The 133,628-nt window shown below is 40.4% G+C and overlaps 4 protein-coding genes across 7 annotated transcripts; 2 read left to right on the top strand and 2 right to left on the bottom strand.

Annotated features, from left to right (window-relative positions):
• Positions 1 to 13,876: 13,876 nt before the first annotated feature.
• Positions 13,877 to 90,984, top strand: GALNT7 (polypeptide N-acetylgalactosaminyltransferase 7). Of its 4 annotated transcripts, XR_004356835.1 has the most exons (13): positions 13,877 to 14,003; positions 45,485 to 45,939; positions 62,557 to 62,723; positions 68,514 to 68,644; positions 68,889 to 68,968; positions 71,129 to 71,311; positions 74,962 to 75,079; positions 76,853 to 76,975; positions 78,995 to 79,213; positions 81,363 to 81,461; positions 82,776 to 82,904; positions 89,598 to 89,674; positions 90,706 to 90,984. XR_004356835.1 is itself a non-coding variant. In XM_032686481.1 (12 exons), exons 1-12 carry the CDS (start codon positions 13,878 to 13,880, stop codon positions 89,610 to 89,612), a joined length of 1,845 nt encoding a protein of 614 aa, XP_032542372.1. In that variant the 5' UTR covers position 13,877; the 3' UTR covers positions 89,613 to 89,775. The 4 variants fall into 4 exon arrangements, 3 of the variants coding, with proteins under 3 accessions (XP_032542372.1, XP_032542370.1, XP_032542371.1); XM_032686481.1 differs by lacking the exon at positions 90,706 to 90,984 and having other exon boundaries at positions 89,598 to 89,775; XM_032686479.1 differs by lacking the exons at positions 89,598 to 89,674; positions 90,706 to 90,984 and adding an exon at positions 85,252 to 87,481.
• A 6,254-nt stretch (positions 90,985 to 97,238) lies between these two features.
• On the bottom strand, positions 97,239 to 99,599 carry HMGB2 (high mobility group box 2). The gene is made up of 5 exons (XM_032686741.1): positions 99,456 to 99,599; positions 98,843 to 99,013; positions 98,527 to 98,672; positions 98,258 to 98,432; positions 97,239 to 97,775 (listed from the first exon to the last, which is right to left on the bottom strand). Exons 2-5 carry the CDS (start codon positions 98,990 to 98,992, stop codon positions 97,620 to 97,622), a joined length of 627 nt encoding a protein of 208 aa, XP_032542632.1. The 5' UTR covers positions 98,993 to 99,013; positions 99,456 to 99,599; the 3' UTR covers positions 97,239 to 97,619.
• Positions 99,600 to 110,020: 10,421 nt separating this feature from the next.
• SAP30 (Sin3A associated protein 30) lies at positions 110,021 to 118,401 on the top strand. Its single transcript, XM_032686259.1, has 4 exons — positions 110,021 to 110,622; positions 111,941 to 112,063; positions 114,699 to 114,797; positions 116,856 to 118,401. The coding sequence occupies exons 1-4, from the start codon at positions 110,317 to 110,319 to the stop codon at positions 116,976 to 116,978; spliced, it is 651 nt and encodes a 216-aa protein (XP_032542150.1). The 5' UTR covers positions 110,021 to 110,316; the 3' UTR covers positions 116,979 to 118,401.
• A 901-nt stretch (positions 118,402 to 119,302) lies between these two features.
• Positions 119,303 to 128,623, bottom strand: SCRG1 (stimulator of chondrogenesis 1). Its single transcript, XM_032686261.1, has 3 exons — positions 128,494 to 128,623; positions 122,132 to 122,392; positions 119,303 to 120,611 (listed from the first exon to the last, which is right to left on the bottom strand). Exons 2-3 carry the CDS (start codon positions 122,365 to 122,367, stop codon positions 120,557 to 120,559), a joined length of 291 nt encoding a protein of 96 aa, XP_032542152.1. The 5' UTR covers positions 122,368 to 122,392; positions 128,494 to 128,623; the 3' UTR covers positions 119,303 to 120,556.
• Positions 128,624 to 133,628: the final 5,005 nt, after the last annotated feature.

Raw genomic sequence — 133,628 nt, 5'->3', positions numbered from 1 at the left:
AGAAATAAAAAAGCAATAATACATGGCTGCATCCTGGATTGTATCAGGAGCATCAGGAAGTTGGATTTCAGATTGACGACTGTCCTGCAGCACCCAGAGCACACACAGTGGCAGGTGTGGATGGAGGAGTGCTGGGCTGAGCTCAGACAATGCAAATACTCCAGCACCAACTGGCGTAATCAGTGAAGCCAACCCACCTTGTTTGGCACGCTGGCATCCCTGTGCCACAGCATCAGTGCAAGAGCAAACAAAGGCACGCAAGGTTAGACTCAGCAAACCCAGCCCAAATCACAATGTGAAACATACTGCAGGCAACAGTTGCGTGTGAGGTAGGCTTACTCGTCATGAAACTTCATGCAAAATAATAATATGAAGTGTCAGAACAATTGTAGCAACCGAGCCAGTCTGCAAAACCCAGGAATTTTAGATCAACATTTTAAGCGTTGCTAACTTGAAAATGTGGCACATGAATCTACCATTTTCAGTTGGACTGAAACTTTACATAACATATCTACAAGTTGCTGCCACTTACACTTTACCTAAGATATCTACAAGTTATTCCACTTATCAGTGGAAATGTGGTCAGGCAAAGAAAGAGAATGAGTTGCCCATTAACGAAATGTGTAGTGCAAATATTTCATGCACATAAATGCTATGTGCAAAGTGGAGGCAAATTGGGCAAAAGCTGCAGTGTGTATCAGCTGCTACTAAAGATGATGCACCCTTGGGTTATAAAATTGCATGTTAAGGGTAGATGTTCACAAGCTCCTCAGGCACGATAAGTAACTTGAAAGAGAAAAGGGTAACTGTGCTGTAAAGGATGCATGCTCCAAGCACAGTGTTTACAAGCCAGCAGCACAAAGAAACCGATTTTTTGAAAATCTTTTAGCTCTAAAGAGTAAACCTTTATAGCAGTGCAAGGGAGTCATGCCCACAAATCTCATTATTCTGAAAGCTGCTTAGAAACTTCAGCCCTTAGAGTCAACATACCACAATGCATTCGGAAGTACAATTTCAAAGAGTTACAAATGCTCCTAACAATCAGCCAATTTATTAAAAAAAAAAAAAGAGGAAGAAGAAAAATCAAGATTTAAAAGAATTTACAAGGAAATATTATGGAGGGGTTGTTATATGTTAAGAAGGAGGTAATTGAAAGGGATTGAGAGGAGTACAGTAGGAATTGGATGTGGTTAAGGCATTTGCAAGATTAGTTAAAGAAAAGCCTGGTAAAACTGGAAGTAAGAAGCCAAATCCTGGGACAAATGAACATATTTTCTTTGATGTATTTGGAGCTGCATGATTTATACATACTCATCATCTAGCCTGTGGACCTTAAGAATGATTGGTTAAAAGTAGTGATGAAAGCTTATTAAAATACCACCCAGAAAAGCAGTATACAGTATTTGATGCACAAAAGGTACTTGTATTTTCAGAGATTAAATACTGAGTCATTGGTACTGAACAGCTGCAGGTATTTCAGCATCAGGGGTCTTAGAGAATTAAGCAACTTAACAGTAATAAAAGCTGTGAATTGTCACAGAATTCATTACTGCTTTAGATATGGATTTTGAATTTGAATTTTCAAATATGTTCTCAAAGAAGCAAGATGATATGAATGTTAAAATGGGAGTAGGTAAGGGATGTTTGAGGTGATGAGTAAAGCTCTGGTATGCAAATGATACAGATTCTAATTAGTGCAGATACACCTTTTGAAATTCCTGAGGAGTTTTTGTATCTATTGTAACATATTGAAACTCCTGAATAAGTTGTGTGCGTGTGCTTGAGGTCTCAGCTTCATCCAGGATTGAGAGACTGCAAATACACTCACTGTGCTTTAGGTGCTCTAACAGCCTGGAGGCACTTAGCAAACACAGGACAAGGATACGCAATAGACAGTGTACTAAGAAAAAAGACAACAGAGAAAGATAAAGAAAGAGCTGAACCAGGTCAGCATGACAGTACCCAAACTTTGTACTCCTTGCCAAGCCTGCAGAGCTCCTAGGATCTTTTTGCATTTTGCATACTGAAATTTAGAAACCAGAAGGCAGGAGAATCTCTCTCTTGATGTTAAGCAGAACGATTCCTAAGATGGCCCCTATTTAATTTTTCTAGCTTCAGAGAGCCAGTGCCATGATGGAGAGCACTGTCAGCATTCAGGAACAATAGACGAGCACTGAGAGTTTCATGCTCTTAAAAATAAACACTGTCAGCAAGATGCATAAAGATGATCAGAGAGGATCATTCATCTTATCAGATGAAGCAACTTCTAGCATTCAAGGCATACTATGAACTGTTTTAATTTTTCAACAACAGTGCAGGTTGTGCAGGCACTCATAAAAACTTAAAAGCTCTTTTTAAGATAATTGCATGTGTTTTCCATGTATTACATGCTCTTGCTCTTTCAGACAGTGCAAGTTATTTCTGCCTCTTGCCTAAGTTAATAGTGTATCTTTGTCTGCAAAGCAATAACCACCAGTTTAATTAACTTTTTTGTTATAAGAAATTTTATATAAGGTGTTATAAGGAAAATTATGGCTTACAGAATCTAAAATCCATAATCTTGAATGTAGGGAATTTTTAAATTAACATGACTGATACACTTCTTAATAATAATTTTGTGTTTTTCTGTTGATACAGGGCAGTAACACTCCAAGTTCAGAGCCTGTAGAATCCACACAAATTGCCCACCTTTTTCTCTCCTCTCTCTCTCTTTCTCTCTCTTTCATCAAGATGCTCCCACAAAGATTATAGGTAACTGCAACAACTGTAACTTTTGCTCAGCTACTTGAAACTGATGAGTTTGAGAGGCTGATCATAAAAAGAGGTGGTGAAAATTTAGTAGCCTAGTCAGCATTGAACATGATGGGAAATGGCAAGATTAGAGATCACTTTGGTGTATTCATCTTGCTACCACCACCAAACCACAGTTTGCACAGTGTTTGAGTGATGAAGCGTAAGAAGGGGTAAGATCTCTAAAGCAAAAGGACAAGTATGACATAATCTCTCAGTAATGGTACTTGGCCCTGCATCATTATGCTTATTTTGCTATTTTACTTAATGCATAGCATCAGGAAGCCCATCACTGTTAAAAACACTTGTATAAATCTACTTCATCCTTCAGCTCAGAATTGAGCTCCGTGACCAAAATTTAGGCAGAGCCTACCTGCCACATATGCTTATAGGACTGTCAGATACAGTCAGAAATGTAGGCCACAACAAAAAGGTGAGAGTTCCTCTCCTATGGTGAAGTCCACTATAGTGGTAGGGGACCTTGGTGGAATAGCAATGTGAGTTGTGAGGGCTTACACGAACTTAGAATGTTTTTAGTATCACATCACCAGCCTGTGTGCATTTTTCACCTGTCAAAACATTATTTTTTTACCTGTCTGTGAGTTCATCCTAAGACATTAAGTGCAAGACAGTGGGATTTGTCACTTTCACAGCATTGGCTATGGAATCCAATACACCTATATGTACTTTTGTGCAGGTGGACTCATCCTGCATCTCATAAAATCTGCTTTTCTTCTGATATGAGCAAAAACATAAGATGACTTCTCAAACAAGATGTGAAACATGTTAATGCAGGTATCAGCTGCACATTTGAAGGACAGGTAAATCTCAAAACAGGCAAAATTCATGACTGATGCTGATTTGACTGTTTCTCAAGTGATGTTAAAAAAAAAAAGAAGTCTTTCAATATGGATTTTTTTTTAGTGTGTTGGTACTGAGCATTTATGAATAGCATTTCCTGCTTTAGTCATCAACTCGCATAAGAAACAAGTATGTGAAAAATCTGCATCTTATTTACATTTGTAATATTACATAATTCTGAAGTAGAAGCATTTAAGTGAAGGTTTTGACAACGGTGCTGTATGAAATGCAGGGAAAATCCTTTTGATGTTTAACTAAAGGAGATTGTAAGGATATAATTTGAAAAGTGGAGGGCGGAGTTAAAAAACACACCTCACCCACTGCAAAAATGTCTAGGCTGTTCTTGGCCTATGTTTTGAAGTGCATATTAATAGATCTCCAATAACAGGTATTTCTGGTTCTGCAAGTAGCAAGTTGTTTTATCATCAGGTATAAGAAAAAATCAACTGGCTTTTTGCATACTAGATGATTACATATTTATAGAGCATTAATTTCAAAAGTCATGATACTTTGCCCTCAAGATACAAATATGGTCCTGTTCAAGACACTCAGCACTTTGCATAATTGCATATAAATTTAGCATTGCTAATTAATGCTCTATTTTTAGTACTATGATTCTGTGCTTCACTATTGTGATACACAGAAGATGGATGCAGCATATCCTTAGTTCATTCAGTGAGTGCACCGGGTTATTTTTTAGTGGTCACCAATTGCATATCTGCTGCTCCACAGTGCTAGTTGAATCTTGATTTAACTATCACCTGGAGCTGCTGAGTGTCTTTGCAAATTGTTTGTGTAATTCTAGTAATGACTGTGGCAGACTGTAGACTGCAGCCTAAAGTGGACAAATACAATTTAGTTCCTTAACTTTTTCTGATCTCCAATAGGCTTTTAGATGGAATTCTTATTTTATTTTTCAGATTTTCTGTATTTTCCGATCTTACTTTGATCAAACACTTTGTATTCACATTTGGCTTAGAAAAAGAAAAAATATGTAATTCTTTTGAACAGCAGCATCAAACTTAGAGCTGAGAAAGCTGGTAAATTTTATCCTAAACACAATCGTGGGTGAAATCTTGGCTCTGTTTAAATCTGTGGCAACATTCCAGTAATTTCAAGTGAAGGTATTCACCTCTACTAAATACTTTACATCCTAAGGGCTCTGTAAATTGTTGCATAAACATTATGTAGTTAGATGATGAAACAAACCACTCCCATTTGCCTTTAAAAAAGGGAAATTCCTCACCTAAGGTAAAAAATCTTTGCTGCCAGGTTTCTGACGGAGAAGCTGACAGAGGTAATCTAGCAGTGATGGAAGATTCTGGGATTAATTAGATGTGGCCTAGATACATGCCAGAGAGTATCAGAGCTGACCTAAATGTTTTGAGGAACAGTGCCTCTATCTCCTGCTTTCTGCTAATCAGCCCTGACACCAAAGACTTAGAAGGGCAATTTTGGAAGGACTGTTTGGATATAAACCTGAAAGCGAGGCAAATTATTACGTTAATTTTCATTCATATTGTAAGCCTGCTTATTTAAATCTAAAATGTTTTGAAGACGTTTGCTTCCTGTATCTTGTGGGTTAGTAAGAAGTTAACCAGGTTTTTCAGGCAGTTAGCCAAGAGTCTACAAAAGTTCGGCTGTGAATTCCCGTGCTTTAACAGACTGTGGTTTTCTATCACTTCTACTTTGTCCCATAGCACCATTTGAGCATGAAAAGAAAAAGAAAAATCTATTAATTACACAAATGCTCTGTTTATTTTTATATATATACAAATATGCCAGAGTTGTTGATAGTAAATCAGGAATGGAATAAACTTTATTTTGGCCTAAGATTTACAGGACCAGCTGTCATTATTCAAAGGGTCAATGAATGGGAATTAGAATAAATTGGTGATTTTTCAGTTTAAGTTGAAATAATGTTAATTGAAATAGTCTTCTCCTCCTTAAGTATGCTTTTCAAGTTGAAACCGGTAATTTTTTAAATTTTTTTTTAAGGATAAAACTTTAAATCAATCTTTCCCCACTTACTCCGTAAACTCCAACTAATATCTAAATCTAAAGGGTGTCCCTAAATTGAGCAAACTGCTCAGAAGAAAGAGTTAGTTAAGCCAGACTTAAAGCACAATCTAGAGATTTGCTTCCTGGTAATTGCACATAGCTGGGAATTTAGAGAAGTTTTAGTTTAAGTGGAATATTCAGCCAACTAGTTTTTAAATCACTGCAGTTTGCCATGGTTTAGCCCCAGCCAGCATCCAAACTCCACTCAGCCACTTGTTCACTACCCCAAAAGCAGGATCAGGGACAGAATCATAAGGGTTAACACTAGAAAAGTCGTGGTTTGAGATAAATACACTTTAATAGAGAAAGCAAAAGCCACACACACAAACAACGCAAACCAAGGAATTAATTCACTGGTTCTCATGTTCAGCCATCTCCAGGAGAGCAGAGCTCCATCACGTGTAATGGTTACTTGGAAGACAAACACCATCACTCAAAATGTCCCCCCCTTCCTTCTTCTCCCCCCCCCACTTTATATACTGAACATGATATCATACGGTATGGAATATCCCTTTGGTCAGTTTGGGTCACTTGTCCCGAGTGTGTCTCCTTCCAATTTCCCATACACCCCCAGTCTCCTCGCCAGTGTGGCAGTACGTGGCTCTGTGTAAGTATTGCTCAACAATAAAAAAAGTCTCTATATTACCAACCCTGTGTTCAGCACAATTCCAAAACACAGCCCCATACCAGCCACTGCAAAGAAAATTAACTCTACCCCAGCCAAAACCAGCACAGCATTATACATTAGAAAAAGGAAGTTGAATGGCAGTGAGCTGAGAGATCTGGAAACCTGCAAGGATTTGAAGATGGATGAGATTCTGCCATTGTCACTCTTACTTGTCACAGACGACTAAAAAGCAGTGGAGTTCAGCTTGCCAAGATGATGACTTTATTACAGTTCTTCACCTTTATTTCAAAGTCTTCTTGACAGGTCTAATAATTTTTTCCCTTAAGTTGCTTAGATTTGAGTTTTTTGGGGGGTTGTTTTTTTTTGGGGGGGGGGGGTTGGTTTTTTTAGTTTTTGGTTGGTTGGTTGGTTGGTTTAGCTTTCAGTTTTGGCAAAAAATGGAAAACATAATAAAAAAATGAAAGAAATATCTATATTGATACCTGAGCTAAAACTGTACAAGTTGAAAATCATTTAGTTCATATCAAGTAGGGATATCTGTGTGTAACTTTGGACCTGAGAAAAGTGAGAAGCTTCCACAAAATGATGCATCTATGTGGTGTACTAAAGCCCTTATGAAATCTTTTTTATTATGATTGCATTTAATAGTGCAGTGTTATGATACAACAGCTGCTATTGCCTGCAATTCCCAGAAAACATGCATTTTATAATAGAATCATTTCATTGAATTACTAATCAATACAACTTTGTGTCAGACACTACATAATAGAAATAATCTACTGTTTAAGAATTTCTCTCCAAATGGCAGCTCACTAAGAAAAGAGGCTGCACAACATTGTGGTGTTTGTTTCCAGCCGCCAATAACATCAAACTCACAGCTTATGAAATCTGCAAAGAATTAAGAAAGCTCAGAGCTGCCTAACAGTTCTTTTATGATTTATTGCTGCTAAGACTCTTAACTACCAGTTGTCAGTTTGTGATACATACCACAAACTTTATATGACTAGTGGCAGTAGTCTTGCTGTCATTCTCTGTTGCAGACACCATTCCCATTCCCCAGGCATCTAAGGACCCCAGTTTGAAAATCTGGGTGCAGCAGATTTCTGTGATGTTATTCAGTTTCTATTATTTCAATGTTATTTTATAAATCTATTTACTGGACCATTTTTCCCAATAATTATTAATTGACCTTTTCTGTACTAATGAGGCAGGCCAAACTTTCTGAAACGGTATTTTGCTCACTTAGCCTGTGATTAAGCTAGGGACCAAAAAAACTCTACGGTTTTAGCATCTATTAACCGTTGTACATCCACACCTACACTTATTTGTTACATTGTATAACAAATTTTGACTACTTTTTTTAATTTGTCTTTGAAACTTCATAGGTCTTCTTCTTGTGCAGATTTGACATGTTGGCTTTATTTAACTTATGTAGTGCTTTACAAATGTTTTTTATCTTCAGTAGTAAGGTTTTGTTTCATTTTGAACAACATAGCAGAATATATACTGAAGAGAAATCTGTTAAATGTATTGAAGATTTGTTGCTGATAAATGTTACTGAATTGATAATACCCAAGTTGACAGTTATTTGCTAAACTGTCAACAGTTCATCACTAAATAGCAAAATTCCAAAGAAATAAGAAAATCTAATTAATTTCCAGTTGTAAATTTTTTCATTTTTCCCCTCAAAGGTACTGTGGATCTTGTTCAGACTGACAATTTCACCAAACTGACTCCACTTATTTACTATATTTGAAAAGTCTATTAGAAAAGTACATCAGCATCTGAAATGTGGGTGTTTACACCGTTCATTTTTTCAGCATAACAGAAATTGCAGCAACCTATTTCAATTTTCTCTGCCCTAGATTCAGGAAATGATGCAAGTTAATTTCTGTTTGAAGTGCTCAGAAATGTGGTGCCTTGGAAAGGGAAATTTTCTGGACCTGAGGTATATTACTACTCACACTTACGTCTGGCTCAAAATACAGGTGAGAGTTTATTTGAAAAGTAATTTAAATACATATTTTATTTTTTAAATGGCATAACTATGCTTAGAATCATTCCAATTCTTTTCAAACTTAAATGAAACACCCACATAACTATCCCATCCACTATTTTAATGAGATCTAAATCTGTCAAGGATTGTCAACACTCATCTGAGTGTGGATATTTTGAGGACTTGTAAGTGCAAAAGAAGTTAAATTTCTTTAGACAAAAGCAGTATTAACAATACAACGTAGTTCATAAACATTGATTGGTACTCATTAACAGAAAGGGCAGCTGGAATTAAAAGTATTCTTACATTCCATTCTTCAGAACATTGGTAGCATCCAGATCAGTACAAAATAATGAGCTTGCTTACTGTTGCTGTGTGGGAAAAGAGAAGAAGAGCTAGAGGTGATACTGTAGGAGAAAAACAGACTAAGTAGGCATGACAGGAGTATGGGGGCTAAATGTAATGACAGGAACTTCATAACATGTTCTTCATGAAAGTGACAGGAAAAGCAAAGGAGGCAAACAGCACTCTGCCAGAAGCATCCATTCAAATCCTGAAATACTGAAGAAGAATTTTTTGGTAGGATATGCATGGCTAAACCTCTAGCTTAAAAAAAGAAGGATAGTTGAGAATTACAGGAAAAATGGTACTGAAGACTGGAAATCATGAACACTAAACAATGAAGATTAAGCACATCCTAGTCTAAGTTGCAAAAGCATGTATTAGATACTACTGAGAGGCACTTACTTGAATTAAAGTACTTTTAAAATAATCTCAAAAATTAGGAAGAATTTAAAATGCTGTACTTCAGTTCCTTTTTATCGACTCTGGGATTAAATATACACACATTGTAAATATTTAGGGCATAGATTTATCTTCATTGTAACGTATGCCAAACTCTGCCCTTCTGGATTATTCTAAGCAGCGACCACCTCATTAATCTAGAATCTTACTGCAAACCCCTCAATGCTGGGAATGGTGTCAGAAGGGAGTATGAGCCTGTTTAATACTAATTAAGGTAGATCTGGCAAGGCTTCTCCAGCCACACACTGAGTGTGCAATCCCTTAGATGCAAACTAGGGAAGGTATGTCTTGGATTCCACATGGACATCCCAAGACTTCAATATGCAGCACTAATAGATCTGCTGTAGGGGTAATACACTACACAGGTTTTCCATATGTGTCAATGGCCAGCTCACCTTAGGTCCAAAGTAGCAATATGGAAAACAGCATAAGCTTTGTTCATAGATGACTGTCTACATGCAAATGATCTTAAAACTGAAGAAAGTGAAGCAGGGGAGGTTGGAAAGGATGGGAAAAGGAATTACATGGAGCTGAAAGGTTTCACTAGAGCAGAGGTGTTGCTTGTGTTGAGAGTATTCAGTTTAGAAAAGCAAGTTACTGTCTGCCAGCTGGCATTTTTCAATGCTTTCTTTAATCAAAGCATGACCAAGTTTGCTGTTATATGAAGGCTAGAGTATATCACGTAGTGAAATACTGCACTAAATAAAGTGTCAGTAGTTATATCTGGAAACATCTAAGGAAAGTGAAATTTCTTGAAGTCTACAATCCATTTGTCATGGTTTAACCCCAGCTGTCAACTAAGCACCACATCACCTCTCACTCACTCAATCCCAGCAGGATGGGAGAAAGAACTGGAAGGGTGAAAGTGAGAAAACCTTTGGGTCGAGATAAAGACAGTTAAATAAGTAAAGTCATGCACACAAGCAAAGCAAAGCAACATTTACCTCTTCCCTTGGGCAGGCAGGTGTTCAGCCATCCCCAGAAGAAAAGGGCTCTATCACGTGTAACAGTGACTTGGGAAGACAAATATCATCACTCCAAATGTCCCCTCTTCCTCCTTCTTCCCCCAGCTTCATATGCTGAGCATGACACCATATGGTATGGAATATCCCTTTGGTCAGTTGGGATCAGCTGTCCCAACTGTGTCCCCTGTCAACTCCTTGTGCACATACAGGCTGCTTGCTTATAGGGTGGGTGAGGAGCTGCAGAGGCCTTGACTCTGCAAGCACTGTTCCGGAACAACCAAAACATCCCGGTGTTATCAACATTGTTTCCAGCACAAATCCAAAATGTATCCCCATACAGCTACTATGAAGATAAACTCTATCCTAGCCCAAACCAGTACACCAATGCTAATTTCAAAGAACCTGTTTACTTGAGAAAAAACCCACTTGTGTTTTGTGCTCGCTGCACTGAGCAGAAAGAAAAGGTGGTCTCTGACTTGTAGATTTTACAAAGACCACCTATGTTTTGACAGAAAAATCCCCCTCAGATGAGTAAAATGGGGGGGTTATGTACAGTCAAGCCTTTACAGCAGCTTGTTGTGTTGTGAACTTTGTAATACATTACTTTCATCTTGATAGGTACAAAAGTCTGTAGGAATTTCCTTTCAGACATTGTGTTGAAGCAGTTTGTTTTATTGCAGCCAAATATTCAGGACAAGAGTTAAGAGGCACATCCAAATCCAGACGCTTCTCTCATGTGAGCAACTGCATGAGATTTTGACATTTGTTAGTGACCCTGCTCCAGACACCATCCCCCAAATCCCCAGCAATAAGGCAACTGCATGGCTTAGGGGATTGGTAATCGGATACCTCACCTCCAGGTCTCTGGTTCAAGAGCAGCAAGACTTTGTAATGACTTATATGCCATTGGATATTTATTTGGAGGCATAGCTGGAGAAGTGAACATACGATTTCTGTCCAACAAGCAGTAGATGTCCACCTATAAACACAAACATTACGACAGTTGCCAGTATTTTTGAAACATTTGAATGACTGAATATCAGTCTAAAAGAAGTTGATTAACTCTCTAATAACAGTCAGAATTGTGTCTTGTTTTAGTGCTGCCTGGATAGTACAAGTGTCATGATTTATATTTATACATATATATTTATATATATACTCGTATTTTGTAACTGAGAGAGGCAAAAATTTGTGCTTAACTTTCTCTCTTTTCCCCTCCAGGCCGTAAAAGACTTTGAAAAGTGGTTTTGAATGTTACTGCAGGCAATTCAAAGCCAACTTTAATTTGCATTTTCTGTCTTAGGTGGTATGAATTCAACAAGAGTGAAAATATGTTCTGCAGGTCTTCTTAGGCACTTTACTACACAGGAGAAACTGTAAGCTCAGAATCTGAAACTTCAGCATATCCTTAATGAGGATACGACTGAAACAAAACTACTTCCAAGGTCAGTATTAATCTAATACTTCTGGAGTCAGACTGCCTGGCCAGTGCATGAGCAGGTGGTTCTCCCTGTTGTGAAGGCACCAGGGCAGGCAGGTGTAATAGTCAAGCAGAAACATGATGCCTTCTCCAGTCTCCTGTCATTGGCGGTTCTGGAAGAGAGAGGGGCAGGCTGGCATGAACACCCTCTCCATTGCCCCGTACTGCCTCCCAGTGGTCTTCAACTTCTTCTCTTTCAGGGTAAAATGCAGAGTTTTTAAAATGCCGTGTACAGAAGCCACTGTCCTTAGACAACTAATGGGGGAATACACTGACAGCAAGACTTTGGGTATCTAAAACAAAAGCAACAAAACTCTTGGTCATCTTCTAGTGTGCAGCTCTCTGTGATAATGATGGATATGTGGTTTGCCTGTGGGTTTCAACAGAACATACACCTTCACATAAAAAAACCCTCAAACCCAGTTTTGGCAGGCAGCCTTACAAATGTGAGTTTTCATCGTATCGACTTGGCATGCAGAGAGCTCTGTCCCTGTCACTCTCAGCTCTGAGAAGCAGCAGCAGTGGTATCACATCCCATGGCTGTAGCGAGTTTTACCGTACCCTCCATGCAGTGCTAAGTGTAACTTCTTTTTTTGTTTTACTCTTCTTGAATGTGCTGAGAGCAACAGCACAGGAGACTAAAAAGGGATCCCAAACATGGAGAATGAAACAACATGAGGAAAGAGCACCGTTTGCTGCCATAAGGTCTCCAGAAAGGAATGAAACAAGAGATGGGGAAAACACTTCTATACTTCTTTGACAGCCTACAGAGCTCCACAGTTTAAAGCCCCAGCTTGCCTTTTCCTTCCAGGATCAGGAAGCCAAGGGATCTGTTCAGAGCTGGGGACCTCAACTCACGTCTTTCCCAGCAAAAAACCCCAATCCCTCCCAGCCCTGTGCAGATGCTGTTACCTACCTGAAAACAGCCACCTAAACCTTTGTGTTGGGATGTTTGTCTAATTACTGCAACTGCAAACAGGGAGGGGGTTTGGGGAAAACAGTTCTGAGGACCTGTGAAAGTCACAAGGCTGTGCAAACACCTGTAAGGATTAGGGCTGTTGCCCATGCCTTAAACATCGCATTTGTCTACGTCTCATACCTTGATCTTACAGAATGGGGAAGAAAAAAAAGCACACAGGGCTATAGCACAAGTTATACGAATAAACAAAGACTTCCGTGTTTAGGTGTGTCCAGCTACAAAGGTCACTTAGGTGTGGGGATTTTTTCTCCTCCAAAGTGATCCTGTTCGGGGTGTAATATCCTGTTTCATTTCTATACTCCTTATCATTGAAAGTTAATATTCAGAATCCTTGGATCCGATATCGTTCCAGTGCGCGCAAGAATTAGAACTAAAAATCATCAAAGCAAGCGGATAATACTGAATACACAGAAAAGGCAAAAGTATTAAATTCTATTATTCTTGCATCACTCTGCTTTGTGCAGAGCTTACATTATCATGTTTGTGTGTGTGCGTGCACGTGTCAGATTTCTCCAGAGGAGGAAATAGGATGCCTAACTTTTAGTGCAGAAAATTAGTAGCAAAACACACACAAGCTATGGGGCTGATAGCATCTCTGTAATCTTGTACTTAATCTGCTATCCGCAAGAAAAATCTGTTGCCTTTCCAGTGCTACTCTGCCCAGGCTGCACGCAATTAATGGGCCTGTGTTACCCTACGCCTATGACAACCCTTCAAGTTAAGCGTTTGCACCTTAATTTTTAATAGTCGGTGCCCGAGCAGCGCTGCCCACCCAGCTGGGAAAGCCCAAGCCCCACTCGAGCTGTCCCACTCCTCCCCCTTGCCGGCGGGGTGCAGCCGCGGTGCGGGCGGCAGCAGGTGCGCGGGAGCGCACTCCCGGAGGGGCGGCCGGGGCGGGGGCAGGAGCGAGCGGCGGCCCGGGGCGAGGCGCCCCCGCCCCGGTGCGGGGCGGCCACGTGGAACCGCGGCTGCCGCGGCGGCCACTTCCTGCTCCGCATCACCCCGGTCGCTGCGCCCGGCGGGGAGGCAGGCGCGCAGCCCGCAGCGGGGAGCCTGCCGGGGCGGAGCGGGGGAGGGAGGAAAAAAAAGGGAGAAACAGAAAAAAAAAAAAAAAAAAGAAAAAAAGAAAGTTTGTACGTGCGGCGGCGGGAGGACAGCCTCCGCAGGCGGGCGGCTGCCGGAGAGCAGCGGCGGCCGGGGGAGGCGGGGGAGCGGCGGCGGGGCCGTGCCGTGCCGCGGGGGGCGGAAGGCGGCCGGTGCGCGGGGCCGGGCGCTGCGTGCGCGGCGGCGGGAGGCAGAGGGCGGGCGAGAGGATGCGGCTGAAGCTGGGCTTCCTGCTGCGCGCCGTGCTGCTGGCGGGCAGCTTCTTGGGGCTGCTGCTGCTCTGGTCCTCGCTGTCGCCCCGCGCCGAGGAGCCGGATCTCCCGGGACGGACGCGGGTGAGTGCGCGGCCGCGCCGGGGCGGGCGCGACGGAGCGGGTGGCGGGTACCCCGCCCGGGCTGTGGCCGGCGGCGGCTGCGGGCGGGCGGGGGGCGGCTGCCCGGGCTGCGGCCTGCGGAGCCTTGCAGGCCTGAGAGGGGAGCGCGAAGCGGCGGGGCCGGCCTCATCCGGCCCCCGGAGCCCGGGCGGCGCCGCGCCGTGGAGCTGCCCGCGGCGGGGATCGGGGAAGCCGTGTTCCGGCGGCCCAGCCCGGGCGATGTCCGATCCCCGGTGTCCGATCCGCGCCGCCCCACCCGGCGCGGGGCCGCCACTGCCCCCCGCCCACCCGGTGCTCGCCGCCGGCGCGGTGTTGCGGGCAGTGTCCCGCCGGGGCCCTTCCCTCACTCCCCGGGACTTCCCCGCCGGCGGTGCCCTGGGCACCCGAAACCTGTGGGTTCGTCTCCCCTTTGGGGTTTTTCCATCCCTAAATACCTGCGCCGATTTCCGCTGCGTGTAAGTGTCCTGCAAAGGTCTCCCTAGAGGTTCAACAAAGGGTGCAGGTGTTCCCTCGCCAACTCACCTACCCGCCGCGGATCGGCTTCCTGGCGCTTTACTAACCAAAGGGCAGGCTTTGCCAAGGAGAAGCAGCAGATCAGGTGATTTAAAAACAGCGCACGGAAAGCCAAAAGGCTTTATCCAGCTGGCGGTGCAGATCTTCCAACCCGAAATGGTGAGGTGTTAGGTGGGCAGTGCATCCAGAAAAGCTTCAGGATGTCAGAAGAAATCTGCAGAGCAAGTCTTGCCGTGGCCTTGTATTAGTCAGGTGAGAATAATCTGACCCTTTGACACCAGGGTCTCAGAAGAAGTCAAAGTGCTTCTTCCGTTTTCACCAGATGTTTTAGAGCTCAGGAATGTAACTGGACTTAAGGAGATCTACTTGAAGTAAGATTAGCCAAGATTAAAATAATCTTGGAAAAGTCATAAAATTTTCCAGTGATTATCTTAAAAAGGCATCTTTTAAGATGTGTTTGCTAATGATCTTGGCCCTCTCTAGTGTGCTGCTTTCAATAATTGTGGAAGGCAAGTGAACTGACAGAACTCTTGCTTTCAAAAACTGGAAATTACTTCGAACTCCTTCAGCAAATGTTCTGTCTTCTGAAGCTGTTACCGTTTGCTGTATCTTGGCAGTTACTGCTGAGGTAGTAGGCCACAGTGGTTGTTTTGGAGATAAGCAGTTTACTAAATGGTGAAGTTTCTGTAATCTGGTCTTCTAGACACAACATGAGCTTTTCTGTGTGAAGAAAAATCTTCAGGAATTTATTTGCATACCTCCCAAGAAAATGTCAGGGAGAAGATATTTTGCATCAAAAGCAGTCAAGTTACTTTTCATGCTCAGGAAAGGGCTGTAAACAGACCTGCAAAGTGACAATCTGGGGAAAAAAAGTAGTTGTGATTGCATTGCTGTGTAGGGCAGTGACCATCTTCAGATGCTTATTCTGGGGTGCCAACTGAAGTATTGCTGCCCTATGGTGCATATGCTTCATCAGCTTACTCAGGTGCTGTAATGAATCATGCTGTCCTTTCTTATGAGCCTAAATGCTTTTACTTGGAGACTTTTGGGCTGAACCCTTGTTATCTACTTCCATTCCCATGTGAGGTCTAATTCAGAAATCTTTTCTGTCTGGTGTGTATGCCAGTAAAGGGATTGGAAGAGTTTTTACAGTCCAGCCCCTGATAAAGCAACATTCCGTCTTGATTACCCTCTCTTAACTGGAGGAGGAAATACCCATGACAGCCGTCTCAGGAAATAATTCAGTCTTTGTTGAGAACAAATATAATCATATTGAGTAAACACTGACAATCATGAAATCTAAACAGAATATGTGGTTCATTAGCTAGATCAGCTATTTACTTGCTGTTGTGATATGTATGGGAGTGGGCAACACATGCTGCTTCATCATTTTCTGGGAAACAGTATCGTTATTACTAAATTTGTGTTTTGGTTTGGAGTGCCTTCCACCTCAGAAGCTGCTCAGGTAAGGAATAGTAGTTAAGCAGTAATGATTGCATTCCCTGCTAGCAGTGCTTCACGGCATATTTCTGGAGAGCTGTCAGAGCCCAATATGTCCAGAGATTAGGACTTGCATGCCCTGCACTATGCTAGGAGAGGCAGAGCTGATCCCAAGAGGTGGGCTTGTATCTTGTGGTGTGCTCCCTGCAACACCTGGAAACAGACTGGTGTGTTGGTACAGCTTCAGGATGTGGGAAGTAGGAGTTTAATCTTAACTGTTTCTTTAAAATGTAATGCTGTGCATGTTGTTCAGTTATACAAATGTGTGTGTTTGCTCTGTTGTTAGTTGCCCGAAAGTTTGTTAAGCCAAAGATGACAGATTAATTCTTCTTCCTGTACAACACCCTCCTCCCTTTGCTTGTGTTGAAAGCTCTAGCTAACAAGTATAAAATTCCTCCTCAGACAGTGCCAGTTTAAAATAGAATTTAGCTTTTTTTAGCTAACCTCGGCAGTACCCTTTCCCTCTCTGCACTGTAACACTTGTCACTTTTTAATAACACCGAAACATTAAAGATCAAAGGATCTGCCGTGTTATTCTTTTTTAGTTGTAACCTTGAATCTTTTCCTGCTTACAGCAGCAGACAATAGGTAATATTGAAGACCTTGTAGTGTTATGACTATGTACCTTTAAAAAATTATTCCTTCAAATACTGTTATGTTTTTTTTTTTACTGATAAAAGATTTCAGAGTTCTTTTGGAGAATTAAAAAGATTAATGTACAGAGAGTTTTCAAAATAAAGTGGAGAAGTGGCTGTTTAGGAAGGAAATGAGAGAACAAAGAAGTAATAACAGTAATACAGACAGTTGGAGATAAGACCTTTCTTTCTCATGGAAGATTCCCATAGATGCTATGTTCATTGAAAGCATATGTAGAAGTTGGGAGGACAAAAGTCTTCTCCAGGTAACCCGGCTGTGGAACTTTCTCCAAGAATCCATTTGAGGAAAAAGTGCTGTGGGATTTGGAGGGAGAGGTAAAGTATTTATTTGCATTATCAGAAATATCCAAAGACAATAAAATCACTCTTATCTATACGAGCTTTCAGTTTTCAATCTAAACCAAATAGAAGCAATAAAAATATATTAATGTCTGTCCTCAGAGTCTTTAAATCAACATCAGCTTTTTTGTAAGTAAGGTTGCATGCTATCTGATAGTAAGGACTGCAAAGTTACTGAATATTTAGGCAAGGACTCTATTGTTTATGGCTGTGATAAAAGATTAGGTAGAATCATTGATTTAATTAGCATGTTGTGGTGTCTCTTGGATGTCTTCTGATACCTTCTGCTCTTCTGGTCAAGGGGTCACAGTTTTGGAGGCAGCAGGAATTGACTGAGAATCATAGATTCAGCGAATATGCTGAGTTGGAAGGGACCCATCAGGATTGTCAAGTCCAGCTCCTGACCCTGCACTATGAGCCAATCACACCTTTGAGGCCATTCATCAGAAGATCACTGCTGTAGGGATCTCAGCTATGGTACTTGTTGGTCTCCAGCAAGGTGTGTCACTAACGATCTGCCTCAGAGGCACAGCCTTAAAAGCTGGTGTTGTCAAGGAGTAGGTAGTACAGTAGGCAGAACCATAGGACCAAAACAGTAAAGAAAGATTCATTACTGAAAAATTGAAAGCATATTTGGAGTAAATGTACTATAAGTCAACTTTAACTCTCTGAATCTGACGAAGTACAAATTACTCTATTCATTTGTCCATATGAAGGACATAGTAAGGAAGAGTGTCCAGTGTGTTCCTATGCTCCAGAAGGGTATTAGTAAGGTAGTAAAAGATTTGCTGGAAGTATGTGGCTGACCTTGCACAAGTCAGAAATGTGGTGGTGAGATTGATAAACCCACAAAATAAATTCCATGTTCTGTCCTGTTCATGTGTACAATGAGGAGAACTTCCTGAAAATTTGGCATGGGCTACTTGGCCTCATATCTGGGAACATGGTGCTTCAGATTTGAAGCATTACAGTATTTTCAGTATTTCCCATAGCCACTGCACCTAAGCCACTGATGGGCTTCTTGTATATTGAAGGTATTTAATTTTTTGTGTCTGTAAGCGGCATGTTTTTAGTGGGCTTTTGTTCCCATCATATTTGTTTGTCAACAGTTCTCAGACCTTCTGTACTGTGTTCCCAGGGCTTTTTTTGGGTGGCTTAAAAGGTTGGACAACTGTCTCCTTCCTCCTACCACCCCTTGACAGCATGCATATCTCCTATACTAGACATGCTTTCAGTGCTCTATAATTTAATAGGAGCTTTTGAGGTCAGTTTCCCACCCTTAGACATTTATACTCTCATCTCCCGGCCAGGACAGTTAGCTGTTAGCTGTCCTTGCTGCCAGATGTCACAGCAGCCATGCCAGAGTGAGGGATGAGTGGTTGCCCTTGGAGCAGGAGAGGAGGCTTTGCTGAGTGCCCTACTGCAGGTGGCGATTCTAGCACGTCCTTCTGCTTCAGGAAACCAGATGATGGGCTTGCAGCTGGGGCTATGGGCCTTCACTGACTGCCAAGTTTAAACATTATAATTCCCACAGGGACAATAGAAGGTGGAGAATTTATGATGTGGAGGCAGAAGCATTAGAAAAAAAAGAGAAAAAAGCTGAATGGACATTTTTGAGCTTTCTGGTGACACCTCTTCTGCCCCACTTTAAGAACTGCTAATATCCTGTATAGCTTGGCTGGACTGTCACTGAGATCTTAATGACAAGTTGCAGACTGAACTTGAAGTGTTATTGTGGTTTAAATTAGATTCTTTGTGGTGTATATCCCAGAGGAAATTCTTCACTTTCCCTTCAGGAATAATGGCAAGTGTGTTTAGAAGAGAAACTGAGACATAGGAATTTGAAGTTGATAAAATTACTGGTGGAAAGGCAGGAGTAAAAATAGGATGGTAAATCTGATGTAACAGGGAGAGTGGTGTTCAGTAGTGAAGGTATTCAAGTTGTCTGAACTTGCTAAAAACATGGTGGTACACGGGTGATTAAATAACAAAATAATCTCTCTCCAATTGCTTTGTATCTATATGTTGGTCACTTTTTGAGTTGTTTGCCTTTCCATAATTGCATGAGACCTAACGCAAAGGGCACTGCATCGGTTCTGCTGCTCTGGTATTATCTGGAAGCTCAACACCATCATTCATCACCTGGGTATGAAAAGCTCCATACAGGTGCAGGGCTAGATGTAGCCACGCTGCCTTCTCGAATCAAAGCTATAATAAGTCACTACTTGTCATAGAACATTCAGCAGAAATTAACACCTTGGCAAATTTTTTGTGCTCAACAAGTTCTGTTTGAAATCTGTGCACAGTGAGCTAGTGAGCTTGCTATAGCCAAACTACTGCCGTTGTGGAAAGTAAGCATCACTTATTAGAGTAATCTTCAGTGTTGCTAGCAACAGTAATAGGCAAAATGTTTTGAGATATTAAATGCTAATTTTTTTAATGTGTGCTTTCATCTAAACTGGCTTGGAAAAAACCTGTAAAAATCTATCACCCTTGGGAGAGTGTAAAAACCCCAATCCCTGTCATATTAAAAGGGAAATAATTTGACAAATGCTTCGAGTTATGTTGCAGAATCAATGACCACAAAGCAAATAATGTGAAGAAATGGAAAAAAAGAGAACCTCCATAATACCTACAATTTATGTATACATATATAGATTGCATTGAAAGTTTCTTGAACTCTCTTGTCATTAAGATCGCTTGTATTAAGTTAGGTAAAGAACTCATTATTATCTCAAGTTTATTCGTTATGTAAATGTCTACTCCTCTATAAAGAGCAGGTTTGCACTATTTTTTTATGAATGTGACAAGATTCCTTTTGTCCTGTTTTTGCCCCAAGTGTTACCATTTGTGAGTAATGTAAAACAACTGAACAGATGAAAAATCAAAGATCTTAAGCTAGACCTGGCATTTGCTTTTCAGGAATCCCACTGCAGAAGAAGAGGGACCTAGAGTATCCAGGGAACCTTTGTCAGGATCCTTAGCCTAGGATGAAAGGTGACGCTGCACACTTAGGTAACATAATGTAACAAAACCCAGTAATTGTGTCTGTTTTGGGAATCATACAGGCAAAACTATTCATCTGTTGCAGTATCTAATGAAGAAAACATTAGTAAGACCACAGAAATTGGAATTAATGCCATGGACTGGGTAGGCTGTAATTTGTTTTTGGAGGGAAAAAAACCAAAACAAAACATAAGTGGTAATTTGTGCTGCTTAGTGGCCAAATGGTGGGGTATTAAAAATAGCATGTAATAAATTCCTCTTTAAAATCAAAATCTAGGAAATAATTAACTCTCAGTTTTAAATGTGGTGAAATAAGATATGGGTAGCTAAACTGAAGTAGTAGGAACTCTGGTGCTAGTAAATTTAGTCATTGGAAAAGACTCAGTGGGTCATCAGGACGACAGCCTTGAGAGAAAGACATATCCAGAAGTAGATATGTGGATTTTTTGCTACACGGCCAAGCAGCATTCACCTTCCCTAACCCAAGCTCAGCAGAGTCAAAATTGCTTGTATTAAGCTGACTTTCTCTAATGAAAAATGACAGCGTCTTTGTCCTATTTTTGTCAGATATTAAATCAGCATTACGGGAGACTGCCAAGTGGAAATAGGGCAGGCTAAGCTGTTACATTAATAGGTTTGACTTCTACCTTGGGGGGGGGTGGTGGGAGTGGGATGCTTTTTGCAGTAACTAGGCCATATAATCTGAGAGAAGGACTCCAAGTCTGGTAACAGTTATATTTAATTGGTAGATTTCCTCCTTAAGTATGGAAAACAAATGTCTGCTGCAGATTAGTGTAAAAATAGAAACATAGAATCACAGAATATTCTGAGCTGGAAGGGACCCAGAAGGATCATCAAAGTCCAGCTCCTGACCCTGCACAGGAGAGGCCCAAAAGTCACATCATGTGCCTGAGAGCATTGTCCAAATGCTTGAACCCTATCAGGCTTGGTGCTGTAACCTCTTCCCTGGGGAGCCTGTTTCAGTGTCCAGCCACCCTCTGGGTGAAGAACCTTATTCTAATATCCAACCTAAACCTCCCCTGACACAGCTTCAGGCACCCTTGGGTTCTGTCACTGGTCACCACAGAGAAGAGATCAGTGTCTGCCCCTCCTCTTCCCCTCACGAGGAAGTTTCATACTGTGATGACGTCTCCCCTCAGTCTCCTCCAGGCTAAACAGACCAAGTGACCTCAGCTGCTCCTCATATGGCTTTCCCTCAAGGCCCTTCACCATCTTTGTTACCCTCCTTTGGACACTCTCTAATAGCTGAATATCTTTCTTATATTGCAGTGCCCAAAACAATATTCAAGGTGAGGCTGCACCAGTGCAGAGCAGAGCGGAACGATCCCCTCCCTCGACCGGCTGTTGATGCTTTGCCTCATGTACCCCCGGAGACAGTGTTAATGAATATGCAGCTGCAGTTCAAACTACAGATTGAGCTTTGTGTGGCAGGTACCCCAGGCAAGAGGCCATGAACTGAACTGCAGACCCTTTGCATAGCAAAGGGCATGGGGACACTCGGAGACACAAGCACAGAAGACAGCAGCCCAGACTTTCCCAAGTTTAGACTCTGAGGGTATAAAAGCCCAGAGTTTCCTTTGTTCAGGGTCCCTCCCTCAGAGGCATCCAAGTTGAGCTGTTATTTTATTATTTACTTAATTGCACCAAGATTAAACTATTTGAAGGATCCAAATGTCTGAAAGTGTTGTGGGAAACCTAGGACTGAGCCAGTAAGGAAACCTGGTCTGAATGTGTGAGTGTGGGGTGTGCAGGGAGTCAAGCGCGGCACCTGCCAACTCACTGGAGCTGCCCACTGCAAAGGGGCCACAGTCTGCAGGTAGCACAGGTGTGACTGCCAGAGTGTCTACTGGGTGGTTGGACAGTGAAATTTTCTTACCAATAGTTGATCCTCCTGGCTGCCAGGGCACTGCTGATTCATATTCAGCTTGCCATCAACCGGGACCCCCAGATCCCTTTCCGTGGCACTGCCTTCCAACATCTCATACCCCAGTCTGTATGTACATCTGAGGTTGCCCCATCCCAGGTGCAGAATCCAGCACTTTCCCTTATTGAACTTCATATGGTTGGTGATTGCCCAGCCCTCTAATTTGTCGAGGTCTCTCTGCAGGGCCTCTCTGCCTTCAAGGGAGTCAACAGCGCCTCCCAATTTTGTATCATCTGCAAACTTACTTAGTATCCCTTCCAGTCCTGCATCCAAGTCATTTACAAAGATGTTGAAGAGCACAGGGCCCAAGATGGAGCCTGGTGGAACCCCACTAGTGACAGATCACCAGTCTGATGTCACCCCATTCACTATTACCCTCTGTGCTTGACTCGTGAGCCAATTGCTCACCCACCACATCATGTGTTTATCCAGCTGTGTGCTGGACATTTTGTCCGGAAGGATCCTGTGAGAAACAGCACTGATAACTTTACCGAAATCCTGAAAGATTACACTGACTGACTTCCCTTGATCAATTCCTTGGGTTACCTTGTCATAAAAGGAAATCAAATTTGACAAGCGGGATTTTCCCCTCATGAACCTGTGCTGACTGTAACTAATGACTGCGTTATCTTTTAGATGTTTTTCAACACCTCCAAGAATAATCTTCTTCATAACTTGACCAGGCACTGAAGTGAGATTGACAGGCCTGTAGTTTCCAGGGTCATCCTTCTTGCCCTTCTGAAAATTGGAACAATATTAGCCAGCTTCCAGTCAACTGGGACCTCTCCAGCTTTCCAAGACCGTTCAAAATCACCAAGAGAGGCCTTGTGATGACCTTAGCTGGCTCTTTAAGTGTTCTCAGATGAATTCCATCGGGCCCCATAGATTTTTAGGGATCCAGCTGGAGAAGCAGATCCCATACAGCTTCAGGGTCAACCAGGAGCTGATCATTGGAATCCCCTTAGTCCATCATCGGTGTTGAAGACAGAGGCAAAGAAAGCATTAAACATCTCTGCCTAGTCAAGGTCCCTGTTTCTGAGGTAACCATCATCATCCTGTAACAGCCCAGTGTTGTTTCTGCAATGCCTTTTGCTGTTAATGTATTTTTAAAAAAAATCTTTCAGTTGTCCCTCACAGTTCTGGCCAGCTTCAACTCCAGCTGAGCTTTGGCCACAAAACCATGCTGCTCAAAAGGCCACCTCGTCCATCAGTTCTCTTTAGTATTTTTGTGAATTAGAGGGAATTTATCTTGCTTGAATCTGCCTTTATCTGTCCATCTCTGTCCCACAGTACGCTAGGTTTAGACACTGTTTTGGTGAGTGAGGTTTTTCCCCCTATGACTAATCACAGCACCAAGGTAACATTCAGGAAGTAAGATGTTGCCAGCATGGCTCAACAAAGAGGAACAGTTAGGAGCCACCAAAATGCATGTGCTCACAACCTGTGATACTGTTTAGGCTTGGATTTGGGGGTGTTTTGGCCTTTCACCTAACATAGGTTGTAAGGGAAAAAATTAAACTTAGTGGGTTTCTGTAAACTTAAACAAAAGGTTAAGGTTGTGCTTTATAGGAGATTAGGATTTATCTGTTTAATTATAGCATCTTCCTCTTTGAAAGAGCTTGCAGGGAAAGTATGTGCTTTGGTGGAAATAACTGTAAAAAGATCTAGAGGAGAATGCTAATACTTGTATTCTACCTTTGTTTTTCAAATAAACATCCTTATTGTGTTCCCCCTGCTTGGGAATGAACAATTTTGAACTGTCTGCTTACTCACCGGAATATCTTTGCATTGATAGGTCTGAAATTTGAAAAAAACCCAAATTCATTGCTTAGTGTGAGCTGATTTTGAAGCAGGTTGGTGCTTTCCAACAGGTGCATTTTATAGCACAAAACTCCTATTTTCTGAAAACCCATGGACTTCCCGTATGGGAATAAAAATATTTTTCTTACCAGGCTACATATATACATTATTGCTGAAACAAAAATGGCTAGTTTTTGTAATGAAGAGATGATGTTTTAAAAAGAATTGTATTAATCAGGAATTAAGCATCTTTCTGCATAAGCATGCTTTCTTGCATAAGAACAAATTGCTTTTTTATTTTTTCTCTCTATTATAATGAACTATATAATAAACTGTTATAAACTTATAATAAACAGTTTGCTGCTCTAGAGTGGTCTGTATTTCTTTTAAGTTTCTCTCTGACCATATCTTTTTGAATCCCTTGTAATCCTTGACTCCAGTAAGATTTTTTTGTATTGCTCTTGCTTTCCTAAGCTGCAACGTATTTTCCTTTTATTTCCTTGTGGAACGTTCAGTTGCAAATAGCAGCAGTCAACAGTGATGTGTGGTAAACCTCTGAGCAGCAGAAGAGAAGTGGAGGAAGGTATAAGGTAAAAGCAATAATACTGGTTTACATGCTGTTTACATTTGGAAAACTTGCTTTACAGTTGACAATCTCAAAATATAAGTGTTAATGAAATTAAAGTATAAGCAGATGGTGCTCAGCCCACAAAGTTTCTTACTTATTTTGCTGCATTTTAAAAAATTGGCAATGAAAACAGCTCAGCAAGAACTGTTCTGATTTGAGTAAATACAATTCATTTTTTTTAATAATGCAGAAAATTATTATTTAAATACTGTGCTTTGGAAAAAAATAACCATATTTTTGAAACAAAATAAAATTTTTTTCATATTCACACATTTTTATAACAAGCTTAGGATTAAAATTTGTTTGTTTTTAATCTGTAGTAAAAGATTTTCCTTTTAAGCATGACTAAGTGAAAAAAGGGCCAAAGCATAGCAGCAGCCCATTTTATTTCTCAGTTCCTGCCTTTATGGATTTGAGATATTTAAGCAATGTCTTTGTTTTGAGCTATTTAATAAGAATTCTAGATATGTCAAAGAAAGAAGTATTTAATGTTTTAGGTTGGGTGCAGAAAATGCCTCATCTGTATTCATGTTTTGAAACAAAACCAAAAAAAATAACCAAGATACCTCATAAAAGAAGTTTCTGTTTTTCCGATTGAGGAAGGAAGATCAAGAAAGACAATATTAAGATAATGTGTTCTTCAGAGAAAATTAATTGTTCTCTGTATGGTTCTCTCTGAAACAAGATTTGCTACACTCACTTAAATGAGGCCTTGAAGTCAGATCTTCAAGGCTCATAATATATGGCTTTTATAAGACCGCTTCACCTGCTCTGGCTCTGCTAATCCATCTCCCACAGTGTTATTCTAACATTTCAAAGTCTCTGAGAAGCTTTAAACCACAGCTATGAAATATATTGGGGTTTTTTCTCATTTCTTCCATTTGCCTCCCATCTATGAAATATGTTCCTCCTGCACCAAGAACCAAGACCTTCACTAGTGATAGTGTAAAAACAGTATCTTGGTAAACTGCAGAGATGGAAAAGCATGGTAGGTGGGTTTTCTGTTGTTTATTTCTTTTGATGGAATATGAAATTTTAGTGATTGTAAATTAATCGATTACCTCTGATTTCAGAGCTCTTAGCCAAGGGCCCTCAAGTCCAGAAGGATGCTGCATGGGTTTCCTGTGTCTCAGCTCCTGTTGTTGAGGGAGAAGAATCTCCTGCTGCCTTTTGTCTAGCTTTTTGGAGATCATCAACTCCAAATTCTGATATTTCAATCAGTGTAAAATACTCCTACAGCATGAGATTTACCAAATGAGTAAAGTGGTCTTGAGTACTCTCTGTAGACATATTTCAGCCCTGGGTGTCTAAAATAAAACTGCTAATTAGTTCCTTGGATACATTTGTATGATCTTGGTGAGTTTCTGTCCTTCTGTGTTTTCCAATACCAGTCTAAAATACTAATCTTGAACTTTTGCTTAGTTTTCATTTACATGAATAGTACAGGAAAGTTTGGGCTAAGGAACGCCAAGAAATGTTGACTTGAGAGTGAGGTCATGAAGCATTTTGTGCAGGTCCAGGCGTAATGCCCTCTTTCAGAGTCATCTACAGAAAAAAAAAGTCCTCAAGGAGAACAGTTATCCATAATTCTGGAATCAAGACTGGGAGAAGACTTTGGTGTCAAACTTAGGGCAAACAGTTACTCTGGCCCAACTTTAACAGTGGATGATGGGACCCTCGAGTGCTCATTGACAGAGCAGTGAGTAGGTGTCCAAAATGTCAAAGCCATCGCCATTATTTCACATAGACAAACAGGGGGTCAAATTTTTGAAAGATACAGAGTGGCTGTAGTGGAGAGCAGGCTTACCCTTTCCATGAATAGTCACGTCAGTCACCTCTTGGGAAGTTAACAAGTTTTACTCCCATTATTATCTTCTACCAAGGCTGGTGATGACAGGGGAGTTGTCAAGCTGTTGTGATAAAAGGGAGCAGACTGCCAGGATAGTTCATGTAGCTTTTAATCTTTGTGTATGCCTGAGGGGCCTTGGGAAAAGAGGATGGCAGGGAGCAGGCTGGATTAATTTTCCTGGATGAAATGGATATATCCTGGGGGTTGGCCTACTTTAAAAATAATTAGAATTTTTTGAAATCTACTGTCCTTGAGCACACTTCAGCTGCCCTGTGTCCCCTTTCTCTGATTCCCATATGCCTAGATCTTGTGTTTGAGAGATATCTTGTGCCTCTTTGGGAGGTATTTGTTTTGGTAATATTTCCCAGGGGTGCATAATTTCGAAATCAAAGCTTGTATGTGTGTGGTGAAATGCACACAGGAACTGCAGGTAATCAGAGGTACCTAGTTATGGTTTTGCTCTTAAGCTGAGAACAGAGAGGCTGCTGCACTTACAGTAAGGCATGAAAGACACTGATTCTCAGTTTTTAACATAAGTTTTATATTTACTGGAAACAATGATGTGTTTTTTCCATTTAAAATGAATTTTAAAAATAATCCTTTATGTTTGCATTGTGTGACAAAAGTATGACTGGATCCTTACAAGGGGGCTTGATGGTGATCATTGATTGCAGCCAGCATAAGCCCATGTTAGTGTAATGAGATGCATTGATCTTGGTTATTCCAGGTTCTTATTCAAATCTCATCCTCAGCTGAAGGATGAATACCTCACTTAATCTGTTTTTTCTTCCTGGCCATTTTTTTTTCTGTTGTTCATTCTTTGTGGGAATCTGGGGAGTTAATTAGGCACATTCTCACGACCCACTGTTCAACAGCTTCAGAGTTTTCTTGCATTGCAGTAATGTATTAAGTGATATGGATATCTAGAAGTAAATGGTCAGACTACTCTTGATTTTATCCCTTGTAATAGCTTGGACAATCTATCTTCCAACAAGTTTGTCACGGTATATAAAATGCTAAGGCTTTTATGAGGGAAAAAAGAAAGGTTTCATTTTAAATTCTAAAATTCATGTCTATGATCAAAGAAGTCTTCACAGCCTTTAATACTAAGCACCAGTGTTAGACTAAGCACCAAGTGATAGACTTGGCCAGTTAGCGTTGCTACAAAGGAGAAGCAAATTGAACAGGTTTTATCTTGTACGATATTTGAAAGAATTTATTCTGTACTGATAACTGGTCAAAATACTGTTTGCAGTCCCAGCAATCATAATTTTCATAATTTTCAGGAATGGCTTCACGGCTATTAATTTCTAGGAAATGGACAGAATTTTATCTATAATTTGGCTTATCTAACAACCATAATGTACTATTTAATGTTACCAAAGGCATTATGTTGCAGAATTCATTATACTTTTTAAGTCTATGCTTTAAAAATATATTTTGTTAGCTTAAGTGAATAATCTTGACTCTGATGCCTTAAAATGTTCATTGGCGAGAATGCTTTTGCATATCAAAAATCATTGTATTTTATCATCTTCCTTTTTTTATTCTCCAACCTAAGATTTCTTTATTGCAGAGCACTGTATTTTTTACATGTTTACTAAAATACATGGACATTTCTTTTCAAGCCCTGTTTTACTGATGAGGAAATTAAGGTTTCAGATACAGAATCAATGTCTTATAGCTGAACCCACTAAATATCCGTGTATATAGTCATATGTAGTTGATGTTCTGCAAGTCACTTCACCTTTACAAATGGAAACTTTTCAGCGGTGTATATTTAGGAGATCTATTCATAGTCTAACACCAAAACCCAACACTTTCCTGTAGGAAGTCTGTTTTCTGCCCTGTATGCAGTTGTTAATTTTGTCAGACCTTAAATTGTTCCTTATCTGGTTTTATACTGCATTGGCTATTGCACTCAAAGAAACTTTAAACTGCATGAAAAAGACCAGTTATGGTAATTCAAAAGTTTTATAACCAGTGCTGGTTTTATCCCAATGAATGTTAACCTCTGTGATCTTCCTTTACCTTAATATATTTACTTTTAAAATTTTCGTTTCTTAGCTCATTTTATTTTGTCTTTAGGCTGAAGACATGCCAGCACTAGACTGGCACATTCCCTAATACCCTTTTTATTTAGCTGTAGTGGCATAAAAGATTGAATACAAGAGTGAGAAAATACTTATGCGGAAGGGAGTTCTGCCTGATATTTTGGTGTGTTTTCTAAGGAAAGGAGACCTAGAAATAGATGTTCAAATTACAATGCTCTGGAAAGTCACTAGTTCCATATTTTTTTTAATGAGAACTCTATTGAGACTTGGAGCTTTCCTGAAAAGGGAGAATTGCCTTCACCTAGAGAAGGGCAACTGCTGGTTACTCTCATCTTTCCTCTTCTCCATGAATTTAGGAACATGCAGCCATCTCCTTAATTCTGTAGTAAGAGAGAAAATAATATTGGGTTTGTAGCTTTGGTTTGAAAGAAGAAAGAGGCATTCATATTGCTAAGAATATTTAACAGAAACATGCTTTTATTTAGAGCATAACATGTTCCTGCATTACCATTAACACTACAGGAACCCTTGGGAGAGCAGTCATGGGCTCCTGGGGAAGAGGAACAGCTGCCATCACCCAGGCCACCTGATATAATTTATCTGCCTTACTGTTATGGGCTTTTCCTGCTTGGATTATTTCCACTTGGATTATTTCTGACACAGGATCTGGGTGTGGAGACTCGGTAAACTACACAACTGGGCGAGTCTACTTTTTTTTTTTCTGATCCTCTTAATACACCACAAGTGTATGGCCCTAAATGCAGTAGGGACATAAGTGTGCTGCCTTTTGTGTCTCTGCTTTCTCCTCAAAGGGAGAAGAAATGTTTAGAGAGAAGAACTCTGTGTTGGTAGGTTTTTTTGTGGTGTTTGTTTGTTTTGTTTAATTCATAGAATCATGGAATGGTTTGGATTTGAAGTGACTTTAAAAATCATCTTGCTCCAACCCCCCTGCCATGGGCATTTTCCACTAGACCAGGTTGCTCAAGCCCCATCCAACCTGGCCTTGAACACTTCCTGGGATGGGGCATCCACAACTTCTCTGGGCAACCTGTTCTAGTGCCTCACCTCCCTCATGGTAGAGAATTTATTCCCAGTATCTAAACTAAACCTACCCTCTTTCAGTTTAAAGCCATTCACCTCTGTCCTATTACTACATACCCTTGTAAAAAGTCCCTCTCCAGCTCTCTCGTAGGCCCCCTTTAGGTACTGGAAGGCTGCTCCAAGACAACCCTGAAGCCTTCTGTTTTCCAGGCTGAACAACCTCAACTCTCTCAGACTGTCTTCATAGGAGAGGTCTTTCAGCCCTCTGACCCTTCTGTGGACTCAAGTGTTGTGGTGTAGTTGGATTGTGTTGTTTTGTTTTAAAGTACAAAAGAAGCAAACCCTATCAAGTCAAGCAGCTGCTGTGCTGCCATGCTGCAGGTACTTGTTCTCTCTGGAGTCCTGCAGAAGCACTAAGGAGGGCTCTGAGGATGGCTAGGCATTGCTGAGGGGAGCAGGGCTGCACAGCCCTTGTGTCTCTGCTGTATGCCTGTGCACAAGTAATGGTTGTAGACAACCCAGGGACGCAGCTGTGTTCTGTGTGTTTTGCTACTAGGCTCTTTGTGTTTTCCAGCTACCCCTCACTTCCAGCAGCTTCCCCCCCGCCCCGCTCCTGTTTTGAACTACCTCGGCGCTGGTGTTCACCCTACTTAGGGATGCCAAATTCATTTGGCTTGCTAATCCAGCTGGCTGTGGGGAGTCCTTGATCAAGCTCAGTGTGCGGGTGTAAAGGTGCTTGTGTTGGCACACAGACAGGACAAAAAATATGTGGCACAGAAGTAAACTGACTGTAGAAATGTATTCATCCCACTCTATAACATCAGCTTGAAAAATCCAGCACTTATCAGACAGAGGTTTAAGTCCAAATTAGCAAAAACAAAACCTTAAAGGCAGCTCATCTGCAGTGGCTAAAAAATGCAGTTTTCATAAATCTGCAAGAACTAGGTACATTTTGTTATTCATATTTCTGCTGTTCCATAGTTCTCCTTAGTGCAGAGCTGGAAAATATCCCCTTCAGGTTTTACTGTATATCTACAATCTTGGGAGGGCAAACGTCCATGTAATACATCATAGTACTGACATTCAGAAGTCTTCCAAACTTTACTTTTTAAATAAAATGGGGAAGTTCACTTTGAGTCTCTTCACTCAGTAGGAAGAGTGGGCAAGTGATTTTTTTTTTTTTTTTGCTGCATCCTTTATAAATTGACAAGCATGGGAATGTATTGTTTCTTACAGAATAGGCTCTTTTATATGGCGTTTCCTTATAATTTTTAATATAATATTTTTGCAGGTTATTGAATGGTGACAAAACACAGTGGATTTAATTTCTTTTGTATTTTGATTAAAATATCATCCTTGTCGATTTTGATTTCTTTTGCAGATTCTGTTTTGATGTACAGTAAGCAATTCTGTATTGTTTACTGTCTTATCCTGATACATCTACCAGTTCATCCTTCTGTGATATTTGATGGTTTGTGTATGTAGCTTTTCTTTCATGGGAAACTGAAATACTGGCAACTTTCTTCTTTTGCAGCTCTTCCTCTTGGGAGGCGCTATCTTTCCCCAATCAGACTAAACTATGAACTGCCTTACTGACTCTTCTTTCTCCAGCTGCTGGCCAGATTTTTGTGTGTTAGAGACAATAGACTGTCTTTCTCAGGGACTGCAGAGAGCTTTTGAAATGAGTTTTCTGACAGGCTGTAACAAAATTGTCTTTGTTAGAAGTTAAAGTGCAAGGCTAGCACGTAAAGGTCCTGATTCAGCGAACTGAGTTCCGATTTAAACACTCCTTTAATGAACTGGATAGATCATAAGTAGACTTTGCTAATGTCTCTTCTGTGTTAGAAGCAGTAAATGAAGAGCACACTTTTCATAAATGCAGTTATTAGCAGCCCTATTTGAAGCCCACTAGGCGTGGGCTTAGGGCTTGTGGAAATTGCTTCAGCTGGAAACAGCATTACTGGGGTAAGTATAACCTGAGGAGAGGCTCTCTGTCATTTTAAGATCAATATTTAACCAATATTCCATTCTCAGTATTTAGGTGGAGAATCTGAGTTGCCAAGACTTCATAACAAAAATGTTTACAAGGAGTGAACATCCATTGAAAAGGTTACAGTGCTTCAGAGAAATACCCGTTGCTATGCTGTTTAGATGGTGAGGGTATCCTACAGACAGAGACCTGGTGATGAGAACACTGAGTACCATTTGTTCCAAGCAAGAAGGAGCCTCCTGCATCTTTCTTTGTGTGTGTTGTACACCCATTGTTCTAAACAGGAGAACGCTACAGTCCCATTGCTGAGGAATCAGTGCACAGGGGAAGATGATGTTCATTTGTATCTTCTCCAGACAGGTGATCAGAAATGCCAGCCATAGTGTACCTGAGCTGGAAACAAACGTAATGTTAAAACTCTCTTCAGGATCTGACAGATGTAGGAAGGTCCCTCAAAAGATGTTCAGGGCTAGAAGCTGATCCTTAGTGCCTTGTTAAGAGAAGGCAGTAGGATGTCAAAACCCAAAGTTGGCTTTAAGAGTAATGTTTTGATCATTAGTCTCATGCTGCTTCAAGTTTATATTGAGGCGGCACCATGGATCACCTGCACTAACAAAGTAAATGTCAAGGCAGTACATTGCTTGAAGTCAGATGCAGCATGTTTGCCTCTCTGATTGGTCCTGTGGTCTTAAGGTGACCATGGTGGCTTCCATACTCAAAATAAAAGATATTGCGTGGTGAGTGCAGAGCAGAGTGCAAAGCTGGAAGCATGGTGGAGAGCAGACCAGTTTAGTGGAGTCCATTTGAAAAGGTTTGTGGATTAAATTATAGTATTCTTGCTGGCTATCTAAAAGATGCAGATAACCTGACTGTGCTCACACATTATATGACTTCTAAAGCAAAGGTGTAAATTAGGTTTTGATATTAATACAGGTAAGAATTTACCTTACCTCAACAGTTCAATAGACTATAACTCACTTATTGGCAAATACCATACAGATTCTCCTACGTAGGAAAGAGCAGGAATGAAGGGTCAAGGAAAAGTGGGACAGAGAACACAATTTATCACAAGTTATTTCCCCTTTCTTATCTAGTCAAGCAGTATACAAGGTAATTACACAGATACTCTGAATTTCTGAAAGCTTTTGGTAGTTCAGATGTAACTTGCAGAAATGGATTTTAGACTGTATAATTTACATACAATGTAGCTTTTGGCTTCAGGTGTTTCATTGAAAAATCTTTCAAAATGGTAGGGTAGATCAAATTCTAAAATGCAATTTAAAAAAAAAAGGACAGAAATACATTGTTGTAAAGCTTGAGAATGGTGACAATATTTCAAGATAAATGAAAATCTAATCATGCAGTTTGCTTCTTAATAGCAAGGAAAATGAAATGAGATTGATGCATCTGTCTTTAAAAATTGAGGGAGACAAGCTATAGCACAGAAACCTGCATCCCTTCATCAACCATATACATCAGTGATGGATTTATTGTATTGTAAATGTCATTTACTCACTGAGTTATTTAGAAGAAATGCAGGATTTTTAAATATCCATCTGTCTTACATGATTGAGAAACAAGGATGAAGCTCCTCTGCACGCTTGAATCAGTACAATGTTTATAGCTGATGCCTGGAGGCCAGAAAAGCTGTCCTCAGCCACTTATAACATGAGGACTCATGATAGCTTTTGTTTCTTTCTGAGGCTTTTTATGAAAAATAATAGAAGTTGGATATTTTCAATAGCAAAATTATGGACTATAAGTTATAACTCTTTGGTCCCTTACTTTTTTAATTGGAAGTCTGTACTTCTTTTTACCTGCCTATCTCTACAGTTTAAACCACAATTTCTTAAATTTTGATGATTTAAATCCAAAAGAAACAGCTTTATCTTTTTTTTCTTCAGTCTGCAGAGAACATTCCTAAAATGGGATTGGTCTTAGTAAAATGAAAAGCCTTTCCCCACATAGTCCAGTTTGTAACACACTACTACACAGGAAAAGGAGAATAATTCTTCCTTCGTGGAAGGAAATGAGGCTGGACAGAGGATGTCTTAGAAGTTCTTAAGAATCTACTTTCCATATGAATAAACATGAGTTCTATTTTTAAGATCTCATTCAAACATATGCATGAAGTGAAGGGTATTCCTAGACTGAAACAGAATGTGGAAGGAGCAATGACTCAACTAGAAAGGTCACAAGCTTCATTTAATGTTGAAATGTAGTGACAAGAACAGATCTTGTACTGAAGCTCTTGAATGATGCTGTGATTTAAGTCTTTCACCTTGGAGGGCACAGCTTCCCAGGAAAAAAGATGAAAGAGATATCTGGGATGTGAAGGAGATAGCTTGTTATTGCTGAACTATGAAGGGCTGTTGAATAAAGTTCTTAGCACAGAAGACAAGGTGGTGCAGCTGAAGATCACAGAGTGCAGGAGTGAAATGAGAAATTACCAGAGAGAAGGTCTGAGTGATAGAGGTATTGGTGTTCTAGATTATGGCAATATTGCAGTGAAATAATTCATTCTCATGTCTGTTTTCTCTCTTTATCTTCCATTTGATTGCAAACACTATAGGAATTGTTTGCCAAGCACTTCAAAGCATGTGGCAGTAGTGGAATACTACTGTAGGAATAGTTAAACTGCATGGATCAACATATACTAAATTGATAAGTCATCAATGCAACACTATTTTCAGGTATTCAGGTTTATTTTCCTCTTAATTTTTATTAATTGTTAAAGTTGCATAGTCTTTGGGGTTCTACAAAGGGAGGAGGTCATTTAAGCTTCTAAGAAATGGGACCTGCTTTCCTGTGTGAATACCATTTTACTACTTTACTACTTTACTACTCTACTTTAAGAGAGATATCTGCTAAAGTATTAAAAGAATATCTGTTCTTCTGCTAGCCTCTAATGGGCAATGCAGAGAAAGATAGTAAAGGTCAGATGAAAAATCGGTGTATTTTTTAGTGAAGAGGGGAACAAATACTCCAAGAGTCATGAAGACCTGAAATCTGAAGGCCCTTTTGCATCTTGCAGTCAGCTCTGATAGAGGCGGTGTGTTAAGCAATTGTCCATTTTGTCCTTAATACTCATGATTTTTCCAGTTATGCATTTGTAAAATCACTCTAGAGAGAAAAGTTGTGTATAGTTTTCTAATTATGGTATGTTTCTCTTTTTTTTCTTGTATCCTAGGCCAGTAAGGTATTAGTTATTCAAAGCATTATGAAGCAATTTCTTATTGCCCAAGTATGCTTCTGATTAAGCATTGTTTTCAAAATCTGATTGAATTACTCCAAGCCACATAGCCATGTGCAAATGTGGTACTCCTGATCACTTGCAGGAGGGATAAGGATAGAAAAATCCTGCATTTTCTACCATCCATTTCTGCAGTCCATTTTTCCAGAGAGATTTCCTGCTATTCAGCTTTTACCTGGAAGACAGAGTTGGAAAAATTTCTTGCCTCCACCTTCTGCCATTCTAAAATAGGGTAAGCAATGGCATCATCTTCATCAGAACTGCAAACAATACTGCAAATTTGAGAAAAATTAAAAAGAGAATGGAAGATTGCATTTGAACAAAAATTGTAGTAAGTGTTTTCAGAAATGAGAGATGTTGATGTCAATTAGAACCACCACAATTCTGAGCATTTGGAGACATCCCACAGCCATCATCTGCTTAAATGTTGTTCTGGGGTTGACTGTGTCCTTAGAAGCCAGTTTCATGCACTTTTTGTTTAGAAATGCATCCATTCATCTACTGCTTTTCTCCTCCTGTGATATCTACTGCTGCTGGCACATTAGCTTAAGGAACAAGTCACCTTGCTGAACCTCTTAGGAGCACAGGTCCTATGAGGAGAGGCTGAGAGGGCTGGGATTGTTTAGGCTGGAGAGGAGGAGGCTCAAGGGAGACCTCATCACTCTCTACAACTACCTGAAAGGAGGTTGTAGCCAGGTGGGCGTCTGTTTCTTCTCCCAGGCAACCAGCAGTAGGACAAGAGGGCAACGGTCTTAAGCTGCACCAGGGGAGGTTTAGGTTAGACATTAGGAAGAAGTTCTTTATAGAGAGAGTTATTGGACATTGGAATGGGCTGCCCAGGGCAGTGGCGGTGTCACTGTCCCTGGAGGTGTTTAAGAAGAGACTGGATGTGGCACTTAGTGCCATTGTCTAGTAGACGAGGTGATGTTAGGTCAAAGGTTGGACTTGATGATCTCAGTGGTCTTTTCCAACCTAGCTGATTCTCTGATTCTGTATCCTCCAGGTTGGGAAGTTGAAAAAGAATTATTTTCATTATGTTTCTTAAGAGAAAACAAGGTTTAGCTTTCTGGGCAATAAGTGTTGGCCTTTCTGTGAGTAGACACCACTTTATATCTCCTAAGACTTGGGGTGGAGAGTTACGTCAGGAAAAGAAGGAAGATTGAAAGTGATTGGGTTCTTAATGTCTCTCCTCTCAAAACTAGACACGAAACTAAGCTTTATTTTGGTAAGACAGAGTTCAGGGTCTGATGGGCTTTGCTTACCTGGGACAGATTTTCTCCCTGGTGCCACAGTAGAAAAACTGCCCCAGGGCTTGGTGCTCTTTGACCTCTTCATGGGACTTGACTGTTACCATAACAGCATTCTGAACAACTAAATTACAATAAAATATGTTAAATGGCTGAGTTTACCATGGAATGAGTCAACTGGCATACAAATTAGATCTTTTTTTAAATTTATGTGGAGTCTCATCTGTAGTGTAGTAACCCATATGGTGCAATTGAGGGTAAATATAATGAACAGGTGCTTTTTTGTTGGCTTGGAGGTTTGAGTCACTGCAGTCTCTGTTTAAGAATGGCTTAATGTGGACGATACTCTACAGAAGTTTGTGGTTGAAATACAATGCTAAACACACGGTAATTACAATGTAGGCTGCATTATGTAGTAATCTATCTGTTGTGCAGAGAAAGAAGGAACATTTGGACATTTGAAAAGCAGTTGATGGCAGACTGTTCTACAGTCACTGGGTCGGCTGGTGGTTGATTAGGTCAGTCATAAGGGCTTAACCTAAACCGACTTACCTTGTGTGTTGTACAGTATTTGGCTTTTCTCAATTTGTGTCAAGACAACAGGGCCAGGATCAGTGCAGGCAGGGAAAGTGTGTGGTCTCTTGTGGTCTCTGGTTCCCTGGAGAGCAGACAAATTGCACTCTGATGCAACTGAGGAAGCCACTTAATTCAAGGAGCAAAAACACCTGAAAAGATGCAGTGTGTAGGGTATATACTTGCTTTTATGCTCTTTTATTTATGTTCTGTTCCACTTGATCAAAGCCAGGTTGGATAGGGCTTTGAGCAACCTAGTCTAGTGGAAGGTGTCCCTGCCCATGGCAAGGGGGTTGGAACTAGATGATCTTTGAGGTTCCTTCCAACCTCAACCATTCTATGGTTCTATGGTCACTTTGGCTTTCTTCTACTGAAAATGTTGATTGGCCTAGTTGTGATAAACTTTTAATTGATTCTTGCTATTCTGAGTTTAAAAGTCTTTCTGTCATCTTTGTTGTGCTGTCTGTAAGGAGAGGATTTTAGAGGCTTTGGATCATACTTCTGTCTTATCAAGGGTCCTTTAACAACTTTTCTGTTATGCTGCAGCAAGCAGCTGCAGATATGTTTTTTTGTTCTTTTTATTGCATGGGCTACTAGTGCCAACATGTTTTCATTTCTAGAACATGGGAGCGACTAAAATACATCCCCTTAGGTAATGCAGCACCTTAATTTATGATTCAGTTTAAGAATACTTGTGTTACTTGAAAGTGATTGTAATCTTAATGATAACAGACTATTTTGCCTGCTTTGGAACTAGCCTTAAGTTACAAAATCAAGCAGAGATTTCTTTACTATCAGTTTATTCAGGTATTTATCTGAGTCCTTCTGTTTTAGATTTCATTAATTACTACCTCAGATTACATGGTGCTCTCCAGAGCCATAAGGAGAGGTACGCTGAGAGGTACAAAGACAGTAGGGTTAGGTTAGATATTAGGAAAAAAATCTTTATTGTGAAGGTGGTAAGGCACTGGAACAGGTTGCCCAGGGAAATTGAGGATGTCCCAGCCCTGGTAGTGTTCAAGGCCAGGTTGGATGTGGCTCTGAGCAACCTGGTCTAGTTGCAGGTGTCCCTGCCTGTGGCAGGGGGATTGGAACTAGATGAACTTCAAGGTCTCTTCCAACCCAAACCATTCTATGATTCTATGATTGCTTGTAGTTAACTCCACAAAGTTCTTGGGCATCTCTTAAGTGGAGGCTTTGAGTGAAGTGGATCTCTGTCGAGGCTTCTTTGACACACCATGGCTATTGAACTGCAGATGGGACCAGGGGTAGTATGACAGTAGCAGGAATGGAAGGATGTAAAAAGCTGAGTAAGAGCTGAATCTCAGGCAACAAGGAAGGCAGACTGGTAGGTTTAAGAGCTGGTTCAGTATTCCCCAAGCATTGAGTGCTGGTGAAAACAAGGACAGTAAGACTGCTGGTTTTTACACCTATTTGTTCTGAAGCACTCAGTGTCTTTATTTGTACTTGCTTTCAGTCAGGCATAGTCTCATTGTGAAACTACTTGTCGCACAGGAATTCAAGAAATACTGCACTTCTCCTAAAGAGGCACCCTGTAAGATAGGTAAGGTACAGGGTTACCTTAAATCTTAAATCTCCCTGAGGGTGATACAGAGAGAAAAGTTTACAGGTTTTGGGTGGCCAATGGCATGCTCTGTAAGAGACTGAGTCTGGCACAAAGCACTCTGGCCAGATCTCCTGGTAGTCTCTGCTTTTGATGAAGGTAACTGAACTTCTCAAAGGAACTTGGTCAGTCTGGACCAGATGCATATGAGTGTGACCAATGCATTTATAGAAAATCCATACTCCAGGAGAGACATATACAGCAGAAAGTTATGGAGGAGATGTGTCATGGGAAAAGGGAATGAGGAACAAGGACAGGGGGTAAAGCAGTGCACGTCGATAGAGCACTCGGGGCAGGATTGCATTACCGTACAGGAATTTTAAGTGATACATCCAAAGAGGATGACAGAAGTATCATTAGCTTGCAAGTGAAAGATAATATCACAACAGAACAATTTCATCTAAAAGGGATGCTTAGATGGGCATCACGCTGACATCCAAATGTCAATACGTATCTTTAAACAAGGTACTGTGCAGTAAACAGGTAAAACTTGGGATTAGTTATGTTCCCCTCTGTTAGGCAAATAATTGGGCAATCAGGTTATTTCCACTGAAAATAAGTATTCTTCCTTCTTCCGTAAGATTTGTTACCCGAGGGCTTCCATAGCCTCATACAACTTTGTATGCAATGACCTTTGAAATGTTGACTGCAGACCAAGGCTGTATGCAGCATTAGCCTAAAGTCACTGTCCTAGATGAATGCTTCTGCTGCGACAAAGTAGATGGTATCCAAGAAGACAGGAAGAACCTCTTTTGCCAAGAGAACTCTTAGAGCAACCATGTAAAGCATAAAATAAAGTTGAAGAACTGACCCTTATCTTCTTCAGTGTCTTACTTGAACTCACAGGTTCAAACACCAGCAGAGATGACCTCAGGTGTCAGTGAATATTGTTAGTTTTTAGACTCATTACTAGAGTAATGAGTAACAACATAACAAGTTGTTTTTACCCATTATTTGGAATCGGTGATACAGAGACTCAAGTAGATTATTGCAAGTCACTCAAAACTTGAATGCTAAATTCTTTTAAACTCCTTCATTATAGCAGAACATTGAGCTGTTGCCAAATTGACATCTTTATAAACAGTTCCTCTCCTTTATTGCTTGCCCTTCCTATTTTTGAACTTGCCACTTACTTTTCCATAAGCAGTGCTCTCAAATCTCAGAAATGTCAACCATAAAATAGAATAAAATTGTTGATCTTAATCCCCTAAGTTGTTTTGCCTTGGCTCAAAGGGACTGCTGCTTAATTTTTTTTTCTCAATGGGCTGAGTGAATATGAATGACTGTGGTCTGCTGGTATCTATTGAAAACTCGGTAACTTCTGTACTGTAGAAGTGTCTGTACTAGTGATTGCCCTGTTCTGCCTTATCAGATAGGACATAAGGAATGGGGGGGGAAGAGGATTTTACTCAATGCTGATGACTAGCAGTTTATTACTCTTCCTTGCAAAACTCTTTCAGGGAGCTACTTGGGACCTGAGAGAAAAAAGGCAAGAAATAACAAGCTGGATAAATTCTCATGATCCAACTTCAGTCCTAATTTGAGTCAATATGGTTGTCTTGTGATGATATTGTTTGATGGAAGGTTTTGCCTAATATGACTTAGAGGCAGTGCTGCATGTGGAGCTTAAAACAGACTTTTTTAGTGCAATGACTACAAGTTGTAATGTTTGAAAAGACTTTATTACTATTTATGTATTTTCTGAAATGATGCTAGTTGTGCCATAGATTTTTATCCTTGTTTGAGAAGCTAGTTTTTTTCGTTTGTGAGTGCTTTTGATTTTGTTTTCTCTGTCTGCAGCTGGTCTTGCAGTAGGTAGAATTTCTAATTGCTTGGATGGAGGCTACCATGGCAGAGGTGAAAGTGGAAGGTGTGCAATCTTATGGAATGGATCCCTTTGATAGTCAGACAACTGAGTTGTGGGAATTATTGCTTATTTTATTTATTCTGGGGTTAGTGGGTATCTAGAGTGAAATTTATTCAGAAATACATTGTTGGATGTGTTGATTTTCCCTTTTGTCTGTGTTTGATCCTATATACTGAAAAGTTATCTTTTTTTGGTCATAAGAGTGTTGTGGAGTCTTTCTACGCTGCAGTGCAAAAATATTTGCAAGACTAGGTAATGCAGTGTGACACTATTTATTCTATCTATGCCCTGCACTATAACCTGGTATGTAAGACTCACACATAATGATTCAAAGCAAACAAAAATATACTACATGCTGGGTTTTTTCATCTCTCTCATTAACCGGTAGAGCAGAATCATGCCAGAAGCTTGGCTGAGAACAGGCATTATTTTAGTATCTTCCCAGCATGAGTCTAGTCAATAATGAAATCTGTGAATCCAGCTTGTAGTCTTTTTTTCTTCTCCTTTTTTCCCCCCTACCAAGGTAACTGAATAAGTCAAAACAACCCCCTCCTGTTTAGTGAAATAATTGAAAATGCTAGACTCTGCATCATTCCTCTGAAGTGACTTTTTTCTTCCGATAAACTTTGATCAACTGCATTAAGTTGATGCAAACAAAGCAAAATACTTTAAATATGTTGAGATCCTTACTAAAGTGATAGTTGTGTGGGTCTGTATCAGAGTACCTGTGACAGAAGCGCTATTAAAAATGCTCCTTTTTTGCATAGAGGGATCAGGTGAGCTCTGAATGCCATTGATTTGTCCTCAGTTAAAAGTCCTTGAACCCTTCCTTATGATATAAGAACACACATTGTAGTTGTGTTTCATGGTAATTGCAGAAGTGTAGATTCAGCCAAGAGGTAAGAAAGGTAGAAGATGACTGGATATTAAACTGTATCAGTTTTTATAGTTTTTTCATGAGGAACACCAGGATATTGCAATGAGCAGTATCTGTCTTTATTGAGCTGGGTATGAACATGTATATTCTAAGAATGTTTTAATTTCCTTTTGCATCCCTGGGTAATGGGAATGCTGCTGGATTCTACTTAATTATTTCCCTTTTCATTTTTTGTGTATCACTGATTTTTTTCTAGATGAGGAAATTGCTTTTGTAGTCATTGCTTTTAATTAGCAACCTTTTTTCAGTATGATAATCTTTCATTTTAGAAATCAAGCAAATCCACTTCTCTAACATAAATTTGTATTCAGACATTATTTCACAAAGTTTTAGGGAGTTGCCAGTCTTGAATTAGTTGACTGAAGAAAAGCAGATTACACAACTTTCACATTTGCAGTTTTATTGCCAGCTACAACTCCAACCCTCCTACCAGCTGACTGAACTCACAGCTCTATTAAGTCCTCTCCCAGTTTTTCCTTTTACTTGGTGTAATTTATAAGCATGTTTCCAAAGGAAAACAGTTATGTTTCCTTTACATTTAACTGCATTCTTGTCTTCCACAAAAAGGCACCTAATTTGCAAAATAAAGTGACACTGAATAACCCTTTTTTTTTTTTTCCAAGTCAGGTAGTGACGGTATTTATATCATCTCACTGTTTTGGAAACACCTATTGCAGTGACTGAGGCATAATTCCCTTAGGAGGGAAAAGAACATCTGAAAAATAAAGAAGCATGCACTAAACTGGAGCTAGAAAGCTCATAGCAAGTTCTAGCTCCAGCCCTATAGAAAAAGACAATAATCTCTATAGAAAAAGACAACTTTTTTCCACATTATGTGTCCTTTTTATAAATATGTAATGAGATTTTATTGTTGTTGTTTGTCTTCAGATGTGAGAGAATTCACAGGTTTTGCTTCTCTCTGCTCATTTTTGGACAACCTAGAAGTGCAGAGTCCAGATGTATGTTGTGCTTACTTCTTCCAAGCCCTCCCTTCACCTTGCTATTATTAACTCTTCTGAAGTTTTTAAAATAACTTTCAGACCATCTTGTTTTTCCACTTTAGAAAGGTTGTTGGGGTTTGTTTTTTTTTTTAATGTGCGCACCTTCCAGTTTGGCTCTTGTTGTTGTACGAATCTTTAGGTTTAATACTTTCACCTAAGCCAAACCCATAATCAGTGAACAACACTTAATAAAAATTACTTCAGATTTTTATGTCATTAATTTTTTTTTAAAAAGGAGTGTAGAGCTAGAAGCTCTAGAAGTTCCTAACTAAGGCATTGTGGCTTATATGAGGACCAGAGGAGTGCTTTGATTGTGGTTTGACTTTGCTTCTTTTCCACACAGTATTTGGAAAACCTTTGTCTCAGTTATCTCTGGAGAAATGAATAACCTCCAGGAGTTGTGGTCTGCACTATGCACTTAAACACTGCTAGTTTCTCTTCTTTTTTCCTTTTTTTTTTTTTTAAATCCCATAAAATGCTGAGATGAAGTTAATTTTCTTCATAGCATCCCATATGATGCCATGATTTGGATTTGTGTCCAGGCGTGGGGAGGGAGGAATAAGCAGCTGTGTCATGCTGAGCTGCTTGCAGGAATTAACCCACAACAAATGCCTTCTATCTTGTTTGTCCTCAGTACATAAAAACTGGAGGAATGGGGTGAATGAGTGTGCCTATGTGTTTGTATATAATTTTCTTGGTTTATGAAATACTTTCCTATGCCTACTAATGCGGAATATATTTAGTGTGTAGAAGGGAACTACAAATAAATGCAAAATAATGCAAATTGTGCATAACAGTTATAATGAGGCTAAATGTAATAATGGATAAGTCATAGTTCTGATGGCAGGAAAGTAAACAAATTTCTTTCAGAAATGTTACGTTTCAGTCAAAGAATTGGCTAAGTGGAAGCTCATAACTGTTTTATAGGTAGTGGAAATGAAATGAAAGGATATTAAATTCCACACAGACCAGAGGATTAAGAAATTCCTGCCTGATGGGGACTAATGATCCAGTGCAGTTACTGAGAATGGCAGTGTGTAAACCTGGCTTCTTTCTATGCTGCCTTCCCTTTGGATGCTTTCAGCATCCACGGGTATTTAATTTGAGTTTTTAGAAGATACTTCCCTGCCCAGCACTTTTACATCTCCCTATGGACCTGTCACCCATCAAGGTAAACAGTGGATTTCCATTGAATTTATCCATCACCTTCATGATTTTTTAAACTTCAGTTGTATGCCCCTCAGCCATCACATCTCCAAACTACAGAGCCTTAGAGATGAAAGGCCAACTGCCTTTCTAGTCTTTCATCTCAAGATACCTATCTACCTTCTCCTTCATTCTGGTTACCCTTCTCTGTACCTTCTTGAATTCCTTTTAGATATGGAGATATGGAGACCAGAACTACATATTACTGAATACATGAATGCTTCAAAATTTTATGTAGTCAAAATGCTCTTTAGCATCCTTCCTGATGATGCACACCATTTTTTTGGCTTCTGTAGCTGCTTCTGCACTCAGAACAGGAGTTAAGATTTGAGTTGGTAAGAGCTGAGAGCTCAGCAGTGTTCTGCCAGTAGTGGCAAAGCCTTCCTTTTGATTTCTAGGGTAAGTGTTAGATTATGCTCTCTTCAAAAGTCCTCTCAGGGCTTTATTTAGATCCATGGCAGCCTTCGACTTCCTTGAAAAATGTGCCTTTTCACATGCCCTTATACTTCCCTTTTCTCACTCTGGCTTTTGAGTTCCTCAAAAAATGTTGACGTAAGAACATAATAATGTAACACTTCTCCATGTTATATGTCTTCCCTGTTTAAACTATAACAAGCAGAGCGCTCAGGAAGTTTCTTGAATAAATTTTATTTTGAATTGGAGCCTGACTCCCACTGTTATCCTAGAAATATACTGGTTTTCTTCTTAATTTCTGAAGATTTTTTTTTACGCAGAATGATGTGTGAGGAAGATACTGTGATGTAGTGTTAAGTATTGTGTAGTTTTGTTAAACATGGACATGAGTCAGCACTGTGCCCTTGTCTCAGTAAAGGCAGAGTGCATAATGGATGGATATCCTAGAAAGAGCTTAGCTGTCTGGAGCACTGTGTTTGGCTTCTCCTCCCACACTGCCCCAGCTCAGGGGAGATGTTAACAGCCGCAGAGGACCTGGAAAAGACCTGCTAAGGAAACTGCATTTGGGCAGAGAAAAGTCTAATGGGGAATCTAATTGCATCTTTTCACCCTGAAAAGTGGGGTTATAGAGAAAATGGAAATAAAATCTTCTGACGGGTGCAAACGGAAAGGACAAGAGGCAATCACCGTAAGATGCAACGTAAGAAACTTCTACCAAGTTGTGAGGAAATGTACTTTCACTGTGAGCTGCATCAAGCAACTGGAACAGGTTGTCCAGAGAAACTGAGTGTTTTCAGGGTGTGACTGGACAAGCCTCGCAGAAATTGCATCTAACTGTGAACCTGCCTTCAGCAGGTTTAAGTAGGTGGCATCCTTCTGATCTCAATTTTTTGTTTGATTCTGTATTTATGAATAGATAGTGAGACATTGCTAAAATATGTGTTGATTCCTGCGGGTTTCAGTATGATCTAACGTTTGTCCTGCTTACAAATAAATAATGTGAGCAAGAAATCTGAACTTTCAGCAATGTTTGCCTTCATCATCTTGGACAGTAGTATCGGAAAAAGCAGTGACTGGGTTTTGGAATGCATTTGTGGGTGGGGCTGTTGCACCCTGGAGACTTCACACTCAGACACTTCAGAGCTTTTCTGTCTAGTTTCTTCCAAAATCACCCAGCCTTGTTCTAACCCCATCAACCTCACTGATCACTGAAAATATCAAGTGGGGAGACAGGGAGGAGTGCTGTAAAATTGTTTCAAACAAGGATGCTTGTTTCAAACAAGCTGCCAGTGCCTGTGGCAACTGTCTTCAGCCCCAGCACTGCCTCCCCAGGTAGGAATCTCATTTCTGTTGCACTGCTGTTGTAGCAGAGGGAGTAATGCTTGGTGGGAGCAAGTTGGGTGGGGAGATGTGGAGTGTGAAGGGTGGGGATTATATGTGGCTCACAGCTGCCACAGATGTGTATGCCAGACTGCATGTAGTCACAGATCTCTTTCCCAGTACGGGAGCATCTTGAGGCTATATCTAGCAACCACTGAGACCTTATACAGATCTGAGGCACCAGCAGGCATACCTCAGAAACACCCAGTGTCCAAGAGTGGGCCCAAGGATGCCATGCTCTGTACTGTGGCATTGTTGGCCTCCATACTACCTCTTCCTTCATAAAATGCTCTCTCAGTGGACCCTGCACATCACTTTGGTGTGCAACTTGAACCACATTCAAGTTAACATGTCCTGCATGGGTATTTGGTCTTTGGGAATGCTTTGGGCATTAGTTGATTTCCAGGACCAGCACACCAAGGTAAGTGTGGACAACAGCTAGTGATGTTCTCCAGCAGTCAGTAGCTTTAGTAAAACGTGTTCATTGAGCCTCTCAATACAGATTTCTCCCCTCTTGCTTAACATACATTTAGTGCCAACTCTCAGTGCATTAACTACTGGATGTAAATAAAGGGTCATCAATTCATATGATCTGCTGTTTCTCTGTGTGTGTATATAGGATGACAAAGAAGACAACAGACCCATGCCAAACAAAGGAGACCATGGACTAGGAAATGAGAAGTTCAAACCCGTGGTACCTTGGCCTCATGTTGAAGGTGTGGAAGTGGACTTGGAATCCATTCGAAGGAAAAATAAGGCAAAAAATGAACTAAATCATCATGGTGGTGATAACAAACAGCAGAACATCATCCAGAGGCAGTATCTCACATTTAAACCTCAGACATTTGTATACCCAGATCCTGTTTTACGACCTGGAGTCCTTGGTAATTTTGAACCCAAAGAGCCTGAGCCTCACGGAGTTGTTGGTGGCCCTGGAGAGGAAGCAAAGCCATATGTTTTAGGACCAGATTACAAAGAATCCATTCAAGCCAGCATTAAAGAGTTTGGGTTTAATATGGTGGCAAGTGATATGATCTCACTAGATCGGAGCGTTAATGACTTGCGTCAAGAAGAGTAAGCAAACCTTTTCTTTTCTTGTAGTTCTGTTTTTATGGCATTCAGTTATTTTCTTTCCATATATCTTAATTGATGCTTAAAATAATATTATTTATTAGGCCAAATACTTAAGGCTTCTTGTACTGACAGGCAAGAGTACTGTACTATACCAAATGTTTCCATATATTCTTCTTAATGCTGTTGCAATGATTCCTTTCATGAAGAGCTAATCTACAGTGATTTATCTCTGAAGTCATTTGGTTTAGTGTCTAATTGCATGTACTTGCATGTTCTGTGTCTAGCCACAGTCTTCATTGTCATATCTTTTCTTAATCTATAATTTAAGATTTGTTTTTTAAGAAAGAAGGATTGCCTTTATTAGGCATTCCCATTCTAGTTAGTTTATTCAGTTTTGGTTTACTCCAATGTTTTTAAAATGAAATGTAAATAAATAAATAAAGAGAGAACAGAAACAAAGAAATACTGTTCTCTTTAAATAACACTGCTCTAATTACCTGCAGTAACAGAAATATAGATCTGCCACAGTGATGGTTGGAGTAGTCTTCTAATAGTTTCTCACAGCATTTGTCATAAAGAAGGAAGCAATCTTAGACAAAATATTTTTTTACTTGCTGGGAGGGTGTCTACTTTGTTGTGGGAAAATTCTCATAGTTTACTAACATTTGCTCAGTGATTACTAACAGGTTTACACAGTTTGTTCTGACCTTTGATATATGTTGGAGCCAATTTTACTCTTAGGCTAATCTGCATTTGATATAATTTTCCTTCTGAAATATCAGCTAAGGACAGGTCTCTGAGCTAACTGATTGATTGGTAAGACATTTTTTAGTCTGGTTTTTTGGTTGGGGTTTTGTTGAGGGTGTATGACTTTAGATATGAAATTAAGTACTTTGCAATTTTCACTTCCCCCTCATCTCTAGCAATGGATCGATGCTGATCTCTGGACTGGGTGCCAAGCTCTGGGCTTGTGTTTCCAGCTGTGATAGCTGATCTGTTTAGCTGGTCACTCTCTGGTTACTGGGCCTCTGCTCTGGCCTTTTGTGGTGTGTGTTTTTTCCGTTTCAAGGCAGGAGAGAACTGGCCAGCTGCAGGTCCGATCATACCCATGCATGGACAGCTGCTTGAATTTACTACCTGGTTCATGCTCACTGAAAGCAAATGAAGTACACAGAGCACAGCATTTCCCTTCCTTAGCACTGTGTTCCTCAGATGACTTACTAAAGGTTTCGACTTGCTGGTAGTCAGAGGAGAGGACTGTGCCTGTCTGCTGCTGGTGGCAATGAAGTGCCAGCTGTCCTGGGTGTTCTCTTTGTTTTTCTGTCTTTGCTGTGGTCAGCAGTTGGTCCTCTGCACTGAAGAGATTTTTCTGAAGAGGAAGAAATGATCTGGCTAACCTGTGTAGGTCAGCATTTTCTTTTTAGGAGGTTATTCCCTAGATACTGCTGCTTCTGCTGAGGCATTTGCAGCCACTGGGATCCCTTTTGTAGGAGGCAACAGGACTAAGGAAACTCAAAGAAAAAACATTTCCCCATCAAGTGTTGTGATTAACTGAGCAGGGGGGCTTACTGCCTGCTGTTGCCAGGAGTTCATTTTAGCAGAACACGGCTTTGGCCCTGCCTTCATTAGAGAGAGAAGGGGAGGAGGTGGAAGCACACTCCCCTCCTGCCCTCCGCTCTGGAAGTACAGCAGCATGTCATGTATGGGTGGGACTGGGCTGACTCTGCCCAGGCTAGTTGCCATATCTTTGGCAGCAGAACTCAAGTATTCCCTCCCCTCAATTTTTACCCAAGGTGAAGGGCATCAGAGAAGATATGTATCTGCCAAATAGTTCCACACCTGTAGCTTCCTGAAGTATTTTTGGCATAATCTCAGAATTTGTCTTTACTTCTGTTCTGAAGGACATTAATAAATAGAAATTCCCAAAGATGATTAAATACTTTGGGGAAGAGGAGGGACAGCTATGGAAAGATGAATTTCAGAAACAGTTTCCTTCAAGCACAGTTGCAGATAAGTCTTCTTGGAGGTCAAAGCCAGTAGCTCAAATCAAAGTTATGTTTTATTATTTAGTGTTCTAAGCAAGTAAACAAAACAGCATGAAAAAACAACGGGAACAAAAGGCATCTTTTAGATATAATTTTATTTATTGAATACTTGGGATGGTTGCAATTGCCTTAAATAAGTTAAAGGTATATAGCTTCCATGTGTCTCCTGGGAACAGCAGAAGAGAGGGGAAGCAAGCGAGATTGACTGATATTGATATATGCTTTTAGGTATCCACATCCTCACTCTCTAGCATATCCCCCAAGACGAGCAAGAAATGCAGCAAAAGGTAGCACATTGCCTATTGGATGCACCATTTATTTTCCTCCCACTGATCTGCTTAAAAAGAGTAGAGGCCTTTGTGGTTAATAAGTCTGATCAAATTCAGTTTAATCCTAGCAAAGAGCAATATAGTAATATTTTTATAGTTAATGCTATATTGGCATTTCTAATTGAGGAAGATCTTTCTGGTAAAGACTAGGTTATTTGTTCATAGACAGGCAGACCTCACCTCACCCTCTCTTCCTTCAAGCATCAGAATTTTTAAGCGTCACCCTATGCAGTCAGGTTTGTTCAGTGAAGTATGTCAAATGCTTTCCCAGGCTCTGCTAGCAAGAGTGAAATAGTGCTACAAGAGTTGTCTCTCCCAGCTTAAAAGCCTTGTAGCCTTAGGGCTTGTCCCTCCTGGAGGGAGAAGAGGGAAGAAATGACAATAGAGGGGGATTCAATTCTGCTCTGTTTAGATTTGACTTTGTAGTCTGACATGTTATCAAGATGATTTGCTATCTGTCTTTATTGATTCAGTAGGAATTTTGCTGGTGATTCTTAGCTGTTTCAGCTGCTGTAAAAAGCCTTAACCCTTGTTGAGTGCTTTAGACAGGAATAATGCTGGATGGTGTGTTGAAACTTTTTGTCAGGTACATCAGAATATTTCTGTTTCGCCAGTACCATACTCTTGGCTTATGGATTTTAACCAGTATATTTCAACGTTGAAGCCCAGCACTTCTGTTGACATACAGAAAGTCATAAGTTTGGTTAAACAAAAGCAAGAATATATGGGGATATAAAAAAGTCAGTGTAGAAACTTTCAAAGATGGCTCATCTCACTGCAGCCTTTTCAGCACCCTGTAGGAGGGCCAGGGAAGACATAAACTGGGTTTAGGTGAACCTGTTTTCCACCTTATTTTGGGTTGCAAAGAAGTAGAGCAGGCTTAGCAGGCCCTGTCAAAACATCTGTACAGTAGCTGGAAGAAAACTTTTTCTTAAAACTTGGTGATTTTTACCTTTTTTGGATCTATTTTTATCTTCCTGGTAGATGACAGCCTTTTAAGAGCAGTCATTTATATTGGATTTTATATGTTGTACCTGCTTCCTAGCAGACATGTGATAAAACTAATGTTAGGTTTCAGGAAGAAGGATATTAATTTGATTGCTCCCTGGACTATTTTTTTGTAATCAGAAGTCTCCACAGAGGTAGAGCTGAAGTAAAACTAGAGTGATAAAGTTTCTGGACTACTTTGGATCCAAGATAAACACACCATGCTAGAGAAATAAAAAATGGACCTGAGACTGAGGATAGATGCTGTGGGATAACAAGGTGTGTCCTCTCAAAAAAAAAAAGTCTCAAGAGATAACTTCAGAGAATTGTAGCTAGGAATAACAAGGACTTAGTAGTTTATCCTGCATAATGATCCACTTGTCTAGAGAAGTTTAAAATAAAATTGAATTTAAAAAATACATCTATACTGGGTCTAACTAGTGATTGTTCTTGTTGACAACCTTATCTCTAGCTCTGGCCAATAACATATACTAGTGAGAAAACATACAGGAATGGATAAGCTTCATTCCTGGCAATCGGTGGGCTGGAACACTTGAGCCAAAAATTGCAACAGGGTTGTCATGCTTCATAGACCTCTTTCTCTGCATAGACTTGTCTTTTAAATGCATATATACACCTGAAATTAATGACATCCTGAGTCAGTGACTGCAGAATGTGGTGTTTGTTTTAACCTTTCCTCCCAGATACTGTCATGTACTTCTGTTACTCTGCTGCTCCACAGTATGGGAATATCAATAGATATCTCCATGAAGCTACTATATAAATGTTTCATGTTCCTTCCTTATTATTCTTGCCATTTTATTTCCCCTGAGCTAAAATTCTGAAAGAGCTATCCACATTTGACTCCAAGATTTTTTTTAATTGTTTTTTTTCCAGTGGTGATACAGAGTTTAGGGTTTGTCGCTGAGGATGCGCACTGAGTGGCCTAACACTTCATATACAGTCATTGCACTTGCAATGAGCTCTCCTGCCAGCTCATTTCCTTGGTAGGGTTCTTGAATTGTTCTGCAGCTGTTTATAGTCATTTTAATTGCAACTACCAAGAACTTTTTATTGTTCAGTAATGACCTGGAAGAGGGGGTGGACTGCTTGGCTGCCAGCACAGACATTTATGCTGCTACAGTCACAAACTCACTTAAAAATTGAATAAAATAAGTCTATTGAATGAATGGACTTTAGCAGTTATTAATCTAAGAGATCTGCCGTATTTAAGAACTGTGCCTGTAAAGAAAACAAAGAACCTCATCAAATACTTTAGAAATTCAGTTACTGTGTTAATACCCTGACCCATGTTCACATAATCTTTGATTTCTTCAAAAGATGATAATATTTTTCTGTGGCATGGCTTTTTTCCACAAAAGTTGTGTCTGTGGTTTACTAATTTTGTTATTTATTACTAGCTTCTATTCAACACGGAAGTCAGATTGAGTGGTCTGCAATTCTTTAGCTCCCCAGGGCCCTTTGGTAAAAATTGGTTTGTGTTTTCCTCCTCTGTCTGTTTGATAACAAGGCTGGAATCAGCAATAGTTATACACTACAATTGTTTGTCTATTTATGTTGCATTGTTTGGGAAATACTGGGTTTATTAAATGAAAAAAAAGGCAATAGGCTATTAATGGCAGAAAATAGAGAATTCCAGTAGAAGCTATCAGGCAGATTATCTGTGATCTCCAAATTACGAAGTCCCTAAGCTTTAGGTAGCTGAAGATAGGAATAGGGAATATAGTGGAAAGTATCACTATGCACTTGCCCTAGTTTTGATCTCTTCTCTGGTTATGTGGTCACCGCTGAGAGTTCAATGGAAATCCTTAATTTAGCTCTCCTGCTTCTGAAGTGGTGTCTTTTCATTTTGATCATGTATCAGCCCAACAGGCTTTGTGGCAAGTGGCAAGACTTTTGGTGTTTGAAAGAAATATTTGAATAGCAGCTTTTACACTTCAGTAAGCTATTTCTCAAACTTGGGTTTGGGGTTTTTGTTTGGGTTTTTTTGTGGGTTTTGTTTTTTTTAATCTCTTCTTATTTACATGCACTTGGCCTGAACTAGTGCTCATTTCTGTTTCCCTAGTGTGGAAACCACCCTGTACATTTAAAGAATGTATGTCTTACTGCTAACAGCATCTGGGGTTTTATTTGATTAAAAACCAGATGTCTTTCCCTTCTTCATAGTTTCCTTTTTTAAAAGGAGGTGTCTCCTGCCTGTGTCTTCTGTCCTGTCAGATGCTCTGATTCTTCCATACCCATCACAGGTGCTGTCTGAGTCTTTCTTGGGCAGCCGGTACTTCTGTGTGGTTCTGTTCATGGCTTTCCCTTGTCCTTATGCTAGACAATCCCTGGCACATTTAAGCTCCAATAAACTGGTTCTGATTTATTTTAGCAGAAGGCAGTCCTTCATGGATAAAGTTAATCAGTTCCAAAAATTTTACCCATTGCTAATGAATTCCAGGCCATAGTTTCCTGGATCCTGCTTCTTGAAGGTGGGCAAGAATTTGTCAGTCCTCAGGAACCACTGTTAAGCACCAGGACCTTGTAAATATTGGTGAGTGTGACCTCACAATGACATCACAAGCTTCCTCAGTGCCTTCTGGTGTGATCCGTCCAAATCCCATGGGCTCGTGCTGTATTTATCCCATTTGCTGTAATATGTCCACTTAAGTGGTCCCTGACTCACTTAAGTGGACATATCCCCTGGTAGATATTTCTTCCCTTCTGCAGACTTTGCCCCTTGACTTGGGGACCTGGGAGGTGTGAGAGCAAACCTTGCAAGTAAAGACTGAAGGAAATTATATGTTGAGTGTCTTAGTCTTTTCTGTGTCCTTTGACAATAAATTGCGTCTCTTTTATCAGTTTAGTCTTCCTTTAGCCTACAAGCTCTTCTCACCCTTCCTATCTTATGGATTTCAGCTCCATAAAGCTTTGCCTTTAATTCTCTCTGCATGGGCTCAGGCAGTATTTCTGGACTCCTCCTAGGTAGCCAGTCCATGCATCTACCTTCCCTGTTCTTCCTTCTGGAGTTCTTGGTACAGCCAGGTGGGTTGTCTTCCATGCATCTTTGACTGACTGCATGTGGCAATGGACAGTTCCTGTGTTTTGGGGAGGTTGTCCTGGAAGATGCCATTCCCGAGCCCTTTTTGACGAAGTTGTAGCACCTGAAATCATTAACTTCTTATGACACAATTAGGAAACACGTAAATAATGTGTGAAAGAGCCAAAAGGGAAATAAAACTGCCTAATGGACAAAAGCATTGATGACTACATGTGTAGAGCTCTGAGAAGAGGCTGTTTGGTGTATGGCTCACTGGAGCTGCACCTGGTTATACAAGACCAAAGCAGTGTGAGTTGTTAAAAAAAAATCTGTATTCAGTATTTCTAAAAAATACATATCTATGATGCATTACTTGCAGTAGTCTCTTTTTATACTTTTAACTAAGAATCAATGCAGGTTTTGCTTTATGAAGTTACTTTCACAGTAGAACACTCCAAATCGTCATCTGCCATTTCTGTTCCTGTATTTTGCTGCATTTGGGTTGTGCTTAGTGCACTTTAGACTGAGATTGAAGTCAAGTAGCATTCTCTTAAAGTGTATTTTAAGTGATGCACTGTGAAACCCCCTATCTTTCCTATTAACAAACTTGCAATACTGTAGAGCCCTTAAGCCAGAGATGTTCGTAGCGCTGATCAGATTTCATGCCAGGGTAATTAACGGTGTTGGCTGTAAGAAAGGATCAGAGCTCAACATGCTTTGCTCAGCCTTGATGTGCTGTTGTTATCCAACCCATGGAAGAGTTGCTTACAAATTATTCTTACCCACCCAGAAGATTTTAGTCTTATTGCTCTATTTAAACTAGATTTTTTTTTTGACAGCTTCTTTCAAAAAATGTCTCAGGAATTTTATCCTGAATAGTTTAACTGGGAGAGGAAACATCATTAATGTTTATGGCATGAGACAAATTAATCTCTTGCTGGATTTTTTTTCAATATGACAATAGATAGCTGCTGTCTGCTCACCAGTGTGAGCCAGAATTTCAGCTGTATCACCCACACACATCTGTCAGTATAATCATGGCAGAATAAATATTTTTAAGTGTTTTTTCCTTCTGTGGATTATCCAGTTTGAGTTTTCCTTTTTAAGGACATCGTTGCTGTTACAGGGCATACCCCCTGGGCCATACAAATTTGTACTTGAATAATTGGATCTGTTGCCATGGGTCACCTTTTGACTTCAAACAGAACTGGCAATAAGCTTTTATTGAAAAACTTGAAAAAATAACTCTTCCTTGCCTGAGTACAATGCTGCTTGTATTTTTGGACAATTGTTTTTGCATCTCATTTTATAAAACAAAAGTGAATGAAGATTGGCTTGTTTTTAAAAATTGTACATGTAGGTTTGAAGGGTGCTTGTTTTATTTTTCAATTATTTTTAGTAAAAAAAGAGGAGGGAATTCTTGCCAAAAATAAAGACTTCTAACTTTACTAAGAATACACACATGCAGAGCTGTGTGGTAGTGAGGCAGAGCTGTTAGGAAAGATATTTTTCCTATCATAGTTTGATGGTGACAGCTTGGACCCTTTGTATGGTCCAAGTACTATTAAAAATGTTGAATTGTGTAGAAAATATTTGGTGCTGGACTGGAGTCAAAAAATACTGAAATCTTTAGTTGTAACTAATTACTCAGGGTATGAAATAAGGCAGATAAGTCTTGGCTGCTCATTTGAAATGGACAGTCTTATTAGTCTGGGCAAATAACATGAATTTAATATGTTCTCTTACACTGAGTAGTTACTTGTCCAGTCAATCTTGTTGTAGCTAAGAAGATTGAATAGAAAGGCTCTGGAGTAAAGCCTGCTTTCTTCAGGAATGTGATTAGTTCCTTTAATTATAGCACTGACCAAATTACATATTTGATACTGTTGTAAGAAAAAGGATTTCAGTAATTATTCTTGATGTCTATGTCATTGGAAGAGGAGCATTAGGGACTTGGTTTCATTTCACATGGTACCTTGGGAAAATCTTTTATTCAAGTGCCACATAGTACACTGGAACTGTTCTGTAATGAAGAAAACTAATTTTATAGTGTGCACATAAATCTTTGTGCACCTCAGTGAGAGCTGGGATTGAGAATCAGGTGAATTATAGTGGTCACACTAAATCAAGAAGGCTTTCCACTGCAGATTAGCAGCTGCCTTACTGCTGGTAAGAGTCCTGGAGGGGAAAAGAATGCATTTAAATTGTAATTAGCCACAGATTGTGACAGCATCTCCTTGTGGTCAGGAAAGATTTGAATTCCGAGCATTAAAGCAAAACCCAGCATTTTCTGTTAACATTTCAGGTCCCAGTAGTGAAAACTACAGAGAAAATGGATTCTTCGTCTCTTTAGTGTTGGCTGCTAGCATTTCAAATGTTAAGTTTTGAGGGAGAAATAATTCACCCAAAGAGTACAGAGAAGCTGACAGAGGCACCAGGTGTGTTATCTGTAGCTGGATTTACTTACTTCTTTATGTGTGCATTTGAAAAGAGATGACCAAGTTCTGAACATGACCTCTTACTCAAAAAAAATGTACAGCACAGCACCTGGAGTATATTTAAATTCTGTCTTAAACCTTGACTTCAGTGGAGGGGCAGTCTGAGCGATTTCCTGCAGCTGTTTGTGTAACCCTTCAGGTGCTGACTTGCAGCATAGGAATTCTGGGGCAGATGGAGGAAACATTCTGTCAAATGAGTTGTAATCTGAATGTGAGACTAAAATTAAATAGACTTCTTACGCTCTGTCTTGCTCCTGTTAACCAGAACATACTGTGCTAGAGCATTCAAATAAGTGTGCCTGATACAAGCTATAATGCAGTCCAGCTAAGCATGGGCAGGAACTTCAAGGCTTAATATCTGATGAGCAAGGCATGGTGGAAATACAGTATTTCTGTGGGACTGAGCTCACTGCCTCAAGCTTCTTTCTAGTCGCTTGATTATTACATTAGGTAAAGCCTGTCAATGTTTGATAAACCCAAAGTTATGCACAGCCTGGACTGTTTGAAGCAAATATATCAAGCCATAACTTCCTCGACTGGTGCTCACTCAATGGAGAAATAACAAGAATTGCCATATGGTGGCTGCTTAATTCTGAAGATGCAGCGCTCGCCACCTCAAGGGGGAGAGGGTAGTGCATCCCATCCAAACTGCTTTTGTGCTGCTGGCCCACAGCACTGCCCTGCCCTGGTCCTGAGGAAGCCGCTTGCCCCCTCTACTCCCTGTGACATGCACGGTGTGTCACCAGACTGCAGAAGGCCTAGAGACCTGGGAGGACTTCACCACTTTAAACCAAAACAGGAAAGAAGAGGGCTTTGGCTTCATCTCCCTGTATGGGAGCTTCCCCTTCCCTGGGGAAGGCAATTTATTTTAGCTACCTAGCTGCCCTAGCTTTCCTGCCCTGTGATGTTTATTGATTCAACTTTTTCAGAATTGCATAAGTGATAATACGGGCAAGAATCTTGTGATTAAAAAAAAGAAATGTAAAGGCTATTCCTTAAATTCTCCTGTTATCCCTAGTGTTGGGTCCTTGTGCAAACCTTGCCCTGAATTTGGATTGTGATGCTTTCAGAAGTATGGTAGATGTATCTTGTGCTCCCAAGGGCATTAATGATACAATGTAGTCACATAGCCTTGCAGATTACTTCAGGAATGGAAATGGGTAAAGCCTGTAGCTACTGTAAAAATAGAAAATGCTGTTTCAACGTAGGTTTAAGCTGTTTGGTAGTGTATAATAGAGGTTTTCCTGCTGTCTGCTAAAGGGAAAAAGAAAACAATTTAGCTGATCAATTTGTCCTTCTTAGGTTGGCTGTTCACTTCTCTGCCTGTTTTGTAAATCAACTACTTCCCGGTCAGGGATACTCCCCCAGGCAGATGAAGCTCGTCAGCCCTGTAAGGCCATCCATCTAAGAGAAGGTCACTCTAAACAAACCTACGGCCTGAGGACCTCGCTACCATTGTCCAAGCCCACTCGGCCCCGGCAGATGAACCTCAGGATTAAAGGGTGGGCTCAGCTCAGCGCACACTGTGTCTCACCTAAAAAATCCACTGCGCAGGCTCGAAGGGTAAAGACCTTTCCCAAATCTTCGTTCACGAAGACTGGCCATACAATACTGTAATCTTATGTTGATGTTGATGGTGCATAAAAAATAAGGCTTCATAGGTAACAAATCTAGTATTAACATTAGATTTACTAAGTTATATATTAAAAAAAAAATGCCCAGTTTTGTAATCTGTTTCTGTTTATTCTGTCTACTCTAGACTTAGTAGCCAGTCTCAGCTATGACCTTGATGATGTCAACCATACACATGAACAGTTGATGGTGTTTTGTGAAAAAAAAAAGAATTCTCATCCGTCTTCCTAGGGGTTAGATTCAGTTTACTGCAGTAGTCATAATAAATTGATGATTTAAAATAAGGAGCAACCCTAAATTTAATATTGAAAGTTTGTAAACACCATGCTATCATCTGAAGGACTGTCTCCTTGTAACAAAAGAACACGACTTACTAGAAAAGGAAGGTACAAATGAAAATAGAGCTCCTAACTTATTTCTGGGCTTTGCTAGTGCTGGACCCTCTCAAATAATAGGAAAAATGCATGCACTATAAAGCTATTATAATAGCTTTTATAATAGATGATAATACAACTGTGAGCTTCATACCACTTTAAACATGAAATAAAATTTAAAATACAATTTATGAACAATTTTATACTAATGGAGAAGAGAGATTCTGGTTTTTGTTTAACCGTCAGTTTCGGTTTCAGGATAAATACTAAATTGAGACCTTCAGCTTTGTACTGGTTCAGCTCCCTCATCTTGCAACAGCTGATTAGCTTCTTAGGAACTTCTTAGGAGCTGGCTGTTGGAGTGCTTACAGGAATGCGATGGCAACTGCCTTCTCTCTTAGAGGAATCAGTGCTGCTACATTTTGGTCTGAGCACACAAGTACAGTGCTTAAAATCCAGAGGGTACTGATGTGTCCTTGGTAAATGCAGGTGCAAGATAGTTGACCTGGGGAAACTAATATCAAGATAAGAGTGTCACAATATGCAGCCATAAAACCTCTTACTTTTTCTGGAGCTTAGATGCTGGTATGCTGGGTGAGTTAGGGATTCAGGATGACATGAGAAGCACTTCTGTTGGCTCAAGGTCTTAAATTGCCCTCTTAAGTATCTTTATGTCGAGGTGTAATCCTTTTTCAGTTCTCACATTTTTGTTTGGTGGCTGGATTACTCTTCCAGGAGAAGGAGACTCCAGTCTTGGCTCTTTTTAGCCTGAGGATATTCAAATCTGTGTCTGCATCTTCAGCAGTTACTAACGGGGAGTCTGCGCGGTCATCCCATCCTTGGACCATGTACCCATGATCACGACTGTGGGGCCCCAGGACATCTGTAAGAGCAAGCCAATGAACAGAGTCCAAAGCTGTAAGAGTAGAAATTTCCTCAAGCCAAGGAGCACTTTAGCCCAGATGCCCAGCTTGTTGTCCAGAGGGGTCCCCCATAAAAGAGCTCCTCTCTGATGTGGCTGGTGCACAGCTTTATGATTGAGGGATAAGGGATCCTGACATGACACAGGCTCCAACAGTGCTATTCCTCTAGGGGTGGAGAAGGAGTAGAACTAATTCACATCCCAAGAATGCAGGCTAATAGTCAGAAGAAACATTAGTCACCCTGTTCCTCAATTAGATCACTACTGTGCCTTTTGAAAGGTTTCGTCTTGCTCCAGTGATGAGTCACTTCTGGTTTTGCTCAATAATGCTGGTGCTGATTTGAGAATGGAAAGTTTTTATTCACGGACTGCTCCGAAGGTGTTGTTTCCTTTCACTCATGAGTACCTCAAGGAAAGGGGAAACAAACAGAGCTGCTCTTCCCTGCAGCACTGCCCAGATAAAGTGTTGCCAGCCCTTCACAGATCTGTACACGCCTGTTACTCTTGCCCATACAGTAACTCTTTACAGGATTCAGGAAAAGTGTTGTGACGTGTCTAAAGGCAAAACTTGCTTGAGGATGCTACCCTGTTATTCCTGCAAATCTGCTGCAATGTGCCGTCCTCTCAGCTATACCAATAAGAATTCAAAGTATTTTTTTAAGTGACTTTGTTAACTAACTTGGTGCGTGGTGTATTGCCACAGCTGACCTGCAGGCTACACCTGAATGGGTACTGTGCTGGTATGTGGGCAGGACTGCACCCAGAGGATGAAGCTAGAGGCTGAAACATATTTAAATCCTCTTTGTCACAGACCCTTTTGTACTTTGAATCTGCTCATGCCAGTTTCCAATAGCTTGCAGCTTTTGCCTGAACATTGACCCTCTCTTTTAAAACTGAAGGAAGTTCCTGGAAATTCAGGCATATTATTTTCCTTTTTTTGTGCCTAAAACCTGGAGGGAAAACAGTACTCTAAAATTTAGCTTCAAACACAAGGAAAATGCATTTATGGTTTCTTGGTATGTGGTTTGCCCACCACTGGATGTCAGTGCTGCTCCACTGAGGAAAGGCTCTTCCCTGCTTCCTTTCCTGTAGATGTGAAGGAAATGAGAGCTGAGGCTCCTGACTTTTGTTGCTCAGATCCCTGAGCAACCATCACATTTATTGGGAAAAAATTACCACAGAGATTAAAAAATGTATTAATTGCACATATCTGAAACAACTACTATATTTCAAACCTCTAGTTCTCAGTGTAAGATGAGAGAGAAGATTGTGCATAGGAGTTACTGCAGTCTATCAGAGCTTATGGGCTTGATGATTCAATCTATGGACTGTCTAATGAGTGAAATAAAGTCTCTGGAAAAAACCTAAAAGCATGCTCTTACTAGAGATATAAATTTAGTGCTTCACTGCTTGCAAATGGCACATTTAGCAACACATGATTTTTCAACTTTAAAAAGTAAAGCGCGTTGACAGATTTGAAGAGATTAAGTCAGATGTATAGCAAAAAGCCTTTCTAGACCTTTGGTTTTATGTTTTAAAAATTTATTAAATACAGATCAAAAATTGCTTAAGTGTTATAAATTGCTCACAGATGTATTGTTAAATTCAGGGGTTTGTACTTGGTTCAGCTTTTTAAAATTACATAAAGCTACATACTGTCATTCATTCTTATGCTCTTCACCATTTTGTTGCTAAATATGACTAACCTATACTGCAGGAAGCGGAAAAAATAAGCAACCAAAAGGTTTGAGTTCTTTTTCAGTGTTTGCTTTGCTTTTGCCCTTGAAGGCAGTCTGAAACTGTGGTCTTTTTATTTGGAGAGCAAAACAGTTTCCTGGCTAAACTGCTGAAGGTGCAGGTCAGGGGCACAGTGCAAGCTGCATCAGATACTGCCTTCTCCTTTGAGGCAAAAGGTGCTATTCTACTACCTCTTAAACAGAGCTCTTGAACAACATTCAGCTGGTATGCTGTTTTTTTGAATGTATGACACCTCACTTTCCTCTATTTTAACATAACGGTATCACCAAAATTAATATATATGCGTAAAGCAACACAGTTCTGTTATAAATCTGTTATTAAACATATTAAATATTCCTTTTACACACCCCACTTAACACACCTAGGTAGGATATCAATTTTATCTCTGCAAATGGCTAAGTAAGTTGTTGACAGCTTAAATGCTTGTGCTACAAATGGTAGCACTGCGTTCTGTAATCAGCTGGAATCTTTGAGAAGGATCTGTGTAAGGAAGGCATCTGTGGCCTGAACCTTTTAAACAGCCAGTCTAGCACTTGTATGTTGGTAATTTGTAACTATGATTAGCTGCATCTACGCCAGGCATAAAAACAATTGAGCTGGAGGACTTTAGTCAGTAAGTTGTGATCGTGCTGTTTCAGACGTTGCTTACAGCTCACCTAAGAAAAGAAATGCCTTATTAGATACCATTTTGTTGTAGTCTGTTTTGATTCTGTAATTTTCTTTTCCCACAGGACCAAAATTAATAGCATGTTTCTACCAAATGTCTTTCATTTTCTGTGAGGTGAGAAACAAATATTTATGCTGTTCCCTGACAATAAGTGAAATGTGTTTTTCTTCACCAAAGACACACTCTTTAAATACCTGTAGATCTGTTAAGTGAGTTCTTTCCATGTTTAACTGAATGTAGTTTCAGAAACTCTGGTGATTTCTGATGATTAAGGCCATTCTTTTCAAACACAGGAATGTTTCTGTGCACTTAAGCTTCTTATTGTATATAGAGAACTATAACTATGGAAGTTTGTGCATCTGTAAGTTTAAAAGTTTTTATTTGTCACTAATAATTTCTTAATACATGATAGATGTCTTTGAAAAGTCAGACTTTCTCTGTTAAAGACTTTACTTGCTGAAAGATGAAAAAAGGAAGGATTTTGCTCATTGAAATCAAAAGTGCTATGTCTGTGTGTTTGGTGATAGGAATTGAATTATTATAGTTGGAAAAGGGGCTAGTGATCAGCTGGGGAAACTTCCAGTTAAGGAAATACTTGGACTGATTGTAATTAGGGAGACTGTGAACAGTCTTACTTTGGGATGCAGTTGGGGAAATGAACATTATAGTTGCAAATTAAATCCATTGTTTATAAATGTGATTAATAGGTATCGGAAAATGTGGACTGAAGTACTCGTATTGCTTGTTTTCTAAATAATTTTTAACCCCTCAGGAAAAAATACCCTAGTCCAGGTCCTCAGAGAAATAGAAATGCAAAATGTTTTAAATGAATACAGTTTCATGGCACACCAAGCTAGAACCACAGATACTTCAACTGAAAAAGTTTAATAGAGATGAACATAGGCAATAGTTACGTTTCCTATGTCACTCTTTCTGACATTGGGTAGTCTTGATGCAATTGTGATCTGTCATGTTGGCTTCTAGAAAGATGTATATTATAGCCAGATGCATGCTAAATTGAACCTGTTACTTGCATTCCCATTTAATGCATTTGTAGAGTTAGAAACTGTTAACTCTGATCAAAATGTGTGTTCTTTGTTATTGTGATAGTGTTTTTGTCAAATTTTATTTAGACATTACACTTTCAAATGATTTATGAATTCTTGTCTTTTTCTAAAATTTGGCAGCACTTCAGTGTTCAGTTTCTCACTTTATTCCTTTGAGTTTTCTGCAGTATTTTTTTTTGGTTTCTTCTCTCTTGTCTTGTGTTTTTTTAATCCATGTGTTTTCATATCTTTCAAGAAAGGAGCCCATTGAAATTGGGCCAGATTTGAAACTTGTGTTTGGCAGTCTTATTTTTTTTTTAATTTTTGTTTGTATTTTGTTTAAAAGAGAAATGTACGATTGCAAAAATTTAGCCAAAGCTGTTAACTTCCTGCATATGGTGAAACACATGACTTAGCATTTTGAGTAAGGGAATGAAGGGCTGAATGGATTTGGTAAGGTTGGTTTTTTTTAGCTAGTTAACCTAAAAGTTTAACCATGGATAATGGATAGTAAAAATCACATTTTCTCTGCCATGGGATTACATGTTTCCCGTGAGTAACTATGCTTTTCTGATGGTTTTTGCAAAAGGAAATAGTTTTATGCAGAGCAGATGACATGAGTTTTTCATGTGCTGCTGCTGTACTTCTAGCAAGTTTACTTACTATGTTTAAATTTATTTTATTGTGAAAGAGCAGAAATTAATGAGTTTTGCCTTACCACAACAATGTAACTTTGCTAATTATGTAGATTCTGCATGTGGACTCTGTAAAGCAAACAGAAATATTTTATGGAGTCCTTCTACTGGGTAAATATGATTTAAAGAGCCTTAGGAAGAACCAGCACTTCCTTACTGTGTACGTGATGCAGTTGGTGAGCCAAATATGCAGCCCATCCTGAAGTGTGATGTTTTGAAGAGGACACTCATCGCAGCTGCAGTCTGGGTCTTTTCTTCCACTGTTCTCTACTGGCTGCACAAGCAGCAAAGTGGTGGTGGTGGTGGTGACAGGGGTCTCTCGGTGGGGTCTGTGCAATAGCAGCCACCTACACGGGAGGAAGCATGTAAATGTTGAGGCAGAAGTCATCATTTACCAGCTGCATCGCACCTCTTTCAGGAGGAAAAAAGGCTCTAGGTGGGAAGGAAGTTGCTCTTTGGGCCTCATACCTCTGTAATGCACTTAAGCTGTATTACCTCTTAAATCCTCTTCCTCTTAAATTTGAAGGATAGCCATGACTGAAGATGTCATTTGCACAAAGGTGTTGTTAAGCAGTTCTGTAATCACATTCTGAAAACTAATAAAATCAAATCTTTTTGCAGATGCAAATACTGGCATTATGACGATAACCTGCTCACCTCCAGCGTTGTCATTGTCTTCCATAATGAAGGATGGTCCACGCTCATGAGGACAGTCCACAGTGTCATTAAGAGAACACCAAGGAAATACTTGGCAGAAATTGTGCTGATTGATGATTTTAGCAACAAAGGTATATTTAGAATATTAACACACTACTCGTAGAAAAGGAAACTTTTATTTTCTTGAAATAGTTTTCTTTTGATTTATTACCTGCCATGTTGACTCTGGAAGCAAAGTAGGTTGCTTCTTCACAGTCCTTTGAGTTTTCAGTGAAGGGAAAGCTCTTCCAATGAACTGCTCTTGTAAAGGTGGCAATCCTTTGTATTCATTGTTTGAAATACAGGATTTGTAGCAAGTTCTCTACCACAGTTGTTTAGTATATAGAAAAAAGCTGGGATACCTAGTACCCCTCATAGCTCTTGTGAAAGCAAGTAGTTTGAACAGTATCAAAGGCATTTGAGCTAAGCCTGTTAGGAATAACTCCTTTCTTTATTCCATATAGCAATTTAGATGTCTCTTTTTTGTTTTGTTTTTAACTGTAATTAAAAGGTATCTAAGGATATCAAATTATCTGATTCATTTTCAATATCCTTTTAGATTCTGACATCCTTTTTAAATTAAACATTATGTTTAGGGAAGGAGCTTCTAAGAACTTAAGTGTGTTTTAATTTCTACCTTTCTTTGAGTCCTACATATCAACAAAAATCCAGAGATTTTCTTCATCCTTTGTAATTTACATTTTAGTCTTGGTTTTATAGTCAGGATGCAGGTACTTATATGTGATTTGTATAAATATAAATGTAAACTGATTTTTTTTTCCTTTAATGGTGATAACTTCAGTGTTAATGGAACTCAAGGCTGAATACAGAGAAGAACTGAAAATGGTATCCTAGAGATATAAGTTGACTGATATAGAGGAAATCTGACTGATTTTAAACTTAAACAAATTTCAAAAGAATACATCAGAGCTGCACATTCTGTAGGATTTTATTGCAGCATAATTCTTGAATAGAAGTTGAAGAGAAAAACGGTAGACCCATAAATAAAAACATAATTTTGAATGTGTGGAGTAACAGTCTCTTCTAGACAATGATGATGACTTTAGGATCACAGGAAAGTTTGGTCAGCAGCACAGGATACCCTCCTCTTTGTTTTTATAATAGCTGAATTGTGCAGTGGCATAGAAAACAGATGACTGTTCTGAAACTCTCGTTTTTATTAAGTGATCTGGGCTTCTCCCAGTTCCAGCCTTGTGGGAGTTGTTTTCTGTGGGCATATCCACTATAAATTTTAAAACTGAACTCATCCCATAGCTGAGTTTACCTTTATTTGAATATAAGTCACTATTAAAAGTAGTTATTTTGTGTCAATTCTCACATTGTACCTGTAGATAGGTAGATATCATTTTCTGTTTGTTTTAACAGGAGAGGAAAGGTTCCCTGTATTATAAACTTGACTGTGTTTAGCTTAGTCTTATAAAGATTCTGAATGCTAAATTATAGTCTCCTGTATCCTTTAACAGCTGTTGAGAATTTGGCTTAGATATATGCACATGCTATAAAATAAAAATGTCTTCTCTCGTAAGGGATATAATTTTAATAATTCAGTCAGCAGACATATACTGTGTTTTCCTTTTCAGCTGGTATCACAGCTTTCCTTCAGAGCTATACTGAGCTGTATAAAGTAACTATGACACTGACTGTCTCTAGAAAACTTAACAGATTTTTTACTAATGATAGGGCTCAGTATTTGGGTTTCACGTGAGTTGTAGCTGACTCTGCAATGTATATGTAGTTCATGGAATGAGTTTGTCTGGCATAACAACATAGTTTTCTAATAGATGATGTTTGTTAAATAAAAGCAGTATTTTTCAAGAATTTATTTTGAAATATAGAACTTTCTAGCTTTCTGCTCATAAATGAATGGTTAGCAAATATAGCTAGCCTGGACCTAACATCCAGTAGACCTTTACCTCTATATTTGCCACACTTCAGTTTCCCAAGTAACTTTCTTGAATCAGAAAATTCAATACAGAAAGCTCAAGGTGCAGTTTTCCCAGGTATGAGTGACTGGAAGACAAGCACAGGCTGGAATTGCTCTGAACACCTTGCTGCAACTGCACTATTTAACTATAATAATTCTTCAAACTGCTTTAGGCTATTACTTGGTAAATATAATTAACTTAATTTCAATAATTCAAATTGTGTTCTAGATGAAAAATGGCCAAGAGAGTAGAATCTTGCTCCACTTCTTTCTCCCCAGAGAGAAGGATGAACTAGTATGGGCTGCAAAGCATGCCAAGCTGCCTGAAGACATCTCCAGTTGTTAGGAGAGATGCAAAACACAAACTCTCTTAATCACAGCAGAGCTGCTGGCAGCTTTTTGCTTTTCCAGCCAGAAGAAAAGCCATGCTGATAGCACAGATACAAGATTTTCTCTTTCCCCACCTACTTTCAGGCTGCACACTTCATATCTGCCTTTCCACTCAGCAAAGACCATCTTATGCTCTTGGAGCCCAGTGTTGGACTGGGTAGATGTTTGCTCACACTCAGTGTGACTGTCCTTATTTCTTAGCTGCTGCCTTCTCCAGCGATATAAAATTAAAATGGAACATAGTGGTTGCAAACACTTCTAAAGACTGTCTCATAAAAACCCCTGCCTGTCCTTCCTTTTGAGAAATCCTCTTTCATCAGAAGGGAGTTGCAGCTGCATAGAAGCTTATATATGTTATGCCTTACAGGGAGGAACAGTTGCAATGCTTGGAAAATGTTCTTTGCATTATAATTCTTTGTATAAAATCAGTTGGGAGCAGTCTTTTTGCTGAATGACACTCTTTCCTTAATCTCTTCTGCAAACAGTGGGATTTGACTGTGGAGAACTGTGCAGAGATATGTGCTGAATTCTGCTCTGGCGTTTTTTCCTTTGTCAGAGCACAAAGGGAACAGTAACAAGAAGGTGATGCCTAGCTAAGTAAATGATGCTATCTCCATTTTCAACGGAGACCTCTGTGTTAGAGTCTGAGAAGTGTTGCAGCAGTGTCAGCGAGGCCACACTGTTGCACATGGGGTTTTTTTCCCAGTTTTTCTTGTGTTTCTTCATAGAAACAGTTTGTTTTTCTGTGAGTGTTAGCTGTGTGAAGGAAACAGCTGTTATGGAAGGGCAAGGAGAATTCATAAAACTGTATTTTCTAAGGCTCCCTACAATTACAGTTGTGTATTATGTCTTCAACCACTTTTTACCTATTTGGGTACCAGCTTGCTTTCCTTCTGGAGCATAGAGGTCAATATCTCAGCTGGTGCAGCTTTTGTAGCCTGTGCACCTGTAAAGAGTGACTGTGAGGTCAGTACCAGTGTTCCTAATAGCATTTAAAGGCTTTGTCTACCTTTTGTGTTTACTTATTTTTTTCTTTATTGCTATCTGTATTTCCCACTGATGCAACATCCTGTGAGATAACCAGAAGGGAAGTAATGAGAGTAGGCAGGTAACAGTATTTTTATTAACCTGTTTAATGGTGCTTGCCATGGGGAAACTGAAGCACTGATCAGTGTTTGTGTTAGAGCTGAGAGCCCCACATTAGTAGTATTACAGTTCAGGGTAGTCAAAGGCAGCTGCTTTAGGGAGGACTTCTGATACCATTTTTCTAGTTCTCAAACTAATGTCCGTGAGTCACAGGGAAAAGAACTGCTTTCCTCCTCCTCCCCCCTTCTAATCTGCAATGCCTAAGATCCTTTGGAGAAACTATGTGTTTTTAAAAGACACTGATTCATGCTTTAATCATGCGGTCAAACGTGAGAGAGGAACTCAAACAGGGGAAGGCCAGATTGGTGGTTATAATACTTTGAAAGATAAAATATACATTTTTGAACAAAAACCAGATTTCTGTAAGGCTGTTGACAGTTGTCATAAATACATATTCTAGGTGAACAAAATTTAATGCTGGCTAAACAGTATTTTTATCTTTAAAAGTATTGGGATTTTATACACTGCTGTCATGCAGGCTTTGTAGTATGGGAAGGAGGAAAAATTCAGGTTTCCTATGGGAAATAGCACTTGCTGCTAACCCTGGCATGGTTTCAGATAATGGACTGCACAGTCCTGAGGCTTGTACTGTAGAAAAGCTTTACACAATCAATATGACAGGTTTTTACAGCTCCCTGTGAGCCTAACATAGTTGAACATTTGATAACTAAAACATTTGGCTTCATAGGCAGGAGAGCTGGAAATAACTTAAGGTTTTAAATCTTTAAAACATTCCTGACAGTCCTTCTGTAACACATACTTGGAATTTGCAGCATAAATAATGGTGTGGTTTAAAGATTCTCTTCGTACCAGTTCAGTATGACCTCAAAACTCTATTGATTTTGTCCTATAAAAATTTATATCACAGCTATCATATCATATATTCTCTATTTATTACATGGTATGTTATTCTATTCAGCATATGTGATAAAATTGTTTTTTCTATAGTTTGACATTTGTGTATCCTTGAGGTTTTCCTAATGCACCAGGATTTACAAAAGTATTGTAAATGTGTGTGGGAAGAGAATACATAAAACTCAGTTGAGAAAACTTATTCTTTTATAAAGATGGAGAGGAAGCATAATAAGTGTATCAAAAGATAGTGATTTCAGAAGATTGTTCTTTGATAAAATTGCTGAATTTTCAATTTTGGAAGCTTTACTTCAAAGAAACACCATTCCACTACAATTATATGTAGCTTTTGTTTAAACTAGAATAAAATATAAATATAAAATATAAACTAGAATAAAATATAAAATACATTGAAACTAAGTTGCAGAAGTCTCCGGACTTCATCGTTTTCATTCAGTTTGCAAGAAATGTTGCTATTGAAGTAACCTGATGGCCCATTGCAGTTGAAAGGGACATCCTTCTTCTTCCACCTCCACATGTCCCCTCTCCTGATTAGATCAGCACAGGCATCTATCAGCGCATTGAAGCTGATGCAAACCAGTGCATGGATGCCTCGGCTGTAGCTAAAGTGGCTTATTTTGGTTCCTGACTGAGAGAAACTGAAGCTGTAGGCAATTCTTTTGAGCCTTTCAGAACAAAAATAGATTTTAAATGAACACCAGTAGCTAAATCAGCGTAGCCTCAAACAGGAGGTGCTTGATTATCAGCCCTGCTGCCTTCATGAGTTTTCTCAACAGAATCATCTGGGCAAAATATTATGCAACACTAGGATCCTTTTTTCACATTGTGCATTAGGAATGTGGTTTCCAGGGTAGTTTGGCAAAGACCAATGTGCAAATACAAATCTAAAACCATTTAAGCATAGCTCATCTTGATCATTATGTGGTTACTTGTCCCTTTACTGACAAAGGTCCCATTTCCACTTCTGGCCCTCCAATTATTCTTATTAATTTCATTAGAAGACTAGCGGAAGACCTCCCCAGGAGGGAACAGGTCTGTATGAGGAAGGGCAATAATCTGAGCATGGTGGGTTCCTGCCTCAGATTTCTAGATTTAATAGACTGACAGAAAATTTTATGAGGCACAAAGTGAAGGAAAAGTTTAACTGAGAAGTGGTGCCTTCAACTGTACATGTGACATTATCTGATGAGGAAAGTCTGTGTGCTAAAATGTAGAAACTTCTCTGCCCTCTTGGAATATACATGAAAACCTGTAAGCTACTATGTCATATACTGAAGTGATTGGGAATTGTCGACCCAGCTCCCTGTGGTGTGACCAACTACTTCAGATGCTTTTTCTTCTGATGTGCTAGAGATAAATCTCTGTGCCATGAGGTCAAAAGTCTTGATCTCCTCAGTTTTAGTGTTTGTGAGTGGTTGAAATAAAGGTTCTTGTAAAGGTCTGTAGATATTTTGGGGTTGTATTAAAAGTACAAAACTGTTTATTATTAAAACTCACCAAAATAATTTTTTTCTTTGTTATTTGATAGCACACTTACAAGAGAGGCTGGATGACTATATTAAGCAGTGGAATGGCCTTGTAAAGGTATTTCGGAATGAGAGGAGAGAAGGTTTGATCCAAGCTAGAAGTATTGGAGCCCAGAAGGCTAAACTTGGGCAGGTAGGAGCCAGTTCACACACAAGTCTGTCTTTTTTATCTTTTTTGGGGGGAGAGGTTTTGGTGGTTCCAATAGATATGTGGAAATGTAGTATTATATTATTATATTATTGATATTGTTTTAATAATAGATCAGTTTTACTCAGTCTTCATTTTCATGTTTATATGTCTGTATCTCAATGTAAGTAAGCGTAATTAAATCACTGCAATCTTGTATACAGAAATTTTATTTTTTTTTCTTTTGAAGGTTTTGGTTTACCTTGATGCCCATTGTGAGGTGGGAATTAATTGGTATGCACCACTTATAGCTCCTATATCTAAGGACAGGTAATGTTCTGCCGTTATTTCCAGTGTCTGACCTTTTAGGGAAAAAAAGGCATGGTAACAATCTTCACTTTTCAAACTATAGTCAATACGTTTTATATCTATATCAAACTATATAAATATTTTCTGTATGATGATTACATTATCCCACAGCATAAAAGATACATAAGGAGGAAGGAAAATAGTCGGGCAAGTTAATCTCTAGATAGTTTGTTTTAATAGGCATACTGAATATTTTGCGTAGTGTAGATTGCGTGTAAGACAACTCTTGTTTTTTACAACGGTCTGAGGCACTGTTATAAAATGTTCTGTTATAGCTGAATAAGGAGCCTGACTAAACAAAATAACTAAACAAAAACCTGATTTTTGGTAGAGGAAAAGTAGCAATAAATGTTTTGATTTAATGGGGATTTAAAGCCTCTGTGATCTCAAGAGTTTTATAACTTTCTCATCTTTGGTCTTGATATATGGCCTTATTTGTTCGCTCTGAAGTACTTTGGAGTGTTGTTTGTAGCAAAGCGAGGTCAGAGCTTGAGCCTGTCTCTGCCACAAGCCCAGGCACTTGCTAGGAGTTTCTGGTTGAAGTGCCTGCATTGTGAGAGGGAGATCTGTGAGAGGTGACAGAAGAGAGAGATGTCTGGGGGTTTCATTTCTTCCATCTGTTAAAATGATGTTGTTGCTGTGTGCCACCACAGTCTTAGCTTGTGTAGTCAAGGGTATATGTGTTTAGAAAACCATGTTTAAACTCTTTAATACCATGAAATAGCTGCTTAATCCTAAAACCTATTTGTTAACCTGTTGTGCTTCCAGAATTCACTTGAAGAATTGGGTTTTGTGTGTTTTAAAGGCTGTAACTCAACTTCAAGACTATATTTGGGTCAAGATACTAGAGAGAAGATGGAAATGCTTGTGGGCTTCCATTGAGTGTGTAATACTGTTTGACACAAGAAAGGCTGGTGAGATCAGGCAGCTTTAGAGGCATCCTCCAGCATTGCCCACGGAGGTGGAGGTTACACATGGTGCCAGAGGGCAGTGCTTGGCAGCCTTCTTCCAAGCCTTGGGTGCAGCATGCTGCTGCTGCTGCCTCAAAGAGGAGCATGGTGTTAACATTTCTTTTTCCACCACTTTTTTATCTCATAAGATTTCACTTAAAAACATGGAAGTGCTCCAAGTTTGGTCACTAGGAAACTCATTTAGAAAATGTGGGGAGATAATGTCTTTTCCTTGGTGAATATCATATATGATCAATCACAATGAGGATTGTATTGCAAATCAAACAGGAAAACTTCTACTGAAGACTGCTGCTAGGAGAGCACTAGTGATGGTTTTTTATCCTGAGAGGCTGTATTTTCAGGGCAGTTGAATAGGACAGAATAATGAATATCTGTGTTAACGCTAGTAAAAGCCAAGAATTCATCATACTTGTTGACAGCTAAGATCTAATATGAATAGAAATTACAGGAAATAATAATACTATGAGAACCCTAGCCCTCTGAGGACTCCTCTGTTGCCTCCAGCAGTGCTTTATTAGAAGACCAGTGTCAAGAAGTACACATAATGGAAAAAGTGCTGATAAACAAATCAATATATTTGCATCTCAGACCTAACTTTTTTGTTTTCAGAACCTCTTAAACCAGCATAAAGAAAAAACTATATATTTTTTTCTAATGATGCTTCATTTTTTTAATATGTTTACAAGTGACTTTTTATATACACTGCTCTATAAGTTTAATTAATGGTGTAAATTTCAGATTAGAGAGATTGCTCTTCTGAAATTGTATTTTGCTCTTTCTTTCCCTTCTATAAATGTTTCAGAACTACATGTACTGTACCTCTAATAGATTACATAGATGGGAATGATTATTCCATTGAGCCACAACAAGGTGGGGATGAAGATGGTTTTGCCAGAGGGGCCTGGGACTGGAGTTTGCTATGGAAACGAATTCCGTTAAACCACAAGGAAAAGTCCAAACGAAAGCATAAAACTGAGCCTTATCGGTAAAGAGAGCTGTTTACATACTGTGAATCATTATGAATAATTTTCTAAACCCTTTCGTTTTTCCCTCCACCCCTGTTTCCCCATGAACTACGGTTGGTGCACGTGTGCCATGCGGGTCCTTGCACATACCTGCATCTTCCCTGCCACCACCCGCCACCCTGCAGAACCACATGCACTGTGCCGCTTATAGATGTCATAGATGGCAACACTTATAAGATTGTGCCCCAAGGGGGTGGTGACGAAGATGGGTTTGCTAGAGGAGCGTGGGATTGGAGTATGCTATGGAAGAGGGTTCCCTTGACCAAGAAAGAGAAGGAAAGCAGAAAGACAAAAACTGAACCGTATCGGTAATCACTAAATCACTTACCCATTTCTTTTTTTTTTCTGAAGTTAATATTAATCCACTAAAACTTGCATGTACTTCCAGCCTGAAAACCTTCACATTTCTAACCACACTAACTGCTTTGTTTAGTTGGACCTGTTTGCCACAACTGCCTATTTGCACAAAATATCTCTGCTACCTTGTGTTGCCTCTCTATTCCTGCTCTTATATGGTTAATAGGGTGCACATTAGAATGACCGGGTTTTGTTTGGCAAAATAAAATATCATATAACTTCATTGCCAGGGAAACTCTATTTAGCTATGATATTTTTTTTGAAGTAGTGTTGGAAACAACAGTGCTTGTTTAACCATTTGATTTGAAATAACAAGCATGCTGTAAGTATTTATAATAGAAGGTAATGCATAAAATCTGTAGCCTGCTGTCATGGCCTGATGCATGCATACAGCTGATGGATTATGCATGTGTATCAAAAAAGTCCCTTTTGTCATATTTCTCCCACTTGCTTCATAATAGATCACATCTGACAAAGAAACATACTGTTTAAGAATCTTGGCTAGATATTTTCAAAAAATTTTAATATAATACATATAACATTTAAAATAAAAAAGAATAAAGATTAAAACAGCACCTTATATTGAGAGAAAAGTCCAATAATTTCCACAGAAGTTCTGCTTTTTTATTACACTTTGTAGTGGGGTACGGTTTCTTCCCAAAAACCAAAAACTGGCTAGAAACCCTAACTTAGAAACTAGGGTTTCTGGTTGGCTTTTCAAGACTGGGAGACTGAGGTTCTGCTGGTTTTTATTACTTTCCAGTTCACACTTAACTAATTGTATTACTACATTTGAAAGCAATCCTCACATCTTCAGAATCTGATGTCTTCTATTGCTTGTATATATGATTTAAACATTGTTAGAACTGATGTTGGTAATTCCCTATCCGCACCCATGATTGTTCTTTGCTAAAATGGCAACACATGCAAGCAAGTTATGAAGGTTTGATCTGTTTTGTATACAGTATAAATAATACCATTTTCTGGTGAGGCTGTCCACATTGGAACTTTAATATTCGCTTAGAGGGGGATAAACTATTTCAAAAATCGCTGTTGTGTTCTGTGTTTACCATCCAAACAGGTCTTAAAATCCTTTAAACGGTTCCCAGCAACACAAAACACATGTTCTCAGAATGGTTTAAAAGATGAATTTATTTTTAATAATACTTTCAGAGAAATGCCCTGCATCTGTTTATGTTCAGGCTGTGTGCATTTTCTTGCAGCAGTACCAAGGCAAGTAAGACCAAGTAAAAGTCTTGCTGAAACTATAGCCAGGATTGCTTAATTTAAAAGGAAAACAGACAAAATATCCTCAACAGCTTAAAGCACAGAGACAAACCTTTTGTAATGTGAGAATTGCCCGAGGACTGAATCCTTCTTTCAGTAACATTATGCTTACGTCTTCATATCCTATAAAGTAAACTGCTGACCTTATGTAGATTTTACTGTGTTCTTTAACACACTTGACAGCACATTGGAGGCCCAGACTGAAGCTTCAGTATCTGCACTTGCCAAGTCTTTATGGTGCTGAGGAAAACCAAAAGTGCGGGAAAGCCACGGCGCTGTGCTGTGCAATGTGCTTCCCCTTGCTGTGCCTGCTGGTTTCCTACCCTTTGAACCACTGGGATACAAAAGCAGTGTTGGAGGAAAATACAATAGGCAGCAAGTAGAAAGGGACGTTTAGCAGTAACTTGGCATCTGATCAGCTGATTTGGACAGCAACTAAACTGATAACCATAATACTTACAGTCAGTGGCTCTGTTTCTGTTGCCTTGCCTCTGCTATGCAGAGAGGGATATATGTTAACCCTAAGGGGTGACTTTTTCTTATGTCTTTCTCCAGACATTTATGTGTGGAAGGGAAATACATTAACATTGCTGTTAAAAGGAACACCACTAAGCTAGAAATCTAATAGAATGAAGAGACTATGAATAGTGCTAGAAATGGATGAATAGTGCTTGAAATGACCCATCTCAATAATTTGGTGATGCAGGAGTATTTCACTTGTGTTTTATTTGGCTCACCAGGGTGATCTGGACTCTCGGATCCTCCTTTCAGCACTGCAGATCATTTGAAGTCAGAAAGAATTCACTTTATCCTTACTTTTTTTTTTTTTAAATTGTCAACTTACTAAGGACTCTAGATTGTATACACTAGGGGTTTTATGTATTTATTGATCCTCAGGTGAAAAATGCTTGCTATGTGCACTGGAAATGGCTTAACATATCCTACTCTCTATTTCAGTGTGACCAAGCTACCAAAGAACTTTGCTTAGAGCTGTTCTGCAAAAATGCTCTGTCATGGTTTAACCTCAGCCAGCAACCAAGCACCATGCAGCTGCTTGCTCATGCTCCCAGCAGTAGGATCAGGGAGAGAATCCAAAGGGTAAAAGTTAGAAAATTCATGGGTTGAAATAAAAACAGTTTAATAGGGAAAGCAAAAGACACACACGCAAGCAAAGCAAAACAAGGAATTAATTCACTGCTTCCCATGAGCAGGCAGGTGTTCAGCCATCCCCAGGAGATCAGAGCCCCATCACATATAACGGTTACTTGGGAAGGCAAACACCATCACTCGAAATACTCTCCCTTCTTCCCCCCAGTTTTATATGTTGAGCATGATGTCATATGGTATGGAATATCCCTTGGGTCAGTTGGGGTCACCTGTCCTGGCTGTGTCTCCTCCCAGCCCCCTGTGCACCCCCAACCTCCTTGCCAATGTGGCAGTACAAGAAGCAGAAAAGGCCTTGTCTTTGTGCAAGCACTGCTCAGCAGTAACAAAAACATCTCTATATTATCAACACCGTGTTCAGCATAAATCCAAAATATAGGCCCATACCAGCCACTGTGAAGATAATTAACTCTACCCCAGCCAAAACCAGCACATGCTCTAATCCAAACCACAGCATCTTTTTGACACATTAAAACTTGTTAATTGAATCTTGCCATATGGGAAGGGATTTACAAAGCCATTAAAGGCAAAAAAAAAGACTAAACCAAAATGGAAACCTTGTACAACTTTATCCACACCCTCTTAAAAATTTTACTGAGTATAATGCAAAGTGTCTCCTATGGCAGCAGTAGAAAAAGAGCTAGAGGAAGAAGATAAGAAAGGTATCATTCAGCTGGGAAAACTCTGTTGCTTGTTTAATAGACAATATATTTCAATGTGGCAGCTCCTCAGAACATAAGCCTAAGTCTGCTTTGCAGTCTCATATGTTATCTCAAAAACTTGAAAAACTTTCAAGAGAGAAACATCTCATGACACTGATTCTTATCTCCTTTTTTTTAAAATTTATATTAATAGAAGCATACTGACTGGATAATTTGGACCAAAATTTTGTATCATCAAATTCATTAATTAAATAAATTAATTTTAGAAGAAAACCTACAACATAATAAAAACTATGACTTAAGTAAAAATTATATAGATGTCACTTCAAAAAATTGCTGCAATCTGGTGACAAAGCTTCATGATTTTTCAGTGTATTGCCATTTACCTGATCTTTACTATATGTTAACTGTGAATTGCTTCTTTAACTATTGCTTTCTCTGAAAGTGAGACTTTTGGCAGAAGGGGTTACACTGTCTTTCTCTTTCAGATCCCCTGCAATGGCTGGTGGATTGTTTGCCATTGAACGTGATTTCTTCTTTGAACTAGGTCTCTATGATCCAGGGCTTCAAATTTGGGGTGGTGAAAATTTTGAAATTTCTTACAAGGTAACATCAATATTTGAAACTTAATTCAATTTAATAGATTTTTTTTTTCTATAAATACTTCTGTTTGGAGTTCAGGCAGACCTACCTCCGACTCATGAAGCCCAGAAGGTTTTGTCGTGAGAAGATATTATGTCAGAGATGTGTCTCCTCAGTGTTTACTTGTGGGCTTTGGGACAGAAGTGTTCAGAAAGGTGGCCTAGTGCTGAGACACAAATGATGCATAATCTAGATATTGTTAGTGGTTTGGGATTGCAATCCCCCCTCAAATATCTAATGTGAAAGCACACTGTCAAATTTGATGAGGGGAAACTAAGTGTTCTCATAGTGAGTATAGAAAAATGCTGTTACTAATGAAAGCAATGATAGAGAACTTCTTTACAGGAGAAGTCTTCATAACTGAAACACTAACTGCATAATTCATAATCACTGCAGAGGATTTTATTTTCACTCCTAGGCATATGTATGCTCTTCAGTTAGCAGGAAATGTAAGATTATCATCATTAGCTTCTTGTAGCTTCAGTATTCATAATGACACAAGTGGCAGACAGCAAGAATCTATCCCAATTAACAAACAAAAGTGGAGATGTCTGATATCCTCAGCAGCAATCTGAGAAATCATAGCTGAATTTTAGTAAAAGTACATTCAGAGCTCCTCTAGCTACTCTTGCTCTTCTTGATTTAGAGGAAGGCTCTGAGTGCACTTGCTCAGCTGTAAATGCGTATGCAAAATGTAGTTATTGAGGATGTTACATATACGGGGTCTTTATCCATATAATTCTCCATCTTGCTTAGAGCAAAATCATGATTGAAATTACATACAGTAGTTTTGTAATTTAAAAGCTTATTACGTAGAGACCTCCAAATTTGTTTCATGTAGGTCACAACCAATCTTCAGAAGAACTAAGCATTTATCAGTCTTGTATGCTGGCTCCTAGATAGCAAATGTTATGAATGGCCTTGCATATCTGAGGAGGTTTTTTGATGAAACTTAAGAAAATTAATATTATGATGCAATGAAGAAAGTAAACTATTCTGCCCATTTTTCCTAATACTGGTGAGTCATATTTTTGATCTGGAATTTGGAACATCCCCAAAGTTAGCTTGAATTTGGATTTGATGCTACAACTAAACTTGTGCAAACTATGAGCAATTAAATTCAGATTTAGGTATATTTTCTTTTTCCCATAAAGGGATTTTCCAGAGATGTGTGGGAGAGGGGGAATTTCAGAATGGTAATATATTTTACCTATTTTTTTATTTTCAGCTACTATAGTTAACAAAAAATCTGTTTCTGCTTGGAGCAATGGGTTACCTAAGACGTCCTTATCTCCTACCAGTCTTTATTAAGAAAAACTTAAATGTGAATGGGCATCTAACCAAAACCCACTTTAGTGATGGCATGTGAGATACTTAAATGAAATCAAAATATCATTTATTCTGTCATAATAAAAATTACCCAGTTCCAGATTTTGTGCACTCATTTGTTACTGTTGTTTTAAAATAATAATGGAATGAGATGGCCAACCTTTTAAAAAGCTTTTTAACAAAGTATTTTAGTTGAGTAGCTTCATGGCTGAGTTGGAGATGTACTCAGTGCAGCCTTTCATTTCAGAGACCTATTTTCTTTATGCTTACAAATGAAGCAAAAAATATGTAAATATATCACAGTCAATATAGTAAGAAAAGTAGCTGACATTTCTTCCATAATTTATTATCTATCTGTCTTAAATTCCTGTGCATATATATTAATAATACCTATGCTTTAACTTGTAGATCTGGCAGTGTGGGGGAAAACTGCTGTTTGTTCCCTGTTCTCGTGTTGGACATATCTATCGTCTCCAGGGCTGGCAAGGAAATCCACCCCCTGTGTATGTTGGGTCTTCTCCTACATTAAAGGTACAGTTTTGATATAAACTTGAAGGTGGTTTTGATTTCAGATGAGAACAGTTTTAGATAAATCTGCTGAAGTTATCAGTAATAATTTAGAAAGCACTTCATCAAAGCTGTTTAGTATCCAAAACTAAGATGATCATCCTCATGGGAGAAAAATCTTTGTGTTAATCCCACAGTTATTAAGGGTAGAAATTCCTGGAACTTATCTTCTTGTTCTAAAGCCTTCCTCCACCATCTCTGAGGTACAAATCACATTTCATATTACTTAATGTCAGCCCTTCAAGCCTTTTCTGGGCTGTCCCCAACTATGTATGAACAACTCCAGTAACTATAGCACACTCCTGGAGATGATGATCATGGGTTTGAAATCCCCCTTTATCTTGATAGGGTGTGATCCTAGGCTGAGCTAGCAAATTCTGTAATCTAGTGTTTCTCAGACTTTTGTGACTACATTTGTTAGTTAAGAAGCAGTAAATGACACCTGAGAAAATGGCATGCTTTACGTTTCACCATAAAGGTTGGTAACTCCTCAGCTACCTTGCAGGTTCTAGAAATGTTACTCAAGATGTGAGATTAAAATTAGACTCCACCTCAAGAAAAGAGCGAGCCAGCTGTCTATATTTGAAGAGATAATTTGAATCAAGAAAAACTGTTCCATATCAGTTTACATCTACCAGCAGGAAGAGAGGCAACCCTTCTGCTAAGATTTCCTATAGCCTAGTTTAAGCTTTCTCTTGTGTACTGTTTTGGCATTGGTAAATCCCATTCCCAAAGACACAGTTCCTTGTAAATTCCAATCCCAGAGCAATCTTCCAAGACATTACCTTTGACAATGACTACTGGTAGGGTTTTAGAGTATGGCTTGAGCCAAGATAGCAGTTAGTTGAAAAGGAAATGTCCCAGCCTAGTATAATGGTAGAAAACTAACCTGGCACCACCCCCCCAAAAAGTCTCTTATTAGTAACGTGAATTGATTAACATTTTGATGAAACAAGGACTAGGACCAGTACAAGGGAGGCCAGGGGGACACATCTGGGAGTAGAAAAAGAGCAGTGGGTGGCAGGATAGCAAATGATAGCTCCATTGCTCAGTGCAGGCAAGATATATGTTTGCCTTGTTGGAAATGATAAAAACCATTTCAATCTTCTGAAAATCTGAAAAAAAATATTTACTGCATATACAAACAACTTACATGACTCTGCCGATCTGCTTACTGACTGCAACAAAACACTGCTGAATGTTTTTAAATATTAAGTTACTTCTCCGTCCAAGGCAAGATGTAGAAATAGCTTTTTTTCCTCTTCAGGTACCCTCCTATCCCCCATAATAAATGTCCTTTTTTTATAGCTTTGTTCAATTTGTGCTGGATGTGGGTTAAAGTCACAATAATTTGTACCTTTAGTCAGATTTTAAGACTGTTTTAACACCAGGTCATTAATGCTAAAGAATTGTACAAAGCAAGGTGTGCATCTAGAATTTGTATAGGTAATGTAGAGGTAGGAACCAACAAAGAGAATGAGAAGAAAGATGTGAGAGAGAGGCTTGTTCACCAAGTGAGCTATCCAGTTTTCCCCCTTCTCCAAATAGCTGACCCATTTAAGACTGAATTTTTTCCCCATTAGTGGACTAACATGTATCATTCTCTGTATTAAAACTCTAGAAGGTGAATAGAAACCCTGAATTGCAGTTCTGGTAACAGCAAATGAATGCAACATTTTATTGCACACAAAACTGAAAAGGCTTCATTTCAAATAAACATTTTCTAACCTTAGAAAAAGACTTTGCACTCTCATTAAGCAACCCAGTTTAATTTGCTGGCTTCAGTCCTAAACAGCAATTTGAAAATAATATTCACACATCTTGTGTAATCTATTGATGGCAACAATTTATTAGTGCTATATAATAATTTCAAGCTGCTACTTTTCAAGAGAATAAATCCTTAAATTTCAGATATTAATGTGGAGTTGTGCCTGACCTGTTGCATGTACTTTGAGGTCACAGCAGTGTCTTTGTTCTTCACAGAACTACGTCAGAGTTGTAGAGGTATGGTGGGATGAATACAAAGATTACTTCTATGCCAGTCGGCCGGAGACAAAAGCGCTACCCTATGGAGATATATCTGAGCTGAAAAAATTCCGTGAAGATCACAACTGCAAAAGTTTTAAGTGGTTTATGGAAGAAATAGCGTATGATATAACTTCGTATTATCCCTTACCATCTAAAAATGTGGACTGGGGAGAGGTAAGTACAGCACATAACCTCTGTGTCTTTTAGGGTTTTTTTAAAAATTGGGAATTCAAAAGGAAGGAATTTGTTACTTGACATCACTCTGTGAGCAAGCTATTTGATTACTGCTGTACTAAGCTATGTGGTACTAACCAGAGAGCTATAGAAATATAACCCCAGGAAAAAATTATATCTACTTTCACTGGTGTGATTTTTTTAATTAGCTCCACAGGTCATTGACGGATGATTTATGCCTAGCTCTGTCTTCAGTTATATGTAAAGCTCTTTTTTCCATAATTGGAATTTAGGTTTTCTAAAAAGAAAAAATGTGAATCCTGCATGTAGGAGTATTGGTGAAGATTAATAGGTGAAAATATTTTTCTGGGAAGGCCTAGAAAATAGATTATGAAATCAAGGTGGAGTACATTCTGCCCACGCTTGCTAGACTGAGGTGTACTCATACAGTTACAGCCTCAGTGAATCCCTTATCTGCATGTAGTAATTCGATATGATTCTGTAACTATCATCTTCAGCATTACTGTATATAAGTATGACTTCACTAAATTAAGAAAGTGGTTATAAATGTGTCATTTTCAGCTGGTTGGCAGAGAGAGGTAGCATATCACCAGGTGAATGCAGGACACCTCACTGAACCCTGCTTGTCTCATTCTAGCATTTAGCCCACACCTTGGAGAGCACTTACTACAGGTCCTCTGCCTGCTTTTAGATTTTATTTTTTTTCCCCTCTGCAGTTGGTTCCAGCCTTGCCCTCTCGTATTAATTTCACTTTTGCAGATTGTTGAGGCAAAATCAGAAAATCTTCTTGCTAGCTGAGAAGAACTCCCGTGTCCCACCAAATTTAACAACCTTCTTTCCCAAGATATGATGGACCTGGTTTTGTAATTTCAGAAGTGGATTAAAAAGTACAGATCTGTGCTGTTTCTTATGGCTAAGGAAGTGTCATCTCTAATTTCTCAGAAGAATTAGCAATACAGAGCATGCACATGAAAATCTTTTATCTGAAGGACCAAGTGAACAATGCTACCTTGATTTCTTACCTGAAAGCTAGCACAAAGCATCAGTTACTTATATTAGCCTTAGACCTTCTTTTGAATCTACATAAAAGGTTATGAAGGCACATTTTATAAAACTAATCACTGAGGTGAAAGCATTTGAAGAGAATAAAATAATAATGGCGACCTTGCGGGAAATCATCTCTGGTAAAAGCGAGCAGGTCTGGTGAAGCAACAGGAAAGTTCTAAGTTCAGAGACTTCTCTGAAGTTTTCTTCAACTCTTCTTCACAGGGTGCTAGTTATCCTACATCTGATAAATCCCTCCTTCCCCCCCCCTATTTGTAACACCACACTGATTGCATTTCCAAACCATAAGAGATGAAAGGGGTTCATCTTCCCTAATGCTCTCTGGAAGTCAGGTCTAAGCCTAGTCCTCCAGATTTTCTGTACCATTACAAAGGGGAAAGAGGCTCTGGCAAAGAAAATAGATCTGGAGAAAATGTTATTTGTGTCATGAAGTCTTTGTAAATCTGCTTGTTGGCCCTTCTGAGAAGGGAGTGAGATAATCAGCAGTTGAGGCATGCTTTATGGCAGGACTTCTGTTCTTTATTCCTATGTCTGTGCCTGCCTCTCGTCAATTTTATTTCTTTTTTTTTTTTTCCATGTAATTGCTGCTGCAGAAGGTACATCTGAGCAGCAGGGCCAGTGGGCTGTGCCTGGCTGTGGGTAATAGCTGCTGTGCATAACTTCTCTGCATCCCGCTTCTCTTCATCTACAAGATGAGAGAGAGCAACTTAGCTGAGCTCCTGCTTTATTTATGAAGACATGGGAGATGGAACATGCTCTAATAGCAGATTGAATAAATTAAAATACTTGATATTTTGGTGCTATTAATTTGGAGCTAAGCTCTACAACTCTAATTTATCAGTGTACTCCAACTCACATAAGAGCCTGCAAATTAGCATGGGCAGCTTGAAGCTCCATCTTCCAGAACGGTTAGCATCAGTATTTAAATTTCATACACAGGTTTGTCTCATCTCTCTCTGTCAGATACCTGTTTCTGGTTTGAAAAATAAATGGGAATTTTCTGAACTCCTTGTCACTTATTTTTTCCTCGAGAGTAACTTAGACTGCAAAACCTGTTTTCCAGATTAGAGGCTTTGAAACCTCTTACTGCATCGACAGCATGGGGCACACCAACGGTGGCTTTGTTGAGCTTGGCCCATGCCACAGAATGGGAGGAAATCAGGTAAGGAGGTTGGAGGCAAGTCTGAAGGTGAATTGATTGCTCTGGATTGATAACAGGCTGGTTTTCTGTTAAATCTGTACATAAAGTCACTTAGGTGCCTGCTACAAAGATGGGAGTTAGGGTTTTCCATAAGCATAATGACATTGCTAAAGAATGGCAGTCTGAAAATACCATTTCAAACATTTTGGTGCAAAACTGAAGGTAAATTCTTAGTGTCTTCTCCAAAGCATGAGGAAGCAATCATATCACTGCATTAGAATAACTACGGCTCTTAGCATTGCTGCTGATTCATCACTTATCTTCACTTAATAATTTATCCTTTAGGATAACCCTTTTATTCACTCTGTCTCAATTATTTCACAAAGTTGTTTTGCTCTAATGGAAGTATAAAACACTTCTGTGCAATAACTCATCTTCCACCACACGAGAGAAGAAATTGAATAGAAATTTGTCTGCTCCATTTACAAATTAATTGACAGAACATAATTACTATTAGATGATTGCAACCCAAGCTTCTCTTGTATTTGACCTGTATCTTCACAAACCTTCACATTACCACACAAACCTGCTGTTCTGTCTCTACACCTCCTTTTTCAGTTGGAAATTTTTTCAGAATTTAAAGTCCTTATTTAAGCCATTGTAAACTTAAACCGGGCAGTTTTGTGATGACAGTCATCAGACAGAAATCACATGCAGGATGATGTTTTTGCAAATCTTATATGGATTAGCTCTTAGTAGCCCTGGAAATGTCTCTTTTATTTTGATATTTAATGAAAAGGTTCCCTAAACTATGATATGATATGATATGATATATGATATGATATGATATGATATGATACCCAAACCCCCCTGTAATAATTATTTCATAAGAAGTAGCTAAGATATTTTATATCTAGATGCATGGGTTTGATTTCCTCCGTGGGTAAAATGCCGAAGTTTTACTGTTTTCACATGAAATTACTGTCCAGGACTAAGGACTTGCTACCAGACTTTTACAAAGATAGTGAACTGTTTGGCCATCAAATCTTTTAATCAAACACTTTTCAGAAGTCTGCTCGATAGGAATCCCTTCACCATTTTTGTCTTGCTGGTTAAGTTTCTTAGTCTTCTAAATCCTGCAGGAAAGTTATCCATGAAATTTACTGTTGTGATAGTAAAGGTGTGTTACATTGTATAAAATAAAGAACCCTCCTGAAAGACAGGTGTAATAAAACCAGAGACTTTTTTGAATGTAGCAGTTCCCTTGCATTTTCAGTGTTTCTAAAATACTCCTTGAGTCAACTGTTAAAAAAATGGCTTCTTTTTTTCTGTTAGCTTTTCCGAATCAACGAAGCTAATCAACTCATGCAGTATGATCAGTGCTTAACTAAAGGACCAGATGGATCCAAAATTATGATTACACACTGTAATCAGAATGAATACAAGGACTGGCAATTCTTCAAGGTATGCAACAGATATGTATAAGAAAAATTTTTAGATTTTATCCTGGTTTTTGCACCTTTTAAAATTATTTTATGTATATTTAAAATTAAAGATCTATGACAAGGCTAACTGAATCAAGTAGAGTAAATTTTAATGGTACATTTTTGGAAATACATGCTTGCCAGAAAAACTTCCTCTAGGGAAAGGTGCTTTTGTTTAGCTGTTCTAGTTGCTGTCTTCTCTAGCTGTCTTCTGTCCTTACTTTAAGGAAAATCTTATGAGATTATGAGTCATTATGAGAAATCTTATGAGGCTACATGTGCTACCACGGGTTTGTTAGGAGTTAGTACTTGTCTCACAGGAAGAAAAGAGCATGTCCACTACCAGTGACAAAGTTTATAAAAGCTTTTAGTGCCATCACCCTCTCTGCTTGCATACTTTCTATCAAGAAAGTTTCTTTATCTCATGTATGCTATGAGAAGATTGCTTAAATGCTGGAGTGCATTTAGCAGCTAGAGTCAGTATTAGGTCTAATTGAAGTGTTTCTCTGTTTAAAGACAAGGTAATTTTAAGCCTGCATAGCAGTAGATAAATGTAACATACTCTGCATTTCTGTGTTGTCTTCAGTATTTCTTTTTCCTCTTCATTAGCCATTCTCTAATAACAATAACATACTCTGTTGTTAATTCTGGGTGTGGTGGTGTTATAATGCTATTGCAAAATCTGTAAATTTTTACTAAGGACTTGGAATGTTAGCTGATATACATGTGAAGGCTGCTATAGTCTGTTTATTCACTACATCTGTGAGTTCTCTATTCATAGTAGTTTTGTAAGTGTTACTTTAAAAAAAGTCTAAGGTTCTATTTCTGTTTGTCTCTTAAAAAATTAGACTGAATAGTCTAAGGGTGACGTTATCCTTGGATATAGCCACACGTAACTTGGTTCTGTATCTAAGAAACTATTCTGTGTCAACTTTTCTTCAGTCTAACTAGCATATTGCATATTTAATAATTTGTTAGATGGTTATCTGGATTTTTTGTTGTTTGTCTGAAAGATGCGAGCACTGAGTGCAGGGAAATCTGTTTGCTATCCTTTAAGCCACTTCACTCTTTCTAGTGTTTGCATATAGCTAGGAAATACCAGGCACTGTAGTGCCATTTCTGCCCAGATCAGTTTTCTTGTGCCATATAGACAGACAAAATTCTTTAAATCTGAAATGTAAAAATCAATAAGCAGTGTTTCAGTGCCTGCTGACTTTGGTTTTAATATTGGAATAATACATAGCAGTTGTTAACTCTCCAGCCATTCTACTGCATCCCAGCATGTTACTTGGCTTCTCTCTAAGCATTTCTTTTATGCAAGAAGATCCATTTTCTCTACACTGGTACCAAGTTGTATAATTGTTTGCTTATTACCACACGTTATAAGGAAGCCCAGTAGGCATGGGCTGGGCTGTAGAACAAAACACTGACTGGCTTCTAAAAGGAAAAAGAAAGGAGGGTGAGAGTGAAAGGACCACCAAGAGTGTGCAACCAAGCAAATAGTACAAGTTTGGCACACTGTTCTGTGCAGTACAGAGAGTATGAGGAAGGTGTAAGGAATTAAATGCTTATGAACTGCTGAAAAATGTTGTGACCTTGTGTAAATGAAAGCTGCCAGGAGATTTTATCTGGTTGGTTGGTTGGTTCTGGAATGAAAGCTTGTGTGTCAGTTTGGTGGTGTAACGTGTGCTGCTTGAGCGCTGAGCAGTAGCAGGGCTTCAGTGCCCATAAGCAAGCATCTTAACAACAGGGCTGGCAGTGGTCTGCCTGTTGCTTTTGTTCAGACATCCATTTAACTTTCCAAGTAGAGGACCCCCATGCTGGCCACACAGAAGGAGCAAGTATTGAGCTGAACCAACATTTGGCCATGCACCTGTGTGTGGGCGTGGCAGAGAGTGTCCTCCTGTCCGGGGGAGATGGGCACAGTTGGCCCCGCTGCAGTGCCATGGGCTTGCTTCTGCTCCCTTCCCCTCCACACTAGATGGAATCAGTCAGTGAGTCAGGGCTGCATCTGGCACAGTGGGTCAGCAAGCGGGGGGGAACCACAGGCCACTTTGCAAATGCAGGACACTTGAGCAAGGGAGCACGGGGGTGTGGAAAGAGACAAATGTGCCAAATGAACCAAAAGGCTACAAAGGCTATGAAACTCTAGATTTAACAAACAGTAAAAGGAGTATATAAATGATCTGTTCTGGGACCCTGAAACCTGGTTTTGTAAATAGTTATATTGCAGTTGTAAAAAAAATGTAACAGAAAAAACCCAAACAAAAGAAAAATAAACCAAACACAAAAGCCCAACACATTTTCCTGATGGTTTTGTTTTTCAGAATCTGCACAGATTTACTCACATTCCGTCAGGGAAGTGCTTGGATCGATCCGAAGTCCTCCATCAAGTTTTCATTTCAGAGTGTGACTCCAGTAAAGCAACACAAAAATGGGAAATGAACAACATTCTTAGTGTGTAGACAGACAAAACCTACCTACTGACGCATTCATTTGTACAGGACTGAAAATAGCCTGAAAACTGCTGCAGTTATTAACTTTGTACAGCTGTGAGCCTCCTGGCTTCGATGAAGGACATAGAGGAACTGTGATTATTACAATAACATTATCATCCGCAGTTAATGTTTACAAACTGCTTTACCTTAAACTCTGTAGATGTTTACATCTTTTTGTTTTAAGATGTTGGTAAATTAATGTGCTGCTAGCTATGTTTCATAGGAACATAGTTAAAAGCGTTGTCGTCTTCTTTGGGATTACACTCAGGGGTCTGAAGGCAGTTTTTTTACACACACTTGAAAAGGTTGGAGTAACCAGATTTTCATAGAACTTGGTGATTATCAACCTGTTGTATATTTTTATTTAATTTTACATCTTACTAAGCACTGCCACAGGTTATTAGCCAGGGTGGCCTTCTCTCACAGTCATGCTGCTTTTTTGGAAGATGAATTTCAACATATTTAGTGCCTCTTTCCTTTCTCTCTTTCACAAGAAAAGCATTTGTTGAAAATTATACAATGGATTTTTCTGAGCTGTCACCAGGGGTAGGGACCAACTGTATCACCCTATGTAATTACTGTGTTAGCAAAGACAAATTCCTGTTGCCAGTTTGGCTGCTCTACTTCGACTGAATGCTTTGTACGGTGGAAGGAAGAGTGTCAAGTTTAGTGCTAATGCGGTACATTTTAATGGAGGTAAGCACCCTCACAATTCCAGTTAAGAATTTATAAGCACTAACTTGCTTGTTTAAACCATGCCTTACATAAAAATATTTAAAATAAACAAAAAAAAAGCTGCACGATTATGTAAAACTTGGAAATAATCAAATGCTTCATTTATACTGTTATTTTGAATGGAAATCAATTAGAGGTGGACTAAAACTTTTAATTAGGAAAAAGCATCCAGCTTATAACACATCTGCATAGTTCATTACAAAGACATCTGTCAGCCAGTTTGGATGCCAGATTTAGGTTTGAAAAAAGAAATGGAAATCCTGAAACCACATTTATTCATACTAATTTTCCTCTTATTTTTGTCATTTGCAACTTCTCCAGAGGGATTACAAACACAAAAAACAACTGTTCGGTGCTATAATGTACAGAGTAGAATGTGAAGAAGTTGTTTCTTAATATATTCTGGAAAGGAGTTGATGCAAACTCCCTTAGGAGTATAAATATTTACTCTGAATGAATAGAGAGGTGGAGGAGAAATGACTTATCCTCACTTCCTTTGTCCAAATTTTGTGACTTAAATGTTGACATCAGTGTGCTGAATTTATAACAGTTATCCCTATAACATGTCACACAATTAAGTATGACTAAATACTTCCCTGAAGTCTAGAATAGCACTGCATGCAGCTCCCATTGATGTTAACAAGGGTTATGTATCATATTTGGTGACAGAGTTTGATCTTTATAGGGCTGTCTGCACTGATCTATTGGTCTGGGATCTTTCCTAGTTTCTTTAAACTTCTCATCTATCCTTTCAGAGCTATGAAAAAATAGAAAATAAAGGAGGGAGAAACTGGAAAAAAAAAAGGAAAATAAGGTTGTGTGTCGGTACTTGTTAATTGTGTGTATGAAAACTGACTCCATTTGTGTGTTGGGTAGATTAATTTAATCATACAACTATGCATAAAAGAAAGAATGGTGGCACATAAATTGTGTGGGTGTGCATTTTAAATGGGTATTATGTGCAATTCATTGAAAGCTGATGCTGTATGTGAATATGAATCTGTATGTGAGACTGAAACCTTACAAAACATGAGATCATAAGAAGCTGTTGCTGTAATGACTTTTTCCTACTATAGCTGGCTTGGAAAAAAATAATTCCCATATTCTTGCTTTGTAAGTTGATGATGATATCACTATGCATTTCTACATATTTTATAAATTTGATTTATGCAGATTTTGATACACTGTATGTTTCTGTAGAAATTGTATAAATCTTAAAAAATTTATTAGGGATAAATCTGGGAAACCTATGTATATCTTACTCATGGGTTGCTTGTTTTTTAGGTGAAGTAAATAAAATATTTGAATTTTTCGGTTTACTATACTTTTACAAAGTAAAAAAGAATTATTATCTTTATAGAAACCTCGTATCTCAAAATCTAGACAACTTCAATGTTACAAACTTACAAATATTAAAAGTGGTTTATTTTAATTTTTATATAGGTACCTTTTGTCGCATCTGTGGGGACTCACATTATTTTTCCAGTGAAATGAAAAATTCCCACTGAGAGCTGTCACATAGACATATTTGGATTTTCATATCACCTGCCCTGATCTAATTAGGTAGATTTAATATGCTTATAGAAAATGAACTTGAGAATTATTTCTAAAGTAGAACCAAGCATCAGGACTAGTTTGTGGTGTTTTGACTATATTTTATCTCGTTTCATTGATGTTTCTACCAACAAACATGTTTCAATCAAACTTTATTTTTTCCTGAAAAGTTTCTTTAGCAAAAGAGTATGCAATTAAATTGGGACACGAAAGACACAAGTTCTGGCCTAAGAGCAAACGTAAATGCTGAAATCTATAGGGCTTTTTTACGGATGGGATTCTTGCTTCCCAGCCATATCTGTCAGTGCACTTTTGCGTAGTCAGATTTCGAAAGGCTCCTTTGACAAAATCATTGAAGTATAGGAAGAGACAATTCATGTAGGCAGTACCCTTTTATGTATGAAAACAGGGAGTGATAGGAAGGAGGGAACATCTTTCTTCATTACCGGAGATCCTAGCACCAGGAGGACCTACAGCACATTTGGGCAGCACCAAAGATGCTGTCCCCACTGGTGGCATCGTAGAATCAGTGCATTCTCTTTCCCTAATGCTAATCAATCTCCTTTACTACTGTCTGCTTCCTCCATACCATTTGCTTCCAAATTGCAGTCCTTAAAGCCAAAAATTATCAACTTACAGCTCTGAAACTTGATTAAGAAGCTTGAGATCTATTACACCATACCAGAGGTGTAAAAGTTTTATGCTTACCTCTGATTTGTGAGCTTTCTCACAAGAAACAGCAAAACATACCACTGCCCATAAAAACACAAAAGGTGCTTTGGTAGATTTTGCTGTGCATCGATTTCCCTTTTACGTTAAAAAAGATCAAATTGAGCAAGATCCATGGAAGCAAAGTAATAAGAAGGGGAATTTAAGAACATGAAGAAATCATCTACACCATTGAACACAAACTTTGTTTCTGTAAAAGCATTTATTGTTTGTTTCCTGCTGGTGAGCTTGGATCCATCAATTGTAATAGGTGAAAAGAAACAACTCGAGGAAAAACAAATTGGCCATGTTTGTGTATCTGTTTCTGTTTGTTGTTTTCCTCGCTATAAGAAACATGGGAATACTATGTCTTGCTGTGTTCTGAAATCTTATCTTGCTTACTTTTATGAGAATAATCCTTGAGAAGTGTCAGTGGTTATCTTCCAGGGTAATATGTACTTCTGGGAACATCAGAATTAGTTGCCAGCATTTAGTCCTCTGGTTGTTGACTTTACATACCGTGCAAGCCTCCTCCAAACTCCTGTAGTGTTGGAATAGTAAGTTGTGTAGCTTGGCTGGCACTGTATGAGAGGATTCTCTACGTAGAATGAGTCTAGGTAGAAAAAGTAATAGGCTATCAAAAAATGCAGGTGATTTTGGCTCCCTTGGGGTTTAAAAAAAGAACCAAAACATCAACTGTGCATAATCCCTGAAGCCTGAAACCACTTTGGCCCTCCTTTCACTGTGGGTAGCTTCTGGTCATCTTCCCTCACACACTGCTGCCACAAGCGTGTGTATTGATACGTGCTGCCTCCCTCATCGCACCCTCAGCTGTGGTCACTGGTATGGATCCCAGCAAAGTGGGAAGAGGTGCTTTTGTGGATTATACATCTCAGTGACCCAGACAATGGTTAGTAACCTTTATTTTTTAAAATCTTAAAAATCTAGTCCATTTTTTACATGGAGAAACAAATGAAGTATTCTCCATTACCATGTAATATGGGTCCTGGTAAAACTAAAACTAAGCTATCTGCACAACTCTTAGAATTTTTACCACATTGCACTGCTCTGTGTCTTTTCTGAACAGCAGTATGGGTAGAGAATCTTCAGTGAGGTAGTGGCATAACTGATGGTCTGATGGGTCTGAACTGACTGATGAAAAATGCATGTTTCTTCAGTCAACAGGTCAATGAAGGTGACAAGCATCAAAGTGTGTAAGGAGGAGTTAGAGCTGCGCAAGCACCAAGATGAAAAGGTATGTTATCTTGTTAGATCCTTACTTTTTCTCACAAATATGCTTCACAGAGAAGAAACACGATTGCTTTAGGGACAAGAACTGTCCCCTCTGAAGTGGAGGGCGGATAAAGCAGGGCTGAGGGCTGGGTGGGTCCCATAGCTCTCATGAATGTGATCATTCAGTGTGAAAGCAGAACTGCTTCCAGTGGTGTGACAGTTTGAACAACTCCATGATGTTTCCTGTGCAAGCGTTAATGTCTCCTGCACAAGAAAGGAGCAGAAAGGTGGGAGAAGCAGCATAGCACTAATTCACAATAAAACCAAAACAAACTAATGCCTGAGATGTGCATGATGGCATCAGCAGCCCTTTGGCTGAGCATCCCAGGGGTCCTGAGAGGGAAAGGGAAAATAATGGAGAGATGATATTTTACTTCCCTGGAAAGAGCTGCTGGTAGCAGTGTGTGTCAGGTGAGTCAACATGCCCAGACAGCTGTTAAACCACAGTCTTCAGATGAAGAAGCACAGTTTAGAATAGGCTTTCTGAATCACTTGAAGGCGCTGGGGTGGAAATAGGAATCAAAATACAACCTTTTTCCTGGAAATTTATGGGAGGATTCCCCAGGAAAATAATGTAGGCCAGTATCTTTCAACAAGCCCTGACATTAAACAGCAGTGGGTCTTTGAGTATAAAGTCCTCTGGATCTTCTGTGTGTGTGAGTGCATGTTCTCTGAGTTAGACCTGCCACAGGATACAACATTAATACTTGTGGGTAACAGCTGTGCCACAGCCATGAAGACTGGTACTGTCACTTCTAAGGGTTGTTGGGTGAAAACACCCCTTTGCTTCTATACAGCCAGTGATCTTGTTGCACTGGGGAAGCACTGTGTCATTCTGTGGTAGGCACAGGAGACCCTGAGCCCTGCCTGGCAATGGATGCCTTGCTAGCCTGAGCCTGCGGGATGGCCACAGCCTTTTGCCAGAGCCCTCAGGGCCATCGCAGTTGCCCAACAGGCAGCTACTCGTGCAGTTTTCATATTTTTGTTTCTAAGGCAGGAGAAACTGTGAAAGAAAGTAGAACTGGATGAAAGTAGAAGCCTTCTGGAAGATTCTTGTGAGTTCATAAGGAGGGGAGATTTGGGTAAAGCTGACCAGAAGAAAAAGCACACTCATCTCTGGAAGCACTTTTAGTCATGCTGCTCTTTCAATTGCACTGAGCAATGCACTGAAGTCCTACCAGTCCTGAAGATGCCAAGAAACCTCTAAAGACCAAGCTAATCAACTTGGCAAAGGAAGGGAAAGCTGTCTGTCCTGCTGTATGTGCACATGAAGGTAAGATGGTGTGGGGTGTTGCTGAGGAAAACAATTCTGTAACCCTATAGCGGAGTGGGGTCTGGTTACTACTAATATTAAAGCTATTGAGGATACAGTAATACTGAACTGGGTCATTCCCAATTGGAAATAGGAAACACTCCTGCTTTTTTTTTTTTTTTTCTTTCCCTGCCACAGTATTGCATTATCTTCCATGTGATGATTATGAGAAAAATGGAGTTCATTCTCCAACAATGTCAGGACCCTTTGTCTCTGATGGACAAGCTAAAAAATGTTTTGAATTAGGATAAGAACTGAATGTAACATTTGAACTTAAAAGCACATGCAAGATCAGATCAAAAGTCCAGGTAGCACAGCAGCCTCTCACTCAGTGGTCAGAAAGATCAGTGTGGTCAAAGAGCATGGGGCAGAGTGAAAGGATGCAGCAAGGATACTTGTCTAACATTGTCCCTACTTCTGGCATTACATAACTCAAGCACTTTTTGACTAGAAATAGTATTTTCTATTTAATAGTCCAAAATTTGTCCAACTGCTGCTTGAATCTACACAGACTTTGGTCATGCATCATCTGATTTATGCAAAGATTTTGAAGGTTTCTGAACAGGCTTTCTGGCTCTGCAATGCAGTCTTCTGTGGTGACAAATCAGTGAGATATAGGCAAATTATGAAGGCTTGTTAAAGGTCTTAATTCCTGAACAAGGAGTCAGTGCTAGGTCCATGCAGGGTTCAGCCAGCCAGGAGCTAGTTTGACTAGAGCTAGCAGCACTGACAATAACATCATCAACAGCTCATTTTTGAAAAGGCCTTTTAGAATGTTGTGATCTTATCCCTCCAGTTCTGCTGGAAAACTGATTTATGGGTACAAACTTTAGATGTTTGGGCCAGGAAATACTGAGAATAGCCATACAACTTATAGACAGAGCACTGGATCTGCTGACTATAAAGATTTTTCTGGTGGTTGACTTCATATTCAGTCCTGGAACATCACAAGCCTCTCCAGCATTAAGGACAGGATAATCAGAGCAACATACAGGTTCACTCACTAATTGGTGCTGGCCTGTGACAATTAAGTAACTTGAGGAATTTGTGTAGGCAGTCAGCTTTTTGACCAGGTAGGTCTGAATTTCATGATATCCCACAGTTAGGAGACTTAATGTTTCCCTGGAGGGCTGTGTCCATTGGAGAATGCAGCAGTGAGCTCGACATCTGGGCTCTGTTATGGGACTCTTTACATTGGATTCAAATAGGATTACGGAAAAGCAGACAGGTTGTGACGCAGCTCATACAAGAGATCCAGCAATTTTGGAAATGCAGAGGTTGCTGGAAAAACACTTATATATTTCGAGATGTTGACAGAAATACAAGCCAAAATGAGAAAATAAACAGAAAAATAAATATATGCTAAGGGTGGTAAGGCAAGTGAAGCAGGATCAGTGACAGTCACCACCACAGCAAATAATCCATCTCTGAGCAATATGTACTGAATTATGTACCAGCATTATATACCAGATGGCTATGATACACTCTTATGAAATGATTCAATAGGTCATTGGCTAATCAAAGGTAAAACTTCTATTTGATTTTTTTCTGATTTTCTTTCCACACTCATTTGCAACTTCATTTGTATTGTAGGAGTTCTAAAACCTGTATATACTGCAGTCAGTCTCCAGGTCTGTAGCTGTTCTAAACAAGATGCACTCATGCACACACACAAACACACACACATACTCATGCAAATTTAGAATTTTCCAGACCATAGGTTTTGCTTTGGAAAAATAAGACCGACTTTGTAAATAGGCTTTGTTCTAAGATGGTCTAAGAAAAAGGAAACTTTATATTCCTTTAGGAAGATGATAAGGCAATACTACATATTTGTTTTGTCCTTAACTCTTTTACCTAATAATGCCTAACATGCTATTTGCTTTTCTAGCGAACATTTGTTACATCTTCACAGAGTTATCTCTTACAGCTCCAGCATCTCCTCCCGAGTAATGTAATGTAGTTTATTGTCTACCCACGTTACCTATGACAGGAACATTAAGCCTGCATTTTCCCCTTTACATGTGAGGGGCGAGCACATATCAATTAATACACTTTGTATTAATACCATATTTCACCTGCTTGTTTTACTATGCTGTCACTTCAGGCTGCAGGCTGGCTTTACAGTTCTTCACTGTTAGCTCTTTTCATTCATGCAAGATCTTAAATGGTGACTTATTTCTTTTATAGGAAGTAGACCAGGCCAAACTCAAGTAGACCAGAACTACTTGATCTCCTTTACCTTCAAGTTCACAGATTTCTTTGAAGAATATTTACAGGTCTATGGAACAGGATTTCCTCTTGTGAAATCACAAGTTCTATTTAGCCATTTGTCCAGCAGCTCTCGGCTGTACTGTGGCTCCTACCAATTTACCATATGGGCATTATTGGTCTGAAGCTCCCTGTATCTCCACAGAATGCTTTCTAAAAATTAGTGTCATATTTGTGACCTTTAATTCCTCTAGCACTAAGGCAGTTATTTTAAGTGAAAAAAAATATAAAGTATGGTTCATAGTTCAGCCATTTCAGCATTTGAGTTTCCTTAGAACTCTTGGATGAATACCATCTGTCCTGTCATTTTGTTTCAAGACCTTTTACACTTGGATTTGAGACAGATGCTTCACCATGCCTCTTCCATTATAAAGTTGTGTCATGAAAACTTCCTGAAGCTTCTCTAGAAGGTTAAAAAAGAAGCTTTCTTTTTCTAAAGTCTTCTCTAGTCATTGCTACTGTATCTTGAGCATCTATTGTCCCTAGGACAGTTTGGCAGCCCTCTTGGTTCTGAGAATGCCCTGGTTTTGGAGGAGTTAGAGTTAATTTTCTTCCTAGTAGCTGGTACAGTGCTGTGTATTGGATTTAGAATGAGAATAATGTTGATAACACACTGATGGTTTAGTTGTTGCTGAGCAGTGTTTACACTAAGTCAAGGACCTTTCAACTTCTCATGCTGCCCTGCCAGTGAGGAGGCTGGAGGTACATGAGAAGCTGGAAGGGGACACAGCTGGGACAACTGACATCCACTGACCAAACAGATATTCCATGTCGCATGGCTCAGCATATAACCAGGATGAAAGCTGGCTTAGGGCCACTGCTTGAGAACTGGCCGGTGGTGAGAAATTATCTTTCATTTGTATCACTTGTTTGTCTTGGGATTTATTTCTCTTTTTTGTTATTTTTATTTTCATTCTAATTTATTAATTTATTATTATTTTATTTCAGTTATTAAACTGTTTTTATCTCAAGACAGGAGTTTTCTTACTTTTATTCTTCCAATTCTCTCCCCTGTCTCACCATGTGGGGGAGTGAGCAAGCGGCTGTATGGGGCTTGGTTGCCAGAAGGGGTTGAACCATGACAGATGTATTTGAAAGTTGTTATTAGTCCATCTGTTTTCTCAAGGTGCCCTGATGCTTTTCTTCCTTGCCACATGTTGCTGTGTCTGGCCTGTTGATGTGCTGGTTTTTTTCTGGATTATTGATTTAGAAATAATTTGAACTTTCTAAAGAGTTGCTTTCCTACATTTGTTATTCTCTCATTCCTGCTCTTTATCCACTTCAATCTTATTTTTGGTAGTCTTTTGGTCTGCTTTACTATGTAAAGCAGATGCCTTTATGCTGGACCTCTAGTGCAGTGTGAGCATTCAGCATGATGCCTGCAACCACTCGGGGCATCCCTTTTAGTTTTGATTTTAGACAGACCTCCCAGTTCACCTCCAGTGAGCTATTTCACAAGTTTGTCCATATTAAAAAATTATGGGAAGAACTAGTTTAGCTTTTCTTCTATTGCCTTATCTTTCCTGAACATTCCCGTTACACTTTGATCACTTACTAGTCCTTTCCAGTGAATGCTCACAGATGGGCATTATCTAAACCCCCTAACCTGACATATCATACTTTTTAAAGCTTAATTTGAAAATAGCAATTTTCATGTGCTTTGTTCCATTTGCCTTTATATTCAACATCCTTAGAGAAGGGACAAAATATTATTTTTTAAAAATGCTACTTATCTTTAGTCATGACATCATTCTCAGTTAATGGATCAGCCCAATGCAGAGCTTTGCCGTGACTTGCTGCAGCTCATGCTGACATGGTGTGTAAACAGACTTGTCTCATGATGTGGGGCAGGCTGCAGAGCAGGGCAGCAGCCTATTTTTTGCAAAAAAGATCTCTCCAGCAGTCAGGATATATTTGTGAATGAGATCATAAAGAAAAGTAACCCACAGCTAGTGTTTCATAGAGCATTGTTAGAATGTGGGACAAGAGAGTGGCGACACTAGGCAGCTCTGCACCGATTTGCGCAGAAGTCGTGCTGAAGCTAAATTAGCCAGTTATAATGATTAAATGAAATAGAATCCAAAAGCTATTTTACCTCACTGAGGAAAATATTAGAAGAGCTCCCTTATTCTGAATTATCTCAAGATTGCTCTTATTTTGACACAGTATTTAAAATTCTATAACCCATGCAGCTTCTAGGACACCTGAGGGCTATATTTTGTTTCAATTTAAAAGTGCTTGAGCAGAAGTAACAAACATTTGCAATAATCAAATTAGTCAATTTACTCTGACACTTCTCCTCCTCCACTGCAGAAGATTATTTAAATCTAAAGACTGCTTGAAGCATCACTGTTCTGCACAGGGAAGGAGCATGAGAACTGAGAGGAGGTGATGGTACATTTCCACAGGGAAATCTGAAACAGGATATGCTGACAATGAGTGAGACCAGCATGGTCTTGGCTACACACTATGACAGGGAATTGCCTTTAGCTGGAAGAATTTTTGATTTAAGGATACAGGTGCTGTAGGACTGCAAATTCTACAGAAAATGTTCTTGAGCACTGGAAGTACCATGCACAGAACCACTGCCTCTTACTTCCAGTTTTTGCCTGCGGCTTCCCAAAATATGAGCCCAAAAAATGGAGCCGTTGATCCTGCCTGTGCCAAGTACCTCTGGCAGGTCCAATATGTAAAACAGCAGATAATCCTTCTGCTACCACTTTAAGTATCTCAGGGGCATGGTGGGGAGGAAAAAACAACTCTGGGTTTCTAAGGGTCCCAAAGATTAATACCTACTTCAGTATAAAAATGTTTGAATTGCCTTTACAGTTACTTTATTTCCATACTTACAGGAATATACAAAGTATTTTCTGTCAAGACTTGTTTCTGAAAGTGCTAAGCTATCATTGACCTACTACAGTGACATTTACCACAGTTATAGTGCTGAAAACACTTTTTATCTCACACATGTACAATGACGGGACACAAACATATTGCCCAAGTTGATGGACAGTAGGGAGACAGTTTAAACAAAAACCTTGGAACACTGCCCTTTATACTTAATTTTTTAGATATTACACATTTCAGTGTTGAGCTTTCAAAGTCTAGTAAAAACTATTTCCTGATATTTATCTCAAAAAAATTAAACTTTAGCTATTTAGTTTACCTGTACTATCTCCAATTCCCCACTTGCAAATATTGTTAGATATTAGATTTAGGCTTTTAAATATGGTGAAGTAAAAGTGAAAACCAAGAAATGGTGTAACTGGAGAGTGTTACCACCACAAACAGGAACATATCAGGAGCACATGTTCTTTACAAATGCCTTCTCTCCTTTCTGCAGGAATCCACTGGCATGTGTGGAGATAGCATTCCAACATTTTTCATGTTGTTCTGCAAGCTGTGTATTTTATGAGAAGCCGCTAATACTGGGGCCAGGGGAAGAGGGAGGGAGTAGGCAACATCTGGGAAGACATGCCTCTAACCATGTCTGTCATACAGCCAACCTTCCTGTCCTGTATGGACAACAGAAAAGGCCAGTGACCTTGAGCTCTGGGAGAGAAAGCTCTAAAGATTCACTCATTATCAGCTATTACACCAAAACAAAACTATAAGACCTGTGCTTGAGCAGTGTGGGGAAAGAAAACAACCCTGGAATAATTATCAGCAACCTCAGTACTTGAAGAGAATTTTTTTCACTCACAAGATAGTATAGGCAAATGGTAGTGTAAGGAAAGCATCAATTGCAACTAAGCATGGGAGAGGAAATTGTGGTTAAAAAAGTGTAGACACCTGTGTAAGCTCCAGGAGCCACAGGTTAAGAGACTTGTTAGTTTTGGATTAACAGCAACAGCCCAAGAACAGTGCAAAGCACTTCCCTGCACAGGACTCCAGCACTCTGCGAGTGCCCAGCCTCTCAGAAAACACCATAAATAAAACAGTAATCATGTACAACATTTTATTACAAAACTGTTAAAAAAGTAATACAATGCAACAAAATACTACAAAATATAAGATCAGCTATTAAGCTACCTCCTTTGTACTTGGCTATAAAGAAACACCTGACTATCAGTCACTGAATTTCAACAAAACCATTAAATATGAAGAAACAGCAGAAACATTCAACAACTTTTTCAAACCAAACTGTAGCAGCCCTTGGCTACTACTTACATTATAAATCGAAGTCTCCCTACAAAGAACCACATTACCTATACACAATTCTGTACAGATTTTTATACTGAAGCTAACCTTGAGCTGCACTTGAGTTCACATTCTTAGCAAAATATTGGATTTTGAGCATAAATCTTTACAGCAGGACATTCATTTATTCTTCATCCTCATCTTCTTCCTCCTCTTCCTCCTCTTCTTCTTCTTCCTCCTCCTCCTCTTCTGGTTCTGCTTTCTTCTTAGACCCTGCAGGCCTACCTGGGCCCTTTTTTCCTGCATCACTCTTGCTCTTGGCACGATATGCTGCAATATCCTGCAAGAGAAATGCTGTTAAGTTGCTAGCAATATAACTCTTAAGACAAAGTTGTACTGCTTCAGTAATTTAATACTATTGTACTATGCAGATCAAATACAGTGTTTGCAAAACGGAGGAAACTGAACCTTGGGACTTTCACGCTTAAACCTTTTGGCAAGAGTACACATGATCAGAGAGTTTTAAGAATTTTGTGATCACAGTGCTCTAGAGAACAACTGTGTTTTTATGTTAGCAAGCAGGTGACCTGTTTTCTGGTAGTAAAGCATCTTATTGGTAAAATCTCTAGGCATGCAAAAACCACATTCAGGTTCACTGTAAGGGTTCCAGATACCTGCCCCACCACACCTCTCCACGTGTTCTAACACCTGACAGAAGCTGATGTAGAATTATGAGCTATATATGGTTCAAGTGCAAAACATAAGTCACATATTTACATTAAGCTCTACAACTTGAATCATTATTTTATTTTTTTACTGTACCTTTTCATATTTCTCCTTTAGTTTTGCAGCCTTCTGTTCATATGGCTGTTTATCTTTGGCCGACTGTTCAGACCACATTTCACCTAATTTCTTTGCTGTATCTCCAATAGACAAGCCAGGATGATCGTTTTTGATTTTTGGACGGTGTTCCGAACAGAAAAGGAAGAACGCAGATCTACATTGAGAGACAGTGATTAAAGTTATGTATCAAGCTATTAGAACTAATACTTTTTTCTGGTTTGGGGGAGGGGGGTCATAGAAACGCTCACGGTGGTCTTTTAGGAGCATTGGGGTCCTTTTTCTTTCCCTTCTTCTCGCCTTTGGGAGGAACATAATTTTTCATCTCCCTGTCATAACGAGCTTTGTCTCCTTTAGCCATTTCTTCAAACTTTCCTTTTTCCTTGCTCGACATTGTCTGTGGACACAGGGCAGGGAAAGGGGAAGAGTCTGGATGAGATAAAGCGGCTGCTGACCCACTAACGCCTAAGCAGCAGCTGCTACCAGGGATCTTTTCCCAGCAGCCCGCAGCAGGGGCGGGGGCCAGCCCGGCAAGGGCTCAGCACGGCTCGGCCTGGCCCCACTCACCTTCCACCGTTCCGAGCACTTCCGCGAGAACTCAGCGAAGTTGACGGACGAGTCCGGGTGCTTCTTCTTGTGCTCCTCGCGGCAGGTCTGCACGAAGTAGGCGTACGAGGACATCTTGCCCCGCGGCTTGTTGGGGTCGCCTTTGCCCATGGCGAGGTCGGCGGCGGGTCCCTGCGGGAGGCGGAGAAGCGGCGTGAGGCGAGGCCGCGCCCCAGGACGTTCCCGCCTCTCTCCCGCCGGCACCTTCCCGCCCCAGCGCGCCCGGCCCCGGCCCCGCCCCCGCCGCGGCCCCTCAGTGTCCCCCGCCCACCCCGCGGCACTTTCCGCCCCCGGGGCCTCTCCCCGCCCCCTGCGGCGGCTGCGGCGCCCGGCCCGCCCGACCCCGCCGCCCGCGCCCCGACCCTCCCCGCCGGGGCCGGAGCCGCCGCCGCCCTTCCTGCCCCACCCGCCCGCCGCGAATCCTCCCCTCAGACCCGGGCGCGCCGCCGCGGGAGACTCGCGCGCCCTCCGCGCCCCGGACCGGCGCTGGCGCGTCCGCTGCCCTGCTCCCTCTCCCTCCCACCCACCCTTCCCGGCACGCTCTCTTTTCGCGGGCGGGGTACGCAGGCCTTGCCTGGCTGAGCGGGGCGGGCGGCGCGGGCTCTGCTCGCTCAGGTGCTGCTGCCGAGTGGTGTCGCGGCCGCGCACTTGCCGCCTCTTGTTTTGCGCGGCGCTGCCCGCCACAGCAACCCGACCCGCGGCGCCAAAGACCCACCCCCGCTGCACCCCATTGGCTGCCGCGCCCGTTCAAACTGCCCGAGGCTCCGCCCGCCGGCGCCGGAGCCGGCCGGGATTGGCTGTGTGCCGCTCTGACGTCACGGCCGAGCCGCTCCCGGGCCAGGCCGAGCGCGAGGGGGTCGTTGGCGCTCGTACCCGTTGGAACCGGTTGGGGTGAGGAGAGCGAGGGGGAGGGGCGAGATGGGGCGCGCTGGGCGGCGATTGGGGGACAGGGACGGTTTAAAAAACCGCGGGGGCCCCTCCCATTGGCCGGCGGGGGTTGTGCCTGCTCTGATTGGGCGGAGCGGGGAGGCTGCGGCGTGGTTTAAAAATACAAAGGGAGGGGGAATGGCGACTGGGCGGGTAGGGAATAGTGGGGGTGGCACGGGGTAGGGTCTCTCGGCGCTGCCTTCCCGCAGGCCAGGGTGGAATGAGCGCCGCCGTCCCTCTCTCCGGGCGGGGGCCTGGCGGGCAGCAGCCGCCGGCTTTAAAACGCCACTGAAACTTTTGTTACGCCGCCCGAGCGAGACCTGTTCTCGAGCGCTGCCCTCTCCCCGAGTCTGCCCGCCCCGCCGCGGGGCAGGGGCAGGGGCTAGGGCGGTGCCGGCCTGCGCGAGTCACCCCGCGGGAGGAGCGCTGGTGGTGCGGGCCAGCCTTGCAGCGGTCCCTGGGCACAGAGAGGGCTGGCTGCCCGCAGGGAATGCTTTCCTCCCGCTCCCGGGATGTCGGGGCTTGGGAGTGCTCCTGGCCGCTTGTGAGGGCAGGGTGTCCCCACTCACGCCGGACTCAAAGCCTCGCCGCTGGGAAGGGAAGGTGTCGGCTCTCCCCGAGTCTTGTGCTCCCTGTAAGAAGTGCAAGCCGCAGTAGTGCAAAGCCTGGGATCCGACCTCGGTCAGCTGAGGTTTTAATGGAAATCACGCCTGTGCTTTCCAGTGCACCGCCAGCACTGAATATGGCCTTTTCGGCTTGGGGATAAAACCCAAGTTTCCATACAGTCATTTACTGTATTGCGGTTTGCCCCAGTCTACATGATACAGGTTTTGCTGATGTTGTTTTTCTTCTGTTTGGTTATTTTCATCCAATTCTCTAGTTAATATCAGTCTAGGTAAATATTCTTAATAATCTAAGCAGTTTTTAAGAGTCTTGTTTTTTCAGGTGTAGTTTATAGCACTGCTGAAAAGCTGGTTAAACTTTGTTTACCGAAGATGCAATGCCTTCGGTAGAGCTTTAATCTTGTTAACCTAGCTCAATGCTGGGGGGGGGGGAAGACCCAAACCAACAAACTTTAAAAACCAGCAGCTCCAGCCCTTGAGCTGTGTGAGAGTATTGACTAGTTGCAGGTGTGAGTGGTCAATGTCTTAATCTCCAGAGTCCCCTTCATTCCAGATTTCCTCAGTATAAGAAGCGCTTATCAGGTACAGTCCTTCAAGCCGGGTTTTTGTCTGTTTGTTTATTTGGGGGTTTTTGTCCTTCTGATGAGGATGTGTTCATGAAGAACAGTTCACCAGCACGCTAGTAAATGCCTCTTTTGTCCTGTTTCATTTTAAGCTTTATGTACTTGCCCAAATTGCAGCCCTAAAAGTCATACTGTAAACTGGAAAAAGTTAGTCCAAATCCTGTAAAGGAAGGGAGGTAAACTGACAGAGCAAAACAGAGATATGTATTCCCTCTGCAGATGTCAAAGCCTTCACAACACAGTTATCCAAATTCTTGTATCAGTTAAGTTATGTGGCTAATACTTTTGACAGTGTTTAACAGACAGACAAAACTTACCCTTCCTTACCTTCTAAAATAAACATTTACATGGGTGATATTCCACGTTCCAATTCTGGTTCATTATTACTGTAAAACTTCCCACTACTTCTCGGTAGCAAAGTAATGTTCTCGATTTTATGGTACTGAATTCCATGAATCCCTATTCACTTTGCAAGGAGTTGTTTTAATTTATGTAGCTTTAACTCACTCAAAATCAGTTTTACTTCTGAATCTTCATCAATGCAGTTGGAAGAAGAATTAATTTTCTGCTAATTTTCAGGAAACAGTTTTCTCAATATCAGTGCTTTAAAAACAGCAAGTCATAATGCCTGTGAGTTTGTCACTGAAAAGTTATCAGGATGGCTCCCAGAAATGATTTTATTTTTTTTTTAAGTTGAAAGGGGGAATAATTTGTCTCATTTTACCCTTCCAAATCCCCTCTCTGTCAGTTCTTGAAGGGAAAGGGGAAAAAAAAAGCTTTAGGTAAGTTTTATTAACATTTTCACTTTTAATTTTAACAGTAATATAGAAAGCTTGTGGAAAAAAATTACTTTGGAACAGTGTTTGGAAATTATAGGATGTAATTGCAGCGAGGCTTCCTCTGTTGCATCTGTTTTTATATCTGCTCTAAGAATATGAAGAAAACGATAGTGGAAAAGTAAGTAGAGTGAGAAAGTGTAATTACTGCTATGGGAGAAAATGAGATCTGCCTTTCAAATTATTTACTTTAAGAAAGAAATAAGTTCTTTAAATTTGCTTGTCTGAAAAAGAAAACCTTTCTACAAATAAACAGGTCCATAGAGTGTTATGTCATGTCATCCAACATAGGGCACATAAGAAACCAAACCGTTGTACTCTTTAACATCTCCCTGTCCTTCAACAAGGAAGGCAGTATTGAAAATTTTCCATGCTTGAACATGATGCTGGAAGCTTTCCACAGCAACGCTGATGCTGAAAGCCCCATGCAAGAATGCTGATATTAGAAACTTGCTGTGATAAAGCTGTGCCTTCCTCCCAGCACCCTTGCACCTGGAAAAGCCTTTCTCTGTGCACCTGGTTCCACAATAAGCTGTCACTGTTTTTTTCATTGCACCACACTGTTCCTTTTCAGACAAAACCACAACTTCTGTGTCAAGAGATTGTCACTTACTCTTCTGAAGCAGTGATCTGTGCAGTATTGACTTTGGTCGGTCCATGTGGTTAATTTATTAACCGCATGTGGATGACAGTTGCGGGGAAGAAGCATAAATGCCAGGAGTTGAAGTTTATTTCTGTGTGAATAAGTAAGCTCATGAAATGACTGTTAAGTTTTACAGCTCCCTGACTTTGAGCCCTTTTGAATTTCTAATCTGTTCCACAGTTACAATTTGGGGCGCTTCATTTTCAGCAAACTGCAAGTGAGGAGAGAGTGGCTAGAAATACTGGATAGAAGGTGGTGTAAAGACCAGACAGGTGAGACCAGGTTACAGAGCAGAGAAATGGATTTAAAGAAAAGTATGTCACGGACAACAAAAATGTGTGATGGGAGTGATACTGCTTCACGTTATATTGTATCTCTTGGCTTCTGTGGGCAGCTTCTACAGCTTTTCTGGATAGTGGTGCCAGTGTGGACAAAGCAAGGGAAGAAAGTAACAAAGACCTTTTATTTGAATTAACGTTTCCATCAGTGGATCCATTGCAACAGATACTGTTCAGCTGAGGATATTGCCAACTTTTGTTGCATGACCTTAAATCTTCTTTCATTCTGGTGTAAGTGTATTTACGTGGTGATGCTGTCAGTTTTAATTCAGTCAGTTGGATGAAGCAGCTCTACTGTCTCTCCCCAGAAAACCTATTAGCCAAATTCCTGTATGGAATATACCTTAATGCAGCTGTAATGACAGTAAGATTCTGCTTTGGAAACTTATCATTCTTGATTGATTACTGGTGAAAGGATCTCTTCTTATGGACCTGAAAAGGTAGTGTTTTCTGAATGAATAATGAAAGTGAGTTACAGCTGTTCTTGATCTTAATCTAACCTAACTTCACTCATAGGAATACAAGATGTTGAAAGAAAGCAAGTTTAGCTTTAATCAGCAATTTTTTTGTTACAGAAGAAATTTTAAAATTCAAGACACAAAATGCATTTATGTAGGTCACTGCTTTAAAAACCCTTTTAATGTGAATTACAAAGTCTACAGAAAACAACGTTTTTGGCCTATTTCATGTGAGCATCTCACACTAGATATATGGTGAGAGCTTTAGGATGAAAAGCAAAAATCAGAACTACCTAAGCTACGGCTTCCTAAATTCAACACAAAACTTAATATCTTAAAAATTGCATTTAAGATAATAATTAGAACGTTCCCTGGTTTTTCTGACGTTGTATAACATGTAAATAAGATGTATGTAGTAAAAATGAAATATATTTACCCTTTAAACATTAGAGTTTTATTATATGGGCTGCTGTAAAGCCTGCATAACCAGTTAAGCAGCTTGTAGGCAAACGCAGCTGTGTTAGTTGTACCAGCCTGGTTTAGTCTGAAAGCTCAGGAACTTGTTTTGACTTTGTGCTGTGTACCCAAGACCTAAAACAAAAGCAGCCCACATGAGACACTACCCAGGACAGCTGCAGAGCACAGGCTGAAACTGCAGTGGTCATATGATAGGAAATAAATACAACAAATCTCTTCTGGTACTAATGCAGATAATACTAGGCACAATGGCAGTTCCTGGTCACAGTAATTGTTAACTGACCTTTTTCAGTCTTACTTTGACAATAACTTTTCTTGCATTTGGTTTACAAGCTTTTAACTTTTTTTTAAATCTTTTTACTTTTCTATTCCTAGACCTCACTTTCACTCACTTTCTTATTTACATACAAAGTAATAATCATGTAACATTTTCGTCTCAAGACATAAATAAACCTTCTTTACGTTTTGCTATACTGCTAATCCCTTTTTAGAGGTGTAAGAAGAAAGCAGCAATTTGCATTTGTTTATCTATTGGATAGTTTCACAGGCAGTTTAGAGGGGCTCTAAAATGTGGATAGCTCTAATTTACACTAAGAAATGGTAAGACTCTTCCAGCCTTGGTAAACGTTCATACTTTACCTGAAACATATACCCAACTTACTCTTAAGAAATAAAATATAATTGCCAATGGAAGTGTTGTGTCATTTGGGAATTGGAGAACACAGTTTGAGGATTTTTTTTTTCCTCCTTATAAGCAGTGAGACAAAGGGTTGGACTGTTATCTAGCTGACACACTGGAGTTGTGACACCCAGCGAGCAGATCCAAAGAGGCTGTAGTCACAGTCCAGCTTCTGAATAGTTGTGTGTGATGCTAGCCACTTGCTGTTGCCAAAATGAAGTACCTGTCAACCCACGGTGCCTTAAAAATATTGATAAATTTCCACAGAATGTTTGTACCTTTGTCTAGTCTGATTGTTCCCTTCTGTGGTCATGAGGACTAGAAACTTAGAATCAGGCTGAACCTGACAATAGAAGCTGTTTCCTATGTCACTGCAGCTCTAGAATCTCTTAGGAGAGAGAAATAATAGTGTGAGTTGACAAGGCTGTATGTCACAGGCTGCAAGAGGAAGGAGGAATCGTGCCCTCCTGTCTCCCAGAGCCAGCAGAGAAAAGCAGGTTTGGCTGGTAACAAGTTTTGGCTGGTTTGTTCCTCATAAGCAGCGTAATATTCGTCAATACATTGGTCTTGCATCCAGGTAGTAGAAAAACTTAACTTCAATGGCTCTCATTTAAGTTTAACTTAAATGAGTCTTAAATTTTGGTGGTGTGGAGTGCATCCCGTGCTGTTTGTAATGTAGACATTGGCTTGGTAGAATAATTTATTCTGTTACTTGTGGCAAGTAGTGCTGTCATATGTGTCATAGAAATGATCATAGGAGAGACTAAAAAGAAAATGCTCATGAAATTTTGAAATTGTTGTTTGAATCATCACTCTTGTTTTTAGTCATGGATCCCATGAGATTTTCCAACAATTTGTGATATAAATGTATAGTTTCTTTAGAACATCCTATTGCATACCCTACTCTATACTGCTAAAATATTTTACAGTAGCAGGGAAGGTTGTTTCAGAGCTATTATCCTACTAGGAAATGTGGCTGTCTATAATACCAGTTAAAAGCTAATATTTCTACCCCACAGCTCGAACTCTTGTGGAAAAAAAGAAATCTTGAAGTTTGATAATAAGCCCTTGGGGCTATGGTGAATCATTGTTTAGTGTGACCATATGTGAAGTTAGGTAGAAGTTCTCCCTAAATACTGGCAGGGATAAGGACTTACTACAAAGGAAAAAGAATCAATGCCTTGCACAGTTATGCATTTTAAGAAATAAAAAAGGAAATCTCAAGTTGTTCCGCGTCAAAGATAAGTTTGATTATTCAAAGCTACTGAGAAACTCAACTGCAGCCCCAAACGTGTCTTTTACAGTTTTTAAAAGTTGAGAAAAAAGCAGAATCTGTAAACCTGTAAGCTCTCAACTCCAGTTCATGGCTTGATCATGTTGCTTGATTTTTATGTTGCTACATTTTATACTGATAATCAGCATTTATATTACGTTAAATTATTCTAATATGTACAAATATTAAAAGCATATAACCCTCATTCTCAACAGCCTTTCATGATAGAAAGACAGATAATCACACCAAAAAGAGGTAAAATAGATGTATTATTAGACCCTGAGATTAGCTTAGTTGGTCAGAGCATGGTGCTAATAACACCAAGTTGTGGATTTGATCCCTGTATGGGCCATTCACTTAAGAGCTGGACTCAAAAAATACAGTCTGTAGATAAGTTCCAATATTCCTGTGCTTTGGGCTCTATGCTTTTAAACAAATTTGGACAATAAATTGGAAACAAAACAACAGGCAGTAGCATGGTTAGTTGGTGCTGAAGTCGGAAAGGAAGATCAGATATTAAAAAAAATCAGAAAAAAAGAGGAAAAATAAAAAGAATAGAACTTGTTCCTTATAAGGAAGGAGAGATTTGGTCACTGTTCTTTATCACAGCTCATGAATGTCTATCAAGTAGGTTGCTCTTTTGTCAAAACCACTAGGGCAGGTGGTGGAATTTGCAGAATTTTTCAAGTGTTTAAAGGACTCTATTTTCACTAAAATAGTTACAATACATAACAAAGAAAATGTATATTTGCTGAGAAAAATTTATATCAATAGTTTTCCTTATTATTCCGTTTGCTAACAGGATAATTTCAGGTGCTGCACACAAGTGCACTAGTGTACACTTCAGCTGAATAGTACCTGTTGGGGAAGGGAATAGTCCTCCCCAGTTGAACCTCATCAGGGGGATATGTATACACAGTTACAAGCCACATTTCCCTTCCAGGATTAATTACTAATAATACATTTGCAGCGTGCTTGCAATACATCTAAGGTGATGCATCTGATTATCATTCTTCTCTCTCAAATTACAAAACACATCAATCAAAAGCTAACAGGAGCTGGGACATATGGCATCTCAGAGAGGCACAGGCTGCTCGGCTCCAACCTGTGCCTGGCCTGTCTCTGTGCCAGGAGGGGCCACTGAGTCCCACTGACTTCAGAGCCTGGGAGCTGTGGATTCAGGCAGACTTTTCAAGATGCTGTAGCTCCTGTTCCTTCTGCATGCCACTTACAAGTCATCCATGCTGTGTGCTTGGCACCCACAAGGGATATAGATTACTGCTGCCTTTCGTACTATTCAGCTCCACTGTGAGTGCTAGTGATGTCTCATGCAGAGAGTTGTTGTTTTGGAGCTGCTGTTTCCTTTGAACTGATTTATTTTTGAAGTTTAATCAGTATATTCTTGCAATGCTGCATTTTTTTATGTTTATTTAAAATATCTCCCTATATATAGACTTTATTTATATCCGAATACTTATGCTAGCCACTACTAGAGCTTATGTTATAAAATAATTTTAGATAACATACTCTATGATGAATCATCTTTTTATTTTGTGGGGCCCAAGCTTTGTGAAAGTTTGTAAATCCAGCCTTTAGTAAGCTTCATACTGTCTGATAAGCCTATCTAGCTGCAGCTCTTTGTATTTTTTGATCCTGCATATGATGCAAAATTAAAAGTGACATGATTTCTTTGTTACTGTAAGCAGGCGTTCATACCAAACGAGGTGCTGGTCATCCCTTTGCACCAGTCACACAGTCCTGCTCTGCTACTGGACCTGTGTGCTGGAACATCATGCAACTGAGTGGTAAAGCAGATCAGGATTAAACCTAAATGATTTTTCTTGTTGCTGGTCTAATTGTAACCCAATACAGTTTGCCATGCAGCCATAGAAATGTTTTTATGCGCACAAAGAAGCACAGGGCACAGGTGCGAAAACAAGCAGCTTAAGCAGAAGCAGAACCATCTTTCTCAGCCCCGTGACTGTCTTACCATGATCTAATCACGAAACTATGACACTCTACTTAAAATTACTCTTATAAATTAGCATCTTGGCAAGCATAGCTAGGTAACATAATCAGGCTTTTAACTGCTCCCAAACTACAAAACAGATCAGAAACATTTAAAATGCACAAGTGATCCTTCCATCATACCAAATCACAGCATATGCTCACAGTAAGGTCAAATCAATCTGGAAAAAAAAAGGGGACCTGCAAAGACATAGTCTGAGAGTCTAGAAATTGCTATTCATGACCCAGATGTCCACTGAAGAATTCCTGGAACTCACCCTTGTCCCACTTTTCCCAGCCCATGCTTCCTATGTTCTCCTTTAAGGTCTGCTATGATCGTTATTGTTTTTTGGGTGTTGATGTTTTTTAGATTTTGGTTGGTTTTTTTCTTGTATTTTTTTATTATTATTTTAACATTATTACATTTTTTTTAAGTTTGAAATCACAAGAAACTCAAAAAGTGAGTTAAACCTTTACTGCCTGAGATTGCACAGCAGCAGAGCATGGGATTAAACCTAGGCATTACACAGTCTTCAGCTTGTCTGATAACAACGTGGGGTTTAGTATGTCTTCCAGCTCTTCTCCTATTCCCCTCCCTAAAAACTAAAACATGCCTTCTGGGTAACTGTTGTCTGTGACTTTATGCTCAGTTTAGCTTCAGTTACTGTATCTTTCATTCAATTGCGACAGTGAGGAGCGTGAAGGGGGACCTACCCTTATTCTCTAATACCAGGTTATGCAATCAGATTAAGGAGCCATCTGCAGCACTAACTGAACCTGCTCTATAATCGCGTTCCTGGCTCATGCAGAACTTTGGCTTATGCAGGATCTGTGTCTCCTCGAATTATTCACCAGCCTCTCTGCTACTCCTCTCCTTCTTCAGGCTGGAAACACATGGCAAGAGATATGGTCAAATATTTCAGTGATTAAATAACTGTGCTTTGAGTATGCTCAGCTCAGATTTCTGAGATTTAAAGGAATATTTGCGGTAGTTCAAAAGGAAAGCAAAACCTCTCCCTTCACTGCATGTCATTTGAACGTGCTTGAAGAAAGATTGTAGGTCAGAGCTTGCTGCTTCTCCTGCTCTGCTGTCGACAGCTGAATTGTTAAATGGTTTAATGCCAACGCATCTCTTACGTAGATTTGTAAAGTCTGAAAACTAAAAATATCTGCTTTTATCAAGTATTTTCACAGTGTCTATTTTAGCTAGTCCTGTGCACAGCAAGGTTTTGGTTCATCACTAGCAAAAATAATTCTACATTCTCAGTCTTTTCTGTTGTTAAAGTCACATTTATTAACAAAAAGGCCTTTTAAAATGACGAAAATTGCAAACACGCACTAGAAGTTGTCTTTGTCTTCAGAGATCTTTACTACAGGAACGCAAAACGATCCCTAAAAAAAACAGTTCTAAAGGACGCGGCTTCGTTTGTTTTTGGCTGAGACACAAAGCGGGCGGCTGCACTTCGGCTCCCGAGAGCTCCCTCCCGCAGGCAGAAGGGCAGGAGCGGCCGAATAGAGCCTTGCCCGCCCTCCCTGCGGCAGGCGGGACCCGCTCCCGAGCCATGGCCGACAGTGAGAGCGGGAAAGACAAGAGGCAGAAAGGCTGAGAGGGAAGAGGCCGAGAAGGAAGGCAGGAGACAGAAGATCCGGAACCAGCAGCCCGAGCAGTGTCTGTTTCGGCTAAAACCTTAAAGCGAGAACAAGTGAAAAAAGGGGGAAATGCTACAAGGGTGGGAAGAGGCGGTGGGGGCGCCCGGCCCCGTGCAGGCCGGAGGGCGGACAGGAGCTGGGCTCCGACCCGTGACACCCTCCGGGGCTGCGCTTCCAAATCCCACGGCCGCGCCGCCGGGGAGGCGCCCGAAGGGGGCACAGAGGGGCTGGAGCGCGGGTCGTTTTAAAGGCGGGCTGAGCTGCTGCCCCCGCTCCCGCGCGGCGGGCCCGGCCTCCAGATGGGAGGGAGCGGAGCGCGAGGCGCAAAGAGAAGGGGCTGCCCCCGTCACCTCCGTTGGATGGCCCTGCCTGCCCCGGCACCGCCGCAGCCCAGCCCATCATATCGCATCCTATCGCACCCCATCCCACCCCGCCGATCCCTCGGCCGCGCTCCCGCCGCCGCGCGGCACCTCGGGAGATGCGGCAGTGCCTCCCCACGGGCCGGGCGCGCGGCCGGGCAGGGACTGCGCTTCCCGTGGGGCCGCGCGCGCGGCCGGCATGCGCGGCGGGCGGGGCGGGGCGGGGCGAGCAGGTTGCTGTTGTTACATAGGAAACAGCTGAAGAGTCTCCACATGACAGGGGGGGAAGGAGGAAGTGGGGCGGCCCGCGGGGCTCTGCCGCCGCTGCTCCCGTAGTCGCGGGGCTTCGGCAGCGGCCGCCGGCGAGGAGAGCCCTTCCCGCGACGTGTGGGCCGGCCGCCCTTGAAGGCGGCCAGTGCCCCAGTGCCGCCGCTGAAGGGAGGCGGGCAGGGAGCAGGGGAGCGCCCCGCCGGGCCGCGCCGCCTCGCCGGGGAAGTTTGGTGCGGGGCGGGATCCCGCCAGCCGCGGCGGTGGCGCCGGGCATGAACGGCTTCGCCCCCGAGGAGGTGACCCAGCGCGGGGCAGACCCCGCCGCTGCCGCCGCGGTGGTGGGCAATGCGGGCTCCGCCGTGGAGGTGCCGCCGCCTCCCGCGGCGCCGGGGCTGGGTCCGGCTGCCGCCGCGGGCTCGGCGAGTGCCGGGTGCGCGGGTGGCCCCGGTGCCGGGCAGCTGTGCTGCCTCCGGGAGGAGGGGGAGCGGTGCGGCCGCGCCGCCGGCAACGCCAGTTTCAGCAAGCGGATCCAGAAGAGCATTTCGCAGAAGAAGGTGAAAATCGAGCTGGACAAGAGCGTAAGTCCGGGAGGGGAGGTCGCGCCGGGGCTGCCGGCGGGGCGGGTGGACAAAAGACGCCGGCGGGTCGCTGCATCCGTGGCTTAGTTGGTTTGGGGGCTTTCAGTAAAGTTTAGTGGGGGCTGGGGGTATTTGGCGGCGGGGAAGTGTTCATTCCCCCTTCCCCCCCTTTTCTGTAGCACGGCGGAGTTTAGCTGGCGCGGCAGCAGCACTCCCCGAAAGTCCTCTCCGTCCACGGCGGGGGGAGCGCCTGCCTCCCCTCCCTGCTCCTGGGGCCCCCTCCTACCCCTAGGAGCCGGGGGCATCGGTTGCTTGTCCCCCCTTGCAGCCGCAGCGGGAGGAAGCGTGGCCGGGAAGCGCTGGAGCGGAGCGGAGCCTGCATGGCTCCCGGCGCGCTAGTTTGTCTGGGTTCCTGGCCAGGGCCGCGCTCGCTGCTCCGCCTCGTGTTGCAGCGCCGCACGTCTCTTTCCCCGCGCCGCTCTGTTCTCGCTCGGCAGCCATCAGGCGCCGCGCAGCGCAGTTCGGCTCGTCTGGGCAGGGCAGGGCGGGCGGACCCCCGGGCGCGAGAGGCGGCCGCCTTTCAGCGCGGTGGGACGACCGGGCGGCTCGGAGCGTGTCTGACCTGGCCCGGTGCCGCGGGAGAGCAAAGTGGGGCCCCAAAGCGCGGCTGCCGCGGGAGCGCCCAGCGCCCCGGCCGGGGCTGCATGTGCCCCGAGGGACCCCGGCCCGGCGGCACATCGCGCTTCAGGCCGGACGCTAACGCTGCCCGGGCTCTCATTGCCCTTAAAGCACGCGGGCCTGGAATGCAGGGCTCGTACGCGCCGAGATCTCCCGCAGCGTGCAGATTCCCTACAAAGAGAAAGTTGTAATAAAAAGAAAGTAAAAATAAGTGTGTTGCGTGATCGCGCCGGGTAGCGGAAGTAAAACAAGGAGGGAAGGATATAGATGAGGAAATGAGAATCGTGTTTTTCCTCTCCAGAGGACAACTGGAAGCTTGTTTTTTGTTTGCGTGCTGCTCGACCCCCGCGCTGCGATGAGCGGGCGGACGGACGGACGGAGGGCTGTACTCGCGTGTCTCCACAGCCTGGCACTGCTGAATCGGCCGAGGGCAGCATTTCGGCGTGCTCTGGGCCCAGGCGGTGGCAGCGATCTGTAGCGCAGCACACCCTCTGTTTAGAGGAAGGCAGTAGAAAAGCTTCCTTAACCCAGTTAACGCAGCTTTGATTACTGAAGGGTTGTCTCTCTACGCGCATTTGTATTTAAGTCTGGGAGATACACTGCATGGATTTGATTGAAAGACGCCGTTTTACTTTTGTAGGCAAGACATCTGTATATTTGTGACTTCCACAAAAATTTAATTCAGAGTGTGAGAAATAGAAGAAAGAGGAAAGGCAGCGATGATGATGGCGACTCACCAGTGCAAGACATCGACACTCCAGAGGTAGCTAAACAGTTGTGTTTGTTTGGGGTTTTTTCCTAATTGCTATATTAAGCTTGTTTTTAATGACTGCTGAGTCTGCACCGATACTGCTTCCTCACTTTTACGGCTTTTCTTACTCTGGGGCATGTGGGAAAGGGAAGACTCTTGGTTCACACTGTTCTTAATATAACAAAATTTAACTGAATTTTATGCTATATTTTCTGGTTAAACTATGCACAGTAGAATGAACAAGAGTCTATTTTTAAGTGATGGTTCTCTCAGAAATCTGCTGTTTTCAGCCTTTTCCTTATTAGTGCTTCCTCTCCAGAGTGGTGCTTTGCCACGTACCAGCAAACTGTCTTCTGTAGGAGTTGACAGCTTGAAGGGAATTGCACCCAGGACTTGGGATATAAATGCTTCTCTGCCCCGTCCCTCCGGTCCTTTCCTCAGTGCTAAATGCGTTGCAGATGGCTCTTGGCAGTTACTCCATTGCCTTAGTCACGTTAAACCCTGAAAGTTTAACGACGGTGGCTCTTTGTTTCTACACCGTGTGTCGGGGGAAGAGCCATTTGGAGAGCTATGCTGGGAAGGAGTGGAGAAATACCGTGTTTTTTCAAACTGTTTTTTCCACTGCAGATCAGTGAAACCTCACCCATTTAAAATAAGGGAACTACAGCTTTCAGCCTTTTCCGTAGTGTAGTGGCAGAGTCTTGGCACCTAAGGCTCTCTTTTTCCTACACGTGGTCTGGGTTATTTCTACTATAGCATGGCTTAGCAGGTGCTCCTTGGTGTATTAATTTTGATCAGAGGCTGTCATGCCTGCCTGTCCCTTCTGAGAGGGATTGTTTAAGCATTCTTCAGAAATTGCTCTGTAAGTGTTAATTTAATGGCATCCTTGTGGTCAGTATCTACAGATAGCAGCAACATAAGTGAGGAAACTCTGTACAGGAATCTGCGCTTAAAGGCACATGTCTCCAGTCTGAAGGTTCTGGCCAAGAGGATTTTAGGGGATTGAGAGTAGTTTGATGTTGGGCTGTGTTGTTCGTCTGTTAAATATCTGGCATTGCTTCTTGGAAAGTTCTATCTAAAGCTAGTGCTCTGTGTGACTTCAGGTAGCTCTCTGACATCGTGCAATTGCAACTCTTCTGCAAGCCTGTTTTGTTTTCATATGCCAGAATTATAAAACATGACACAACTGATGGCTATCTCCAGAACAAGAAAATGAGCTTTTTTTCTTAACGGTACTACTACAGGGAAGAAAACTGTCTGGGAACTGTTTTTGAGGAGTTTCAGCTGACTGTCTGGATAAGAGCAGTATGTTCGTTCCACGTAATTACTGTACGTCTTAGATGCCTGTTGGCCATTGACCACCTTTATTTTTAATTATTATCCAGTTTAGTAGGGAAAAAAAGTATCATTCTTCTGAAGACTTGAAGGCCCTCCTCTTTCCTTCTCAGTCTTGACTGTCTTTACTGGCTAGAAATGATTTCTACAGGAGGGGAAGAGACTCCTGTGGTACTGGTAGCTTCCGGGACCTGCTGAGAAGCTGCTGCTACTCCTCTGCATGATGCTCTGGGGGTGGGTTCTCCACTGTGACTTGGGGAGTAGAATTTAATGCCACAAACTTTAGAACATCAAAGGACACCCATCCTTTACCTTGCAAGGTGCCCTCACCTCAAATATGGCCAGGTTGCCAAGTATGCAGGAGCACTGCTGTTTTCAGTATTCTATAGTGAGGCTGTTAAAAGAATTTAAAGCAAAAGTGAGCGCTATCATCAGTCTTTAAAGTAATGAGTTTGGGGAATACATCTAGTAGAATTTTTCATTCAACCTGCTTTCTCAGCTTGCTTTTCCCACTCAGTCATCCGATTAAGCTCTTATGTTATCTAAGAGAATGGGGGGAGGTAAGCTGTAGCTGGAAGAAGTGACTGTTGATCAGAGGTCATGGGATTCAAAACTGACGGAGTACTGGATTAAAGCAGTGTGTTTGTATCCCTAAGAGGACTTTGTGCAATTCTTTCAACTGTTGACGCACACTGAAAAATAGTTTTGGACATTCATGCCCTTGCACACGAGTCCTGTGTTGTGCTTATAAGCAGGGATACTTTTGGAGAGCAAGAGCAACTGTTTTCTTTTCTCACCTTAAGCCAAGAAAACTTTGTACTGCAGACTTTTTCCTGATTCTGATATGTACTCTTTCATGGTGCAGATATGCTGTGTCTTGCATGTAACTTATTTAAGATTTAATGGCTGAAATCACATTATTGGGGCTTCCTTTGAGTCAGCATCTTTGTAGATGTTACATGAAAGTTGTTACTGGACTTTGTGTTATTGTGCTTGAACTGGGGAACAAACAAAACCCCCATAACTGATTAAAGTACATTAATGAGTTTTAAATACTGTCCACAGCTAAAGGGAGGCAGAACCGTGCTCAATAACAATAAAATGCTCTTGAACTGAACTGGGCTATTTTTCTTTCTGCTGGAAGGTGCAGGGTGGAGTTTGTTTTTTGTCAAAATGACATCTGCTGAGCTGACTGTTTACCCTTGTGTATCTGTGAGATTCCAAAATGTTTTTGAGAGGCAAACTGTTAATGACTGAATCTTTTTCAGTTACATTAGATTGTTTTCCTCCCCTTCCCCATCTTTTCTTCTAGGTTGATTTATATCAGTTACAAGTAAACACACTTCGAAGGTACAAAAGACACTTCAAGCTACAGACCAGACCGGGACTTAACAAAGCACAGCTTGTTGAAGTATGTATGAGTGTTTTTCCATAATAGAAAATGCAACTTGCTATGGCATGTGGTTTTCTATACGATTTGATCCTTGCATAAAGTGCCTATATAATCTGGATTTTAGGAGAACAAAAGGGAGCTGCTTATCTAGCTTCCTTCATTGGCTGTAGCTCCTGAGCCAAGTAAATAAAAAAATAGAAGCTCTTTCCAGAGGAGGAACTTCCAAAGGGAGTGTTTGCTGCTTAAAACCACAGTGTTGAGTTGAAACAGGAAGATGATGTGCGTCCCTCTGAATATCATAGAATTGTTGATTTATTGTGTCTGTACATCAGTCACAGCTTTACCTGAAATGCCCTGCTGAAAAGAACTAGAAACTGAGAGGTGGCAGTGAAGTTCTTGTAAGGTTCAGACATTGCTTTAAAAAGCTAGTTACTGCAACCATTGGTGTTTCTGTACATGTAAAGTACGGAAACCTGAAAAAACATGCTTCTCTTGCTAATTCTGTTAAAACCACTGGGGTCTACTCTCAGAAAAAAATGGATTTTTATGAAATTAGGGGGTTTTTAATCAGTTTTTCTAAAAATGCTGAAGCTGTGTGTGAGTAAAGCTGTACATAAGCATCTTTCCTTCATGTGAATGCAATTTTAAAGGAATTCTTTTGTGCTGCAGAGATGCAGTCACAGCATGTTTGTGTAAGTACGTGGAAGAGCTGGTGATCTCTTAACAGGGAAGCATAGCTACTGGTTTTTTTCACTTCTGTGCAGTGATAGACTCAGTTGTGTTTAAGTGCAGACACACTGTTCATCTCTCCCTTGATCTATTTGGATTAAAAGTAAGGTTTTTAGCTGTACGGGCAGTCTCAAGGCTGAGCTGTAAAAGAATAGTGCTACTGCCACTGTGTGTAAGAATGCAGCATCAGTCTTCAGTTTTCCTAAAAGTAGGTTAAGGTGCAGCTAGCTCTTGAATTAGCAAGACTGTGAACTGAAAAAGCACAGGCAGTTTTTGTTCTGCAAAACTGTTGTTTCTAAGAGTCTGCTTTAGGTACATCTCATGATGCAGTCTCATGATTGCACTAGTTTATTCTTGTGCTACATGGTGTGCATGGGCAAAGCTCCTTCTGTCACGTGCTAGATTTGACTGACTTGCAGGTGTTTGTGAACCATAGCCACAGGACTTCCTTAGTATACAGTATGTGTGATTCCTTGTAACCTGTCCTAACATACAAGAGACACTGCTCTAGCTGTTACTTAAAGTCCACTTCAAAGGACTCTGTCAAACTGCTTCTCTCTGGATGTTTTTGGGGGTAGAGTTGAGAAGGCGTCCTAACTTTTTGATTAGGCTAAACACATCTTCTTATATCCTATGGTAGTTAAATGAGTAGTCTAGTGTTTCTCACTTGTTAATTTTAGTCTACCAACCTGGCAAAAAGCCAGAGAATGGACTCAAACTGGTGTAATATTTTGCGTATTTTCTTTTAAAGCTGATGTTCATTTTGATGAAGGAAAAGACTTCTGAAATGACAGAATTGATTCAAGAACTGTTTACAGATCATTATATTTTAGTGGTTACTGAAAGCTCTGTTTTGAAGAGCTGAATGTTCAGTTATAATTCTCAAATATTCTTGTGTTAGATGTGTCTGTATGTGATTTGATGCAGACACAGACCACCCCCTAACCTGAGTGAGCAGTAGTGTCTCATTTCTGTGCTGTCACTGCCGATATTCTATGGTCATTACCCACTTTGTATTCAAGCTTTAACTAAACCAATGTAATGATAGTCCCATTCTTGTTTTGATATGTTTGGGTTTTTTTCCTGGAAAACTTCAGGACTTTTTACTTTGGAAATTAGGGTATAGGCTGCTAGTTCTCAATATCTGGTTCTCAATAAAATGGTTCCTGTTTACCTTTTTTTATGAATATTAAAGACTTTTGAAGAAAGGCAGCTTTTCCCTTTTTTGCAAGCTTCTTGATCAGTCTTTCAAACTTTTACGTAATACATTTAAATCTGAATCGTCAGTTTCTGTGTATAACCTGTATATAAGTGGTTATTTAATTTCCTTGCATTCTTCCTTTATAGATAATTGGTGGCCATTTTAGGACAATTCCAGTGAATGAAAAGGACACCTTAACATATTTCATCTACTCGGTGAAGAATGACAAGAACAAACCAGATCTAAAGATGGATAGTGGGGTTCATTAGGCGGAAAAGGTTGGGACTGAGACTCAGGCCGCAAATCAAAAGACTGAGGTTTTGTTGATATGCAGAAGCTTTATTTGTAATTTTTTCTCCTGAGAACAATTGTCTCTGTTTTATTTTTCATAACCTTGCTGATTTGTTTGAAAACCATCTCTTATGAAACAAATTTCCTCAACAAAAGTATTTTAAATAAATATCACAGGTATTGTTGCTCGAGTGGGTGTGTCTGTAACTTTAGTGAGTTGGACTTGATGATCCTGATGGGTCCCTTCCAGCTCAGCATATGCTATGATACTTGTATCTAATAGTTAAGATTTGAATTATGTAATAATATTAAAATATTTTTCAATTAAAGTGTGCCAAGGATATATTTATGAATGTACTTAAAGTTCTCATGATGCAATGCCTTTAATTTAAAAAAAAACTGTAGCAGACCTGACAATAGGTTCTTTTTCATAAGGTAAAAGGCTTTAAGTGACAGTTCCAGTAGTTAGCTGGGCAGAAATGGCTGAATAACACTTTCTTTTCCTCTTTGGAAACAAGAATTGATGGAAGTTTTTCTGATTTGTTTATTCACTTTGTCCATGCTGAGATGTGTGCTTCCCAACTCTGAGGCCTTCCTACTCCTATATTAAAGTGGAAAAAAATGCTGCTCTCAAATTTCAAAGCTGTAAGTACGGATGAAGAGACTGCTGCAGCTTACTGTGCTGAGAAATCCTTCAACTCAGTAAGAAATCCTTTAGCTGCTGACTTTTCCATTCATCTACATGGACTGCTGCTAAGAACTTAATTGGAGAATGAGAGTCAGAGTCTGTGCGGGGTCAATACAGTATCTTCTAATAGGCATACTGTTTCTTTTTCATTGCATGCATCAGCTCAGGCTTGTTTAAAAAGAATGACAAACCCTCACAATAAAACCAAAACTTCTGGTAACATATGAGAATAATATCCAGCAATACTTATGCTTTTAATTGAGTGTCTTAGTAAAGTCTGATGTTGAAGATGGTATTACAAATTACTTCTTGTATTATCCTTTTAACTGTTGTGCCAGTCCAAATGTGTGGTGTATGGAATATGATTTCTTTCTGTTTTAAGCTGTGCACATAGGTTGAAGAAAAAGCTGAGGGAAAATAGTTTTCATCTTAAAGCAGAGGAGGACACAGCTTTAGCTTGTTCAGTAAGCATTAAATTGCAACTCCTAACCTTATCAGTTTATAAGCTTTTTCTTAATTTGGGAAAAACAAAAAAGCAGTATGTCCATGGTCTAATCTGCTCGATACTTATCTTGTGAGGGTTTTTTTGAAAATTACTACTTTTCTGGCATCACTGCGACTAAGATGCTTTACTTTGCTTTTTTTGACCTGTGATGCTTGCATAGAACTGAATGATGATAAACCCTAATCTCAAACTGGCTGTCTTCCCAGTATCTCTCAGTGGTGTGATTTTTTTCATTGCACTGTTTTATGTATTTCCACAATACAGTTCTGCAATGCTGGCCTAAATTCAAGATGGTTAGTGATATCTAGCTAGTGACAGCTAAAATTGGTGCTCCTTTGAAGATAATGTTTTCATGCCTGTTTTACTACAGGGACTATAAATTTGTTTCCTAAATATCCTTTGCACAAATTCAGCTTCTTATCTTCAAAGTGCAAGTTGCACAAATAGCCAGGGAACCTAGTCATGGATAGGACATCCGAATGGTAAAGACTTCTTCTCTGAGTGCATAATGGGGTTGAATGTTCTCAACTAGGCCTGGCAGGACCTAGGTGAGACCTGGCAGGACTTAGAAGAAGCTGTGTGAGGGAAGGAGAGTGGGGAGAGGAACAAAAACAAGTTTCTATGGGAAATCGGTGTTAAAGTAGTAACTTAAGTGACCCTGTCCTGCTGCATGTGTAAAGTGGCAGAACTTTGTTCCAGTGGATTATGGATTTTTCAGGAGTGATGAAAAGAAGGTAACTAAAAGCCACCAACTTTAGTTGCCAAATTTGCATTTGTCTTAATATTTTTTTTGCTACTGCTGCTTTGGAAAGCTGCGAATGCCAGGCATATGCAACATGATTCTTGTAGAAACTAGATGGCACAAACAACAGAAGTTACATACCCTAGAAGCTTATAGAGGACTTTGAACAAGAGCAGTTACCCTATGCTTTGTTAGCAGAGCTCTGATATCAGATATTTTCACTGTGTTGCCAGATTTATGGGGTTTATTTTACTCTTAATTTGGTTGGAAACCCAGATGACTCAGGAATAATTACACAAACAAAGCATTAAAAGCCCAGTGACACAAACAGTTTAACAGTCAGTAGTGCAAAAATAGTACACACAGATTTACTTGAGACATTTATTATTGGCAGTGTATAATCACCACCCTCAGTATCCAGCCCTTGTTTGCTAATGGGAAGAAAACCAGTCATCCTGATATTTCATACTGGCATGTGAAGTAGCCTGGTAAACTAGTGGTAGCAGTTTGATCTAATGTGTAAGATTATTAAGTGAATAGTGCACTTTTTGAGTGGAGATGACTGAATAGTTACTTCAGTACTGCATACCTTCCACATCACTGACTTGATAACCTAAAGAGTCTTTCTGTGTAAGGCAACAAGCCAGGTTTACTGCCTGTAAGCATGGCTTGTTCAAGTGGCTTTCTTTAAACTTATACAGTCCCACTTATACATACTCAACACTTGCCAATACAGATTGCAGTATAAGTGAAAAACAGCCAAAAAAATTGTCTCTTTCTGTCTATTGCCTAGATACCTCTTAAATGTTAACATGATTACCTCTATGTCTTCTCCTCTAGCTATTTCCTTACAGGGCTAGCCTAAAAATAAAAAGCCAGCATTTTAACTTAATTCTGGAGTATTGTATTTCAAATAAGGCTTGTTTAAAAAAAGTGTACTGTTCTAGTATTTTAAATGTTCAGTGTTAAGATTAAATAATTTAAGGTTTTACAGATCGCACAGTTAAGGCAGGTGACCAGTTACACTTAATTAAGACCTAAGACCATTTAATACTATTAATGTCAGTTTTGACTTTTTTTTTATTCCAGTGGAATATTTGCAGATATGAAAATACATGGCTTTTGTATGTGTGTGTATTTTAAGATGCCTAAATAGAATGTGGGAGCCTGTCTGCAAAAGTACCAGGGACCGAGTAGCTTCAGCTTAAAAAAGCATAGAATGTGTGATGGCAATAATGCCGTAGGAAGCTGCACTGCCATAGGTTGCTGTGAGAGTCATGTTCCTAATGACGTGAAGGCTTAGGCTTGAAGTTTCTTCATCCAGACCAGTTGAGAATATTGCGCTGAGACAGAAGAGTTACACTTTTTGCTGGGGTATGCGTATTAATATGCATTAAGAGCTCGTACAATCTCTTAAACCGTTGGAAATTAGGTCAGGTAGCAAATTTGAAAAAACTTCTTACGTGCTTGATATTCCATAAAGGTGTAGAAAGGTAATTTTTCTACAGTGTAAAATGAGGCACCGTTTTGTGGTTAGATTGTGGTGGTTTTGGTTTTGCCCTTGAAAGCATTATTACACAATTGTAGAATGATGTCCGTTATCTTCACCTGCAGACTTGAATCACTGACTGTTGCAGGGGATCACAAAAGATATCTTTGGTCCAAAGAAAATATCCCTGAAAGATATGATCAGATATTTAAATAATTAGCCCATTGGTTTATCAGAGCTTTAACATGACATACATTTCCCATTGTGGATATTTTTTAGTATATGTTGTGGTATGTACGGGATTATTATGTGTGTGGGAATGTCCTTCCAGCAATGCAAATGCAACTGCAGATCTGAATGAAGATACTGCCTTTCTACCTCTGCTGGCCTGGTATAGAAGCAGTGACAAAACTTTCACTGACTGACTAGATTGGCAGAACTCCACCCTGGTATTTTAGCTTTGAGAAAATAAACTTACCAAATAGATTATATTATCAAAATAAAGGACTTTGGCATGTGCATACATACTGGTTTAGTGCAGTTTGTCCCTAGAACAGACATGCAGAGAAGGTCTTGTGTAGCTCAGGATGGTGGAAGGAATACTTTTTTAGGTATTTTTTTAGTCTGCTCAAAGCTCAGAGGTTGAAGCTAAAAACTCCCAGTGTGCTTCACAGTGAGGACACCATATCTGATTTTAGGGAAAGTGAAAGATGGGAAAACTTATTGAAACCATGCTCTCAGTCTGAATGAGAGATTTTCAGCTTTAGAAGTCTTTTGCACTTGGTTCAACTTGTCTCCCCTACAAGAGTGTTGAAAACTTACCCATTACTGGATTTTTAGGGAGTGTTAAGAGAAGCAAATATAAAAAATAGGTTTTACTTGCCTATATAATACCATCACATTTTAGTGTCCCTGAAGTGTTAATAAGTTTTGAACTGTTGTTATTTCTAATCCAGATGTACTGAAGAAAAGATGTTGCTGAAAAGCTGAATGAAATAATACCTCTTAATACATTTTATTACTTAAGACAGGTATGGGCTGATGGTGGGGTTTTTAAGTCAGTTATTTTTTTTCTGTTTAACAACAACAAAATGCCCTTGTTTAGTGAGAATGTCACTGTTAAGCTTTGTCAGCAGTGCCAGAAAACCAAGGAAATGTAGATGTTCTGGGGCTAAATCTTTTCCCTGCCTTACAGGTATTTGCGAACCTCTGTTCCCCCCATCTGATTTCCTGCTGTTAACAGCTATCTTTACAGAATCATTTATTCAACTGACATATGTACATACACCTTAGAATATCAATACTGTTCTTTTCCGTGGAACAGAAGTCAAGTAGTTTTGTTTGTGGTCTGAAAACATCTTCATTGTAAAATGCTGTGGATAAAGATTTCATGTAGTTATGCTTAGTTTGGATCAAACAGGAGTTGAAAGTTGGGTGATTAAAATGCTGAATTCCCCAGTACTAGGACAGGAAGGTTTGCAAAATATGCTAAGCAAGTCCTATGTGAGCCCCTGAAAACCAAAACCTGAGATACTGACAGCATATCAGATAATTGGCTGTATCTTAATATCATTTCAAACCATCAGAAGTGATTAATTTCTTTAAAGTGGTAGCTTATTCCACCCGTGGAAACTGTAAAATGATGGAAATATAATGAGCAGTTGTAAAAAAACTGTGCAAGTTTACATGAAATGAGTATGGTCTTACTTTGGGCAGCAGAGCAATTCATTCCAGTTGCAGTAACAGATCACCTCACAGCCCTTCCCTTCCCAAAAGTGATCTTGCAGTGTGTCATCAATTTGTCGAAGGTTCTCCGTGCCTTCGGGGATGTTGTGACAGTTGTGGTCTTTGAGGGCCCTCTTGTAACAAGAAGGGCGGTGGGAAGGCACCGTGAGGGTATCCAGGAGGGTGCTCAACAGAAGCAGCGCCGAGAACATCTTCATTTTTGCAGCTTCCCACAGCAGGGTGCTAAAGAGAAACGAGGTACGTGACACAGGTATTGCAGCTGAACAGACCTCTCTCCTCAGTTTGCTTCCTTACTTACATTTTTTTTCTTTTTTTTCCCTGTGAAGTTTTGGAGGATTGAGCATGAGTTCTGGAGAGTGTTTTCTCCTAGGAGGTAAATAATATTGCAGGAGAATTGATATTCATTACTTTCTGTACAACCTTGGAAATCCTTTCATCAGGAATTGAGGCTTCTGATGCTGGCAATTTTGTTGTTTCTTTGGCCTCTCACCTTGAGAAAATTGCTTTGAGCTGGCTGCATTTTCTCAGTGGTGTAAGTGATTGTATTGATTGCTGCCAAACCAGGGGAAAATGTCTGGGTGTGTGTCCTTGCCTTCCTGGCCATTTTGCCTGTCAAAACAAGAGTCACTCACATAAAATTAATAGTATCCTTCCCCATCGAAGTTGTGGAAAAACTGCTGGCTGATTGAATCCTCTGTTATGGGCTGCTTGAAAAACTGAAGCATTATACAGCTGAGAAAGCTGAAACTCTCTGCAGTGGTGCCAAGTGCCACTGTCCTGGACTGCAGACTTGGGTATGATACTGCATTACAGAGAATTTTTTTTTAATTGGGTTTTTTTTTTTAGTATTGCAGATTGCTTAGTTTAGCCTTGCTACTGGAGGCCGTTATGGCTTAACTGGTTTTTTAAAAGATGGGATAAATTATCCCTTGCAAAACTCTCCTGCTGGTGACTAGGATTTCCATCGTCTTGTTTAACACTAGTTCTGCTGTTCTTAGCTGCTTTGGACAGAGTTTGACCATGCCACAAAGCTTTGGATAAGATCCTTGAACTTGCATGCACTTTTAAATTAACATTTTGAACCATGTTTCAACCTAGACTTTATTGTATTAGGAGAGAGAGTGGGTGTTATACCTTCCCTTATGCTTGAACAAAAGGGATCTGATATCTTACTGAATTTAAATGGGAATTCTGCTCTGAAAACTAATTTAAAGCAATGACCAGCTCTGCCGAGCACTCCCTGTGTGCTTGTTACTGTACTTGCGTTGGCCTCAAGGAAGCCTTTGCCATCCTTCATCCTGTTGGCACTTCAGAGTTGATCCCCTGACATGCTGGCATTACAGGCCAGCCCTAGTCTTTCTTGTGGGGCTGCAGATTAGAATGCCATAGGCTAAGCCAAAAATAACAAGGTGTAAGGCAATGTCTGATCAAAGACTATCAAAAGCCATGTTAAGATGGAAGAGCTATTATCTGGTTAAGTTAAAAAATGAGGTATGCCAGCTATAGAAGTCAATTGATAGAGTCCTATATGAATTATTCTGTGAAAATCTTGAGATCACCCTTGAAAAACAAACAATAAACTTTTAAATCTATAATTTACAGTATTTTATAGTAATTTTTCTTGGATAGTTATCTTGGCACCACAGCTGTCTTGCTTATCTTCCATTTCTTCGGCTAATGAATAAAATGACGGGGACTATTAGAAAATCTGGGAATTTAGATTCATATTAGGGATGACACCTCAATGCTCTTTGGTTTTGTTTTAATATTTAAATTTGGGGGGTTTATAAACATTGGTATTTATATTTAGACTTGGTTTTTTTGAACATCAGTGGCCAAATAAAATATTAAAAAGTGACCTATATACTAAAGAAAATGGATGAAGTTAAAATAAGCTCTTGTGTATTTTTTTAACTTCTGTTGTAGAAGCAAAATTCATGGAATAATTCCTTTTAGTTTCCATGAACTTGTATGGGAACTCTTGACTAGAAGACTCCTATAAACGATCAGTAGTGGAACCTTGGGGATCATGGTATCTTGCTCCTGTGTACTTTTTTTTATTATTATTATTTCTAATAATTCAGGTGATCTTTCCCTACCTGGCGTTCAGCTGGAATGTTCATTTGAATCTGTTGCCAGCTGCCTATCTCCTCAAAATTTGGAGGAATTCACTCTGTCCTGAGAATGGGCAGATTCTTTACTGTCAAATTGCTGGATTAAGAAATCATGACCTACAGTTTAAGGTGATTCTGTAAGTCAGTATTTGCCTTGAAATATAACAGAATATTGCTGTAGTGCATCATCAAGAGTGGGTGTCAAAATCAGTATTAGAAAAGTCAACATGCAGGAGAGCAATGGATAGAACAGCTTTTCTGACAGGTTACCTATGCACCTTACCAGTGTTCAGCACTGTTACTATTCAGAAAAAAATATTTATTATAATTTGGTTTCTGCTTAAATATTTCCTCTGGGGTTTTTTGCAGATCATAACCACATGGAAATTTTTAGTCGAAAGACCTATCCTCAGAGGTCTGTTTCTTTCCTGAGAACGGTCCCTATTTGCAGATGAAAGATTGCCAAGGACCTGAAGTGTTTCATCAGCTCCCTGCACCCTTCTAACAGATAAAACCTCCATTCTGAATCGATGGTCTGAACACTTTCAGACTCTTTTCAGTACCAACCGTGTAGTCCAAGATTCAGCAATTCAGTCCATCACACAACAACCAGTAAAGTATGAATTGGATACTGCCCCCACTTTAGGAGAAACCCTCAAGGCCATACAGCAGGTGAAAATCGGCAAGGCAGCTGGGATTGATGGAATTCCACCTGAAGTCTGGAAACATGGGGGCCCTGCACTCCACACCAAATTTCACGAGTTTGTGGTGCGCTGTTGGGAGCTCGGTGAACTACCTTCAGACCTTCATGATGCAGTCATCATCACTTTGTATAAAAAGAAAGGTATTAAATCAGATTGCTCAAACTATCGTGGTATTACTCTGCTCTCCATCGCTGGCAAAATCCTGGCAAGAATACTCTTGAACAGACTAATATCCACTATAGCAGAAGGAATTCTACCTGAAAGTCAATGTGGTTTCAGAGCCAACAGGAGCACCACAGACATGGTATTTGTCCTCAGACAACTGCAAGAGAAGTGTAGGCAACAGAACAAAGGTCTCTATGTAACCTTTGTCGACCTCACCAAGGCTTTTGATACCGTGAGCAGAAAAGGTCTGTGGCAGATTTTGGAACGTTTAGGTTGTCCCCCCAAGTTCCTTAAAATGATCATCTCACTCCATGAGGATCAGCACGGCCAAGTCAGATATGGCAACACACTTTCTGAGCCCTTTTTAATTAAGAATGGTGTGAAACAAGGTTGCGTTCTTGCTCCTACCCTATTCACCGTCTTCTTTAGCATGATGCTCCAAAGGGCCATAGCAGACCTCGATGACCAGGACGGTATCTACATTCGATACCATACTGATGGAAGTCTATTCAACCTAAGGCGACTGAAGGCCCACACCAAGACCTTAAACCATCTTGTCCGGGAGCTGCTTTATGCTGATGACGCCGCCCTTGTTGCCCACACAGAAGCATCCCTGCAGCGTTTAACATCCTGCTTTGCAGATGCTGCTGAGCTCTTTGGGCTGGAAGTCAGCTTAAAGAAGACAGAGGTCCTCCATCAACCTGCACCTCAGGAAGTCTTCCATCATCCCCACATCACCATTGGCCAATCAGAGCTCAAATCAGTCCAACAGTTTAATTACCTTGGTAGCCTCATCTCCTCAGATGGTAAGATCGACGGAGAGATAGACAACAGGTTAGCTAAGGCATATAGTGCTTTTGGAAAACTCCACAAAAGAGTATGGCGTAATAAACACTTGAAGAAAAGCACCAAGATCGGTGTTTACAAAGCCATAGTGTTGTCTACTCTCTTATATGGTTCCGAATCATGGGTCATCTTCTGCCACCACCTGCGTCTCCTAGAACGCTTCCATCAGCGCTGCCTCCGTACAATCCTTAACATCCGCTGGTCAGATTATGTGACCAATACATCTGTACTAGAGCAAGCAGCTGTCACTAGTATTGAGGCCATGCTACTGAGAACACAGCTGCGATGGGCAGGGCACGTCTCAAGGATGAAGGACCACCGCCTCCCTAAGATCCTGCTCTATGGTGAACTTGCCACTGGCTGCCGCATGAGAGGAGCCCTGAAGAAAAGATACAAGGACTCCCTGAAACAACATCTCAGCCTTGGCCATATTGATCACCATAACTGGTCTACTCTGGCCTCCAATCGGGAGGCCTGGAGACACACCATCTATAACGCAGCTGTCTCCTTCGAGAACACACGCAGGATCACTCTCGAGGAAAAAAGGCAACGCAGAAAGAACCGTGTCTTGCAAAATACACCATCTAAGGAGTCTTTCTGCTGCGTCTTTTGCAATTGGATATGTCTGTCACGTATTGGCCTCATAAGCCACCAGCGTGCCTGTAGCAAATGTGGATAGTGCCTTCCCAAATCTTCGTTCGCGAAGCCTAGCCATGAGCACAGGATCAATGCTGGTAAACTCAGCAGACCTTTCAGATGCAACATCTCTGTCTGACAAACTGCTGCAACTTCTCTTTCTGAATATGGTTGCGCAGATGTTGGAGTGTCACTGATTGCCTAGGTAAAGAACAGAGCTAGTATGTGTGTATTTATTTAAAAATGGGTGTCCAAGACCTTGTCTGCTTTTGCATACCACAGAAGACAGTCTTTTCTCATAAAACAAGTCAGGAAAATGTGAACAAAACCAATCACTAAGGTGACCCAAAGACTCATTGCTAGCAAGCATTCTCTTATATTTCTTTATTTTATAAAACCTTCTGTCGAGACAACAATGCCATTCATGCAAAGCTTGACCAGGTTACTCTATCGAGATTGTATAATTTCAAATTCTAGCAGAAGTAAACCATCTGAAAATACTGAAAATTAACTTGCATTTGCGTAAATTCTTTTCAGTTAATTATTTTGGTTATTTTGACATCAGGTAAGTAAAGTTTGAGACTAAATGCAGCTGGGAGTGCAAGTACTCTGAAATATTTTGGAGCTTTTTGTAAAGGAAAAGGGTTAGTTTGGGAATATGCATGGTAAGTTGGGAATCAGTGCTGTCCCTACTTGTTCAGCTGAGAGCATTTGAATTATCCTGCCAGGCAATTTGGCATCATCTAATCTTTGGATCTGCTAGATGCAGAGGTAGTCAGAAGAGACCAAAGAGAAAAACCCAAGTTTCAGCCTGCATGTCCAAGAACAACAGGGTAATAGTTCATGAGAAGTGATGCCCTGTAAAAGTCACATGGTATCAGGTGTTAGAAATAGGGAAAAGAGAAGTGGCACAAAATGCGTATTTTGGCACCTCTAGAGATCCTCCATGTTTGGAAAAATACAAATATTTACAAGTTGGTCTATCAACCATTAAATATACCCTTCTTATATCCTTAAGCAGGCTATGTCTCTAGTTGCTTAATGTTGGAAACAAGAAATACAGTAATTGCTACACTTTTGGGGTATTATCTTTTCCAGTCTGTCCAGTGGCATGTGCCAGGTTAACAAGTTGCACTTAAGAAGCAAGTATATATTAAATTTGTTTCCTTTCAATGTTTTGAGTTCAAGAGCTAAAAATATTTATTGATAATAAAATGTATCTTATTGTTTTGTCAAGTTTCCCTTTCAGAAACACCTGTAAAATGCTAAGTATTTAATATTTAGGTGTGTCAGTGCATGATAGTTAGGTTTATTAGTGCATTCCTAAGAAATCATTACACAAGAGCTGCATAACTGATAATATTGTGCAGAATCTTTTCCATTAAAAAAAAATCCTTCAAATCTATTTTATTTGAACTGTTGATGCACTGTAAGGACAGTGTCTATTCCACTGAGGGTGAATTCCGTGAATTACTGCTTTGTAATTATCATCAATACCATGATTCTTTCCAGAAACTGAGTTATTGTTAAACCCCATTTATTTTTCTTTAAGACAGCAATTCATTGTAAACACACCCCTCTCCATATTCACCAATTTTGCAACATTGAGCACTAGAAGGCAATATAGTATGTTTAATGACCTCAGATGTCAATATGTAGCATCCAACTTTGAAAAAAAGCAAGATAGTAAAAGAATTATTTTGAGCTGGATCATAGCTTAATTGCACCTCTTGCCTATGATATAGCAACTTCTCCCAAATCATCTTCTGCGTGTTTCCATATATATTTCTAATTCTGGGCTCTGTAACTAGCAGCAGCAGAACAAGTACACAAGGATAATTTCAGGAGCAAAACGTACCTTTTTCTTCTGCTTCACTCCCTTTCACTTTCTTGGCAGCCGTATCTTTTTAGATGTACCCAGAGAGAGTTAGAGCTAGCGGGGATGAGAAGAGAGAGGGAGGGCTGATGGGAGATGCTGTACAAACAGCCCTTTGTTTGTCCTGACTTCTGCCTGTGACTGACGAGCTGTTCTCCAGCAAGGGGTCAGAGGAAGCTCCAGCAAGGGGTCAGAGGATGGGCTTCAAAGAGCCACCTTTTGCAGTCACTGCCAGCCTTGTTTAGGGGCAAAAAAATGAGCGTGTTCCTTCTAGCAGGAAACAATTAGTTCATCCAGAATCTGATGCAAAGGTGTCTCCTCACAGAGCAAAGCATAACATTGAGAATGACAGAAGAGGAAATATCCTGTGGAATAACTGTGTCTTGCTTGTGGAGTGTGAGCAGGCTGGAGGGAGCAGGAAGGAGCAGACTTCTGGGGTTGCACAACCAGAAGAATGTGGTTTCTAGACAGATGCCTTATTTTGCATTTGGTGGAGAAGAGCAGACCTACCCAACAATCTCCTGCAAAGCTTTAATTCTTGACTTTGGGATCCTTTCAATTTTCTGAAACTGACATAATAAAAAAAAATCCTTTCATTATTTTAACCTGACTTCTAGTAAAGCATACTCAGTGATGCCATGCGTCCAGTTCTTTACTGAACAAGTGTTTAATCAAGAGGTAAAGTGTTACATTGAACAGTATTTCAGAGGAAGTTATTTTAGACTAATACAAATAGTCAAATGATCTGATACCATAAAAACACATAATGAGGTTCTTAAATGGAGTTGAAGTATTATGTATTAATGAAAAAATAGTCTCAAGGGTGAAACATATGTCCTCATATTTCTGTCGTAATTTGACCCTCATTCTGTTATAGCCATCCTGGATCTATTTTGTGATGGGAATAGAGAAGTAAGATTGTTGAGCTGTAATTCTTACATTTTCTTGTCTACATTATTTTAATTCTGATATTTTGTTGTAAGAGTTTGGTTTTCTCTATCTGTTGGGCTGCTTCCAGTACAGAGGTTTGTTAGGAGTGTCTCTACCTCCTTTTTTGTGAGAAGTGCCTCTGCTCAGCTGGCTCAGTTTACAGTTGGATGTCTTGCTGCTTGTTCAATTTGATTTACTGTATGCCAGAAGTGAGCTAGGGCCTCTGTAAGAACTGCATATTCATATTCTGCTGCCTGAGCAAAGAGGGGAGGCAAATGGCACAGATGTTTAGAAGCAAATCTTTTGAGACTGAACCTACCTCCTCAAGGTGGTCCTATCCAGCAGAGTGTTCCCCCTCTTTGCTGGAGATGGACAAATTGGAGGGCAACGAGCAGGATGCATGGTTGTACCTCTACCTCTAATTCAGGTTAGAAACATAAGGAAGGACATTTTTTGCCACTGCTGTTACAGACATAGCAACTTAAGAGGGGAGGGAAGAGATAACTGCAGGCAGCAGCTGTCAGAACAGGACAGCCTTGCCTTTTCAGGGTGACAAAATGCCTGGTGCTGCCTCTGCTTTTCTACATAAATTCTGCTTTGGTGCAGAGCCTGGCCATGGCAGGCCATGCCTTAAATGAGATTATTGTAATGCCTCTGGGAGTACACAGTGTTCCAGGGCAGCATTCTGCTGTGGGAGGAGGCTGTGAGCCTGGTGTGGATGTACAGGGGACTTTCTGTATGTAAGCAGGGATAAAACTTGGGAGGAGGGAATGAGAACATATTGTGCTGATGCTCTGTTGAATGCCTTTTTAGTTAATTGCAAATAAACTTTGGTGTTAATGATTTGAAGTTTTTATCAGAAGGTGTAATAAAAGTGCATTAAGATTATCCCTTTGCTGTCTATTTAACTTCTCTTGTGTTTTCCAGGAGTATCTGTGTTTCCAGAACACATTTTGAGAGCTCTGTTTGGACAGCAGTCCAGTGAACTGATAGTTTTGTATATGAAGTGAAGTGTGTGAGGCATAGTTTTCTTCAGGAAACGTCCTGCTGCATTTTGAGAAAAGACAGTTCTAATGAAGTTGGTGTTTTGCTGGTGATTTGTTTTTTCTGCTCCCTCCATATTTCCATGTATGATGTTTTCAGTCACTGAAAGCTTTGAGGAACAAGAGGAAATTTTCTCCCTTGTAATGCTGCTTCAGCGTAGAGACTGAGAAGCAAACTGGGACTGGGAGGAAGCAAAAGTTGTGGGGAATTTCATCAGGGAAATACAACTCAAGAGGAGGTAGAAGAAGGCTGCTGTAGGAACAGCTAACTCTTTGGGGTGTTAAAAGTGAGGGAGTTTATAGGAAATGCACTGGAAGATGGGGGAGCCTGCAGTGGGAGAAAGCAGTAGCTCCAGATTTTACCTCCTTTCCCCTTTCTCCACTTTGCCTCTGACCCATTGCTGTGGATATCTCTTTCTATATTGACTCTGTCTCCCTCCTTGTCTCCAGCCCTGATAGCCTTTTCTTTATTTTTGGTTTCCTTCTGCCTTTCTGCTCCAGCACAGCGTCCCCAGTGGGCTCAGCAGCAGTGTCTGGCATGGGCTGGCAGGGTGCCAGCTGTGACAGAGGGCTATTGAAAATTGTAAAGCCTTTTTTCCTGTAACGTGGCATCTGGGAGCTGCAGGAGAACTGTAAGGAAATCTTGCTTTTTCACCTTTCTTCATCTGTGTCGACACAGTAATCTTGAAGTGTGTTTGACTCCTTTTATTTAGAGGCACTGTTTTAGATGTACACGTATGCCTGTTTCTGTCGGAAGAGGTATGGCAATATTAGAGCTAAGATGTAAAGTAGAGCTGCTTTGGCTTTTTTTTTTTTTCTTCCCCAGGCGGGAGCCAGCAAGAAGTGATGGCCCGTGAGGAGGCAGTGGCAGATGGAGGCAGGAGGGGGTGTGACAAGGTAGCAGCCGCAATCCATAGGAGAAAAGTAGTTTTCAAAGGAGAATGGCCCCTGGTAGGGTGAGACAGAAGAAAGAAAAGGCAGCATTGAAATTCAGCTGCAAAAGCGTGGCTGTCTCTGACATACAGCATTACTCGAGACTAAATTTGTGTAACATACCCTTAGAAAATTATCTCTTTCATCTTTTTTTTAAAGTACTCGGTGCATTCTAAATGTGCTTTGCATTCTTAACATGAGCCACACAGGTTTAGCTTTTTGCTGTAAGCAAAAACCAGTTTGCATCTTGTTTGTGTCCTGGATATCAACACTCAGTTCTTTGCAGACTGACAGTGAGAGATACTGATGCATCTCCACTCACATTAAATCTTCTTAAAAGATACCACTTTACCTTCAAGTCAGATGGCTCATTAATATGTAGAGTGTATATGAGGAGATCTATAAGGAGCCTGATTTTGGCAGATGATGCAGTCTAAAACCTGTACTTGAAGATTATAAAGGAATGTAAGTATTCTAGGGATGCATAAAGACCTTGGAGACTTCACGCCAGTAGTAATGACACCATCAACGCAGCTAAGATATTAACTGCTGTCATCATTTGTTACAGGATCATGGGAGTAGGTGCCTTGGACTCAACCATCAGCACAATGGATATTTAAGCAAAGATAAAAATCTCGTGTTTGTTTTGCAAATATACATGTGTAAAACAAATATATCCTGTGTTATACCCCTCACGTAATGTTTTCTATCACTCAAAATTTATGTCAGTCAGAAAAAGTATTTTAAAACATTTTTTTATACTTCTACTTTGTGTAATTTTAATTTTGGGTCCTTTGGCTGATGGATGATTATTTTTTTTTTTTTTAGAAAATGTCTGTGCTGTTAAATACTCTACAATTGCCTTTGCAATTTTTGCATCTGATAACTTGCTTTATACCTTGTACTTGCTTTAGCCTGGGGCATTAATCTCAGTTTTCTAGAACACTGTTGTTTACTCTGTACAGTAGTTCTTGTTCATCCAGCATTTCTTCTGTTTCTTGCCTTTATTGTTGGGCGCTGCTTTATTTCCAGTGGCTGTTCTCTGTGGAGTCCCAGAGCCTCTCTGTTTCCTCTAATTTTCAGCCTCCTGGTTTTACTGTCAGTTTTCAAAACTTCTGCAGACTGCAATCTGTGCTTGGTTAAAATACGTGTCCCAAAGTATTAGGCTAATCAAAGGCATCTTTTAGTGTATTTCCTCAGATCAATGGTCTGTTGGCATGCTCAGGCTGTTGTTGGTTTTTTCTGTGGAGGCAGAGAAGATGCAGTATATTCAGAACCTGCTGATGTAATGAACTATCAGTTCCAAACAGGCCAAATGAGTTGATGTTCTAAGTGTGTATGTATAAAGTTTGATGTCTCAAGCTGGCAAACGAGTCTGTATTATGGAAAAAATATTTTAAATTGAGAAAATGTTTGCAACCATCAAAGGTATTACTTATCTGATCCCTAGAAATCCAAGCCTGTTCTGATTCTTTAATTCAGGATGTTACTGGGTTTTGTTTGGGTCTGGTTTTCTACTGTTTTGCTAGGAATTAGCTATTAATACTTAAAGGCATCTGACCTTGAGGATATGGAGCATTCTGCAACTGTTGAAAGCCAGGAGTCTGATAGAAAACCAAGACATACCTTTGCTTCTATCACCTGTGCTAGTTTCTCTACAATTAAAGAAAACAAAAATGAAAATAAAACCAAAACCTTTAAAGTTAATTATAAGGTTTGACTTAGTTTTCCTTAATCATCACCACCAAAACCATTATGGCTACTGCACTGACTTTTGAAGTCCTCGACCACAGTGCTGTCTTTTGCCTATCCCAGGGTAGCTGTGACTCCACACAAGGCTGCTTGCTGGGCACTCAGCTCTGGAGCCCTGCAGTGAAACTGTAAAGGCTTATCCAGCCTTCAGAATTTCACTCCTGCTGCCCATCCATGTGAGCACCAGCAATACAGCCAGCGGAGACCTGAAGGGTATCAAGTGTGACTGCATGAGGCAAAAGCATCTTTGCCAACAGGCTGACCAGCCTAAGGAGGAGAGCTTTAAAAAGGAATAACAGGGGAGGAAGATGGCAGCCCACAACTGAATGAGGAAGTGGTGGCAATCTCAAGAAGCTTGCAAAAGAATCAGGAGCAGAAAGAGGAGACCGTGCATTTAATGGTTAGGCTGCCACTTGAAGGGCCTGGAGAAATAGACTGTTGCTGAACACCAAGATGTTC

This window comes from Chiroxiphia lanceolata, chromosome 4, assembly GCF_009829145.1.
Source record: "Chiroxiphia lanceolata isolate bChiLan1 chromosome 4, bChiLan1.pri, whole genome shotgun sequence".
NCBI classification, from domain to species: Eukaryota; Metazoa; Chordata; class Aves; order Passeriformes; family Pipridae; genus Chiroxiphia; species Chiroxiphia lanceolata.
This window is presented reverse-complemented; position numbering and strand designations above follow the sequence as displayed.

What these genes read in the sequence shown, in the direction of transcription:
- GALNT7 (XM_032686479.1), top strand. Translation starts at nt 13,878, where the DNA reads ATGCGGCTGAAGCTGGGCTTCCTGCTGCGCGCCGTGCTGCTGGCGGGC. An exon ending in ATCTCCCGGGACGGACGCGG is followed by an intron (nt 14,004 to 45,484) that starts GTGAGTGCGCGG and finishes GTGTGTATATAG; the next exon opens with GATGACAAAGAAGACAACAG. An exon ending in AATGACTTGCGTCAAGAAGA is followed by an intron (nt 45,940 to 62,556) that starts GTAAGCAAACCT and finishes ATCTTTTTGCAG; the next exon opens with ATGCAAATACTGGCATTATG.
- HMGB2 (XM_032686741.1), bottom strand. Translation starts at nt 98,992, where the DNA reads ATGGGCAAAGGCGACCCCAACAAGCCGCGGGGCAAGATGTCCTCGTAC. An exon ending in AGTGCTCGGAACGGTGGAAG is followed by an intron (nt 98,673 to 98,842) that starts GTGAGTGGGGCC and finishes CTGTGTCCACAG; the next exon opens with ACAATGTCGAGCAAGGAAAA. An exon ending in AATGCTCCTAAAAGACCACC is followed by an intron (nt 98,433 to 98,526) that starts GTGAGCGTTTCT and finishes CTCTCAATGTAG; the next exon opens with ATCTGCGTTCTTCCTTTTCT.
- SAP30 (XM_032686259.1), top strand. Translation starts at nt 110,317, where the DNA reads ATGAACGGCTTCGCCCCCGAGGAGGTGACCCAGCGCGGGGCAGACCCC. An exon ending in AAGACATCGACACTCCAGAG is followed by an intron (nt 112,064 to 114,698) that starts GTAGCTAAACAG and finishes CTTTTCTTCTAG; the next exon opens with GTTGATTTATATCAGTTACA. An exon ending in ACAAAGCACAGCTTGTTGAA is followed by an intron (nt 114,798 to 116,855) that starts GTATGTATGAGT and finishes CTTCCTTTATAG; the next exon opens with ATAATTGGTGGCCATTTTAG.
- SCRG1 (XM_032686261.1), bottom strand. Translation starts at nt 122,367, where the DNA reads ATGAAGATGTTCTCGGCGCTGCTTCTGTTGAGCACCCTCCTGGATACC. An exon ending in GAATTGCTCTGCTGCCCAAA is followed by an intron (nt 120,612 to 122,131) that starts GTAAGACCATAC and finishes CATATCTTTCAG; the next exon opens with GGATATTTTCTTTGGACCAA.